This window comes from Capra hircus, chromosome 27, assembly GCF_001704415.2.
Source record: "Capra hircus breed San Clemente chromosome 27, ASM170441v1, whole genome shotgun sequence".
Classification (NCBI taxonomy): Eukaryota; Metazoa; Chordata; class Mammalia; order Artiodactyla; family Bovidae; genus Capra; species Capra hircus.
Window position 1 is genome coordinate 30,265,785 of NC_030834.1, and position 143,852 is coordinate 30,409,636.

A 143,852-nucleotide genomic window follows, 5' to 3' on the forward strand; every position below is an offset into this window, starting at 1 on the left:
GACCCCTACCACGTAGCATCTTGCCCTTGGAGGCCAGCCTCTCTTTCCCCAGGCTGTCTCTAGTGTGCCTGGATTCCACCTGAGTTCACAGATTTGTGGGAAGTGGTTGCACGGTGGGACTTGCTCCAGGAAAGGAGACCAGTGGGTTCTACTGTGAGAACAGTGCATTCTGCCTTGTGACTGACTGATCCAGCTCCCTGGAGAGCCAAGTTAAAGATCAGCCTTAGTATCAATTTTCTAGATTCCATGTATGTATATAACTGTTTCATGTTGCATGGAAGAAACCGACACAACATTATAAGCAATTATCCTCCAATTAAAAATAAAAATTGAAAAAAAAATGAGTCTCAGTTAAGACCTGGGTGGGGCAGATAGTAATGAGCACCCATCCCTCTAACTGTATCACTTCTCCTGGGCCTCATGCTCCCTTAAGGATGGTTGTGGTTGGCAGCCTATGACAACTGAGCTTCTCGGTTTTATTTTAAACGCACCAGAACTGAGCATAAAACAAGGGTGTTATGTCAGAGTTCTTCATAGAAAAAGAATATACGCAGATAGATAGATAAAGAAATTTGTTCTAGAAATTGACTTGTGTGGTTATGGAGGCTGAGAATTGGGAGTCAGTTGGTCCAAAGGTCCAAGAATTAGGAGCACCAGTGTCCAAGGGCAGGCGATGATGCCCCCGCTCAACCAGAGACAGCAAATACGCCCTTCCTGGTTTTGGTGGTGATTGTTCTACTCAGGCCCTCAACAGAGTGGTTAATGCCCATTAGTGAGGGAAATTTTCTTTATTCAGACTACCTATTCAAATGCTAGTCTTCTCTGGAAACACACTTGCAGAAGGCACACACTTCTGTCACACCCAGAAATAGTGTTTTGCCAGCCATCCGGGCATCCCTAAGCCCAGTCAGACTGACACACAAAGTTAACCATGGCAATGTGCATTTGCCCATTGAGAGCAAGGGCCTTTCATCTTATTCATGGTATAAATTAATTGTGCAAATGAGGAATTAATTCCTCAAATTGCAGAGGATCCAGGGGAGTTCTAAACATTCCCCCCATGCCTCCCCTATTTTAGCACTTTAATCTTTACCATTCTGAGTTTGAGGAGGGAGGTCTGGGAGACCACGTGATTTGCCTGGGGCTACTTGGCCAGTTAGTAGAAGAGCCTGGACTAGAACCTTTTCTCTGAACTAGCCAGTCTTGGGGCATGGCTTGTAGGACCTGGTTACCAGTCAGGTGGGGAAAAGATGATGATCAGAACCTGGGACTAGTTGTCCCTACCTGAATGGGACAGTCACCTGGAACACACACGGAGAGGCCTTGGCTAAGAGCAGGGCCAGTCTGGGAGACAGAATGAGGTCTCTAAAGGCTGTGGCTACAGAAAGAGGGAGTATAACTAGCTGACAGCTGTTGGCACCCAAGAAGATGGGAGCAGGTGCTGTTGGGAGACCTTGCAGGCAGGTGGCATTTGGTGCCCTGGTGGCAAGCAGCAGGACCTAGGCATGTTGCCCATTTCCAAGAACAGGTTTCCTGTCCCTGGGAGGGTCTCTGAGAGTTAGAAACTCAGCCCCATAAGGACTGAAGTGCTTGGCAAGACCCGTACATGGATATTTATACAGCCACTTTGTCCATGGATATTCAAGTTTAAGAAATAGGGCAGGACCCCAACAATCAAGTCCAAAATGGAGTCCATTTGGGGGTCAAGCAGGAGCACAGCAAACAGGAGCCAGGAAAAGGGTTAGGGCCTCGGGCTGAATCCCCTAAACTCTGGATAGGACTGGCTCCGGAGGCCAGGCTGAGATTGAGTCTGCAACCTTGGGATGTTTAAAGGGGGTAGAAAAGACCCTGATGCTGGGAGGGACTGGGGGCAGGAGGAGAAGGGGATGACAGAGGAAGAGATGGCTGGATGGCATCACTGACTCGATGGACATGAGTTTGAGTGAACTCTGGGAGCTGGTGATGGACAGGCAGGCCTGACGTGCTGCGATTCATGGGGTCGCAAAGAGTCGGACACGACTGAGAGGCTGAACTGAACTGAACTGAAAGGGGGTGGTGCAAAGATAAGTTCTGCTGATCAGGCAGAACTTAACACTGACCTTGAGCCCATTGCCGCTTTGTACTCATTATTTATCTGTTAGGAGTTCTGCAGAGCTGGAGACTTTTCACCTTTTACCTAAAAAACAAATGAAAGGAAGGGTAAAGGAATAAGAAGTTCCAATTAGCTCCTGCCAGTTTGGGGAAAGCAGCTGTACTTACGAAGATTTGGCAGTTGCATATTGGAGAAGTGGGGAGCCTGGTGGGCTGCCATCTACGGGGTCGCACAGAGTTGGACACGACTGAAGTGACTTAGCAGCAGCATACTGGAGAACTCAGGCAAAGGAAAGCCACAGCCCTCCAAGAGTCTCCCACGGCTACACTTTGAGTTCTTCATGCTGACAGCTGACGATTGCTCAGTTGTGCCCATCTCCTTGCGACCCCATGGACTGTAACCCTCCTGCTCTGTCCATGGAATTCTCCAGGCAAGAATACTGGACTGGATTGCCATTTCCTTCTCCAGGGCATCTTCCCGACCCAGGGGTTGAAACTGGGTGTCTGCTGCACTGGCAGGCAGATTCTTTACCACTAGCGCCACAGAAAATGGGCACTTTACCAGTGTAACATATCATCCTTTGTGAAAAGCAGGGCATAAAATACGGGATCTGTCAACGAGGTGGATGGTCACTGATGCTTGTCATGCAGGAAGAAGGGTTGAGGCAGGATAGAGGTGGGGCAAGAACACTGGTCTTGGAGTTGGAAAACGTGGGTTCTGAGCAGAGCTCTGCCCTGGCAATTGCTCTGGGCTGTGAACTCATCTCCAACCCGAGGACTGGATGCCTCGGAGATGGATGAGGAGCGCATGCCATCAAGTGCCCTGAAGGAAGTTGTGGAGAATCCTTCTCCTGGAATTTCAGTTCAAGTCCCTTCATTCTTTCTCTGCCATTCCGATACTCCTGGCTGGGTGAGAAGAGAGGACTCCACTTGATGGGGCCTCTGTAGACCGACCTCGGAACTACACCAGTGTTCCACGGGAGCTTGGTGGCTGGTCCTCCCAGCAACGACTCAGCTTGTGTGTGACTGCACTCTCTCTGAAAGCAGGGCAGAAAGGCTTGAGTCCTCTCACTCTCCAAGCATCTGAGATGATCGGCATCACGCTCTTACAAACTCTCAAGGGAAGAGGAAGCTGAGGTTCCCAGGGAGGCCACGTAACTCCTTCGTGACTCCCCTCAACCAACACTCCCTCATCCCTCGTTTTCCCAGGGACACATCCATTATCCATGTCTGTGGGGCAGGTAACTCGTGCTGGACTCACTCCTGAGAGTCTTCCGGACCTTGCCCCCTGGAACTAGCCAAAGTCAGGAGGCAAGGGACTGAACATCCTAGAACTGGCGTGGTCAGCCCAGGAATCAAAGAAGGGCCCCATAGGCCCTGTCATGGTATACGGCGTTCGTTTCCTGGGCACACTGTCTATGTCTGGCACTGTGCTATCTGCGATCTGTACATACTGAAGAGGGTGTCACTGTAGAGATAAGATGAGGATGGTAGAAATTAAGCAGTTGCTCACTGTTACCAGCTAGCAGGGGACAAAGCAGAATCCAAGCCCAGGTCGGCTAGAGAGCAAAGCCCTGCTATCTATATGATACCACAAAAGCTCCTCCTCAGAGAGGTGCGAATTACCTGGGCTCGGGGGGCAGGGCTGTGCACAAGCCAGAGACTCAAAGGCTCACAGCCCACCAGAGCAAGGCCAGGGTCCAACAGTGACCACTGAGACCCTTCCCTCCCCTGTGCTTTACTCCTTCCCCTCCTCCCTCCTGTTCCTTTACTGGTGGCAGAGACCCCCAGAGAGGTGGGGGCAGCTTCGGCTGGGTCTGAAGGTGCTCCCAGACACCAAGGCTCTGCAAACCAAACCAGGGAACTAAAGCTGTGAATTCAGTCCCACAAGGACACGTCGAACATGTACCGTGGGTGCTGGATGCGGACAGCTAGCATCTTCATCAGGGAGCAGGACTTTCAACCCCACATCAGGCCAGAAGGAGGGCGCCGGGCAATGAGGACTTAGTTGGCAGCTGAAAGCAGAGGTGAGCAGTGAGGATGCAGGGAAAGGCTCTCAAGAGATGCAGGGCCCCCACTGCAGCCTGTGCAGCGTCTGGCTCAGAGGGGTGTTTGCTGAATGAATAGAAATCTAAAGGATGGTTTGAATTCAGGCAGGAAGAAATTAATTGGTGGCTCAGATGGTAAAGCGTCTGCCTGCAATGCGGGAGACCCAGGTTCGATCCCTGGGTCGGGGAGATTCCCCTGGAGAAGGAAATGGCAAACCACTCCGGTACTCTTGCCTGGAAAATTCCATGGACGGAGGAGCCTGGTAGGCTACAGGCAAACCACTCCACCTTCTGGGCCTCCACACCATCACCTGTAAAGTGAACTTTTGGGAATGAATTCTGTCTACAGCTCCAGCCAGTTCTCCATGTTCCACATTCTCAGAAAAACATCAGCGGAAGGCCAGAGGAAGAGAACATCTGATGAAAAGCTCACCTTGGAAACATTTTCAAGGTAACTCTACATCTTCAGAACACAATTGAGCAGTTTTAAAAACATTGTCCATTTCCAGTAGCTGGTTTTTCCTCAACATTTATTTCCAGCCTGGCCTGATGTCATTGATAAAATGAACAGGCGAGTCAGCGCCATCATGGTAACTCCTGAATTAAGCTAGCTGTACCCTCGAAAGTTCCATTTCAAAGCAGAAGTGAAAAAAAATCATGGAAAGGAAGAGGCCCAAAGGAAGATCATTTTTGGTCTGTGAGAGAATAGATTTGTACCAGGGGGCCTGAAATACTACATAATTGGCAAGCTTCTTGTCGACTCTGCTACTTTCGTCCCAGCAGAATTATATGCCCGTTGTGTATACTGCTATAAATAATTATCAGTTTTGCAAAAATTACATCCAGGCAGAAGAGCGAATGTCATGTGGATCTACATCTCGGAAATATCCAGATTCGGAAGCAGGATTAACTGCCTCTGAAACCTGCCGCCACAGCCTGCAATCACTTGAGTGTTCCAGCAACACAAGTGCAAGCACTCCCCTCCCCTCCGAAAATGGGTGTGGGGGAGGGGAGATTGTGCCAAGTTGGTCTGGACCAGACACAGCTGCTGTCTAGCCAGAAATGGGGACTTTTAGAGGTTATCTAGGCTACCTCCAACTCAACCCAAGCAATTAGAGTCCAATGGGATGAAAAGACTTTTTCACTGACTCATTCAACATATCCTTATCCCAAGGACTAGACCCTAGAGATACAAAACAGGCATTGTTTCTGCTTTACAAAGCTTACAATGTCACATAAAATATCTGGAAATTATAATAAGATCTGGGAAGGAAGTAGAAACTAACAAGGACATTTAACTTCGATGAGTGATCATTGAAAAGGTGAAGTTGAGACCTGGCAGAAGGGAGAGAACTGTCCAGGTAAAGACTGAGAGCAAGGCCACTCTATGCAGAGGGAATAGCCTGTTCTAAGGTCCTGAGATGGGAAAGTTAAATATCTGCTATTGAACTAAAAGGAAATACCAAGATAAAAATCTGCATGTTGGACAGAGAATTATGAATCTAGAAGAACCATAGAGAAAAATTTGCCAAACACCATTATTTTATGTTTTCTAAAGTTTCAGTTCATTTCAGTTCAGTCGCTCAGTCGTGTCTGACTATTTGCAACCCCATAAATCGCAGCACGCCAGGCCTCCCTGTCCATCACCAACTCCCAGAGTTTACTCAAACTCAGGGCTTCCCTGGTGGCTCAGATGGTAAAGCGTCTGCCCGCAATGCAGGAGACCTGGGTTCGATCCCTGGGTCGGGAAGATCCGCTGGAGAAGGAAATGGCAACCCACTCCAGTACTCTTGCCTGGAAAATTCCATGGACAGAGGAACCTTGTAAACTACAGTCCACAGGGTCGCAAATAGTCAGGCACGACTGAGCGATGTCACTTCACTTCACTTCACTTCACTTCATGTCCATCGAGTCGGTGATGCCATCCAGCCATCTCATCCTCTGTCATCCCCTTCTACTCCTGCCCTCAATCCATCCCAGCATCAGAGTCTTTTCCAATGAGTTAACTCTTCGCATGAGGTGGCCAAAGTACTGGAGTTTCAGCTTTAGCATCAATCCTTCCAATGAACACCCAGGACTGATCCCAGGACTGATCTCCTTTAGACCTCCCCTAAAATCTCAGAGGCCAGTGGAAGAGGGGAACTAAGATCCAGAATTCTGGACTATTCTGTTACCAAACTCGTTAACAAAGTTGAGCAACTGAGTTTGTTTCATTCTCATTCTTCCAAAATAGCAGTAGCCCAGTGTGTCATACAGCAAGTGAATTGCACATTTAAAAGTGATGTAAGAGGTCATTTTATGTGATTGCATGCATTTATCTGTTCTTTCTTTTTTTTGCTACTCCACGCAGTATATGGGATCTTAGTTCCCTGACCAGGGATTGAACCCCAACCCCCTGCATTGGAAGCTCAGAATCTTAACCCCCGGACCACCAGAGAAATCCCCATTCTTCCATTCTTCCTTTCATTCACATTTAACTGCTCAGTGATCTCCTCAGGGAAACCCATGAACCCACAGCATAGCTACTTTTCTGGCAAGTGTACTTCACCATGCTGTTCTCATCTTCTATGTAATTGTCTAGAGGTCAATGAGAAGGTCAGGATCTATCCCAAGCACCAGAGACTCCCCATCACTCACTTAGCCCAGCACATGAAAGTGCTCAAGACTATTTGCTGAAAGCTGAATGAGTGACTGACTGGATAGATGAACTACTTTCTCTTCTGGAGATTTCACCTCTGAGAACATAGTTCTGTATCCATTCATGCTTCTGCCTTATCTTCAAACACTGCCAATAAGGAGCCAATAGATTATTAAATGCTCATCCACCATTCAGTTCAGTTCAGTTGCTCAATCGAGTCCGATTCTTTGCGACCCCATGAACCGCAGCGCAGCAAGCCTTCCTGTCCATCACCAACTCCCAGAATCCACCCAAACCCATGTCCATTGAGTCAGTGATGCCATCCAACCATCTCATCCTCTGTCATCTCCTTCTCCTCCTGCCCTCAATCTTTCCCAGCATCAGGGTCTGTTCAAATGAGTCAGCTCTTTGCATCAGGTGGCCAAAGTATTGGAGTTTCAGCTTCAACATCAGTCCTTCCAATGAACACTCAGGACTAATCTCCTTTAGGTTGGACTGGTTGGATCTCCTTGCAGTCCAAGGACTCTCAAGAGTCTTCTCCAACACCACAGTTCAAAAGCATCAATTCTTCAGTGTTCAGCATTTTTTATAGTCCAACTCTCACATCCATACATGACCACTGGAAAAACCATAGCCTTGACTAGACAGACCTTTGTTGACAAAGTAATGTTTCTGCATTATAATATGCTGTCTAGGTTTGGACATAACTTTTCTTCCAAGGAGTAATATCTTTTAATTTCATGGCTGCAATCACCATCTGCAGTGATTTTGGAGCCCCCCAAAATAAAATCTGACACTGTTTCCACTGTTTCCCCATCTACTTGCCATGAAGTGATGGGACCAGATGCTGTGATCTTTGTTTTCTGAATGTTGAGCTTTAAGCCAACTTTTTCACTCTCCTCTTTCACTTTCATCAAGAGGCTCTTTTGTTCTTTGTCACTTTCTGCCTTAAGGGTGGTGTTATCTGCATATCTGAGGTCATTGATATTTCTCCCAGCAATCTTGATTTCAGCTTGTGCTTCATCCAGTCCAGCATTTCTCATGATGTACTCTGCATAGAAGTTAAATAAACAGGGTGACAATATACAGCCTTGACGTACTTCTTTTCCTATTTGGAACCAGTCTATTGTTTCATGTCCAGTTCTAACTGTTGCTTCCTGACCTGTATACAGGTTTCTCAAGAGGCAGGTCGGGTGGTCTGGTATTCCCATCTCTTTCAGAATTTTCCACAGTTTATTGTGATCCGCACAGTCAAAGGCTTTGGCATAGGTACTAAAGCAGAAATAGATGTTTTCTGGAACTCTCTTGCTTTTTCCATGATCCAGCAGATGTTGGCAATTTGGTCTCTGGTTCCTCTGCCTTTCTAAAACCAGCTTGAACATCTGGAAGTTCATGATTCACGTATTGCTGAAGCCTGGCTTGGAGAATTTTGAGCATTACTTTACTAGCGTGTGATATGAGTACAATTGTGCAGTAGTTTGAGCATTCTTTGGCATTGCCTTTCTTTGGGACTGGAATTAAAACTGATCTTTTCCAGTCCTGTGGCCACTGCTGAGTTTTCCAAATTTGCTGCCAAATTGAGTGCAGCACTTTGACAGCATCATCTTTCAGGATTTGAAATAGCTCAACTGGAATTCCATCACCTCCACTAGCTTTGTTCATAGTGATGCTTCCTAAGGCCCACTTGACTTCGCATTCCAGGATGTCTGGCTCTAGGTGAGTGTGAGTGATCACACCATTGTGATTATCTTGATCATGAAGATCTTTTTTGTACAGTTCTTCTGTGTATTCTTGCCACCTCTTCTTAATATCTTCTGCTTCTGTTAGGTCCATACCATTTCCATCCTTTACTGAGCCCATCTTTGCATGAAATGTTCCCTTGGTATCTCTAACTTTCTTGAAGAGATCTCTGCTGCTGCTAAGTCGCTTCAGTTGCGTCCGACTCTGTGCGACCCCATAGATGGCAGCCCACCAGGCTCTGCTGTCCCTGGGATTCTCCAGGCAAGAACACTGGAGTGGGTTGCCATTTCCTTCTCCAATGCATGAAAGTGAAAAGTGAAAGTGAAGTCGCTCAGTCGTGTCCGACTCTTCGCGATCCCATGGACTGCAGCATACCAGGTTCCTCCATCCATGGGATTTACCAGGCAAGAGTGCTGGAGTGGGGTGCCATTGCCTTCTCCTTGAAGAGATCTCTAGTCTTTCCCATTCTATTGTTTTCCTCTATTTCTTTGCACTGATCACTGAGGAAGACCTTCTTATCTCTCTTTGCTTTTCTTTGAAACTCTTCATTCAAATGGGTATATCTTTTCTTTTCTCCTTTGCTTTTCACTTCTCTTCTTTTCACAGCTATTTGTAAGGCCTACTCAGACAGCCATTTTCCTTTTTTGCATTTCTTTTTCTTGGGGATGGTCTTGATTCCTGTCCTGTACAATGTCACAAACCTCCATCCATAGTTCATCAGCACTCTATCAGATCTAGTCCCTGAAATCTATTTCTCACTTGCATTGTATAGTCATAAGGGATTTGATTTAGGTCATACCTGAATGGTCTAGTGGTTTTCCCTACTTTCTTCAACTGAAGTCTGAATTTGGCAATAAGGAGTTCATGATCTGAGCCACAGTCAGCTCCCAGTCTTGTTTTTACTAACTGTATAGAGTTTCTCCATCTTTGGCTGCAAAGAATATGATCAATCTGATTTCAGTGTTGACCATCTGGTGATGTCCATGTGTAGAGTCTTCTCTTGTGTTGTTGGAAAAGGGTGTTTGCTATGACCAGTGAGTTCTCTTGGCAGAACACTATTAGCCTTTGCCCTGCTTCATTCTGTACTCCAAGGCCAAATTTGCCTGTTATTCCAGGAGTTTCTTGACTTCCTACTTTTGCATTCCAGTCCCCTATAATGAAAAGGACATCTATTTTGGAAATTAGTTTTAGACGGTCTTGTAGATCTTCATAGAACCGTTCAACTTCAGCTTCTTCAGCGTCACTGGTTGGGGCATAGACTTGAATTACCATGATACTGAATGGTTTGCTTTGAAAACGACAGAGATCATTCTGTCGTTTTTGAGATTGCATCCAAGTACTGCATTTCGAACTCTTGTTGACCATGTTGGCTACTCCATTTCTTCTGAGGGATTCCTGCCCACAGTAGTAGATATAATGGTCATCTGAGTTAAATTCATCCATTCCAGTCCATCTTAGTTTGCTGATTCCTAGAATGTTGACATTCACTCTTGCCATCTCCTGTTTGACCACTTCCAAATTGCCTTGATTCATGGACCTGACATTTCAGGTTCCTATGCAATATTGCTCTTTGTAGCATCGAACCTTGCTTCTATCACCAGTCCCATCCACAACTGGGTGTTGTTTTTAATTTGGCTCCATCCCTTCATTCTTTCTGGATTTATTTCTCCACTGATCTCCAGTAATATATTGGGTACCTACCGACCTGGGAGTTCCTCTTTCAGTGTCCTATCTTTTTGCCTTTTCATACTGTTCATGAGGTTCTCAAAGCAAGTGTACTGAAGTGGTTTGCCATTCCCTTCTCCAGTAGGGAATGCCCTCTCTCGGCGCCTACTGTCTACTTGGGTTTCTCTTGCCTTGGACGTGGGGTAGCTCCTCTTGGCTGCTCCTGCACCATCGCAGCTGCCGCTCCTGCACTGACACAGCCACCATTAAAGACCACTAAAATCCAGTAGCAAAGTTTACAATGACCATGATATTCACAGATATTTTCTCAATTGTATTTCTTGTTGTTTCTAATAGGTAATATGCATGGATTCAAAGTCAAAGCAATGTAACAACGTGACTTCGTGAAGTGTCATTCCCACCGGGCCCAAGTTACCTTGTCCCCCAAGCCCCATTTCCACCCTCTAAGTAGAGATTGGTTTGTCAAGGACAGTCCCAAGCTGTACCTATGCTCTTGGTATAAATGTTAATAGTGACCTCTTTCACCCTCAAAAATATCCCATTTAGGCAGAAAAAATAATTTGGTAATCCTAGCTGCTGTTAACCACTTTCACTACTTCCTTCAAGCTTTTCTTAATACAAAATCAAACAAATAAGAAATATATGACTTATTTAACCATTGTGCTACTGAAGGGCAGTTGGCTTATTTCCTGTTGTTTGCTATTACAATCCATGTGGTAAGGCCATATCATTTACATATGTGGAGCTGTGTCTACAGGAAAGTACTTCAAGGCAGGATTGCTGGGTCAAATGGCACATGAATTTGTAATTTTGACAGAAATTGCCAAATTTCCCTCCGTTGGGGTTGTGACCATCTGCAATCCTAAAACAAGGTATGAGAAATCCTTTCTAGCCTTGCTCTCAAAATCACAGATTATATGACTTGATCCAAAATTAGCGACTGTGACCTAGAGGGAAACACTGTTGGTTAATCCCTTCCCCAGAACCCCACTTGGCTCCCTGGACCTGCCAAAGAAATAGTTCAGTTCAGTCTCTCAGTCGTATATGACTCTTTGTGATCCCATGGACTGCAGCACACCAGGCTTCCCTGTCCATCACCAACTCCCAGAGTTTACTCAAACTCATGTCCATTGAGTCAGTAATGCCATCCAACCATCTCATCCTCTGTCGTCCCCTTCTCCTCCTGCCCTCAATCTTTCCCAGCATCAGGGTCTTTTCCAATGAGTCAGTTCTTCACATCAGGTGCCCAAAGTATTGGAATTTCAGCTTCAGCATCAGTCCTTCCAACTAATATTCAGGACTGATCTCCTTTAGGATGGACTGGTTAGATCCCCTTGCAGTCCAAGGGACTCTCAAGAGTCTTCTCCAACACCACAGTTCAAAAGCATCAATTCTTCAGTGCTCAGCCTTCTTTATAGTCCAACTCTCACATCCATATATGACTCCTGGAAAAACCATAGTTTTGACTAGACAGAGCTTTGTTGGCAAAGTAATGTCTCTGCTTTTGAATATACTGTCTAGGTTGGTCATAACTTTTCTTCCAAGGAGTAAGCGTCTTTTAATTTCATGGCTGCAGTCACCATCTGCAGTGATTTTGGAGCCCCCCAAAATAAAGTTCGTCATGTTTCCATTGTTTCCCCATCTATTTGCCATGAAGTGATGGGACCAGATGCCATGATTTTCATTTTCTGAATGTTGAGTTTTAAGCCAACTTTTTCACTCTTTTTCACTTTCATCAAGAGGCTCTTTAGTTCTTCGTCACTTTCTGCCATAAGGTTGGTGTCATATGCGTATCTGAGGTTATTGATATTTCTCCTGGCAATCTTGATTCCAGCTTGTGTTTCACCCAGCCTGGCATTTCGCATGATACACTCTGCATATAACTTCAATAAGCAGAGTAACGATATACAGCCTTGACGTACTCCTTTCCTAATTTAGAATCAGTCTGTTGTTCCATGTCCAGTTCTAAATGTTGCTTCTTGACCTGCATACAGGTTTCTCAAGAGGCAGGTCAGGTGGTCTGGTATTCCCATCTCTTTCAGAATTTTCCACAGTTTTTTGTGATCCACACAGTCAAAGGCTTTGGTGTAGTAAATAAAGCATAAGTAGATGTTTTTCTGGAACTCTCTTGCTTTTTTGGTGATCCAAAGAAATGCTGCTGCTGCTGCTGCTGCTGCTGCTACAGAGTCGTGTCCAACTCTGTGCGACCTAGGATATTAATATTTTGTTCCAAAAAAGTAATGTAAGTTAAAAAATGTTAATATTTTTTAGCTGATCAAAGGCTTTCATTGATACTAGAAACTTTTGGTATTTTCCTATCTTTTATTCCTAATGCTACTGCAGCTAAGTCACTTCAGTCGTGTCCGACTCTGTGCGACCCCATAGACGGCAGCCCACCAGGCTCCCCCGTCCCTGGGATTCTCCAGGCAAGAACACTGGAATGGGTTGCCATTTCCTTCTCCAATGCATGAAAGTGAAAAGTGAAGTGAAGTTTTTCAGTCGTGTTTGACTCTTCACGACCCCATATTTTCCAGGCAAGAGTACTAGAGTGTGGTGCCATTGCCTTCTCCGTTTATTCCTAATAATTAATAGTTTTTCTCTTAAATCTCCTAACAATATGCTTCAAACTGGTGGGTTTTTTTTAGTCAGATGCATACTGATTTCTAAGAACTATGAAGATTGTTCTGTCAATAAATAGGAATATGTTGAAGGTGCAGTAATTTGGTGCATAGCACTTACACATTATCACAGTTTTCAAACCTTTGGGTCAATGCAGAAAGTTAATGGCCCATATCCTACTGGTAGAGTGGCTTTGCTAGAATAAGGAAAATGAACCCAACTGGAAGCTGAAAATCAGGCTCATCAGTGAAGAGTTCCTCAAACTGTAGCCCTTGGGCCACCTACTTCTGAGTAATCTGGAGTGCTTATTCAAAGAGTAGATTCCTGGACTGGCTTTCTCCACTGAGTTTCTCTATTACAGGCTTCTCACATCATTGTTCTAATCATTTACACTATTGTTCATAATTATCAACCAAAAGCCATGTACAGGACACTAGATCAGTGCTCTGTAGAAATCTCCTAGCTCCCTTCACCCTGATTTTTACCTTAATTATTAATTTTGGCTGCACCACCCAGCTAGCAGGATCTTAGTTCCCTGACTAGGGATCAAACCTGTGGCCCCTGCAGTGGAAACATTGTATTTTAACCACTGGGTTGCCAGGGAATTTCCACACCCTGATTTTTAGAGAAATTTTGACTTTTGTTTTTTCCATTGTCTTATGATTTTTAAAAAGTATTTTGTTATGGAAAAATTTCAAATATAGCTGAAAGGTTAGTACACTGACCTTCATGTATCCGTGATCATTTTTAGCAATTATCAACTCATAGCTGATTTTGTTTCATCTCTGTCCCTACCAGTGGCCCCCCATCTCTAGAAGTCTTTATTGTTCAGTTGCTCAGTTGTGTCCGACTCTTTATGACCCCATGGACTGCAGCATTTGAGGCTTTCCTGTCCTCCGTCAATCCCGGAGCTTTCTCAAATTCATGTCCATTCGAGTCAATGATGCCATCCAACCATCTCATCCTCTGTTATCCCCTTCTCCTCCTGCCTTCAATCTTTCCCAGAATCAGGTCTTTCCCAACGAGTTTACTCTTTGCATCAGACGGCCAAAGTATTGGAGCTTCAGCATCAGTCCTTCCAATGAATATTCAGGATTGATTTCCTTTAGGATGGACTGGTTTGATCTCCTTGCAGTCCAGGGACTCTGAAGAGTCTTCTCCAATACCACAGTTCAAAAACATCAATTCTTCAGTGCTCAGCTTTCTTTATGGTCCAACTTTCATATCTGTACAGGACTACTGGGAAAACCATAGCTTTGACTAGACAGACCTTTGTTGGCAAAGTAGTGTCTCTGCTTTTTAATATGTTGTCTAGGTTTGTCATAGCTTTTCTTCCAAGGAACAAGCATCTTTTAATTTCATGGCTGCAGTCACCATCTGCAGTGATTTTGGAGCCCAAGAAAATCTGTTACTATTTCCATTGTTTCCCCATTCATTTGCCAGGAAGTGATGGGACCAAATGCCATGATCTTAGTTTTTTGAATGTTGAGTTTTAAGCCAGCTTTTTCATTCTCCTCTTTCACCTTCATCAAGCAGTTCTTAAGTTCCTCTTTGCTTTCTGCCAGAAGGGTGGTGTCATCTGCCTATCTTAGGTTATTGATATTTCTCCCAGGATATTTCAGCTATGAATGTATTTTTGTACATAACAAGAGCTCCTCCTGCTCCCATAGAGGAGCAGCCAATAGGAGAGGGGGCTGGAGAGGCCCTGGGTTGGGAGAGGAAGTGCATTGAAGGGAGAATGACCGAGCAGGGTGTCTGGTGGATCTCCTCTAGGCTGGCTGAGGAGTCTGTCTGAGGTACATTCTGAGGTCCCCAGGCTCTAAAAGGCAGTCCTGTCCTGTCTCCTGAAGGGGCTGTTCCTGCTGGGCGGGTAGGGGTCAGACCTGAGGGCACTCACTGAGGCCATGCACTGGGCTGGGAAGAAGCCATCCTGATGTAGACTCCACTGAGCACTGGTGGCTAAGTGCATTTTTGCTATAAGCGAAGTGCTTTGTTGTGGCTTGAATATTTTGCCATCCCTCTCCCACACTTCAATAGGTTTGGTTTCTGTATTTCATCAGCATTTTGTCTTCATTCCACTGCCTTGCATTCACTTTTCTGCAGTCCTTAATATCCTACCTGAATTGGAAGTAGATTTTTCCCCGCTTTTAGAGAAAAAGATGAAAGTGAAAGTTAAGTCACTCAGTCGTGTCTGACTCTTTGAGACCCCGTGGACTGTAGCCCACCAGGCTCCTCCATCCATGGGATTATCCAGGCAAGAATACTGGAGTGGGTTGCCATTTCCTATCCAGGGGATCTTCCCCACCCAGGAATCGAACCCAGGTCTCCTGCATTGCAGGCAGACGCTTTAACCTCTGAGCCACCAGGAAAGCTCTGGCGCTAGGTAATATAATAATTTCTGTTCCTTTAGAGAAGACCCAAGAACTTCATTGACTGTGTGATAGAATGCCATTTTCTGCTTTTGGAGCCATGATCGACTCTCACTTATAGTCCTCTAAAACCCCAAAGCCTTCATCCCACTGTGCTACTGACCAAGGCAGGGAAACCACAGCCTGCACCTCTCATGTCAGTAACACAAACGACAAGAATGAACCACAAACCCAGACCGCAGGTGCTGCAAAAGACGATCTTTTCATCAATCTCAGAGTAATAAAATTTCCTATGAAATTCTGAAAGCGGACATGTGAAGACTAGGCTCTTGATAGACCTTTGTACCCCAAAGCAAAGAGCTTCTTGCTGTTGGAACTGCTTTTCACATCCTGCTTTCTACAGGGTTGTTTTTCAATCCAACACATTCCCAACAGCAAAAACCTTTCATCGTTAGATAAAGTCTGTTTGAAAGAGAGAGATTTCTTCATCCTTAAGACACCATTCTTCAAACTTGTGAAAGGCCGTGATTTTGATGCAAGATGAACACTTGGGACATAGTCTCAGGCTTCTCAGCCAAGTCAGCACTTCACTATGTGAACACTTTACTGCTCGGGGCACTTAGTAGACCCTTGGAAGCCTGTTGGGCAAAATCAGTTGCTGTACAAGGCACCCTGGAACAAAGAAAAGGCACTTTATTCTGTTTTCCTTCTTGCATCTTTAACCGCTTGGTAAATAGCACCTTAATAAAAGTCTGAAAAAACGTAAGCAAAGAAATGTAAAAATAGAACAGTTAGCTACCTTTCCACCCATGCCCTAAGTTAGCAATAGTGTCGAAAAGGAGGTCACTGGTAATGGGAATATAAACTGGAATAACTCTTCTGAAGAGTCATTTGGCAATATCTATCCAAACCTCTTTCAGACACATGTCCTTTAAACTACTAATCTCCTTCCCAAGAAAATAATCAAACTGAGTTTGAAACTGTCTGCAATAGATGTTTATGGTTGGAGAAAATTTAGTGTCTAAGAACGAGGATTGGGTTGAATTGTTATAAATTTGTAAAATGGAAATCTCTGAATTCCTAAAAAATTGAGGTATAGCTGTATTTTTTGGCATGGAAATATTCCGCAGTACATTTTTTCTTTTGCATATATTTCTGGTCTGTTTTGTCCCCTCTCTTTGCAATGGTGCCTGCTACCAGCAGCAACTTGTGTGTGTCTGTGTCTCTGTGTTAGTTGCTCAGTTGTGTCCGACTCTTTGCGACCTCATGGACTATAGCTCACCAGGTTCCTCTGTCCATGGGATTCTCCAGGCAAGAGTACTGGATTGGGCAGCCACTCCCTTCTCCAGAGGAGCTTCCCGACCCTGGGATTGAATCTGGGTCTCCTGTATTGCTGGCAGATTCTTTTCAGTCTGAACCACCAGAGAAGCACACCATCAGCAATAACTAACATCAATAAACAATCAAGAACTCTTCCACTGAAATCTAAATAGACATTAGAATTCTAGAAGGATGTGAGTATTGTTACAGTTTCATTAAAATAGTATAAGGAAACCTGCTGGTTCCTTTAATGAAATCAAGCTCAGCGGTCATCTAAGAGGCCAGACCTTCTTTTGGGAGAAAGTAGCTAAACCGTGTAGTCACAACTCTTCTCAGATAATCACCTTCCATCATCATCCTTGGAGGAGACCATAGATGAAATATTTTCTTATCCCATACTTTTCTCAAAAAGATCTTGATGGAAAAGTGAAATTAGTGCAGCTGGAAAGTTAGAAATAAAGTGACAAAATGTAATTTAATATTGAGATAGGTAAAAATGAAGAGGGCTTTTATTATTTAAAAGCCTTTAAACCTAAAAGGTATGTTTCTAGACATTAATTTCAAAGGGACCAAAATGGAGAGCAACCATTGAGGTGGGTGGAGAAAAATGGTTAACAACAATTAGAAATTTGGTCTGAATTCTCCCCAAACAATGCAAAGTTTATTTATAAATTTACAGATTTATTCATTAAACATTTATCAAGTGCCTATTGTATGGAAACTCAGATATACAAAGATGAGCAGGCTGTCTCTTCTCCTCACATAGCTCCCAGTCAGGCTGCCCTGGATTTGCCAGGGAGTTAGATTATGTTCTATTTCTGTTCTATACGGGCAAGCCCCCTTCTGTATAACCATCAGTGACCCATGCCATTCATTTTTTCACATAGTTAAATGACTAACTGGTTGGTTCAGAGTCACACGTATCTCCATACTTTGGGGTGTCCTGGGGCTCAGTCTTGGTCCCTCTTCTTTGTACACGTTCTTTCCCTAGGTGATCTCATCTAATCTCATGGCTTTAAGTGGGTAAAAATCCGCCTGCAATGCAGGAGACACAGGAGATGCAGGTTTGATCCTTGGGTCAGGAAGATCCCCTGGAGGAGGAAATGACAACCATCTCCAGTATCCTTGCCTAGGAAATCCCATGGACCGAGGAGCTCAGCGGGCTACCGTCCGTGGGGTCACAAAGAATCCGACACAACTGAGCATGAACACAGATGGATATGGTGACTGCAAACTGTCTCTTCAGCCCCTGCCTTTCCTGAGTTCCACAGTCAGATTTGCAGTAGCCTGTATGACATCGCCCTTGGACATCTAACACACATCTCAGATCTCTCTGGGGACAGTGGCTCAGATCCTGTGCTCCTGTTGACCAGTCCAGCTATAAGCACGTGATAAACTCTGCTGATGCTTCTGCTCCTCGCAAGAGGAGAAAGGATGAGGCACCCATCTCTCTCTATTGTTCACTTGCTTCTTTCCTCCTTGATCCCTCCAAATCCCAGTTTGGAATTCTGCCAGGAGCTCTCCTGACCCCAAAGCTACCTTCTGTTTGTGTTCTGGATTAGGGTTTCCTCAGTTAGTATGATCCCATCTGCTTTTTATCGTTCATGAATTTCTCAAAGTTTTAAACTCTCTGGTTGTGCTTATTTTATGTGTCTTTTTAATTCATTCTTTTAATGTTTTAAGGTAGTTTTTCTGGGTGATTCGCACTAGGGTAGAAATGTACACTCAGTTTTCCATCTCAATCTAATCAGTATCTGTTCTCTCTTTCTTTTAGATTCAGTGTTGTACTGAAGATAAGTCAATTTCATGTAAGTCAGTTATTGTTTACATTATTGTCCTGTGCTCCAGGACTAAAATACCTTCAGGGGCTATGGAGGTGTGTGTGGCACTACTTTACCCAAACACTAAGTGATACTCAGATGTTTGCTGATGACATGGAAAGCAGTCAGAGGTCTGGCGGATATTGTTTGCTTCAACTATGAATTCTCACTTCCTTCTCTGTCTCTGTATTGTAACCAGTGATCTTATGTTTCGTACATTTGCCTCTCCTTTAGACAAAAAAATATACTTGTGCTTTATAGAAGCTTTTGCTTCTCAACACTGCCACCCCAGGGGGAAGATTTTTGTTTTCGCAATTACAGTCTATAAAAGTTTCCCAGATTATTCCTTTATAAATATGTGATATTTTACTATAATTATAATTTTTTAAGCCTTGAATCAAAGTAAAGTTGAGTTTAAGCTGAGAGCCTGTGTTTGAAGACAGTACTATATAATTTGCTTCTCAAATTGTTCTGTTATCTTCAGAGTATGGGAAGAAAGAAAAATTATGTCAATATCCTCTGATCTTAAAATGTCATGTCCTCTACCTCGGTAGTTCGGCAAGAAGGTTGTGATGGTTAATTTCATATGTCAACTTGACTGGGCCATGATGCCCAAATATTTGGCAGACATTAGTCTGGATGTTCTTGTGAAGATGTTTTTTGATGAGATTTACATCTAAATTGGTGGATTTTGTATAAAGCAGACAGCTCTCCATAAGGTGGGTGGGTCTTATCCAACAAGTTGAAGGTCTTAATAGAACAAATACTAATCTCCCTCCAGGAAGAAGGAATTCTGCTAGCAGATGGACAGCCTTTCAACTTGAACTGCAGTATCAGCTCTTCCTGCGTCTCCAAGTTGCTGACCCATCCTGCAGATTTTGGGCTTGCCAGTCTCCATCATAGTGTTAACTGATTCCTTAAAGTAAATCTCTTTATACATATACACATGTATATGTATATATATTTTTATATCTTTATACATGTAAATCATTTTATATGTGTGTACACACACACACACACATTTTGAACCCCCTAAATTGACTTGAAGCCCTTGTACATCCTTTCACTGAGGGGCAGATGGTACAGAAATCAGAGTGAACACTACATATATTCATGTATCTCTTTTGAGACTAGGGGTCAAAATTCCTTCTCCAAAGACCTCTTGGGATCCACTTGCTTATTACTGCCTTTATATACCCTTCTGGACTATGAACTCTATTTGTCTACTAATAACCGTGATGGCAACCTTGCTTCTAATCCGCTGAGCATTTTCTGGATGTTGGATTCAGCTCAGTTACCAGAATCACTATACATACCTTCATTCCTTCATTCTTACCTAGAATTTGCACTAATTCTATCTCCCAGTCTTCCTGGACTTCCCAGTCACTGTATTATGCCTTTGTGTTCAGATAAATAACATTTGCTCATCTCATCATCAACCAGACTCTGGGTCCCAGCCAAGCCAGGTGTTCTGCCCTGCTTCCCAGATAGTAACCATACTGAGCACCACAGACCTTAGACTCTCTTTTCCTGATTGTCACGACAACCTTACAAATTTATATTTGTGTGTGCTTTGTTATAATTTCCAATTTAGTTCATGTATTTTAATATTAGAGTCTATGATATAAAGTCCACCTTGATAAGAAGGTCAAAATTTTACAAATAGGAAAAGAAAACCATTTTTCAGAAATTCAGTGCTAAGTATATCATCACAAACGAATGTTAAACTTGGAAAATTGAGACCTGAGAATTCCAATTAAAAAGCTAATTGAGCAGTTCTAAGCCCTTTAACAATACAGAACTAGATGTGCAGATTCTACTGGAATCAGTCCAGTCAAGGGGGTACAAATCACCGCAGTTATTTTAACAGACAAGTTAATACATAGCATTATTAATTAGGTAACTAGAGTAGCTTCCTATTGCAACTGTAAGATTACCACAGATTGAGTGGCTTAGGACAACAGATGTATTACCTTATAGTTTTGGAGGTCGGAAGCCCCAAATCAGATTCACTGGACTAAAATCAAGGTGTCAGCAGAATTCTGTTTCTTCTGGAGGCTCCAGGGGACAGTGCGTTTCTTTGTCTTTTCCAGCTTTGAGAGGTCACCTGTGTTTCTTGTCTCACTGGCCTCACATCCCTCCAACCTCTCTTCCTTTGTCACGACTCCTTCTCCGACTCTGACCTCCCTGCCCCTTTCTCGGCTCAACCCTTGTGCTTACATTACAGATGATAGTCCAGGATAATCTTCCCATCTCAAGGTCCTTAAGTTAACTACAAAGTCCCTTTTGTTGTGTAAGGTAACATATTCAGAGGTGTTGGGGACTAGGATGTGAATATCTTTGGGGGATCATTATTCTACCCATCAACGTAACCAACAAGGCGAAATTAGAAGAATAAAGTTTCACACTTCCTAGACTGAATCAGCAAGTGCAGGAAGCAGCAATTCCCCTAGGGCTCCAATGAAGGGACGATTTTGGAATGTTTAAAACTTCAATGCTTAGAAAAGGGGCCCCCTGAGCAGACATCTGGGCTCTGAGGCCAGATACCTGGCGCCTAGGACTGGTGTGCCTGGAGGGGACCATGAGGCAGGTTCTTGAAATGTTAAGAGAGCTGCAAACTGTTGCATCCAAACAAAACACAGCTGCAGTGGAGATGCCAGGCTTCTGATGCAGATCAGAACCGGAAGCAAACAGGAAGCCCACCGGAAGCCCCCAGAAGGAGTAGATCCTTTTCCTTCTTCCCTCCCACCTGGCTTCCTCTAGGGCTCCTTACCGTCACCGAGGGAGCCAGCTGGGAAAAGAAAAGTGTGTTTGGAGTCCCAGCTCCACTGTTACAAGACCAAATACAGAAAGTAAGCTGGAACTCGAGAGACAATAGCTTTACAACTGGCAGAGGACTCCACTTGATGAAAAGCAAAGAGCATAAATCAACCAGCTGTTTATGTTACTTATCCTAGAATCATGACTTTTCCTCTCAGTTCTTTGTTTTTTGTTTTTTTTTTTTTTTTGATATGTTACAGCTTCAGATGACCTTGAGACATATGTAAGGAAACTAGTGTTTTTAGATATCCTTGAGATAATGCACTGCAGATGGTGACTGCAGCCATGGAATAAAAGACGCTTACTCCTTGGAAGAAAAGTTATGACCAACCTAGATAGCATATTCAAAAGCAGAGACATTACTTTGCCAACAAAGATCCGTCTAGTCAAGGCTATGGTTTTTCCAGTGATCATGTATGGATGTGAGAGTTGGACTGTGAAGAAAGCTGAGCGCCGAAGAATTGATGCTTTTGAACTGTGGTGTTGGAGAAGACTCCTGAAAGTCCCTTGGACTGCAAGGAGATCCAACCAGTCCATTCTGAAGGAGATCAGCCCTGGGTGTTCTTTGGAGGGAATGATGCTAAAGCTGAAGCTCCAGTACTTTGGCCACCTCATGTGAAGAGTTGACTCATTGGAAAAGACTCTGATGCTGGGAGGGATTGGGGACAGGAGGAAAAGGCAATGACAGAGGATGAGATGGCTGGATGGCATCACCGACTCGATGGACGTGAGTTTAAGTGAACTCCGGGAGTTGGTGATGGACAGAGAAGCCTGGTGTGCTGCGATTCATGGGGTCGCAAAGAGTCAGACACGACTGAGCGACTGAACTGAACTGAACTGAGATAATGCAAAGATTTCCAAACTTTTTAGAAAGAGTACACTCTTGGATTGTTTGGTTTTACAGCATCCCATGGGATATACATTAATCCCTTCTGATATATATTTAGTTTTTGATTAAACAAATTACAACTGGTAATTCATTTGTTTGGGGATTTCATACCATTCTTCAAGCCAACTCAAGATAGCTCAAAACAAGGAGAGGGTTTCTGGATCAAATCACTGGATGACTTCATCAAACCACATCATCATAATTCATGAAAAGAAACCCATAAAGGAGACACTGAGTCAGAAAGTGAGATTAAGAGAAATATATCCTATTTTGAGAGTGAAGTCTATGCATTTTCACTTACATTTTGGCTTCATATTTTAATGGCTTGTATGAACATTGAAGAGCCTCTTGATGAAAGTGAAAGAGGAGAGTGAAAAAGTTGGCTTAAAACTCAACATTCAGAAAACGAAGATCATGGCATCTGGTCCCATCACTTCATGGCAAATAGATGGGGAAACAATGGAAACAGTGACAGACTTTATTTTGGGGGGCTCCAAAATCACTACAGATGGTGACTGCAGCCATGAAATTAAAAGATGCTTGTTCCTTGGAAGAAAAGCTATGACCAACCTAGACAGCATATTAAAAAGCGGAGACATTACTTTGCCAACAAAGCTCTGTCTAGTCAAAGCTATGGTTTTTCTAGTAGTTATGTATGGATGTGATAGGACTATAAAGAAGGCTGAGCACTGAAGAATTGATGCTTTTGAACTGTGGTGCTGGGGACGACTCTTGAGTGTCCCATGGACTGCAAGGAGATCCAACCAGTCCATCCTAAAGGAAATCAGTCCTGAATATTCATGGAAGGACTGATGCTGAAGCTGAAACTCAAAAACTTTGGACACCTGATATGAAGAACTGACTCACTCGAAAAGACCCAAATGCTGGGAAAGATTGAAGGCAGGAGGAGAAGGGGACAACAGAGGATGAGATTATTGGATGGCATCACTGACTTGATGGACACGAGTTTTAGCAAGGTCTGGGAGTTGATGATGATGGACAGGGAAGCTCGGTATGCTGCAGTCCATGAAGTCACAAAGAGTCAGATATGATTGAGTGACTGAACTGATGAACACAGTCTTTCTAGACCTGATTTTCAGTTTTCATGTACCAGATTTGTGTTCTGCAGTACTATATACTTAAAAATTTTGCATGCATTTAGTAACTTAGCCTTAAAATGTATGAGGCAAAAATTAACCTAGCTGCTGGGAGGAATAGATAAATCTACAGCCATAGTGTGAAATTTTAACATACCTTTCTCATTAAGGAGAAGAAAAATATAGATTTGAACTTGAAATTAACAAATTTGACCTAACTGATATGCAAAGAATATTTCCTCTAACACTGCAAATTTAATTTTTTGAAGTATACTTGAAATCTTTATAAAAATTATCAGATGTTGGGTTTTAATAAAAAATCTCAACCCATATCAAAGGACTGAAATTACATAAAGTTTCCTGTCTGGCAGAAGTGGAATTACATTAGAAATAAATGCTAAAAAAGAGCATTTGAAGATCCCTCCATGTATAGAAATTAAAAATGATCCTTTAAATAACATTTTCCATCTTGTTTTCTGAGGCCAGTGTTATATTGATATCAAAACCTGCCAAGAACATTATAAGAAAGGAAAATTACAGGGAATACAACATAATGTTGTTTAAAATTATAATAAAAAAATGAAATCAACTATTAGCAAAACAAATCCAGTAATATCTAGTGAATGAAACATGACTATATTGGACTATTTCAAGAATGCAAGAATGCTTTAACATTCAGGATGCCCCTGCAGAGTGGAAACAGGCCCTCTGGTTGGAAGTATGTATAACACACTGATTTACTGTGACCCAGGAAAAGCTGCCAAGGATGGATGTCTTCATCAGAGGATATGGGTTTGGTATAGTTGAATATATCTGAGAGACAAGTTTTGTAATGGAGGGGACTTTTCTACTTCTGGTCGTGCTTACACTGATTCAGGAAAAGCATCAGGAAAGCCAGAAACCAAACATAAGATCAGCAACTATAGGCTTGTGTATGTGTGCACACTCAGTCATATCTGACTCTTTGCCATCTCGTGTACTATAGCCCACCATGCTCCTTTGTCTGTGGGATTTTCCCAGAAAGAATTCTGGAGTGGGGCTTCCCTAGTGGCTCAGGGCTAAAGAATCCACCTGCCAATGCAGGAGACACAGATTCAATCCCTGCTCTGGGAAGATCCCACATGTTGAAGAGCAACTGTGCTCTAGAACCCAGGAGCCACAGCTATTGAGCCCACGTGCTGTAGCTACTGAAATCCGAGCACCTTAGAGCCCATACTCTGCAACAAGAGAAGTGACCACAATGAGAAACCCACACACCACGACTAGAGAAAAAACCCACATAGCAGTGAGGACCCAGACAGCCTAGATAAATAAATGAATAAAATTGTGTTTAAACTATTTGTTAAGAATACTGGAGTGGGTTGCCATTTCCTTCGCCAGGCGATCTTCCCGGCCCAGGGGTTGAACCCTCATCTCCTGCATTGGCAGGCACATTCTTTACCACTGAGCCACCTGCAAAGCCTGCCTATGGGCTTATTTACACTCTAAAGTGAAACATTTCTTGGGACAGAAACTTCTTTATAGAATAAGTTGGCTGAAGGGTTGAAACTGATTCTTGATACTATATTGATATTGAACACAGGAAAGATGAGTGAGAATCTCCTATAAATGGGATTGTTCTAGTTTTGGCAATAATGTTGATACAGATTTTTCTGAATCATTTGTAACTTGGCTGTATTAGTCTTTGAGGGCCAGCTTACTGACCATTAGATAAATTTCAACACAGTTTTGTCCGAACTGTTGCAGAATAATTTTGCCCTGAATTACAGGCTTCCAGCTCCACACTTACATGAACCATGGCATTGAATTTGGAGATTCTGTCCCCCAGAAGGTTAGAGGAAGATTGAAATGTCACCAAACGTTGCTTGGATGACTGGTGGTTAACAGTACCCATTTGACTGATAAATACAAAGTGATAAATACACTTTATCATCACTGATAAATACAAAGTGACTTACAGAAGCTTTTTTAATCTGCTAAAGTAAGTTTTGCCAGGCTGATTGGACTGGGTCATACTCAGACAGTTTGCCCAGGAGTCAAATTGACCTGATCTACTTGAATTGATGGGAGGAACTTCAATGTAGGAAGTCACAAGTTTGGGGTGGGACTTGAATGAAGAAGCTTAATGTGGTTTTGAACAATGTACCAGCTTTGTCCCTGGGAGTTAAGAGAAATGAACCCCAGTGTGTCTTGGCCTTAAAATTCTTCTATGAGCTTTGGAAAGTGTAAACTTTTTATTCTTCCAAAGAATTGTAATCTTGCCCCTACCAAAGTGTAGAGATGGTTTAAGTCCATCCTAAGGAAGGTGCTTGAAGGCTTACCTGGAAGCTGCCGCATTGGTGCCGCATTTTAGCTCTGAAGTGTTATTTTAGGTGTGTTCCCCGGCATCAGTGTGGTGTCGGTGGTCCTCCAGTTTGAACATCACATGCTGCTGGTCTCACACTTCGTCATGACCTTTTCATACATCGGTCTCTGTGCTGTAGTGGAATCTTCGGCTTTGCATCAGAGGAAAATAAGTAAGCCCACCACATTTGCAACCAAAAATTAGAATGATTTAACTCCTGAAAAAATGTATAAAATAGACGGCTAATGAGAACCTTCTGTATAGCACAGTGAACTCTACTCAGTGCTCTGTGATGACCTGAATGGGAAGGAAATCCAAAAAAGAGGGGATATATGTATACATATCGCTGATTCACTTTGTTGTACAGTAGAAACTAACACAGCATTGTAAAGCAACTATATTCCAATACATTTTTTTTTCTAAAAAAAAACACAAATGTTAGTGACTTTGGATCAGGCAATTATTTCTGATTATTATCAGAATGATTTAGTTATTCTGATTAACTGTAGAGACAAAATTAACTGTGGAGAGAAAATGTTTTCTTCCTAAGTGGAGTTTTCTTTTCTTTTTTTAAAACTTTGTGTGTGGACCATTTTTAAAGACTTTATTGAGTTTGTTGCAACATTGCTTCTGTTATATGTTTCCGTTCAGTTGGCTGCGGCGCGTCGAGGATCTCAGCTTCCCGACCAAAGATTAAACCCACACCCCCTGCATTGGAAGGTGGAGTCTTAACCACTGGACCGTCCTCTCTCCACTTCCAAATAATTGACCCTAAGTTTGTTCTTTCTCATCTGATACGGCGGGGATTAGGGGAAGGAGCTTGACTTGAATGAATAGAATTTACTGGACTTTCTTGATGATAATATCAAGAACCTCCCCACTCTTGCCTCCACTACCTTCTGCAATTCTGTGACCTTTGGCCTAGGGATCTATTTTAGGCAGCACTTCCCACTTTCTGTCAGAAATCTCTCGTCGTTAAACTAGATTTTGGAGATGTATGACCATCTGGTTTTTAGGCTATGAATTCTCTAAATGCTGATATCATGTTTAATTCTAGCTATTCAGTGAATGTTTAATTTATAAGTCTGTGGTACATGAATAAAACCAGCTTTGATGGCTTCATTTTCATCTTATTCTCAAGACAAATTTTGCTCTCTGTATTTTCCCCAAAAAACCTGATGCTTTTCTTCTCCATTTCAATTATTTTCATATTTCTTTCCCCAAATCTCTAGTTATCAGTTGTTACCAGTGAAGATTCCTTTTCTACTCTCTGTTTCTACTTGTTCATGTTTTAGCCACCTTGGCTAGGAAAGACTAGTGGTTTGGTGGTTATAAAGCACAGGGTGTCTGAGTTCAAATTCTTTTTTTTTTTTTTTTTTGCTGTTTTTAAAAATTAATTTAATTTATTTCTTTTTAACTGGAGGATTACTGATTCACAACATTGTGTTGGTTTCTGCCATACATCAACATGAATCGGCCATATGTATACATATGTCCCCTCCCTCTTGAACCTCCTTCCCAGCTCCCACCCCATCCCACCCCTATAGGTTGTCACAGAGCCCTGGATTTGAGCTCCCTGCATCATACAGCAAATTCCCACTGGCTATCTGTTTCATATGGTAATATATATTCTTTTTTAAATTTTTTATTTATTTTAACTGGAGGCTAATTACTTTACAATGACTTCCCTGGTGGTTCAGACGGTAAAGTGTCTGCCTACAATTCGGGAGATCCAGGCTCAATCCCTGGGTTGGGAAGATCTCCTGGAGAAGGAAATGGCAACCCACTCCAATATTCTTGCCTGGAGAATTCCATGGACAGAGGAGCCTGGTAGCTACATTCCATAGGGTCACAAAGAGTCGGACACCACTAAGAGACTTCACTTTCACTTTCTTTACTTTACAACATTGTAGTGGTTTTTGCTGTATCTCTCAATTCATCCTACCGTCTCCTTTAGAGAGGAATTCTGATCCCACCACTGGTTTGTAACTTCTGTGGGCCTCAGTGACTTCATCTATAAACTGCAGCTGCTTAGAGGAACTCTGCTATAGAGTTGTTGGGGGAGGGATTGGGAATACAAAGCAGCTAGTGTGGAATCTGGCAGCTGAAGAAGGATTCAAGGACTGTTCACTGGTAGTGGTGTTGCCTGAATGGGTATAGGGAGTAACAATATTTAGGCAGACAGTCCTTCCTTCGTGGCCTTTGCCCAACTCTGGACTTGATCCTATGAGGAGAGAATGGATCACTGGCCAGTGAGGGAAAATCTGGAAGAATGGGTTTGGGGCCCCAGGGAAGAGGTGACTGAGAAGGGCGACAGCAGCCACTTCCAGTTCTGGGAGCGCTTCCTGTGCCCAGACCCTTGATGCCCCAGTATCTCCACCATCTGCACAAACTCATGAGATCGGTGCCTCTGCTTATCAGCTGTATTAGTTCCTCCCTTAAAAGGAAGAAGCCGCAACCTAGAGAAACAAATCATTTGCCAGGGGCACACAACCAGTGGGTGATAAAGCTGAGCTGAGGTTCCAGGTCTTCAGAGGACCAACGTAGGACCTTTGGGAGACCCAGGCTGCTGGGCCTGTTGTTCGTATTCTCCTGATCCACCACATTTCCACATAATCTACCCTGCTTCCAGGAGCCTTGCTTTCTAATCTGCTCCCAGTTACATCTTTTCATTCCCACCAGCCCCAGAGTCAGTCCTGGATGCCACAGATGCAAAACATGAGTGTCTCCACGCCTCCTCACGTACCTAGGGGGCTTGAGGGTAAGCCACTAGTCCAGATTGGGTCCTGCAGCCTGGCCACAACTTCTTGGCTCAACTGACTCCCAGAAGGACCTTATGTAAGACCTGGCAGTTCCAGAAGCATCCAGAGTGCTCACCTAGTCCAAAGCCCTCTCTCCCTGGGCCCATCTCTAGCTAAGCACTCCCTCCTTGCATCTGATCTGTTGCCCTGTCTGGTTTCTAGGCTGTAGGGAGGCCAGCCTTACTCAGAATCCCAGTTCAGTTGTCAGGGACCTTGGCAGCCAGCCCGCCCCATCTTTGGGTTTGGACTGACCTATAGTGTCATTTCCTGCCACAAACAGGTGTCAGGGAACAGTGCTTCATCCTCTTGGCTCCTGAGCACATGAAGGCTGCCTCATCCCCCAGTCCCAAGGCTCGCCCACCTGAATACAGATGCTTTCTTTACCCCTGATTCAGAAACCAGGACCCCCCAATTCCTCTGTTCTTACTTCCTACCACCCATTTTGTCAAAGCACTCATGATATTTTGTATCCAAGTAGCCTCAATTTCAACAAAACCATAGGATTGCTAATACCGCTTCATGGAGTAGAATTAGACTGTGACATTGAACAAATCATTTTACTGCTTCAAGACTTTACTTTCTTTTAGTTTTTTAATGGGCATTAAATTAGATGGCACCTTTCTAACATAAAATTCCCTGTATTTGGAGCTGAAACATCTTTGCTGTTACCTGAGGACTCTGAGAGAGAAAACATGGTTATTGGTCTGATGACTTTAAGTAAGTCCATCTACCTTCCAGGAGGAGATTCTGCAATTTTCTCTGCCATAGACAAAGAGCTCTAGCTTTATTTCTAACTCATATCCTGCATGCTATTGCTTAAGAATAACCTTTTCTCTTTACATAACCAACGCCATATTGGTCATTTTTTTTTTAACTTTCAAATCTACCTTTGACGTTTCTGTAAAATATTCTCAACTTTCTACATTAAGCTACTTGCATAAAAGCAGTAGTATCAGTTCATAGGGTTGGAAGACTTAAATGAGGTGATGTATTTAAACCTTCTACTAAAGTACTTGACAAAGCAGTAGTGTTTAGTAGTATATGGTACTACTCCCATTGCTACTCAAATGGTGTTTAAGGCAGATAATGAAGGGAAAAACAGCTACTGATCTGTTCCCTGGAGAGATGTAATGAGACAGTTGGACTTCTTGGGATAAGCTGAGACAGGTATGAATTTATAAACATGGCAGAGATGAACCTACAGAACTTGGTGACTGATGTAAGGGACAAAGAAAAACAAAAACCCCAAAGCACAAACTTAGGAGAATATGAGTGTGATAACATGGCCAGGAATTAGGAAGTGACAGAGGGAGTTAGTATTGGTAGATAGAGGAGAAGGTCAATTTTGGATGTTTTGAGTTTAAAATGATGATAATACATCAAGGAGTGTGTAATACAAGCTTTGGTTAAAAGGTTGACTCTGGAAATGTAGATTTGGAGATTATTGTAATAAGTGCACTCATTTGAAAAGTAAAAATGAACAAGAGTTCCGTATAAAGACAGCAGACCAGAGGTCTAGGATTGACACCTGGGGGGTCCCCACAGTTGACATGATATGGGAAAGGAGTCACTGAAAGATGTAAGGGGGGGCTTCCCTGATGGCTCAGCAGTTAAGAATCTGCCTGCAATGCAGGAGACTAGCACTCAGTCCCTGTGTCAGAAAGATCCCCTGGAGGAGGAAATGGCAACCCACTCCAGTATTCTTGCTGGTAAATCCGTGGACAGAGGAGCCTGCTGGCTACAGTTCTTAGGGTCACAAAACAGTTGGACACTACTTAACAACTAAACAACAACAGAAACATTAACTAAACCAACACTACAAAACAAACAGGAGACTAAAAAGACTCCTGCAGAGACATCATGACTTGAGGATAATGGCACCAAAATAAACAGAAGCTGAAAGCGAGAAAAGGGCGGAGCTGTCACTGATCCCTAAAACAAACAAAAAAAGAAAGATGAAAGGAAGGAGCAGAGACTCGAACGTAGGTCATGGAAGTCGTGCATCAGGGAAGGGATTTTCCGAAAGGAAAGAAGGGTCCACTGTGCCCAGGGCTCCTGTGGGGAGAAAAGATTGAGGAGATTAGGAAAAGAATTCTGCGGTTGGTGCAGTGGAAGCATGGAACCCAGGCTGGGAGGAGCCAGGTGGGAACAGCACCTGCCCATTGATTTTAGACATAAATATACAGAGAGAACTAGACTGTGGCTCGGGGTAGTAGCAGGGCAAACAGAAGAGGTTACTTTTTGTTCTTGGAGAGGCCAATACCACCAGTAAGCCTCAGGTGAGCTTCCATTCATCTCCAGCCCTTGCCACGGCTCATCTCTTCATGGACATGCTGCCTTGTCCCATCACCACCGCCACCGTCCTAGTCTGACCTCTATTAACTCTCATCTTCTTCTTTAGATCTGGCTCTGGCTACCATACTGATAACCTCATCCACTGGAGCCCAGCCTCACCATTTCTGATGATGCCCTGGATCCTATGACTGTTAACAAACACATCTAAAGATCGTTTCTCATTCAAAGGCATCATCAGGAATGAACGTTATTTTAGCTGATTTGTCTTCTTCTGCTTTGACACAGGTATCTAAAAAATGATAACAATTGTTATTCAGATCACTCCTCTCAAGCACACTCAGAATTCCCTTACCTTTTATACCGTAACTGTATCAAGAGCTGTACCCAACTGTTGTTTGGAGCATCACTTCAGTTCAGTTCAGTTGCTCAGTCGTGTCCGACTCTTTGCGACACCATGAATTGCAGCATGCCAGACCTCCCTGTCCATCACCAACTCCCGGAGTTCACTCAGACTCACGTCCATCGAGTCATGATTCCATCGAGTCCGTGATGCCATCCAGCCATCTCATCCTGGGTTGCCCCCTTCTCCTCCTGCCCCCAATCCCTCCCAGCATCAGAGTCTTTTGCAATGAGTCAACTCTTCGCATGAGGTGGCCAAAGTACTGGAGCTTCAGCTTTAGCATCATTCCTTCCAAGGAAATCCCAGGGCTGATCTCCTTCAGAATGGACTGGTTGTATCTCCTTGCAGTCCAAGGGACTCTCAAGAGTCTTCTCCTACACCACAGTTCAAAAGCATCAATTCTTCGGCACTCTGCCTTCTTCATAGTCCAACTCTCACATCCATACATGACCACAGGAAAAACCATACCCTTGACTAGACGGACCTTATTCTGCAAAGTAATGTCTCTGCTTTTGAATATGCTATCTAGGTTGGTCATAACTTTTCTTCCAAGGAGTAAGCGTCTTTTAATTTCATGGCTGCAGTCACCATCTGCAGTGATTTGGGAGCCCCCAAAAATAGAGTCTGACACTGTTTCCCCATCTATTTCCCATGAAGTGATGGGACCAGATTCCATGATCTTTGTTGGGAATAACCTCCCTGCCCAGCCCATTTTGTCAGTGATTCTTAGAATCCTATTTCCTCCACAAAGCCTCTGTGGTTGGATTTCTCCAATTCCTGTCATGGTTAACCATAAGACTTCCACAATAATTTCCCATTTTTCCTCTTCCCAAACATGCTACCTACATCCCATTTAAGTAACAAAAGTGTATGCCAATGAATAATGAAGGTACAGTAGCTGAATCATATAAGTAATGTTTTATTTCCCTTCTGTTGTTGATTTTACCCAATAAGCTAGCCTGAGTTAGCCTCATTTTGCACTACCCTACATCATACAGGTCAGAAGCCATGTCTAACCCAGCATGTGTAACTAAAGGCCATCCTCTACACTCCAGGATCCTTGTAACATGAGAAATGGTACTTTACTGGTGCTTTTTGTTGATGAGTCGATAATCACTGTGACCCTGTTCCTATTCTCTATGAGTTCATCTTTCATGGTAACAACCAGATAGCCTCATTTTTCTTCAAGTTCTTTCGAACCCATGATGTGTATATGTGCTCAGTTGCTCAGTTATGTCCAACTCTTTGTGACCTCATGGACTTTAGCCTGCCAGCTCATGGAATTTTCCTCTATCTATGGACTTTTCCTGGCAAGAATACTGGACTGGATTGCCTTTTACTACTCTAGGGGATCCTCCTGACCCAGGGATTGAACCTGCATCTCCTACACTGGCAGGCAGATTCTTTACCACTGAGCCGCTTGGGAAGCCCCCAGAGTGGGAAGCATCATTAACTTCCTTGGTTGTCAGCAGCTCTGAGTTCCAGTCTTCCTCTCAGAGAGTTTCTCTCTTAATACTTGCATCATAGAGTTTTTCCGCTTTCCTTGCATTCTGTTCTACCTTTGGGCAAGTACAACAATTATTTTCTGATTGGAAGAATTCTCCACAGACTAGCTTCTAGTTATGTATGTTTTGAACTTTTCTTCTCCTCCACCACACATGTGTTTTCATTCTAATTCTAGATAACATAGGACACAGTCATATCACAGTATGACCTCTGGCCCTGGACTTAGGAATATCCCTGGAAGTCATATCTGCTTTGGGAAGCCCAGTAATAACTATATGATGAAGTTACTGAAAGCCACATCTATAAATCCCACTCCACAAAAACTAAGTGTATTCGTAATTCACTTTCCCCTTAACAGAATCTCCAAAATGCTCATCATCATCCCAACGACACCTGACAAGTAGAAATATGATGGAGAGGAGGTCAAAGTGGAAAAGTAGAGTAGATTTAACCAATTGCAGTTAAGCTGTCTTCTCTCTGAAAATTTACAAAACCCTGTGAACACAGTTCTGGGCCCCTTAAGGGCCTTGGGAGACGGTGTCAGTGCTAGTGAGGGGCTCTGAAATTAAAACTTTGTTAAATCATGGCAAATCTACCTTTCTGCTCTTTCAGTTTTGCTTCCTCATCGGCAAAACAAGAACAGTAATAGCTTTGCCAGGGACATCAGAGCCTGGTGGGCTGCCATCTATGGGGTCGCACAAAGTCGGACACGACTAAAGCAACTTAGCAGCAGCAGCAGCATGTATAATAAAATCATCTGTGTTTTTTAAAAATGCTTTTTGTTACTATTTAATGCTTCATTAGAGATTGTTCTCACATGTATTTTCAAAACTTGGCTATAACATCGCCCTTCCAATATTCCCTTCTCATAAAAATCGCTGACGCTCCTTTCATGGCGAGGTGAATGCTCTGTTTCCTCTCTTTTATTTTGCGCTTGTGCTCACAGCAGAAGTGATACTATGACTCCTCAAACTATGTCATAAAAGGTCATATGTCTTGCACTGGCTCGGTGGGGACATCTACTCTTGCAACACAATAGCTGTGAGGAAACCCAAGCTATAGAGAAGGCCACATGAAGGAGAGACAGCCACCTCCAACCCTCCAGCCACATGAGTGAGTCCTCATGAAAGTGGACCCCCCAGTCCCGGTTAAGCTGATATTGAGTAGAACAAAGAAAAGCTATAGATTCATGAGCAAAATAAATGGTGGTGGTTGTTTTAAGCCTTTAGGTTTCAGAGTGGTTTGACGTGAGGGAACTATCTATCTTTCCAATGAAGTCCAGTGAAACCCATCTCCACTCACTCCAGACTGAACTCCTCTCCATTCTAGGACTGCATCTCGCAGTTCCCTGCCCCGGGCCTTCCTCACACCATTACTTCCATGGGAATGTCATCTTCCCATTGCAATCTTACTTCTCCTTGATGAGTTCACTCAGCTACTATGTGGTCTGTGAAGTTCCCCTCCTTGCCCTAGTTGGTTGTGATATCTTTGTCCTCTCAAACCTTGGAGAACTTTGTTTCTTCCACTCATATTTATCACCACAATTAATATTCAGCACATTTCACTCCTGGCAAGGCCAAGTACTGACCACTCAGAAGAGGGCCTCTTGTGTTATTTCTCCTATGATCTGGTGACCCTCCACCTTGCAGCAAAGTTGATTGCACATAGTCTTAGCTCCTCTAGTAGCCTGTATACACCTTCAGGGCACAGTGCCTCATATATTTTTGTCCAGTGTTTCCATCCCCCATGCAAAACACAGGGTCTTGCCTCTACTATACTATATATATATATAACTTTATGAATGTTTTGTTGAGACTTAAAAAATAGATCCCTGACTCTTAAAAGAGAAAGTCCAGAGAGTATATCTTGGGGGAAAAGAACTTAAAACTTTAAAATTTTAAATAACTGAAAAATAAGATGAATTCTCTCAAGTTAGGATCATGAAGCCATAGGATTTTTGATCTGAGAGCTTAGTGATCATCTAATGGGATCTCACACTCTGGTATGCAAAAGAATGGCTTGGGGAAAACTAGTGTGTGTTGGTGGGGAAAGAATGCAGATTCTGCATTCCACTCCCAGATGTTCTGAATAAGTACGTCTGGGTGGGGTGATGAAATCTCCTCCTTGGTGAGCTCTGCAGGTCACTCTGATGCTGGTGGTCCCTGGGCCACACTGGCAGAAACCCTGGTTTAGTCAGACCCCCTCCGTTGGTGTCTGGTTTATTTCTGCGCCCTTTGAGCTGGTCGTGGCTGTTGGTTGCTACGGACGAGAAGAGGTGGCATGGCTGGGAGAGAGACGGGAAAGCCATAACTTCAGGGCTATGTTTGAAGGAGAAATCACTGCCTTTGATCTTTGGGTGGTGGCAAAACCCTTCATGGAGATTAGCAGAGAAGCAAGTGGCCTGACTGGGGAGTCTTCTGTCTAGAAGTGTCCTCGGGTGGGGTCACCTATTTCCTCATAGTTGAATAAATTGTTAATGATGTGAATCACTTGGTGCAGTTCAGTCTCCACCTTTGGCTACCTGATTGCTACCAGTCCAATGTCGAATTTCATTTACAGAGCTAACATTAGAAGCCTGGATTCCAATATCAGATTATCTACTTCCCTGCCTTTTTTCTCAGAATAAAATCTATGCAGTTCTGAATCCTTCAACTATTTGGAGATAAACCCACAGAATATTTTCAGCTGTTTCTTCCAGTTTCACTCTCCCTATCTTCTAGAATCCTTCACGTAGGGAACAAGTCTGCCCTTGAATCTGAGTCTCCAGAGGAGGCCTCTGAGCCGCCGCTTATGCCTGCGCTCTTACCCTGGGGGTCAGATATCTATGTTGCCCTAGGATAAAAATGCCAGATGACCTTTCACTCAAACAGCTTTTTTGTGTCCCCAGCGTCTTCCTCATCTTAGATGGCAGAGAGGAAAGAAAGCAAGGAAGCAGTAAGCAGCTACCAGTGACTCACGGTGAATTAGCCTCCACCGTGAATTACTCAGGAGCTGCAGAAGAGCCACCTTCTGTAAAATATTAGGCCTTTCTGAGAACACTCATCATCTTCGCCAATCTTTGTGCATTTTAAAATTTTCATAAATATCTGCCTATAACATAGTCTAGAGACTGGCATCCATTAAGTGATGGAGACTCTGTGGAGCCTGCATACTGCGCTAGCGAGCTGTGCTCCACAAACGTAACCACAAAGATGGGCAAGTCTCTCTCATTGCCACAGACTCCTTAGAGCAAAATTCCAGACTGCCTGTCATCAGTCTTTAATGACTGCACATTGTTGATTTTGTTACAACATGGACATTCAGCATTTGTATCAACATACAAAGCACTCTCTTCCCACATGCGCTCATTTGATTTACTACAACCCTGTGAGACAGGTATTGGTTTAAAATCAAGAAGCCCAGGCTGAGAGGCCGAGTGAGCCCTCTAAGATGACATAGCTAATAAGTGATGGTTGGGACCTGGGACTCAGCTCCAGTTCCAGGGACAGCCCCCCGTGTCATGTGGCGCTTGCTCCATGTATGAACCAAGCAGGGCCCACACAGCTTGCTCATGAGAGAAACTGGCCCCGGGCCCTGGAAGCGGTCACGGGGGTGCACCTCCCAGACCTCCAGTGACCGGAGGCATCGCTGGTCTGGGGTACCAGCTGCTGCTCTGAAATCTCTCTCTGCCTTGGCTGAGGCCAACCGCCCTACAGGCAGCTCCCCGCCAATGACTGAGGGTGGCGGAGGCCCTAAAAACAAGACCTTCCTGGGAGACGTGGAACCCCTCTGGCTGGCTGGTGGCTCTGTCTCAGGCTCCCTTTGACCTTGCCCATCATTCCTTCATTGGAAGTATTCATCCCATCTTCCTTCTTCTCTTTTACTCAAGACTGATGGCCGGCCCACTTCTCCGGCTCCTTGATCAGTCCCTGGCGGCCACTTCTCAAAGGACTGGGCTTATCACAGCCTTTCTCAGTCCTTTGTTGCTGATGCCCCTTCGAGCCACATGTTCAGGTTTAGGAAGCTGGTGGGAGGGTGGTGGTGGTGGGGAAGGTGCGGAACTAGTGTTCAGATTCTGCTGAAACAGCAGATGAACCAAAAAGACCAAAAAAAAACAAAAAAATGCCTGGGTAATTTTCAACGTGCTTGCCCACACTGGGCTGAATCTGTCCTGAGATATGGAATGTTCAGGGGAAAACTTAAGCAGGGAAATGACCACTGCCTCAGGCATGTCTGCATGGGCAGCCTTCGGTCAGGAGAAGTGCTTTTCCTAAGCAGCAGTCCTCCCCATGAAGCCTGTCTCTCTGTTTGAGCTTCAGCACCTCTCTTGGGTTTCAGAAGCTGTGGTCCAAGAGAGTTGTTTCTATTGACCTTTGAACTGCATGTGATAGGGAAGAGGCAACCAGCTATGAGGCATGCTTGTTAAAGAAATACCTGTGTTGATACCTCCTGAGAGGAAGATGTCAGAGAAGGGATCCGTCTTTGCCTGTATCTGTCATTTGAAGAAAGAACCGATTTCGAAAACGTAATCCCACGTGCTTTCATTGCCTGAGTCACAGAACAAGCTTACTGTTCCCACGTTCACCTGCTGAACACACTGAGCCTTGCATGACCACGTGCTGGGGTTCAGAGGAGAATTACCACCTAATGGAGTCACCACCGCGTGTCAGGGATACATGACAAGGGAGATGGTCCATGGAGACTCTGGGGTTGAGATAGCTTGGTTTACTGAAAACTGACTTTTTGTTTTACCTTGCCAGTAAACATATTTACCATAATGTCAATGTGGCCATTTTATTTTTTTTTACATTAAAAAAGTTTATTTTTAATTGGAGGATAATTGCTTTATAATGTTGTGTTGGCTTCTGCTACACAACAATGTAAATCAGTGATACGTATGCATACGTCCCCTCCCTCTTGAACCTTCCCTGCCAGCCCATCCACCCTCTAGGTTGTCACAGAGTACCGCGTTGACTTCCCTGTGTTATACAACAACTTCCCATTAGCTATCTATTTTACATATGATAATGTGTATGTTTCAATACTACTCTCTCAATTCGTCCTACCTCCTCCTTCCCCCACTGTGTCCACAGGTTTGTTCCCTATGTCTGTGTCTCCATTCCTGACCTGCAAGTAGGTTCATCAGTACCATTTTTCTAGATTCCATATATATGCGTTAATACATGATACTTGTTTTTCTTTTTCTGATTTACTTCACGTGCTGCCATTTCAAAAGCACACAGCAATTATCCTCCAGTGGGTTACTAATTAATGTAGGTGTGGCTGGGGACAGCTGGATACCAGTATGTGGAATGGTAGTACCAGTGTTATCAGGCTGCCACTGCTGGCCCTTTGTTGTTTAGTTGCTCAGTCGTGTCCAACTCTTGTGACACGAGGACTGTGGACTGTGGACTGTGGCCCACCAGGCTCCTCTGTCCCTGGGATTTTCCAGGTACTAATACTGGAGTGAGCTGCCATTTCCTCCTCTAGGGGACCTTCCCGACCCAAGGATCGAATCTGTGCCTCCAGCAAGTCTCCTGCATTGCAGGCAAATTCCTTACTTTGTGCAGCATGAACTGATAGCTTTGCTCAGGGGCCATGATCCTCAGAGGTTCCACTTTTTTTTTTTCTTTTTTTTTTTTTGCTATTTTACAGCATCCTGGAGCTCCAGATGGTCCCAATATCCTGAAATGATCAGTAGGCAGAAGGATAGGGTTTGCATATCAATGGGCAAAGGTGTACAATACCCTCTAGATCTGAGCTGTCCACCAGCCACACGTGACTACTGAGTGCTTGAAACGTGATTAGTCGGAACTGAGATGAGCTGAATGGGTGAAATACACAATGGATTTTGAACACCTAATAAAAGCAGTAAAATATCTCATTAGTAATTCTGATATTGATTATGTGCTGAAATGACAATGCATGCTCAGCCACTTGGTCATGTCCAACTTTTTGCAACCCCATGGACTGTAGCCTGCCAGGCTACAGTCTGTCCATGGGATTTTCCAAGCAAGAATACTGGAGTGGGTTGCTATTTCCTTGGAGACATATTGGATAAAATAACATATATTATTAAAATTAATTTCTTCTATTTCTTTTTACATTTTTAATGTGGCTACTAGAAAATTTAAGCTTATGTAAGAAACTCAGATTATGTTGCATAGTTCTGTTCTTGGTGTCACGTTCAGTGAAGGCAGTGATTGTACCTATTTTTGCTCATCTAATTACCATTGTAACCACAGAATTCAACACACGAGCATTGAAAAGGACTAAGATATTCAAGGAACAAATAAAAATATAAATTAACAAATAGACACTAGTTACTCATTTCTCTGAAGCCAAGAAGGATTTCCTCCCTGCCCTTACCTTAACCTAACACCTGAGAAAGAAATTGGATATTTGCAAACTTTATTTTTCAGCTTTGAATCTCCTGTCCTGAACTCTCCTAGTGTACGTCTGACTGCCATAAAAGGGAAATTTAACTTAACATCTCCAAAGTGGAATTTTTCTTCTTCTTTTTAACTTTTCGCTGCACTGCTCAGCATAGGAGGCTCTTTGTTCCCAGACCAGGGATTGAACTCTTGCCCCTGCACTGGAAGTGTGGAGCCCTAACCACTGGACCACCAGAGAAGTCCCCAAAGGATAATTTTTTTTTAATTTATTTTTTCTGTCAAAGTCATTTCTGCCAAACTCCTTCTAGTCTCAATAAGTGGAACCATGACTCCCCAGTTGTTTATGGCAAAAACCTCATCAGTTTAAGTACTCTTTTTTCCCCCATTAATAACAGCCCAACCCTACCAATCAAGAAACAAGTCTTTATTGATTCTACTGCAAAACATATTCCAGAAACTCCACTTTTTCCATCACTGCTACCACTTTGGTACAAGCCACCTTGGTGTCTCACTGGTACTACTGTTACTACTTGGTCCACGTGTTGCTGCCCCTGCTCCCAGAAACTCTGTGAACTATTGCTATCCTTCTGACAAAGACAAGGAAATGATTGCCCAATAAACTTGACTATAAGAACATTTTAAAGGGCTTCCTAGGTGGCTCACTAGTAAGGAAACTGCCTGCCAATGCAAGAGACCCAGGAGACAAGAATTCGATCCCTGGATCAGGAATATCCCCTGAAGGAGAAAATGGCAACCTATTCCAGTATTCTTGCGGGGGCAGGGGTGGGGGGTAAGTGGTGGTGGGGCTGAAATACCATGGACAGAGGAGCCTGAAGGTCTACAGTCCGTGGGGTCATGAAGAGTTGGACAAGACTGAGCACGCACACAAGAACAATTTAATATGTATTTAACAAACGTGCTTCAATCTAGCAGACAAACTGGTGGATGGAAACAGTTGGGGCAGTCATCTAACTGTGTACCTGCCTTCAGTTAGGCTAGTCCAGACAGAAATTGACTCTGTTTATAAAGCTCTCCACAGATGTGGGATCCAGAGACAGGCAGGCCAAGGCTTTGCCCCCCTGTTCCCCCTTTTTCCCCAGCCTTCTCCCAGTGGTGGTACAATAACCCTACAGCATCACTCTCCACCCCAGTGGTGTTGGGCTCACCTCACCATCCATGCTCCCCCTCTCAGAAGCAAGCAAAGCAGAACCCTCCCTTCCCACTTAGAACATACAAAACATACAAATAGCCTTCCCCTGCTGGATCACGGATAAGATGAAGGAGAAATCAAACACTCGTGGAACTTAAGTGAAAGTGTTAGTCGCTCAGTCAGAGTCATGTCTGACTCTTTGCGGCGCCATGGACTGTAGCCCACCAGGCTCCTCTGTCCATGGGATTCTCCAGGCAAGAATACTGGAGTAGGTAGCCATTCCCTTCTCCAGGGGATCTTTCTGACCCAAGGATTGAACTCAGATCTCCTGCACGGCCGGCTGATTCTTTATACCTTCTGAGCCACCAGGGAAGCCCCACGGAACTAAATCATGGGTTATTCATTGAGTTTGCACTGCTACAGAATTGCAGAGAAAATTAGCTTAAGGGAAGAGGGACATGCCGAGCAGAAATCTTTAACAGGAATTTGGCTGTTCCTTTCCACAACAGGAGAACAGGAACCTTCTGTGCTCATCTCTGCAATTAGACTAAGGCTGTCCATCTCCATGGCCTCCCTCCCCCAGACCCCAAATTTCAGCTTCTCCTGTGATGTGCTAGTGCTGTGTGCTAAGTCACTTCAGTCGTGTCTGACTCTGTTCATCTGGCTCTCTGCTCTAACTCTCTTTGACTTCCTCTAGAGGCCTTACCTCCCAGCCTTTGTAGAGAGCACCTCGCTCCTCCTTTCATTCTCAATCCCCAATTTTTAGTTTTCTACTGTTTTAATTTTAATAGTCCATATTGCCACCTTATATTGCTATAGCTGTTTCTTCATTGTTGGCCCCCTCCCTGTTAGAATATAAGCTCTCATATGATGAACAAGACTTTTCTTATTCACTGCTATTTCCCTGAAATCTACCTTAAGCAATGCCTGACACACAGAAAACATTCAATAAATATCTGTTGAATAAATCAATAAGTAGTTTAAATACCTTTTCCTAAAACTGAAGGCCTTTTATATGCATACTCCAATGTACCTTTAGAGTAACTAAGTCCTAGAACTTTAAAGGTAGAGTGGACCACATTAGAATTATCTTACCGACTCAGTATTCTTGCCTGGAAAATCCCATGGACAGAGGAGCCTGGTGGGCTACAGTCTGTGGGGTTGCAGAGAGTCACACACAACTTAGCGTAGAGCCTACCATACTCCAAACACACTTATTCCATCTGTACATCCATCCATATCTATTTATGTCTCATCATCTATATACCTATCCATCTCTCTAAGTGCTTATTCAAAAATTAGATATAGAATTTTCTTTTTTTCAGGAATTATAGTTTTCTTCTAATAAGCAGAAAACACACTTTCAAACGTATTGTTTGAAGTATTCCTCTATTAGGTTGGCTGAGTGATCACCGAGAGAAGAGAGCACGGTGTTTGGAAGACAGGGCTGTGGTTCATATTTAAATACTTTGAAAGGAGCTCTCTTGGGGATACATTTCATTTTGTCACCCTACCTGACAGTGACAGTTACAGTGACATTCCAGGAATTTGTGGTTTGTCAGAGCAGTCATGGTTGTGAATTGGGAGCTTTAGTTCTTTAAACCCTCTGGACTTTAAGTAAAGTGTATGTGTGGCTGGAAGGCTCAAATGGTGGACCTGCCGGGAATGCACCAGAGCAGAAACTCCTTAGGGAAAGCAGTGTATGCCACTGTTGCCCATTGAACTGGACAGCCCTCCATGTTTTCAGGTTGATCAAGGAACTGTTTCCTTGGCAAAACCCCACAGAAACATTATGTCTACTGTACAAGCATTATTTCTTCTGCGAAAACAAAAGGACTGCAGGATTCATAATCTCCGAAGGAAATGGGTGATGAGGGGGAAGGCTTTATGAGTATCTACTGTTTAGAATGGAGACTGTTTGACTTGCTTTAGTCATTAGAGTGAAGAGTGGAATTCCTTTCTCTTTCAATTGTAGTATTTTCCAACTTTATCTGTTTGCTCTTATACCTCTTTCTCTCCGGACCTAGAAAAAAAGTGTTTTCCTCTGCTAGAAGTTCTAACTGTTTTCAAAAACACTTGCCTCCCATCTCTCTTCCAACATCGAGATCTAACTCTACCAGTAAACCCTGTTCCCTATTTTATTTTCAATCTCTTCCATTTTTCTGGCTTCTGACTTGAAGCTTATAGGTTTGTACGTGCTCTAATCTCTTCCATCTTTATAAATGAAAGCTACAAACAAAATAAATATCCCTAAACTATGTTCGCCTTACTGAACATTTCTTTTCTCCTTTCTGTTCTTAAATTGAGATATAATTGACATAAAACATTAGTTTCAGATTACAACATAATTATTTGATATGTGTGTATTGTGAAATGACCATCATGGTTCCCCTCCCTGTATCCATGTCCTTGGGTAGTTTTTTCTCACGTGGATTTTTGACATGGTTATGCTTTGGCCAATGGAACAGCAGCAAACATGATGTAAACAGGGGTTTGAAAACCAATTTTCCCCTTTGTTGAGTTTAGAGAGCTTAGAGCCTTGAGAACACCGATTGAACACGCTTGAACTAGCTTACTGAAGTGGCCATGTGGAAGAGAACTAAGGCACCCCAGCAAACAGCCCGATGATCATCAAACCTGTGAGCAAGGCCATCCTCAGACCAGCCAGCCCCAGTTTATCCACCAGCTGACCAGCTGTCGGAGAGAGCCCAAGAGAAACCAACAGAGGAACTGCCCAGCTAAACCCAGCCCAAATGCCAAGCCACAGAATCATAAGCTAACGAACGATTGTTGTTTAAGCCACTTGAAGGTGATGCGCTATGAAAGCTAATCAATATAGGATGTATCTTCCAATTGAGAATGTCCTGCAGGTATAATGGGCAGCATTTTTTTTTTCAGGGATATATAAAATAATGGCGCATCTTACAACTGATTGTGACTTAAGTTGAACAAAATGCAGTGTGTGAGTGCATGCTTAGTTGCTCACTTGTGTCCGACTTTTTGCGACCCTTTGGACTGTAGCCTGCCAGGCTCCTCTGTCCATGGGATTCTCCAGGCAAGAATACTGGAGTGGGTTGCCATTTCCTCCTCCAGGGACCATCCTGAGCCAGGGATCAAACCCCTGTTTCCTGCTCTACAGGTGAATTCTTCACTGCTGAGCAATCAGGAAAGCCTGTAATCCAGTTTGATTGATATCCTTATTAGGAGAAATCTGAACACAGGCATTTAACGGAGGGAAAGTCATACAAGGAGACACAGGGAGAAGACAGCTATTCCCAAGGTAAAATGAGAGGGCTGGAATAGATTCTCTCCACACAGCCTGCAGAGAGAACCAACTCAGCTAACACCTTGATCTTGAACATCTAGCCTCCAGAACTGTTGTTGTTCAGTTGCTCAGTTGTGTCCGACTCTTTGTGACCCCACAGGCTGTAGCACACCAGGCTTCCCTGTCCATTACCAACTCCCGGAGTTTACTCAAACTCATGTCCATCAAGTTGGTGATGCTATCCAACCATCTCATCCTCTGTCGTACCCTTCTCCTCCTGCCTTCAATCTTTCCCAGCATCAGGGTCTTTTCCAATTAGTCAGTTCTTTGCATCAGGTGGCCAAAATATTGGAGTTTCAACTTCAGCCTCAGTCCTTCCAATGAATATTCAGGACTGTTTTCCTGTAGGATGGACTGGTTTGGATCTCCTTGCAGTCCAAGGGACTCTCAAGAGTCTTCTCCAACACCACAGTTCAAAAGCATCAAATCTTCAGCACTCAGCTTTCTTTACAGTCCAACTCTCACACCCATACATGACTACCTGAAAAACTATAGCTTTGACTAAGTGGACCTTTGTTGGCAAAGTAATGTCTCTGGTCTTCAATATGCTATCTAGGTTGGTCATAACTTTTCTTCTGAGGAGCAAGCATCTTCTAATTTCATGGCTGCAGTCACCATCTGCGGTGATTTTGGAGCCCAAGAAAATAAAGTCTGTCATTGTTTCCATGGTTTCCCCATCTATTTGCCATGAAATGATGAGACTGGATGCCAGGATCTTCACTTTTTGAATGTTGAATTTTAAGCCAGCTTTTTTTCTCTCCTCTTTCATCTTCATCAAAAGGCTCTTTAGTTTCTCTTCACTTTCTGCCATAAGGGTGATGTCATCTGCATATCTGAGGTTATTGATATTTCTCCCAGCAATCTTCATTCCAGCTTGTGATTCTTCCAGCTTGACATTCTGTATGATGTACTATGCATAGAAGTTAAATAAGCAGGGTGACAATATACAGCCTTGACGTACTCCTTTCCCAATTTAGAACCAATCTGCTGTTCCATGTCCAGTTCTAACTGTTGCTTCTTGACCTGCATACAGGTTTCTCAGGAGGCAGGTGAGATGGTCTGGTATTCCCATTTCTTTAAGAATTGTCCACAGTTTGTTGTGATCCACACAAAGACTTTAGAGTAGTCAATGATGCAGAAGTAGATGTTTTTCTGGAACTCTCTTGCTTTTTTGATGATCCAATGGATGTTGGCAATTTGATCTCTGGTTCCTCTGCCTGTCCTAAATCCAGCTTGTACATCTGTAAGTTCTCAGTTCACTTACTGTTGAAGCCTAGCTTGAAGGATTTTGAGCATTACCTTGCTTGATGTGAGATGAGTGCAATTGTGCGGTAGTTTGAGCATTCTTTGGCATTGCCTTTCTTTGGAATTGGAATGAAAACTGACCTTTTCCAGTCCTGTGGCCACTGCAGAGGTTTCCATATTTGCTGGCATATTGAGTGTGGTACTTTAACAGCATCATCTTTTAGGATCTGAAATAGCTCAGCTGGAATTTCATCACCTCCTCTAGCTTTGTTCATAGTGATAGTTCCTAAGGCTCACTTCACTTCGCATTCCAGGATGACTGGCTCTAGGTAAGTGATCTCACCATCGTGGTTATCCAGGTCATTAAGATCTTTTTTGTATGGTTCTCCAGAACTGTAAGATAATACATTTCTGTTGTTTGAGTCACCCAGTTTGTGGCACCCTGTTGTGGCTGCCCTGGCAAACTGGTACACCACAGACCTTGGGAAGCATCTGAAGAGGCACCGGGCCTGGAGGACTGGCTGGAGCAGTCGGAGGGGGTGGGTGGGAAAGAGGGACTGAAATGATGGAACCACAGGTGAGAAGGGGACCTGGACAGAGGTCTAAATCCAGGATTAGCCAAGTGGAAATGAGTAAAAATGAAAGTGGAGCCCATTGTTAGTTTTAAATGGAGAGTCCAGAGCTAGCAGATGTAACTGGAGAAGAGAGCCTAGGAGAAGCGAGCTGTTGCAGAGGCCGCTGGAGTGTGGGCTGCCTCACCATCGCTGTACCACGTGCAGGAGATGAGTGCTGCTGCCACAGCAGATGCTCTGAGCCAGTGAGAGGGGCCCAGGAGAAGTCCTTAGGGCATCATCATGGCCTCGATCTGAGTGCTTGAGGCCTCAGCCAGCACAAGTTCACCTGAGCAGAAGAACCTGTACACGTCCCCTGACTATTGTGGATGCACTCTGGAAGCAGACCGCCTAAATTCCCACATAATTTTGCCTTCCCTAGCATTCAACCTTTCTGGGCCTCATCTGTGAAAAGGGAATAGAGACTGCATCCACTTCAGAAGGTTATGAGGAAGATTCAATAAGATAATCGGTGTGAAATATTTCAGTAGAGGTTATCTGTCATTATTAGAGGCGTTTATTCTAATTCTCATGCCTCCAATTCAAAGCAGTACTAGACAAGAGTCCTCTATCCACCATCGGGCACAAGTGCCACTGTAACTAGAACCCTGGTATTAGAGGTTAAGGCTACTGGCAGGCCTCAGGAGCTAAGAGGAAAAATACCATTTGGATCAGGAGCCTGAAAAAAAACTGCTCTGGGCCCTGGAAGGCCCCAATGGACATCGCATGCACAGAGACAGAAGCCCTCAAAACCGCATGGCCAGGGCTGAGCCGCGAACGGGCCCTCAAAACTTGGCAAGGGGACACTGTCCTTGAGTGGTGTCGAGCCTGTGCTCTGATCCAACTATCCTGAGGCTCATCTGTCCTGTTGGTCTTATGTCCAGCGCTCTGCAGAAGTCCAGAACAGGGCCTTTCCCGGCCAGGGACTGTGGCGAAACCGCATGGGGGCGGGGGGGGGGGGGGCGGGGGAGGGGGCGGGTGGGGAGGTGAAACCAGGTTAAATGGATCATGCAAGTTCTCTGCCACAGCCAATAGGAAAGGAAAGCCCTCAGGACCTCCAGGGAGCCTCCCGGCAAAAGCCTCCGCCCCCAAGGAGTCAGAGGGCCTGTGGTTGAAGGTGGAAGACGTGAAAGGGCGTCTCCCGGCCCGCCCTCCGGCACTGCAGACTTCTGGGCTGAGCCACCACAATTTACTCTTTGCCCTTCCTTGGACTCCTTGTGAAATCCAGCCTGGAGATGCGTTCGTCCCCCGCGGTGCCCCAAGCTTCCACCAGCCGCCGGGCACGCGCTCGACCGGACCGCAGGGCAGGCGCGCGGCGGGGGAGTGGGGCCCAGGCGGGGAGGGGCGGGCCGGGGGCGGGGCGGGGCGGGGCCCGAGGCGGGGCGGGCGGGGCCCGCGCTCTGGCCTCAGCCCGGCTCCTAGGCTGCAGCGAGCGGCTGGAGCGCAGCCAGCTCTCGGAAGCGGCGGCGGCGCCCTTAAATAGCATCCGGACCCAGCCGGGGCCGGCAGTGGGCTGTAGTGACAGCCGGCGGCGGACTGCCGGGCCTGCGGAGGAGGTGAGTGCTCCTTCTAGCGGGGGGGAGCCGCATCCGTACCTGCTGCGGCGCCGCCCGGGTCTCGGCGGGGACTCGGGTCTAAGGCTGCCCGCCGGCCGGAGCCCGGGAGGTGGCGGCCGCAGCGGAGACGCGAGAACCCGCCCTCGGATCGCAGCGACGTTCCTCTTTTCCGGCCTCTGCCCGGCGGCTCCCCGAGTTCCCTCCGCCGCGGAGGCCTCCAAGCCGCCCGATACCGCCGCTGCTTCCTGTGCAAGAGAGCCGGCGATGCCCGCCCGCCTCTTCCCCCGGCGGCGCGGGCGCTGGGCTGGTGCACGGCGGGGTGCGGGTGACGCGCGCCGCGGATCCGGGTCCTTGTTTGTGTGGCGGCGGGGACCGCCCAGCGGGAAGCCGGACCCAGAGCTGCAGATTCGGGGCGATGATCGCCGCGGGGCCGTGTCGATGCTCTCTGGGTCGCGGCCTCCCTCTTGCCCCTCCGAGGCGGGTTGGGGGCATGCTCGGATCGTGCGTGGAAGCATCAGAGCCTCCGCGTGAAGGGTGGTCCCTGCGCGCCCGCGGGAGGGTCAAAGGCAGCATCCGAAGCTGGTGGCCACATGTGGAAATTCTCGCGGTGCCTGCAGAGGAGTGCCACAGCTGCTGTACATGGCCGTGATGGAGTCGTTTTAAAGAGCCTGGCATGTTTTGAAATTAGGAAGTAAAAATCATGATATCTATCTCCTTGCCGCCTAGACGGAGCGTGGTGGTAGGTGACTTGAATGAACACGTGGACGAGAACACAGAGACAGATGCTCCTCTTAATCGGTGTGTTAGGCTAGAATTTGCAAACCCCTTCCCCACCCTACCCACTTTCAAGGTTATGGAGCTTAATTAATACCGTTAGAATAGTACCCTTGCCTTTGAAAGTTCTAACATTTAAGCTTCTTGTTGGTGCAGGTGTATGTAAAGTGCCCCAACTTAATATCCGTTTATTTTTTACCTTTGCTTAGCATGAGAGAAACTGGTTAATTTCATAGTTTCTGACAAATTTCAGCTGTGATTATTATCTCCTAAACAATTAATTGCTTAACACTTACAAACTAAAAGCTAGTGGGTACCTCTGGCTTGATTCAGCTTTTTCAGACTGAGGTGGCAGGTTGAATTGGCTTAAAACTTAAGATTTGAGTTGATTGTCTGGTTGGATGGGCTTGAGAAGGTGGGACCTTTAAAGTAATCTTCTCTTCCCATCAGTGTGGAGCCAAGTCCTGGGAAATGTTCATTCTTGTTCTGATTCAACTGGGAGAATCCCTTCTCAGGCTGAAACTTGACTCCTCATGTGGAAACGGGTGCATTAGACTAAAGTCTTTCAGAAACTAAAATTCTGTGACTGAAAAAAGCAAACCCTGAAGAGTAACCCATTTCATATCTCCCTCTCTCACTTCAGATAGACACATCATAGACCATGTGTTATAGACCTGGTTTCTGCATTTGCTGTAAATGGAACAGACTTTTAAAATCACCCTTCTCTCACAGTTATTAGCATGTTGACCTATTTCCTTCCTGTCTCTGTCAAGCATAGTTTGGCAGTATTTTTTATTATTGTGGGCAACCTGACTAAAAAGAATCTCTGGGCTTTTAAATTTGGGGCATTTAAGAGAATGATACTTGTGACAAATGCAGGTGAAGAAAGGTCTCTATTTATATCATACAGGTTGAGTTCTCATAACTATCACAGCTTTTGGTTGAGCTTTGGTATAGCTGACTGTGTACCCGCATGCCACAGTGTCCTCCTTGATGTCCAGGGCAGGCTGCATCTTTGGTTTTGATGTAGCTATCTTGTGGAAGTTTGGAGGAGGGGTTGGGGAAAGATTATGTTGTTTTGTCTTTACAGCTGGGGATTTCTCCTCTCTCCCTTCAAGTTTCACTTTTCTGAAAAAGAGCATGACTGTAGGAATAAGTAGTCATTTCTAGACGTGATGTTCAGTAACCTTGGAGGGACAGAATAACTTTGTTTCTGAATTTTTTGTGCAAATTTGCCACCTATGTCCTATGGTCTTTTGCGTTTACTCTCATAACCTAATGCTGTCAATGGTGACAGAATTAATCATGCTTTGTGAACAGATTTATTTGGATGATACAATGGTTTAGGCTCCTGTGTTCGAAAATACAAAGGAATATCCCTTAAGGCAGCTGAGATCTGTAGGGACTCGAAGTCCCCTTCAAGCTCTGCTTTCTGACAGGCCACGGCCAGTAAGGAGAGAGATCAGAGGTGCCAGTTTTTGTTGAAGGTTAGCTGTTCAACTTGGTGTTCAGACAAACACATTAGAGTCACTTCGCTTTGACACTCATTCCTGGAGATCAAGTCTCAGTGAACAGAGCTAATCTGAAGCTGCCAGCGGTTGAGTTTGAGTGTCAATGTTCTAGTCCTAACAGGAGCCTTGGGGAACTTTTAAACAAATACATAGCTGGACTTGATGAACTAGAACATGGAGGCAGGCTCACCAGTGCTTGTGTGCCCAGCTCCATGTCATTTCCTCTCCCACTGGTCACCTAAAATGCTGAATGCGAACTCTTTAAGAATTCCTAATTTGTGAAGCTTGAGATGATACATAATTTGTACCACAGAGACAGGAGAAACTGGTCACTTAATCTGTGTCATCTTCATCTGTCTGCTTTTTCACACACTAACATTTAGAAGTTCTTCACCGTGAGCTCCCCTGATAGCTCAGTTGGTAAAGAATCTGCCTGCTAATGCAAGAGACCCCGGTTTGATTCCTGGGTCGGGAAGATCCCCTGGAGAAGGGAAAAGCTACCCATGCCAGTATTCTGGCCTGGGTTGCGAAGATTTGGATACAACTGAGTGACTTTGACTTTTCACTTTCACTGTGTTGGAGAGGACACAGTTATTAGTGGTCACTTTTATAGAATCAAGAGGGGAGGGTGAAATAGGAAGGATCCTTCCCAGAAATTTGGCCAGCTTGGAGGGATGGCACATTCTTTGGCCAAAAACTTAGCTGGAGGTGAGGACTCTGCTCCCCTGTGCTTTCTTCTGCCAAAGAATACATTCAGTTGGAGGCCAGTTCTGTCCCATGTCTAAGGTTTCAGGACTGGTGGCTCCATGTAGTTGTCTAGTTGTAAGTAAAAATTTGAAAGCTGTCTAATAGCTAACTCAAAAACCATTTGCCTCAGAAAAGCTATATGAGTAAAAATTGTGTATTTATATAAATACAGTATATAATTATGTGGTGTATAATTTATATAACATATCCATTTAATATTATAATAGAAATCTATACTTGTTATGGAAAATTGAGAACCATAAAAAATAAATCTAGGAGTTCGCTGGTGGCTTAGTGGTTTAGGATTCTGTGCTTTCACTGCTGTGGCCTGGGTTCAGTCCCTGATTGAAGAACTAGATCCTACAGGCTGCTTTTGCTTTTGCATTGAAGATAATATTTTTGCTCATTTGACTTTAATGACCTAAGGTATATTGTGGACACTTTCTCCACGTTGTTACATACTCTTGAAAAAAATGAGTTTTGAAGATGAATGTCTTACATAGTTTATGCAATGTGTCATAAATTATTTACCTTTCCCCTATTATTGGACATTTAGAAAAGTTTACTAAATATCTTATGTATTTCAGTATGTCTTTTTTTTCTTTAAGTTAGGGAATATTCTGCTTTAAAGGGGCTTCCCTGGTGGCTCAGATGGTGAAGAATCTGCCTGCTAATGCAAGAGACCCAGGTTTGATCCCTGGGTTGGGAAGATCCCCTGGAGAAGGGAAAGGCTACCCACTCCAGTATTCTGGCCTGGAGAATCCCAAAGACAGAGGAGCCACAGTCCATGGGGTTGCAAAGAGTTGGTCATGACCGAGCAACTAACACTTTCACTTTCACTGCTTTAAAACTGTTGAAACTGACCATGATTTGGAAATTATTTTTTATTACTGGATGGTTTTAATGAACCATGGGTTCATGTGTTTTAGTCAAAAACTGTTGAAATAAGGATTCATGCTTTGGAAAGATAAGTGGAAAGAAGTTAGGGCACCGCAGGGGGAAGTGTGGGCTGCCTTTTAGACCATTTCCTCACTTGGGAGGGACTTCTGATAAATGTATTATCTGTCCATTGGCACACTTACTTGGCTACTATAGAAATTGGCACTTTCCCCACAGGTTTGTTGTGGGGAAAATGTCCATATACATAAGGCCAAAATGCCCTGGATACTATTTTTTCTTTTGTTAACCAGAGTAAATAGAAAGTTGCTACAGAACCTCCTTTCCCGCCAGGCTCAGCTGTCAGCTAGGAAGCAGGGCAGTGTTAGCTGAGCGAATAGGATGAAGGGTCATACAGCCAACAGCACCAGGCGCTGCTCTGGGCGCTTCAGAGCTGTTAACCCAGTTCATCGTCCCAGCTACCCTGTAAAGCAGTCCTACATATATCCATATCTGATGAAAGGTGAAAAGGAACAGACACAGAGAAAGTCTCTCAGACCAGGGTTTGAACCTCAGCAGTCCGGTTTCAGAGCCAGAGCACCTACTGGCTCGGCTCTTCTCGAACTTGAAGGGATCTTAGTCTAAGGGGGCGCCCTGGAAAGTTCCAGGTTATCTAGCTGGTGGCAAGACTGAGGACAGAGCTGGTTCTTCCCTGGCCTTGCTCCCTTGCTGTCCCCTGTCCTGTTCACACGTTGTCTTCACCATCAGCAGGCTGAAACGGAGACAGATTTTGATTCCATTCCTTTTGGCCAGTGATAAGATCACCTGCTACACAGCTGTGACTTTTTTAGAGAATTAGAGAGCAAAAGGGCTTTGCCAGCCCTAGAAGTTGCTCCTGTTCTAGATTGTGCTGGAAACCTTTTAAATGTCTTGCAGGGTTTGAAGGCACAGAGATATTGTCTCTCAGTTGTGGCCTCCTTTCCCCCAAGATAATTTTAGGCAGAACCCCAGTATATGAAATAAATAAAAGCATGGCTGCCATGGTTGAAGGAGGGCAGGGTGGGAGTCCCAGGTCACATAAACTGGAGATACAGTTGCTTCCTGGCCTTGGAGACACTCCAGCACCCCCCTGGCTCAGGGACCCTAACTCACTCATCACCTGACATAGTACCTGGTGCCCAGGGGCGGAGTGACTTCCCAAGGTTGCATAAACTGTGTTCCCCTCAGGCCGTGACGTATGGTGGAGTTTGTTCCCGGGCCCTGTGCCTGTTGGAGGAATGGCTGGACCTTGGTGTCATCCTTGACCTGCACCCTGAGACCCAGCCAGTCGGCATTTTCCGTTATTCTGTACCATGCTGCCCAGCACACGTGCGTTTCCTCCTTTTCTTGTCCAGGTCGCCACCCTCATCCACAGTCTGTCACCTCTAGTTTAGAAAACAAGTGTGCTTAGTTAAAAAAAAAAATGATGGTGACACTTCCTAACACAGAGTTCTGATCAAATCCCTCCTCTGCCCAGAAGCCTCCCAGGGTTCCTCTGGAAGGCCCCACGTCTTTGGGTAGCTTGGCTCTTGGGGGCTTCTGGAATCCAGTTCGAACCTGCTGTCTCCCATGAGTCTGCCAAACAGCCACATGCTGGGACTTTTGGAGACTCTGGTGGCACAGGGTTGAACCAAGGCCTCTGCACCCATGACTACTCTGTACGTGAGCACTGTCTGCCACCTGACCCACCTTCCTGTGTCCCGGGTGAGCCTCCCTGGCATGACCCCCCACCCCCCAGCTGCAATGATATCCTGGTCCCTGCCTCCTTGCTCATGCTCCTGCTTTTCAGAGGCCCTTTTCCTGGAGTGACCCTCACCATCCTCAGACTCCATATCACTCACTGGAACCCTCAACCGACAAGAGCTGGTGGTTAAAATGTTGAGACACTCGCATTCTGGTTAGAAAAGAGCTGCTACCCTGAGCACCCACCCCTCATTCAGAAACCAAAGGGTTAATGCCGGGCCGGCAGAGGCTCTCCTGAACCCTGTTCTGGTGGTTGGCCTACTTCTGTTCCAGTTGTTTGATGCCTAGGTGCACTGGTTCTTCAGTTTCTGAGTGGCAAGCTGCCACCCCACCCCTCCCACCCTTCCTTTGCCTCTTCATATGTGCTTAGCTCAGTCCCCCCAGATAGGCCCCCAGCCACATACTCAGCTCTGCATTTAGCAGACCTGGTCACTGTCATTTTCTGTGTCTTCAGCAGCATTTAACATAGGACCTGACTGCTTGTAAGTACTTAATAATCATCTGGTGACTGACGGAGCCAGTCATCCATTCAGATGGACAGTTATCCCATAAATGCTGTCACTGATAAGAATGTACATTCCATTGTTCAAGGTTTGTATATTATAATCCCTGCAAGGCTCAGATCTTATAGCTGACATCAAGCCATTGAAAATCCCCAGACCAAAGCCTGTGCTTTCCCGGGGTTGAACTTGGCAAGCCAGAGGGCATCTGAGGTCTCTCCGGGGGTAGTTTGTTATACTTGAGCAACAGGTGGCTATGGGCTTCACAGGAAGAAGATCAATGTCAAGTTCTAGACAATGTTACGTAACTGTACTGTAGCCTTCGTTTACCTGGTATTCCTACCAAAAATCCTACCTTGTTTCTGTGTGGATGGTGAAATTGTCAGATAGCTGTTTGTTCATCCTCTAAGACAGTTATCCACGCTGTGCCTCAAGCAAGCCTTGGAGGTGCCCCAGATGGAGCAGGGACCTTGCTGTCAAGCAGTCCAGCCAACCACCTCATGGGGGAGGGACCTGCAGTCACAGGGTACACCAGGCAGCTTGAGCAGCCTAGATGCCAGAGATGGTGCTAGGCTGAGTTTTCCCTCCTGACATGAGTCAGCGACCAATGCCTCAGACTTCAGGGCCTCTTGGGAGGGCACGTAGGGACTCCAGCTATGGGGTCTGAGACAGACCACCTCTGATGAGCCAGCCCCTTGGCCTGCCGGGGGCCTTGCCTGGGACACTTGGCCTCTGCACTGCCCTGGGTGCCCATGACCCTCACTGTCCTGCCCTCCCCAACATTCTTCTTTCCATCACGGGGCCTTGCAGGGTATTTTTGTCTCCTTCCTGGATGGCAAGTCCATGGGCAGCCTGGGCGGGCACCGTTAGCCCACGTCCTGGGTGTGGCGGGCTTCTTTCTGCAGGTGCTCCAGTGAGCAGTTGCATTTATTGCCGCCCGTAATTGGGAACTGACCGAGACTCTTGGCAGGCAGATGACACAGAGGAGGAACACTGGTCTCCAAGATCGGGGGCACTGCCCCCCCTCTGTTGAGAGGTAGACCGTCTATTAGGGTGCAGGTGGATGTGTTACAGCTTATGTAGATGTTTATTTTTTAGCTTTCTTTTCAAATTCATAATTTTGTTCATAACACCAGCACATATTTGTATATAGTTTATAAATAAGTGCATCTACACATTAGGGGTATATTTATGTATGCTTTTTGATGCATTATCAAAAGTTTCAAGAGCCAGAAAAGTAACTCCTTCTCTGCCAGCAGTGTGGCAAGATCCTTCCAAGTGCCATTTTTAAAATGAGAGAATTTGTTAGTGAAGGGAGACTAGACAGTGCTTTGTGACACTGGGTTGTGATTCATGTCAAATTGGTCTCTGACTTTAGGAGAGCTGGGTTAAGTCTGGAAGATGTTTTGCCTTTGGACCCAAGACGGGGCAGGGTAGAAAGAAGTGTCCTTAGGACAAGGATTTCATTTTATTCACTCCCGTGCCCCCTGCATCTGTGCTAAGTTGCTTCAGTCGTGTCTGACTCTGTGTGATCCCATGGACTTTACCCTGCTGGGCTCCCCTGTTCATGGGGATTCTCCAGGCCAGAATACTGGAGTGTGTTTCCAGGCCTTCCTCCAGGGGATCTTCCTGACCCAGGGATGGAGACATCTCTTCCGTCTCCTGCATTGGCAGGCAGGTTCTTTCCCACTGCTGCTGCTGCTGCTAAGTCACTTCAGTCATGTCCAACTCTGTGCGACACCATAGATGGCAGCCCACCAGGCTCCTCCGTCCCTGGGATTCTCCAGGCAAGAACACTGGAGTGGGTTGCCATTTCCTTCTCCAATGCATGCATGCATTCTAAGTGGCTTCAGTCGTGTCCAACTCTGTGTGACCCTATGGACAGCAGCCCTCCAGGCTCCTCTGGCCACAGGATTCTCTAGGCAAGAACACTGGAGTGAGTTGCCATTTCCTTCTCCTCTAGCTCCCTAAATATTCTCGGTGTCTATATATGTACTTTTTTTTTTTGCATGTCAATTAAATATGCTGGATTGGCCACTTCAAATCAATGTTTGTGTTGGCTTTCTTTGTTTAACCCTTTGGTTAGTGGCAGGTGGCCATGTATGTGCCAGTCTTAATCTTCTTAGAACCAAGTCCCCGAAGCTGTAGAATCATAGAGCTAAAATGGGCCTCAGAAGTGTCACCTGAATGATAGGATGTTTGGGATTTGCTTTTGTTTTTTAAGAAACAGATATAGAATGAAACAACACTGACGAGGTGTCGATCGTTATTGAAACCGAAGCTGGGATTATTATGGGTACATGGTGGCTTCTTGTACTACCCTATATACTTTTGAATAGATTTGGAAGTTTTCATAATAAGAATGTAAAGAAAGCATAAGCGGGAAATAGAGACCCAAAACTAGCGCTTGCTTGTTCCAAGGAGGCCAGATTGGACAATCTCTTTTTTTTTTTTCCCCTTCCTTCTTTTAAACACTGGGGCATTATTCTATAACTCTCTGCAACTGGTTGGATTTGTTTTGTCTTTAGCTTCCCCAGGGCTAATCACCTTTTCTTATAGTTACCTGAACTCTGGGTGTAACCCTAGCTGCCAAGGGCTCCCTCATCTCTCCACCCACAGTGAGCCAAATCCTCCTTAACCTTTTCTCATGTCTCGCCCACTCCAGCACCACGGAGGGCATCCCCAGGGCTGAAATCTCGCAACACTCAAAAGTGGGTTTCTTCCAAGCCTGAGAGTAGCTGGCCTCGCTCTGTCTCTGGGTCAAAGTCTGACTTTTATCCAGTTTTCCACTCACACCTGCTCTGTTAGCCGTTTTTTGGGTTTATCCATCCCTGTGAAACCCTGCTCTATTTTGAGAGGTGTGAGTAACTCTACCCAACCATGTGTCCCCTTAGCCTTCTTCTCCAGGTCACTGCTATTTGATCCCCACGACCTCTGGGGGCAGCAAGGACTGGGCTGCTTCCTATGTGGCTCTTGCAGCTAGCCGATGCCCAGCCTGCGGCCTGCCTGGGGTGCTCTCCTGGGAGAGAGGAGTGTCTGGGCCTCTGATATATGTCACCAACGTCTTTAACCCACCCGCCACCCTGGTGAATCCCAGCACAGGTAGGGCCTCGGTATTTGCTCACCCCTGCCTGCCTTTGCCTGTTCCTATCTGGCTCCTGGCTCACTGGACTGACCTCCCTTTGTGTTCCAGCCCATACACAGTGCTTTCTTGCCTGTCTGGCTCCTGGAACCAGGCCCTGGATAGTGTAGTTCACTCCCGCAGATGCATTAACTCTTAAAGGTTAGGACAGACGGTGAGAGCTTAGACATGTCTTCTCTGGGAGGGGCTTTCACCCATCTGTCATTCTGTGGGAAGGGCAGTTTACCACCTGGGACCCTTTCTGGAGCAGGTGAGAAAAGCATAAATACAGGAGGAAAGGAACTGACCTGAGCTAGTTATAGCTTCTTTATCTTGAAAAATTAAACACACACACACACACACACACACACACACACACACACAGAAAAGTACAAAGAATAATAAAACCATAAAGCAGACCCCCCGTAGAACTGATGGTTTTTAACAATGGGCTGTTTCCTTTAGAAGTTTTCTTTATATACATCCCGCTGTCACCCAGAGTTTCTGGGTGGGTGGGATCCTGTTATTTGGTACTGAATGCCAGGACTGTGTGGCCAGCTTGGGCCTCTTCTAGCATCGTCTCGGAGATGCGGTGTGGTATGTTGGTGACAGAAGGGACGAATCTTCCCTTGTTCCCCCTTTCTCCCTGCCGCCCCACCCCCCGCCACCCCAGCCCACCCTGGCAGCAGGGGGCATCGGCTCAGGGTTTTGCAGCTCATGGGCATGGCCAGTCCCTGGACAGAGAGCTCTGTGCACGTGGGTCTCACGTTCTTTCCTGATTCTCTTCTGCCTCCTCCCGTAGCTGCTACTGGAAGTTACATACTAGCTTTGGACAGAGCATCTGAGGGGACCCCAGGACTTTGGTCCCTTCTCTGTGCGCAGTTCCTCGAACAAATGGACCTCCTCCTCGCAGTCCTGAGCCTTCGGAGGAGGGCCCCTGCCACTGGGCCCAGCCCTGGACGCTGTGAAAGAACTTTGGTCCTGTTTCCTGGTCAATTGTTCTCCCCTGCTCTTGGGAGCCTCCTGCCTCGGGGTTTACTTTGTGGTTTCTTGCTGGCCAGGGAAGTGGAGAGGCTTTTCTTCCCGGAGGAATTTTCCTTCTTCTGCAGCTGTGATCATAGCAGGCTCTCCTTGTATTGCCTGACTGCCCCAGACCACGGTGTCATGGTCTGTGACGTGCGGACCCACAGACGTAATGAGAGCCCTCCCTGTGCGCAGATCAGCTGAAACCACACATCTGTCAGACCCACTCGTGAGCGGGGAGCTTGGCTCGCAGGAGCCTCTTCTGCCATGGTTCTTGCAGAAGCCTTGGGTCAGCCTAACAGCCTGCCGGTCTCCAGCCGCTGAAGCGGAGCTGACTGGCTGCAGGGCCGCGCTGTCCAGGGCTGTCCCTTGTCTGACTCGTATCAGGAAACGGCCCGTGCCCCTACCTGACCCGCATCCAGATACTGCCTCACAGTCGTGAATCGCTGTTTAAAGACCGGCGGACACATCTTGCTTCTCATAGGCATTTTGTTTTGAATGGAAACATTCCCTCTTAGATCCATGCTGCCCTGGCTCCTACCCGGAGGCTCTGAGGTGACCTGGATATCTTCACTGGACAGGGCCTGACTGTAATTACCACTTTCCCAAGTGTGTACCTGACAGGTCTCTGTCTGGGTGTTGAAGAGAGGACGGAGGAGAGCTGTGTGCCTGGTGGTGTTTTCTCTCTGGGGAATGCTGAGCAGGTAGGTCCTGCTGTGAACATTCCTTGTGTCCCAGATGGCCACTCTGGGCGTTTCTGAGGGCTCCTCATGCCAGTCGCTGGGTGGCTTCTCTGGTTGGGAAGATTTGCTTTTCTGTCAGGGAAAACACACTTTCAGAAATTGGTGGCCAGCCCTGGGGTCAGGCTCTGGACTCAGACTTTCCTCTGGCATCGGCTGTTCTGCTTAAGAGAGGCCTTTCTGCTCTCGCCTTCCTTGTGGGCAGCCTTGATTTGTTTTACACTAACATGCAAAGCGAAAGAATTCCACAAAAACATCTACTTCTGCTTCATTGACTATCCCAAAGTCTTTGACAATGTGGATCACAACAAACTGTGGAAAATTCTTAAAAGAGATGGAAATACCAAACCACCTGACCTACCTCCCAAGAAACCTGTATGCAGGTCAAGAAGCAACAGTTAGAACCAGACATGAAACAACAGACTGGTTCCTAATAGGGAAAGGAGTACCTCAAGACTGTATGTTGTCACTCTGTTTATTTAACTGCTATACAGAGTACATCATGAGAAATGCTGGGCTAGATGAAGCACAAGCTAGAATCAAGATTGCTGGGAGAAATGTCAATAACCTCAGATAACACAGGTGACGCCACCCTTATGACAGAAAGCGAAGAGGAACTAAAGGGCCTCTTGATGAAGGTGAAAGAGGAGGGTGAAAAATCTGGCTTAAAGCTCAGCATTCAAAAAATGAAGATCCTGGCATCTGGTCCCATCACTTCATGGCAAATAGATGGGGAAACACTGACAGATTTTATTTTCTTGGACTCCAGAATCACTGCAGATGGTGACTGCAACCATGAAATTAAAAGACGCTTGGTCCTTGGAAGAAAAGCCATGACAAACCTAGTCAGCATATTAAAAAGCAGAGACATTACTTTGCTGACAAAGGTCCGTCTAGTCAGAACTATGGTTTTTCCAGTAGCCGTGTATGGATGTGAGAGTTGGACCATAAAGAAAGCTGAGTGCCAAAGAATTGATGCTTTTGAACTGTGTTGTTGGAGAAGACTCTTGTGAGTCCCTTGGACTGCAAGGAGATCAAACCAGTTAATCCTAAAGGAAATCAACCCTGAATATTCATTGGAAGGACCGGTGCTGAAGCTGAACCTCCAATACTTTGGCCACCTGATTTGAAGAGCCAACTCACTGGAAAAGACCCTGATGCTGGGAAAGATTGAAGGCCGGAGGAGAAAGGGACAACCGAGAACAGGATGGTTGGGTGGGATCACTGACTCAACGGACATGAGTTTGAGCAAGCTCTAGGAGGTGGTGGAGGACAGGGAGGCCTGGTGTGCTGTAGTCTATGGGGTTGCAAAAAGTCGGACACGACTGAGCGACTGAACAATGACAGCACAATCACACTATTGTGTGAATGGATATCTAAATTTCTGTGAAGGAGAAGTGAAGATGGTTGCCTTAGATAACCATGGGGTGACATCATGCATAAGTCTGAGTTGGGAAGGAGAATGTATTAAGGCCGTGTGTCAGAGGTGGGTTGCCCTCTTGTGTATCTCTTTGCCTCCACGTCCTCTGGAAGGTGCTGCTTCCTCCCAGGGCCCTCACTCACACAAGCAGCGTGGGTGCTGAGGGAGGAGGCTGAAGTTTGAAAGTACCTTGAATACCCCCTTTCTCTTTGGAGAATCGCAGCTCTGTGTGTATGATACATCTTCTGGGGCTTGCAGCAGAGAACCAGGCAGAGTCACAGAGTTGTTCGTGACTCAGGAAGTGTGTAGGAAGCACCTGTCCTAGACAGGGCATCGTGCGAGGGCCTCTTGAGACCCACCAGGACGGGGAGCATCTCCCCAAGGGGAGCCTACACCAGGTTCCGAGGACCACGCGAGGGCTGGAACTAAAGCATGCCTAGATTTCAGAGGAAGGACTCACTGCTGCTGACTGAGTGGGTTCTGTGAGAATTTTCTCAGGGAAGCAGCCTCTGGCCTATTTGGGTAGGAACTGGGCATCTTACAGCAGGGCCAGGGAGCAGAGGTGTAGGGGAGGGGGACCATGGAGCCGGTGTGGAGGGGTTTTGAACCTTGGGTTTTGAGGTGCCAGAAGGGGAGGAACTCAGAGGAGGAATGGAAGTGATGAGCGGCAGGACCTGTGCCTCTGTGTTGGCCCCGAGGCCGGCAATCAGCAGGGGCGCCCAGAGGAGCACGCGGAAAGGACACTGTCTGTGAGGGGCCTGCAGACCCCTGCAGCCTTCTCTCCACTTCAGGGTTCTACCATCATCCTCCGGGCTCAAAAACTCAGCCTTCCTATTCCTCCCCCCCCTTTCTTTTCATTTATATCCACTTAGTTACTAAATCCTGGTCAGTACTTTTGTAAGTGATTAAGATTTTAAAAAATTTCTGATAAAATATAATATATACCTTTTTAAACCACCATCAAGTATACGATTCAGAGGCATTAAGTATATTCCCAGTGTTGTGTAACCATTACCACGTTCTAGTTCCAGAATTTCTCATCATCTGAAACAGACACTGTACCTGTGGAGCATTTAACTCCCACCCACCCCACCCCGGGGTAGCCTCTATTTCTGTCTCTGTGAATTTGCCTATTTTCAGTCCCTTGTAGAAGCAGGATCATACACCATTTGTCCTTCTGTGTCTGACTTCTTTTACTTGGCATAGCATTTTCAGGGTTCGCTCATGTCTTGGCGTGTATCAGAATTTCCTCCTTCTGTTAAGGCTGAAGAGTATTCGACTGTGCTCAAGCCCCGTTTGTCCCTTCATACTGGGAGTCACACCCCAACTTTTTAAAGCCCCGTGTGCCCTGGCTGTTTACTGTCCTCTGTGTCTTGTCCCACTTTCGTCTGGCTTTGAATCTCACCGCGTACACTTACCTCTCTAGGTGCAGCAGCCTTGCCCTTGGCCCGGGCTCTGGTTCTGTTCTTGTGTGGAGCTGGGCGGGGACTTGAATTTCCCTGCTCTGTCTTCTGATCTTTACATTGATGGTAATGACTCCGTGCAATGAGGACTGTTAGGAGCCTTAAGCATGCTTTCACGGGTAACTGCTCAGCACCGGCCTGACACAAGGCGCGTGCTTAGCTAACAGTGGCCTCACAGATAGTCGTAATCTCATGCTGACTTCCCTGAAGGTGTACCTTCCCTTCTGCTGTGTGACTCACCTCTGTCATTCGTTCCAGATTAACTTCCCCAAATCCTAGAGGTGAGGAGTCACTTCTCATCATCCTGTTTCTGTCTGAAGTTGGACCACACTCACTTCTTGCCTCTGCACGCAGTTCCCCCAGAGCCTGTGATCAAGTCTACCTTTTTTTTTTTTTTCTCTTACTTAAGCCACCTCATTATTCTCTATTTGGTATCTGTACCATTGTTATGCAGTTTACTTCAAGCTTCATGAATGGGATTGCAAGATTTTGCAGTCTATACCCCCATGTGGATATTAAATCAGATCCCTGCCCCAAAGAAGGTGAGGTTTCCCCAAATTCTCTTTCAGTCCTCTTTTAGAGTCTTACTAAGGCTTTCCCATTTCGGAGTGCTCTCTTGGATACTATTTTGAACAATGTCAGTTGTGGAGGGGGACACCCAATCTTGAAGCCAGCCCTGCCAATCCAAGTCTTCAGTCAGTCAGTTCAGTTGCTCAGTGGTATGACCCCATGGACAGCAGCAATCCAAGTTTTGGGTTCTTATAAAAGGCTAAGGCAAAGAAATTGAACACTGGCTAGGTAATTACTTCTGGGAGCTGGGCTTTACAAAGGCAAGTGTTGAATATTTTTGTGAAAAGCAGTGATGTGTGTGGTCTAGTTATATGAATATGGACCTGTAGGACAAATGTTTTTATTAACTGTCCTAACATTATACAAATTGTATTCCTGTAACTTAGGAGAATTTTTGCAGTGGCAGCTGCAGGTAGAACTTCAAGAAATGCTTCCATTTAACCAGCTTAAATGGAAGAGAAAACTGTGAAGATATGCTATAGAAAACTTTAATCCTCAAAAAATAGCTTTCGTGTTTCCAGAGACCCTATTGGAAGAAGCACGTTCAAAGACTTTGAATTCATGAAATGTGGATAGGAAAACAACAGATATTTATAAAGTAATGTATATTGTTGGACGACTTAAAAATATGTGTAATAGAGAGACTGTTATAAGTAGACATTTGACCATTTCATCTAATCCCCCCAAAATATATCCGTTCCAGTTGGGCATGTTATATTTGGAATTTCTTTATTTGGGGGCATATGTGGTAGTGGTGGCCTGTGGCCAATCTGAATGAGTGAGGCCTGGCCCTAATCTTAAGGGTTAAAAAAAAATCAGTCTAGCCCTATACTTGCCTGGGAAAGCTATGTGTCCCACTCTTGGACAACTTTAAGAAGGTGAGCAGAGAATGGTTGAGTATAGAATTATTCAACTTGCCTCAGCTATTTCATTAAATCAGCTTTCAAAACACAGAGCATCTCTGTTCCCTTTCTCCTTTTAAAATCTTTTTGGAAATTGACCTGGGGAGCCGTTGGAATCACTTTAGTGAAAATTCGGTGGGTTTAAGGTGTTCTTTGCTTCCTCGGGAGGGAAAGCCCCAAAGCAGCGGATGGGGATAAATTCCCGTGGAACTACTTGTTCTCTGTGCCCGGGGTCCTGCAGTGACCCAGGTGGTCCTTCTGTTGCTCATACTCAGGATGAGGAGATGGTCCAAAGGCAGTGACCATGGTCAGGAATTCCCGTGTGGGATGAATGCCCGTGGACTTTGGCACCACTGTGGAGCTTCTGTAGCTCCTCTCTCTATGGAGAGCCCGACTGCTCATTTAGCTCCAGAGGGGATGGTTTAAGCAAATCTAGGTTTAGGTACTTTGCCAGCCAGGGTTAAGGAGCAAGAATCCAGTGGGTTTGGAGAGGCCCGTTGAAAGAACAGCACACGGCCTGGCCGCTGCTCTCTTGTTGCTCCCGAGGCCCAGCTCTGCCCAACTAGTGCCGGACAAAGAGGGTGCTTTCAAGGCTCTGTAAATAGCCTATTGTGCAGGGGAGGAGGTGGAGCAAGGAAAGGCAGTGTCTTGCCAGCTCGGCCTGCTGCTTTAAGGCGAGATGTCAGGACTTTCTCATTTGCTACTGCCGGGGCAAGGCTGCTATTTAGGTGATCTTGTTGGAGCGCTGCATTCCTGGTGAAGTAGTCTATCAAACCGCTGTTACTCAACTGGATGAAAGCTTGAGGACCTTTAGAAGGAGAGAAACATCCAACTCACCCATTTTGGGGGTTTATAAATGACACAAAGAAAATAAAATGCTAATGTAAGTATCTATTTGCAGAATCACCAGAGCTGTGTGTGTGTGTGTGTGTGTGTGTGTATGTCCTTAGAAAATGATGCTCTTGTGAGTCACACAGAAAGTGACCCTGAGCCACTCTTTTCCTGGTGCAAATAGAATGGTAAGAGGTGAACCTTTGTGTACAGTGGGTCTTGAACCCGCATGCTCTGAGGCTGAGGTGAAGGAGGGAGATGCTGGCAGCTCTATAGGACACGGAGGGTAAGATGGATTTCAGACGCTGAGCTCTCCTATTAATAATACCGTGGCCTGTCCCTGGTGGCTCAGATGGTAAAGCGTCTGCCTACAATGTGGGAGACCCAGGTTCGATCCCTGGGTTGGGAAGATCTCCTGGAGAAGGAAATGGCAACCCACTCCAGTACTCTTGCCTGGAAAATCCCATGGATGGAGGAGCCTGGTAGGCTACAGTCCATGGGGTCGCAAAGAGTCGGACACGACTGAGCGACTTCACTTCACTTCACTTCACTTCTGTGTGTGCTGGAGGGATCTGTAGGGGCTGCCTACTGTCATGATTCCTAACCTGGGGGATGGACTGCAGGGACCTTGTGAGCCCCAGGTGCACAGAAGAGTGTGCATGTCCCGAGTGGAGAGAGTCAGCTGCCCGGCAGAGAGTAAGGATGAATCCTGTCGAGGAAAAAGTGTTAATGTAGTTGGATTGGTGTCCACATCTTGGGAGATACCTTTGGGAATCCTTGGAAATGTCCAGCCTCAGTTTCCTCATCAGATTTTATATTGTGATGTTTAGATAAGACACACGACATGAAAACCTTTCCAAAACACAGAGTTGATCCTGTGTCATTTATCTCTTTTTCCCATAGTTCAAGCAGCTGGATACTAGGACTTGTGTTTTTCAGCAGTCATGCAGTTGGTTTGATTCCCCTGCCTCCACATCTGTTTCCATCTATTTAAAGGCGTCCTTCACTCTGGTTCTTTGTGTTGAGCTCCTGCCAGGTTTTTGCCACCCTGGGGATGCTCCCTGTCATCCATAGTTTTAGACTCCAGCTCTATAGGAGAGTCAAAATACTCAACTGAGCGAGCTCACGTTCTGTAGCTGTGGGAGTAGCTTTAGAGAAGGAGAGGCAGGCTGTCACTAGTCCTGTGTTTTCAAGAAATACTGGCTGCTTAAGCCTTTAAGCCGATTGAATCATGTTCTTAGCAAGCAGTACCATGATTATATGGCTTGGCTATAAAAACTTCCTGAGATGATGATGTAGAAATTTGCTTTTGAAAAAAATTAGGGAAACTCTTCCAACTAAAACACCATTAGAATAGTAATAAAATCCGGCTTTTATTTATTTCACTACCACTTGTTGACTAGTATGTGTGTCTTTTGATACTTATAGAAGACCTGATACAACTGTTTTAAAGCCTGGTGTTTGTGTTCACCTTGAGCATTTGAAGGCTATTTATTGTGGGCAATTTTCTTTGCATGTAAGTCTGCCTCCATTTCTAAATAGCCTAAGAGCCTTTTTCTTGAAAGTAGTTAACCAGAAGGGAAATGATTTATAATGCCCCCCTTTCACATTTAAGAGTTGTTCCTTATGTGGGCCTGTATGAGATATTGCCTTTGTTCTTCACTGCGTGGACTATAGTTTTCCCATGTACAGCGTTAGCCAGTTTGTTCAGCAGAGTTGATTTGCACCTTTTTACCTGGCTGCTGTCTAAGAAGTGTGAATTAAACTGATACTGAAGCTCCAATACTTTGGCCACCTGATGTGAAGAGCCAGCTCATTGGAAAAAGACCTGGATGCTGGGAAAGACTGAGGGCAAGAGGAGAAGGGGGTGACAGAGGATGAGATGGTGGATGACATCACCAAGTCAATAGACATGAGTTTGAGCAAGCTCTGGGAGATGGTGAAGGACAGTGAAGCCTGGTGTGATGCAGTTCATGGGGTCGCAAAGAGGAGGACACGGTTAAGTGACTGAACAGCAATGATAAACTTGTTGTCGTCACCCAGTAAGGATAAGAGTTAAGCTGGATTTAACTCCTTAGCCTTACAGATTAGTACCTAATAAAATGTTTTTGCAGGGATGCTACTGAATCAGCAATTTTCTGTTTTTTGTTTTTTTTTTTTTTTAAGGTTTCTTTCCTAGACTTATTTCTAGAAATAGACATTTCTTTTTTAGTACAATGCTGGCTGCTTGTAGCTTGGCTAATACCAATGCTTAATATAAAAAAGTTAATCACTTGTTTATGACAGTGTTTGTTTATGGGGGGATGATTTAATATTCTCACACAGGGCTGTGAGTCTGTTGAACAACTCCTATAAATTCACATGATCTAGGTTTTATGAAAATGATTTCAGGGACTTTGGGGAGATAGGAGGGAAGGGCAGGGATGTGTGTAATAAACTTGAAGTGCGATGGGTGATAAAGACAGCCAGAATGATTGGAGGGAAAAGGAGCTATGCATGTTTTATGTATAATGTTTCTGTGCATCCGTGGAATTGCAGTACTGTTTATGAAATCTAACCGCTCGGGGCTACTAGGACCTGGACTCTCTCTGCCTATCCTTAAAGTCTCGGTGTCAACACCCTCTCCTCAGAGGGGTCTTCCCTGATCACTGGATCTTAACAGTGCTAACACTTACCCCACCTGCAAACAGATAACTGCTTTTTTTAAGTTTGTATCTCCCTCACTTGAACTTGGGCAAACTCCGGGAGATGGTGAGGGACAGGGAAGCCTGGCGTGCTGCAGTCCATGGGGTCACAAAGAGTCGGACACGACTTGGTGACTGAACAACAGCAATCTCCCCCAATAGCTGGTTCACCCATTGAGAGCCCTGACCAGGTCATGGGCACCGTCTTCCAGCCCTTAGCCTACACTAGATGCTTACATTTGGTGAATGGCTGGGGTGGGTCAGTTCGAGCTATGAATTCATCTAGAAGAAATCTGCTGTCAGTGTTTGGCTGACAATCAGTTCCTTTCTTGATCTGTCTCATGTCTGTTTGACATGACCACCCAGCATCTGATCATTCATTTCAGTGTTTTGTTTTGTTTTTTAAATATGCCCATTGTCTCTCTTGACCGGGGAGGCGAGCAGAAAGAAACCAGTGTCTGCCTTTGGAACTGGCACCAGCAGTGACACTAACCGATGCCTGTCCCTGCCCATGGGTGGAGCAGTGGGGTGACTGCTCCCAGCTGCTCATTGGCCCACCCTCCACCGTCTGTTCTCCTGAGAAGTCACGTATGGATTTTGTCTGCTAGTTACCTTTAGCCCAGTGGGCAGCAGCGCAGGACTGGGCATGTGACGAATGCCCGGAGAGACCTTGGCAGGCTGTGCAGGCAACGGCTGGGCGCGTACACCCCCAGCCCCGCCCCCACCCCCGTGTCCTGGTCCCTTTCTGAGGTTGGTGTGTCACCCAGCAGTCAGCTGTCGGTGGCACGGATGGTGAGTGCTTTCTCTCCACAGTTGTGACCTGAAGAAATGCACTTAACCTGCTTCTTCTCTGTTGTCGTGTTAAAGCTGGAAATTGTCTGTGTCTGTGTATATGTGGGTGTGTTTTCTGTACGCCTGCACCGGGCTGTGGGACCACAAGGCTGGATGTGACATTGCCTTCTAGAAGTACTGATGATCAGGGAAAGTTCTTGGTATTCTGTGACTGTGAAGATATTTATACAATAATATAGATTTAAATTTGAAGAGGATTTCTGTATCTGAGGGGAAAAAAACTATTTTCAGTCTTGGGACCTAGCTATTTAAAAGAACATATAGTAAGGAGCTCAAACATACTATCTGAATTTATGATTTAAAGGTTATCACTTACCGCATTACAGGGGAGTTTTTTGAGAAAAGTCTTTTAGATAGTTTACTAGGATTTCCTACCATATGTATGCCAAACCTACTTGAGAGTAGTTACTGATCAGTCATTTTTAATTAGAATTATTATTTGTTCTCTGTACTGTACATTAATTTTTTATATCATTATATATATAAATAGTCTATAATATTTAGTTAGAGGCTTTTCTGTATATGTGTGTGTGTGTGTGTGTGTGTGTGTGTGTGTGTGTGTGTGTGTGTGTGTGTTTGTATGGGCTGTTCATCTGATTTTCTTCTGTGTGTTTTGGCTTCTTAATTTTGCATGTAAACTCCTTGTAGATAAGTGTCAATTTTTAGTACCTGTGTCTCTTACTGTTCCTCATGCAGGAGAAATATAGAATATTAGTAGAGAAAATAATAATAATGCCCAGCTTACTTGAACACATTGTGGTGCCTTGCACCATTCTAAATTCTTTATGTGAACCATTTAGTCCTTATAAAAGCCCTACGAGATAGGTGCTGTTTTTACTGATGAAAAGACTGAGGACAGAGGGGAGTGATTTGTCCCCAGTTATTCAGCGAATGAACTGGGGAGGCAGGATTTGCCTCTAGAATCTGGGATCTTAAGTACTATTTGACACTTTCTTTCAAATACTATTCTGTAATCTCTCTAGATATTTGCTGAATGAATATCTCTAGATATTTACGCACACCCTTCTATTATTTAGCTATAATAGCTTGAGGAATATAAAAGACACTGTTTTATCAGGATAACTGACTCCAGTTTCCCCTACATCTACGTGGCTGCTTTTATGCTACAAAGAGTGTGGGGAAGGTGAGAGGCACCCCACACACACCCTGAAACCCAGCGTGACCTGTTTCACCAGCTGGGGAGCTTGTGCTGCGTTTTGTGAGAAGACGTGAAAACTGATGGCCCTCGGGTGGTTTGGGCGTGTGTCTGCCTCTCTGTCCTTCTCCCCATCTGCCTTGATAATGAGAGTTGAGTGTGTTTGATCAGGTGGAAGAGAACAGGGAGAGAATGTAAGACAAGAAAATGGTAACTCATGCCCCTTATGTTAACATTTTACAGCAAGAATTCTGAGTGGCTAAGTCTTTTGAATGTGGATAATGAAAACTTTACGCAAGCCGACAGAGTAAAATGAATTCCTAAAGTGCTTTTAGAAAAGTGAGATTTGCCAGCCAGGAGAAGACGGCCTGAGCTATCAGCCCATGGCTCTAATGCCCCCGTTGATGAGCCAACCATCAAGTTGATGGTCATCGGCCTTGGGGAGTTTGTAACAGCATCCCTCCTCCCTGGAATGAACATGACCTTTTTCTCTCCCACAGATTGTGGCTTAGGACACTGCCAGCCCAGGATGATGCAAGCCCACGAGCTGTTCCGGTACTTTCGGCTGCCAGAGCTGGTTGACTTCCGGCAGTACGTGCGCACCCTTCCAACCAACACACTCATGGGCTTCGGGGCGTTTGCCGCGCTCACCACCTTCTGGTACGCCACGAGGCCACGGGCCCTGAAGCCTCCATGCGACCTGGCCATGCAGTCAGTGGAGGTGCCGGTAAGTGGAACCTGGCCGCCCCCAGGTTTCCTGCCTCTCTCCCCAGTTTCTAGGCCCCATCACGGTGACATCCAGCAGGATCACAAGCCCAAGCAAATATTTGTTCTCCAGGGCACTTTGCAGTCTGAAATGTGCTCCCCAGACAGAACTTCAGCAGCAATGAGAGGAAGAGGTCAAAATATAGGGCAGAGGGATGCGTGTGGCAGTGCTGGTTAGGTGTCTGCCCACGTCACACAGAGCAGAGGCTCATCCCCAAATTGCATGGGGCTTCTGCGCAGTGCTGGGCAGTGTGCTTTGCCTAGAGGGCCCTGAGAGGGGAGAAGACAAGCACAGGGTCCCCTCCCTCAGCCAAGAAGAGGGTTGTCAGTCATTAGAGAAAGAAGGATTTCACCTGTGATTGTCTGATACCTGGAGAACATCATGCAGAGCTGGAAAGGGACTCGGGCATTTCTGCTAATGATAGAATGAGGCCAGTCTAGGAGCCTTCAGGAATAATGGAGCCACAGAATTTAGGATGGGTGAGAAAACACAAGGACATTCAAGAAGTCGAGTTCAGTACTGCGGTTGTCGTTTAACTTGGGCAGACGAAAGGTCATGCTCTCATTGTTGTAAAACTCTAGGCAGTGAGTGGTTTTCCATAATTAGGGCTTCCTGGGTGGGATGAGAGGGCAGTCTAAAGGTTCTTCCAGAAGGATTCTTTTCTCAGTGCGCCCGCTCTACCTTCCTCTCCTCGCACATCTCTTAAAAGGTCAGCAGCAAAGATGAAGCAGCCTGGCGTTCGCAGATGCTTTGACTCTGCACCTGCTCTCTGCCTTGACGTTTCCTGCTTTCCCCTCCCCAAGTCAGATTGCATTTTCAGGACTTACGACTTGCAAAAGAACAACATTGTGAAAGACAGAATCACCTCATTTACTTTTAGCTATGTGGTGGAAGGTCACCCGCCCTGCCCCCCAACCCAGGCTGATGGCCATGAGGGGGAGAGTGTGTCCTTCCAAATAAACTCGTGCCCGATTAATACCTTTTTGTTATTTAAAGGGTTTCACTTATTTGTTTAATTTCAGACTGTCTCTTGGATTCATTAATGTGAAACTCCTAAAATATATAGAAGATATCAGTCTAATTCATGCCAAAATATAAAAATAGAATGAACTATTGTTGAGGCAAGTTGATTTTGTACTCCATTTCTAGTTAGAAGATGAACTTGGTATTTCACAACAACAGGATCCGATGCTGTAAAGAGCAATATTGCATAGGAACCTGGAATGTCAGGTCCAGGAATCAAGGCAATTTGGAAGTGGTCAAACAAAAGATGGCAAAGGTGAACATCGACATTCTAGGAATCAGCGAACTAAAATGGACTGGAATGGGTGAATTTAACTCAGATGACCATTACATCTACTACTGCGGGCAGGAATCCCTCAGAAGAAATGGAGTAGCCATCATGGTCAACAAAAGAGTCCGAAATCCAGTACTTGGATGCAATCTCAAAAATGACAGAATGATCTCTGTTCGTCTCCAAGGCAAACCATTCAATATCACAGTTATCCAAGTCTGCCCCAACCAGTAACACTGAAGAAACTGAAGTTGAACAGTTTTATGAAGACCTACAAGATCTTTTAGAACTAACACCCAAGAAAGATGTCCTTTTCATTATAGGGGACTGGAATGCAAAAGTAGGAAGTCAAGAAACACCTGGAGTAACAGGCAAATTTGGCCTTGGAATGTGGAATGAAGTAGGGCAAAGACTAATAGAGTTTTGCCAAGAGAACACACTGGTCATAGCAAACACCCTCTTCCAACAACACAAGAGAAGACTCTACACATGGACATCACCAGATGGTCAACACTGAAATCAGATTGATTATATTCTTTGCAGCCAAAGATGGAGATGCTCTATAGAGTCGTCAAAAACAAGACCGGGAGCTGACTGTGGCTCAGATCATGAACTCCTTATTGCCAAATTCAGACTTAAATTGAAGAAAGTAGGGAAAACCACTAGACCATTCAGGTATGACCTAAATCAAATCCCTTATGATTATACAGTGGAAGTGAGAAATAGATTTAAGGGTCTAGATCTGATAGATAGAGTGCCTGATGAACTATGGAATGAGGTTCGTGACATTGTACAGGAGACAGGGATCAAGACCATCCTCATGGAAAAGAAATGCGAAAAAGCAAAATGGCTGTCTGGGGGGAGGCCTTAAAAATAGCTGTGAAAAAGAAGAGAAGCCAAAAGCAAAGGAGAAAAGGCAAGATATAAGCATCTGAATGCAGAATTCCAAAGAATAGCAAGAAGAGATAAGAAAGCCTTCTTCAGCGATCAATGCAAAGAAATAGAGGAAAAGAACAGAATGGGAAAGACTAGAGATCTCTTCAAGAAAATTAGAGATACTAAGGGAATATTTCATGCAAAGATGGGCTCGATAAAGGACAGAAATGGTCTGGACCTAACAGAAACAGAAGATATTAAGAAGAGGTGGCAAAAATACATGGAAGAACTGTACAAAAAAGATCTTCACGACCCAGATAATCATGATGATGTGATCACTAATCTAGAGCCAGACATCTTGGAATGTGAAGTCAAGTGGGCCTTGGAAAGCATCACTACGAACAAAGCTAGTGGAGGTGATGGAATTCCAGTTGAGCTGTTTCAAATTCTGAAAGATGATGCTGTGAAAGTGCTGCACTCAATATGCCAGGAAATTTGGAAAACTCAGCAGTGGCCACAGGACTGGAAAAGGTCAGTTTTCATTCCAATTCCAAAGAAAGGCAATGCAAAAGAATGCTCAAACTACCGCACAATTGCACTCATCTCACATGCTAGTAAATAGTAATGCTCAAAATTCTCCAAGCCAGGCTTCAGCAATATGTGAACCATGAACTCCCTGATGTTCAAGCTGGTTTTAGAAAAGGCAGAGGAACCAGAGATCAAATTGCCAACATCTGCTGGATCATCGAAAAAGCAAGAGAGTTCCAGAAAAACATCTATTTCTGCTTTATTGACTATGCCAAAGCCTTTGACTGTGTGGATCACAATAAACTGTGGAAAATTCTGAGAGAGATGGGAATACCAGACCACCTGACCTGCCTCTTGAGAAATCTGTATGCAGGTCAGGAAGCAACAGTTAGAACTGGACATGGAACAACAGACTGGTTCCAAATAGGAAAAGGAGTACGTCAAGGCTGTATATTGTCACCCTGTTTATTTAACTTCTATGCAGAGTACATCATGAGAAACACTGGACTGGAAGAAATACAAGCTGGAATCAAGATTGCCGGGAGAAATATCAATAACCTCAAATATGCAGATGACACCACCCTTATGGCAGAAAGTGAAGAGGAACTAAAGAGCCTCTTGATGAAAGTGAAAGAGGAGAGTGAAAAAGTTGGCTTAAAGCTCAACATTCAGAAAACGAAGATCATGGCATCTGGTCCCATCACTTCATGGGAAATAGATGGGGAAACAGTAGAAACAGTGTCAGACTTTATTTTGGAGGGGCTCCAAAATCACTGCAGATGGTGACTGCAGCCATGAAATTAAAAGACACTCACTCCTTGGAAGAAAAGTTACGACCAACCTAGATAGTATATTCAAAAGCAGAGACATTACTTTGCCAACTAAGGTCCGCCTAGTCAAGGCTATGGTTTTTCCTATGGTCATGTATGGATGTGAGAGTTGGACTGTAAAGAAGGCTGAGCACCGAAGAATTGATGTGTTTGAACTGTGGTGTTGGAGAAGACTCTTGAGGGTCCCTTGGACTGCAAGGAGATCCAACCAGTCCATTCTGAAGGAGATCAACCCTGGGATTTCTTTGGAAGGAATGATGCTAAAGCTGAAGCTCCAGTACTTTGGACACCTCATGAGAAGAGTTGACTCACTGGAAAAGACTCTGATGCTGGGAGAGATTGGGGGCAGGAGGAGAAGGGGACGACCCAGGATGAGATGGCTGGATGGCATCATGGACTCGATGGACGTGAATCCGGGAGCTGGTGATGGACAGGGAGGCCTGGCGTGCTGCGATTCATGGGGTCGCAAAGAGTCGGACATGACTGAGCGACTGAACTGAACTGAACTGAACTGAATCGTATACCAATCGTGAGAAGAATTTAATTTTTCCTACTATGTGTGGAGTTTCTGGCATCTCTTCTCTTCTGGCAGAGGACCTGGTGTCTCATCGTAGCGTTGCTATCACTATGAAAACAGTGCTTGGCAAGTGCAACTTTAAGATATTTATAATTTAGCTGTAACTGTAAAAAGTAAAAAAGCCAAATTCTTATTGTATGAGAAATTGGAGAGGCAATGTGTTCTTTAAGTTCCAGCTTAGCCTAAAGTCAATGAGCCTTTTTAAAATAATCATACATCTTCTTTATAGAACAATTTAAAACTTCAGATAAGCAGAAAGAAAATTAAAATCTCAAATTCTGCTACTTGGTATATGGGCTTCCTAAGTTTGCTCTTTGTAGGAATAGTAGATTTAACTCTGATTTTCAGAACTTGTAGGTCTTAGGAAGAGGTACAAAATTTGCTTTGCATTTCTAAAAAAGAACTTAAAATATTGAACTTAAGATTAGCTTGGGAGTTATGACACTTAATAATTATAGATGCTTTTATATTGCTAGCATTGTCATATGGGCCTCCGAGGCAGCAATAGGAGCTTAATTCATTAAGTATTAGTCCAGAGCCTGTCTTAGACTGTCATAGGGGCTGATCACCAGATTAAAGTCTCCTTGCTTTGTTCATACTTTGAAGTCAAGTAAGCACCATTTGCACAACCCCACTCTCACACCCCCACCCATTTCACATGAACAGTTTTTTCACTCTCCTCTTTCCATAAACTTCACGTGGCTATTAAAATGAGAAGAATCTGCCCTTTTTGGGTTTGGCTGCATCTTATCATTATTCACACTGGCTGTTTCCCACTAAGACCTTTTTTTTTTTTAAAGCAGCAGCACAGAAGTTCTGGATAAGTTTAAGTTTCTAAAATTTCCTTTTACAAATCAGGATAATAAAGAAGATGTTAGCACCCTTGCTACAGACTTGTGCCAGAAAGAGGATACAGACATGAGCTATAGCATGGGACAGAGAAGCTGGAGTTGGCCACAGAATCCCAAAAGTCTCTCTTAAATTTTGGAGCCTGGTTTGATCAGGACCCTGTCTGGGGTTTCCTGTCCGGGGTGCAGCCCCCAGCTGCAACATTGTGAGTCCAGGAAGAACTCTTCACAGATTTCTCTGCTTTTCCCCATAACTTTGAGCAGAGTATAGAAGCAAGTTTTTCTGTGTTCATCTGTTTTATTATTATTTTTTTAATCACACTCGAGTGATGAGGGAGTTTTCTGGTTTTAACTGGTTTCAACCTATTCTCTGGGCTTCCCAGGTGGCTCAGTGGTAAAGAATATGCCTGCCAATTCAGGAGACTTGGGTTCGAGCCCTGGGTGGGAAAGATACGCTGGAGGAAATGGCAACCCACTCCAGTGTTCTTGCCTGGGAAATCCCATAGACAGAGAAGCCTGGGTGGCTATAGTCCCTGAGTTTGCAAAAGCCAGACACAACTTAGTGACTAAAACAACAACCACAAAAGTCTCCTCTGAAATTGAGGTCTCCATGTTCCCCTCGTGAAAACAGTCTTTTCTCGAGTGACCAGAAACCCCGGGGGACTGGTCAGGGCCCAGGCTGTGGCTGTTGCTGTTTCAGGGCATAGGAGAGTGTGTCAGAGCCGAAAAGGACCAGAGAATCGGGGATGTAGCCGAGGCTAGCCCAGTCTGCTCTGCTGGAGCCAGGTAGCCTTGGGCAGGCTCACCCAGCCTGACCTTCAGATTCCTCATCTGGAGAAGAGAAATGACCAGGGCCTTCCCTCCCACCACACTGAGAGGCTGCGTAGATACAGGCAGCATCTAACTGAGCCCAAGAGAAGTGTTCAGTAAATGTTGGGTTTCCTTTTCCGTAAAGCTCTTCTCTTTGAACCCTCGCATTTTAGAGATGAGAGAACAATGGGAGCCCACCCAGGTGAAATTATATATACCACATAGTAAGAGGAAGATCTGAAACTCTATTATGCTGCCTCCTAAAGTTACATATTTTAACTAGGATTCTTTGTTCGGGGGTCGGTGGCGGGGGGCGGCGTGTGAGGAGAGAATAAAGCAGAGTAAATAAGGAAGCTTTCAGTTCATGTAGATAAATTTGATGAGCCAGTGGCTGGACCTTCTGAACCCGGGAGCAGACTCTTCTGAAAATGGATTTGCAGGCAAAAGTAGTGGCAGAAATGGAAGGCGGAAAAGGGGCAGGTCAGATAAGAAATGGAATCCGGGATTCCCCACCCGAGTTGGATGTAGGATCAGAAACCGTCAAGGACAGGGTGGAGATGAGGGCTGGGGGAGGGCCAGAGGACTGGCAGAACCTGGGCGGCAGCAGGCCAAGTGGGTCCTGGTGGCTTCTGCCTTCCCTGAGCCAGGTCAGAGCAGAACTTGTTGCTGAAGGGGTTGTGGGCCAGAGTTTAAGGAGGTTAGGCAACAAACCCATTGCAAAGTATTGATGAGAACCATTGCCACTGTGGAAGGAGGTGGCAGAACCAATCTGAATTCCTGCCGTGTCCTGTAGACGTTGAGACGGCTATCTTCTTAAATGAAGTCAGGAAGTTTTTTGAGGCCTGCCAGGAGATTGTTGTAGAGTGAAATGAAAGCTCAACTTACCTGTTTTGTTTTGCCCTTAAATATTAGAGAAGGGAATAAATCATAGCAAGTAAAAACTTTTTTATACCTTCCAGTCCTTAGCTTTTAAAGGCTTCATTTGAAGAATATCAGAACTTCTTTTAAAAATGTACCTCAAGGGAGACTTCCCTGGCGGTCCAGTGGTTAGGACTCCACGTTTCCACTGCAGGGGGCTCAGGTTCGCCCCTGGATGGGGAACTAAGATCCAGCAAGCCGCACAGTGCAGCCAAAAATAAAGCTGTACCTCTGGTAATAACTTAAGAGTCACTGTTTAAACTTGTTACCAGGCCTTGGCTTAGTGTGGGTTCATCTCTCTCTCTTTTTTTTTTTAATATAAATTTATTTATTTTAATTGGAGGTTAATTATTTTACAGTATTGTATTGGTTTTGCCATACATCAACATGTATCTGCCACAGGTATACACGTGTTCCCCATCCTGACCCCCCTTCCCGTACCATCCTTCTGGGTCGTCTCAGTGCACCAGCCCCAAGCATCCGGTATCATGCGTTGAACCTGGACTGGTGACTCATTTCATATATGATATTATACGGTGGGTTCATCTCTTTTAGTAGGCAGACCAAGTTCACTGGGCATGACTCATCTCCCTGTGGGATGACGTCACTCCAAATGACCTCAGCACATCCAGGTCACCTGTTGGCTGGGTAACCCTTTCACGTGAAAGGTTGAGATTTAAGCATTCATGTGCTGGGGTTTGTATGGTGAGGAACTTACCTTAGCATTTGAATCCTGCTAAAAGTCGAGTATGGAGGCTGCGACCCTCAGGATTCGGTTCTCCCTGCTCACAGAGAGTAGGCATGAGACTGGCATTCGTTCAGCAAGCGCATGGTATGCATAGGACACAGGAAGAAGAGGCTGCTGCCCCTGTGGAGTGAATAGCCCAGCAGGGAGGACCACTGTGGAGAGGACGCTGTGGAGAGGTCCTTCCTAAGAGTCACACGAGTGACTTATTTTCATGCCATAAAACTAGAACCACAGTTCCTCATTGGAGAACTTGAAGGAAGCAACCTAAATGGAGCACACCAGATCCCTGGAAGCCACATTCAGTAAATTGCAAGGCTTTGAAATTCAACAGTTCCCATCCACTGAGGCCTTCTGGATGCCATGGGTTATCCAGACAAACCTCAGGCTGGGGCCACTGTGACAAGGGATGGCGCTCCTAGTCTGTGTGTACAGGCACCCGTGAGACTGTCACTGAGTAGGATTTCCCCCGTAGCCAGTAGAATCACGCTGTTGACACATAGGCATGGGTGTAAAGACCCACTTGCAAACTGGCAAAGCAGTTTCTGCACAAGAAGAGAGTGTTGTTTAAAAGTTTGTATGAAGTTCTCACTCTGGACTTATGGAGACAAAAGGGTGATGACAGTGCCCCCCCCAAAATAGAGAGTTGAACTCCTAGAACCAGTGAGTAGAATGGTGGTTGTCAGGGCTTGAGGGTGGTGGTGGACGGAACTGGGAGAGGTGGGTGAAAGGGTTCAAGCTGTCAGCTGTCAGAGGAATAAGGTCTGAGGATCTAATGTATGTCAAGGTGAAGCTGATACACTGTATCGTATAATTGAAATTTGCTGAGAGTAGAACTTAGGTGTCCCTGGTGGCTCAGTTGGTAAAGAATTTGCCTGCAATGATGTAGGTTTGATCCCTGGGTCAGGAAGATCACCTGGAGAAGGATCTTCTCCAGTAATGGCAACCCACTCCAGTATTCTTGCCTGGAGAGTTCCATGGACGAAGGAACCTGGTGGGCTGTAATCCATGGAGTTGCAAAGAGTTGGATACAAGTTAGTGAATAAACTACCACCATGTCATTTATACCTTACCAAAGCTGGGAAAACAAAACAAAACAAAAAAAATACGTCAAGAATGGCGATGCCTTCTGGACCGGAGTGGAGGGAGCTTGAGCAGTTGTTGAGTTGGGCAGGATGGGAGGCAGACGGGTCAGGACCAGCCTTCGGGGAAGCTGCAGGGGAGCAGGGGGAAGGCTGTCCAGGAAGGGCAGGTGCGGCCAGATGGTGGGATCACTCACTCCACTGACTCCAGCCCTGTGGGCTCGTGGAGGACTGGCAGGGCCATCTGCAAGGGGCATTATTAGCCTGACGAGTGTGAGCCAGGTCCTCAACTGGGAGGAAGGGAGGGAGAACAGGGGCAGTCTCATCCCTGCAGTCATTTGTGCAGTAAATATGAACATGAATGTGAGCATGATTCTCACCCCCGGAAGCCTGAGAACAGCCGGCTAGCAGGGTGTGTGAGACTTTGGAAGAATCCCTGGGTTTGAGGCTCTGGCTCTGTATCTGTCAGGAGTCCTTGTGTAAACCTATATGTGAGCATTGACGCTCGCTCACTTCCCTTCCCTGACTGCAGGCTCTAGTCCTTTTACCCCTCAGCTAGTTCTTCCCTGCTGTATGGCTGTGTGTGTGGCCAGGTAAAGAGTGGACAGAGATAAATCCTTCAACCTCATCCCTGGTGACTTTGCTGCTGTGGTTTTCAGAGAATTTTCACGCCCGTTTTCAGGAAACATCACAACATCTGAGCGTATTTTTCGCCAGCTGTCCTAGCAGTTGGGGCACAGAGGGTGGGATGAAGAGATGGCTGGGAGGGAGTGGATTTGATGAGAAGTGTTTTTCTGGGAGTGTTTTTATACCTGAAGTTAATCTCAGCATCATTTCTAAAACTTAGTGGACTTCTTAATAACAGCTATGAAAAACCTTGCTAACTAGTACTTCTTAACTAAACTATTTAGTGGAAAACTAACTAGTTTCTAATGTGGTTAGATGTGTCTGCTCGCTGGAGAGTGGCCGGTGATCTGAAGGAGGCGTAGAAGCACCCGAGTTGTTCAGGGGGCCGCAGTGTCTGGGTGGGATGAGCTGTGAGGTGAGGGGCGGGAATCCCAGAGAACTGAAGGCAGAGGATCTCATCTTTGTGCCAACAGTAGACCTCCAGAGTATTAAGGAGCTGCCTTTAGGAATTCAAAGAAAGAATGGTGATTATGTCAGAAATTTTTTTTTTTTTTTAATTTCCGGCTTCCCTTCAGCCAGGAAGAAAGGCTCAAGTTACTCTCTGGGAATACATATAGTAAAACAAGCCTGAAGACACGACTTGATTTTGTACAGACGATGCTCACGGGCTTCATGAAGCAGGGACCATGTGTACACATACATCACGAAAATGTGTGCTGTAATTTTTTTGAAGTTTAAAAATAGCCTTCCCCACAAGCGGGGTCCACTCCTGTGGAGTGAAAAACAATGGCAGAGATAGGCCTTTGTGAGAGTCTCGGCAAAAACCCTGCCTTGACGGCAGCGTCTAAAAGGCCGAGCAAGTAAGGGAACAGATGTGTTTCCTTCAGACTGTGAGCTAGTGCCTTGAACGTTACAAGTGGCAGGCACTCGGAGATGCTACAGGCAGGGGATTTGAATTTGTGACTCAACTCTCTCCCCATCCACAAAGGTGAGAGGGAGCTATTTTTCCCTTGAGGGATTGGCTGGTTTGCTCTGGTGAGGAGCTTGCCCTGCATTTGGTGGCACAGAACTGGTTTGCTAAGTAACCCAACCAGCCTCCCTCACCCCCAGGCAGGTCCTCCCATGGGGACAGGGGCAGCTCAGGAAGTTGGAAACTGGAGAGCAAGCTTGGGAGGGAGGGTGGACAAGGAAGCGCCTTCTGAGGGTTAGAGGAGAGCGATGGAGAACCAGACCCCCAGTCGGCCACCGTGCTCTGGCCCTGAATCCTCCAAGATGGTGGAGGTGGACAGTGTGTGGGCAAGTCCCTCAGGCTGGTTTGAAGCTCGTTCCACTGCATTTTAGACGTGAGACTGAGACAGGGAGGCCTCCCCACCCTCTGTTTTCTCATCTGCACACTGAATACTCCCTTGCTCCTGTCTCTCCTGTGCTCACATTTCGATGCCTAGCACCCATCGTAATGGGTGCTTCTGCCCCTTCTTCACCCACTGGGCATGGAGGACCTCGGGAAGCTGGCTGATTCCATGGCGGAGCGTCGGTAGTGACCCTGAGAGTTCATAGTTTACGTGGTTGCATTTATGTTAGCATAGTGGAGGAGTCTAGCTATTAATACTTTTAAAACTCCCTGTTCATTATCCTGAAAGATCTGGTTGGGAGCATCACCCGTTGGCTGGTCTTAAATAAAGACCTACTTTGTTCTGTCAGAGATCCCATGTTACTGGAGGGGAGAACGATGGCCAGAGGGCGTCCAGGTCCCTGGATTGGAAAAGCCTCTTTGTGCCTGTTTATAAAAGGTGGTAGGTGATGGTGGCCTGGGTAGGTAAGATGCATGGGAAATCTACATGCTGGGGGCTGGGGGAGGTGGAGAAAAAAGTCATTTTTTCTCCCAAGGACCATGGTTCCACCTGCTGCTTTTCTCCCTAGAGATGGATGAGACATTTAAGCCCAGCCAAGTCGTCAGCTGTCTCTTTAGCCATTATCAGCTCTCCCTGCCCCCTCTCTGCTGTCTCTTTCTTTCCCTCCCCCATCCCTCCCACGGTCTAGCCCTATCCTTAGAGGGAATAAACCGTAGTAGTAACATAGTCGGTGGTTGACTGTTAGGGCCTGTAGTTGTCTATTTTCTAGATCGAGATAAATGGGACCACAATTCATAAAGCTCAGGCCTTTCTATCCTGGAGAAATTCTCAAGGATGTAATTATCTGCTTTTGCATTTAAATAAGGAAGTGACGCAAAATGACTCTCCCCATCAAGGTGTTCCTTTTCCTCAAATACTGGCCAGAGTTCTAGTCCTGGGAACCACTGGTTCACAGATGGTTCACTGTGATCCTGTCCTCAACTGCCCTCGAGGGGAACTTGAACTTTGATTTCCTAACTCAGCCACATGGGGAGACCGACCTCTAGAGGAACCTTTGCTTGTATAGCCGAATAACCTCGTGACCGCTGATTTGACTGTAGTGTGGTCACTACACACTGACTCACTCCTTTTTTTTTTAAACCGGGAAAACTGTAGAAAAACATTAAAGAGGAAATAAAAGACCCATAGTCCTCCGTGACTCAGTGTTACTGGTGATTTCCTGCACATTACACACAGGGTTGTTCTGTATCCTTCTCCCTATTTCTTGAGCACAGCTGAAACCCACACCTCCACACCAGACCTGTAGGATATGTCAGAAGTCCACAAGGGCCAGATATAGAAGATTTCTTCATTTAAGTAGGTGTTCCTAAAAATAGCTGCATGCACTTGGATAAGCCAATAGTTAAATGCCCTGCCCTTGAAATGGCTCCGTTTTGTAGCACACACAGACATTTGAGCCCCCGCTGTTGTAGCTGTGCAAGCCCACACCTTTGCAGGTGTCACCAAGGTTGCCAGTGCTCAGTGTTTATTGGCAGGACTTTGATTCAAGAAGAATGGTGGTGCATGTACAACAAAGATGATTTCTTATGGGCATGTGTGATCATCATCATCACCAGTCCATCCTAAAGGAAATCAGTCCTGAATATTCATTGGAAGGACTGATGCTGAAGCTGAAACTCCAATACTTTGGCCACCTGATGTGAAGAACTGACTCATTTGAAAAGACCCTGATGCTGGGAAAGATTGAAGGTGGGAGGAGAAGGAGATAACAGAGGATGAGATGGTTGGATGGCATCACCAACTCAATGGACATGAATTTGAGTAAACTCTGGGAGTTGGTGATGGACAGGGAAGCCTGGTGTGCTGCAGTCCATGGGTCACGAAGAGTTGGATACAACTGAGCGGCTGAACTGAACTGAACATCATAGAGCAGCAGTTTTCAAAACACAGACTTTATTGCTTGGTCTCCCCCACTTCCATTTCATTCATCCCTTTTCCTGAAATTACAGAGTATGCCTTACAGTTCGTTGATAATGTGACCTGTCACCCAGCGTTTCACCTATACCATTTTGGCATAGAATTCATTTACTGCTTCATCTCCAAACTTTTGCTACTTATTCTAATTTCTAATTAGAATAGTAATAAATATTTTGTCCTCAGGTTACTTTGTGAAGAGGATGGCTTTATTTGGGATGTGATTAACTTCTATAACTTTGTTTTGACTGTTTTACCAAATAGTCCTGAAGACTTTACCTTCAAAGTCCTGAAGTTCGTATATCACCAGAACGGTAGTGTAACCAGAGTTATTTAGCAAAAGTTGTTATAAAATGATACTCAAGAGCAGTGATTCTCCAAGTAGGAACTGGGGAATTGACCTGCTGTCTTGAAGAGATAGAGTCTGCACATATTCAAAGTTAAACTTAATCTGTTTTGGGCTTCCTTGATGGCTCAGCAGGTAAAGAATCTGCCTGCAGTTCAGGAGACACAGGAGACAGTTTCGACCCCTGGATTGGAAAGATCCCCTGGAGGAGGAGAAGGAAATGGCAACCCACTCCAGTATTCCTGCCTGAAAAATCCCATGGACAGAGGAGCCTGGTGGGCTGCGGTCCAAAGTGTCGCAAGGAGTGAGACACGACTGAACGACTAAGCACGCAAACTTAATCTCTTCTCTCAAACCTACCGCTAAGTCCTAGTGTTTGATTTTGGATAGACTGGAGCTGCTGTTCTCACAGGCCTCCAACTCGCTCTTGTCCTCCTGCTTCCAGTAACCTGCCAAATCCCAGTCATTAGTGCTTAGTGCCTCCAGCATCAGACTTGCCCTGCCCTCATCAGGCCCTCGTCAGCTGGTCTGTCTCCATTGTGTTCTGCACGCTGCTCACCCTCGTAGATTTCCTACTAGGAATTACCCTGATCTTCACCACTTCCCTCCTGGGGACCATGTTGTTATTATTCAGTCACTTAGTTGTATCCAACTCTTTGCCACCCCTGTGGACTGTATAGCACGCCAAGGCTTCTCTGTCCATGGGATTTCCCAGGCAGGAATATTGGAGTGGTTTGCCATTTCCTTCTCCAGGGAATCTTTCCAACCCAGGGACTGAACCTGGGTCTCCCACGTCTCCTGCATTAGCAGGCAGATTCTTTACCACTGAGTCACCAGGGAAGGCTTAATTTGGGACCATAATGCATCCAAGTGGTGCACCAGATCCCTGAAGGGCTGGCTGAAAGGTGGACTGCTGGATCACACCCCCAGAGTTTCCAACTCAGTAGATCTGGTGAAGAGCTTGCGAACTGCTTTCCCCACGAGGCCCAGGTGTTCCCCTGCCCATCCTACGAGGACTTCGGCTCTGGGGTGAGCCAGTGCCCTGTAGATTCCAGGCTTCTCCTCTCTCTCCGTTCCAGCCCCCTCGGTGCTCCTCTCCTCAGCCTGTACTCCATGGAGTCCCTCCAGTCATGTAGGGATGAGGAGTCCATGCACATCCTTACATGTTATAGCTGATGATGGTAACTAGTAGATGCTACATGGGAAACTGACATTCCTAACAGATTATAGGGTAGTTGGCAAAGAGGAAAAACAGTAGACATGATCTCCAAAAGAATATAGATAAGGTGATGGAAGTAAAACTGAACGGTGTGTCATTTCCCCAAGACCAGACAGAATCAATCCTTTATCTGCCAGTGGCTATGGTTTGAGTATCATCCCAGTTGTGTCCAAGGGTTTGGTTTCCAGTCCTCAAACTCCTCAGCCTCGTCTGACAAGACCAATGCTTATAAGTCTGTGAGCCCCTTTGAGCCCCTTTTCCTTTTCCTCCGTCACTTCCTTTTCCCAGGGGTCTGTGTAGCTTAGTTGGTAAAGCATCTGCCTGCAATATGGGAGACCTGGGTTCAATTCCTGAGACTGGGTTCAATTCCTGGGTCAGGAAGATCCCCTGGAGAAGGGAATGGCAACCCACTCCAGTATTGTTGCCTGGAGAATCCCATGGACAGGGGAGCCTGGCTGGCTACAGGTCGTGGAATCACAAGAGTCGGACACGACGTAGCACTATCTTTCTTTCTTCTTTCTTTCTTCCTGGACGGACATGGGCCCAGCCTTGTTTCTCTGAGCGCTTGTCTCAGGTGGAGGATTTATGTCAGACGCCAGCGCATCTGGCCCTGGAGTCCATGCAGCAAATGCTCACCCCTCCCAGGCCCTGGAGGGGATTGAGGGCGCACGCGGTAGACATTTTCTTTTTAATGCTTTTTTCTGACCTTCTGTCTGTCTGTCTTTTTTCCCAGGGCAGTGATGGTGCCCGGAGATCCGCACTCCTGGACAGTGACGAGCCCCTGGTGTATTTCTACGATGATGTCAGAACGTTATACGAAGGTTTCCAGAGGGGCATACAGGTGTCCAGTAAGCATCAGCCTGAATCTGTGCAACTAGCGCTTCAGGTTTTTCCTTTCGACAGAGGGGTCTTTCTTCAAGAAGCCGTATTTGCTCACAACTCTCTCCGACACAGCCTGGCTCCCAGCTCCCTGTCTCCTCCTGTTAACTTCTGCAGAGCGAGTCCCCCCGCACACAGGTCCCATCGGGTGTGGCCCATGGTCAAGGCATTTCTGCAGTCACATGCGGAGTGTTTCACGGAGAGTCACACATCCGTTAGCTCCGTACAGGCTCTGACGTTTCCTGCATAAAGAGACGTGTTTAACCAGGCCTAATCCAACGTTTCTCAAGCTTACTTAACCAGGAGACCCATATTTTGAGAAATAAACATTGATACCCAAGGAAGTGGGATTCCATCAGAGACACTTGAGGGATATTGGCTCACGAGACTGCCCTTCATCTCTGACGGTGACACCAGAGACCCCGGGTACCTGGCAGCCACCCCATCTCCCTCCTGCCCCATGTGAGAAACAAAATAGAAGTAGAGAAGCAAAACTCAGACCCAAACCCAGGGGGAAAGTGCGTCCGATCTGAATTCATTGTTTCACACCTGAGGACCACTTTGTGGAATGAAGGATACAAATGAGAACCTAGGAATATCTAGGCATGTTTAGCCCATCGTTTATTCTTTCGTTTGTTTTCTTCTTTTAGATAATGGCCCTTGTTTAGGCTCTCGGAAACCAGACCAACCCTATGAATGGCTTTCATACAAACAGGTGAGTTTTCCAGCTCTGTGGACGCCTCACGTGAGCCATAGGGTGGGAACACGGCAGTTCTTGGAGCCTCTGAAGTTTGGGTTGGAAGGTTTCTATGGAGTGTAGATGCCGACCTGGCTCAGGGCTTTAGAACAGACGTGCAGCATCCCGAGACATTAAACACACAGATTTGGGGAACACTAGATCAGTAATTGAATGGGTGGTTCAAAGTAGTTTATTTTAGAACTGCTGTGGGTGTGTTGTGGAGTACAGTATAAATTTTAAAATAAAATGCTAGAGGATTCTCTGGCAGTCCAGAGGTTAGGGCTCTGAGCTCTCACTGCCAAGGGCCCAGGTTCAATCCCCGGTCAGGAAGCTAAGATCCCAGAAGCCATGCAGTGTAGCCAAACAAATAAATAAAATGCTAGAAATGTGCTTGAAGCAGATGACTCTTCTCCCAGACCCCACAGGAGGATAAGATTACTTACTTCTTTCTGTCTTGAGGGTGCTGGACAAATACAGATGCCCCAGTGTAGAGGAGCCCTCTCATTTTATAGATGAGAGAAAATGGGCCCCAGGCAGGGCTGGGACTCATCCCTGGTCACAGCTGAACCAGGGCCAGGAGGGAGGCCCACGCCATCTGTTGTAAGGAGCCTCCAAAGCATCATACTGATCCTGGGGTGACCTTTAACCCGAGGGCAGCATGGAGAGCAGCAGAGATGACGCCTGTGTAATCGAACAAACATGGAGGCGGCTAGGACCTGGGCCGTCTCACTCCTGTCACTCTGGTCCCAGCAGGTCCATGGCTTTTAACTGTACATAGTAGTTTGCAGATGGCTGGTAGCAGAGCAGGAAGGCTTGCTCCTTTTTTTTTTGTTTGTATTGTGATTACAACAAGTCTAGTTGCTCCTGACTCTCCCCAGTTCAAGGCAGCACCCCCGAGACAACGCGAGAGCCAATGGGGGCATCCGCTTTGCTGCCTTGTGCTTCCAGCGCAACTGTCGAGAGCGCTCCCTGGAGTAGGGGCAGGACACAGAGGACCGATCCCCCTTCTGTGGCTGGGGCTCTGGGTAGTTGATGTGTCCTGGGAAGGGGTGGGGGTGTATGAAGTGGGTTGTCGTTAGGATCTACAAAACCAGCCTGTGGGAAAATGCTTCCTGGTCCTCCCACATCTGAGGATCAATGAAATGCAAAAGGCAAGAGAGAGAGAGGCAGAGATAAAGAGAGACAGACAAGACAGCTTCGCGTTCCTTGCTTGTAGGAATCACGAGCTGTAGGTCCGGTGAGCAGAGAGACTGCTGTTTTTATTTTCCCTTAACAGAGCCAAATAGTAGTTTTCCATCGAAATAGTAGTTTTCACATCCTTCCTTTTCACAAGTGGTGTGAAAGCAGTTCATGCTTGTTGGAGATTTAACATTGCACAGCGGTCTTCAGGCCTCACAGAATCTGCCAGTGCTTCTGGTTTGTGTCATCTTCTTGTCATGTTACCGTTTTGTGCGGGTCTCAGCCTGTCAATAATCAGTATTGTGGCTGGGCCAGCCCTTGTAGTTCATAAGATGATTGCAAGATGCCCTTCAGCAATAACTATAAGAAACTCGGAAAAAATAAAGCTTTCTTACTACAAGACTTGGAAAATACACAGCACACCTGGGCCTCACAAGTGAGGTCTCTGGTAGGGGGAGAGAGAGTGCAGAGCACCTGGGGTTTTGCTTTATTGGAGTCAATATCCTCCCGTGGGAATCTGGGTTCACTCTTATTGATGAATTTAAAGCACAAGAGCAGTAACTTAAAGCACAGGAAAAAGAAAAAACAAGTGGCCCAAATGGGCAGTTATCCGCATCAACCAAGATCTCTAAAACAAAGGAGGCTTGTTTAGGAGGGGGCCTGGCTCCTTATCTTTTTTGTGGCTGGCGATGTATCAGCCTTGGAAGTGGATGCATCAGCCATCAAAGCTTAAGGCAGGTGCTTGGACTACCAAATAAGAGAAAACCAAACCCTTGGGCTTTACACTACCCTTACTTATAGTAATATGTTCCTGTATAGCTTCTGTTATATGTTGACTGCCAGAGGGAAAATAGGTCCCCCGCCAATGGGATGTTTGAGGCAGGTTGAAAATCCCTGGGGTTTCAGAAGGTGTTTTGTACATTTCAGACAGAGACCAGTGAAGATAAAAAAAGTAGACTGAAGCTAACTTTGGATGTGTGTATTTAAATCATTTACCCCCCCTAGCCCAGTGATTCTGAGCTTTGGGGGTTAGGAATCCCTGTAAAGCTTTTCAAGGAAACGTCTGGACCATCTTTCTAGAGACCCAAGTGTGTGCATAGAATCCAGTAAGCTCTGCAGACCATCTAAGCACTCACAGGTTCCCAGCCCTTACAAACAAGCAGGAGTTGTGAAGCAGTCCCTGGGGTATGGGAGAGTAAGCATGTTAATGTCCTTCTTGCTGTCACTCTTACTGCCATTGGCAGAGCAGGGATGGCACCATGTCCCCGAACCAACAGGCTGCTCGAGCAGCATCAGGTGTGGTTCTGTTCTCTGCAGGTGTGGGTGTGGATTTAAAGTGCTCCTGATAATTTACCAACCAAGAATAAAGAATTCCAAATTAACATTAAAAAAAATTTTTTTTAAGTTCATTTGGGGTAGGAATGAGGAGAGGATGGGAAATTGGGGTAGGTAGATAGTCTGGCCTGTTTTTACTTAGTTGTAATTAATAGTGTACATTTTGTATTCATTTATCTTAAAATTGTAACAGACACTCAAGTTTGATATGGTTTTTTGTAATTGTAGTGTTTACTAGGTGTAGAGCATTTTATTAGATTTACCATCATTTACTTGATCATCCAGCCATTGGTCTTTTTTTCCCCTAAACTTTTATGACTTTACATAATTTTGAAATATATATATTTGTACCTAAAGTCTTTTCAAACTTCCCTTTAGGACTGGATTATTTCCTAAGAACTAATTCTCAAGAATAGAGTTGTGGAGCCTAATGATTAGAACTCATCCTTATTTTCCAAAGGTCCCCCCCAAACTTGTCCTTTCTGTGTTTATAACAAAGGACAAGTTTCAGCTTCTTCATTGCTCTTTATAAACACAGACACAAAAGTCTGTGTCCCTGGGTTGCTTTTGTAAAACTAAAGTATAAAACAGAAACTCTGACGTGGATCGTGTGTGACCTGGCAGCTGTTGCGGTGAGATTCATTTGCTTTGCAGAGGGAGCTGTGTGATCAGTCCCCTCACCATGAGTTCTGGAAAGTCAAACCTTGAACTTTACAAAAATTTGTAACTAAAGGGATACCTGTCTACCCCTGTTCCTTCTCTCTGGACAGAACTGCTTCTTGGTGAAGATATTAGGCTCGGCCATCACGGGAAGCTGTGTTCCTTGAGTTGGACCTGATGCTGTTCCTGATTGATTTTTCTCCTCTGTTGTAGGTTGCAGACATGTCAGAGTGTGTGGGCTCGGCACTGCTTCACAAGGGCTTCAAGGCAGCCCCAGACCAGTTCATCGGCATCTTCGCTCAGAACAGACCTGAGGTATTAACTGTTAGGGGCTAGGCAACCACAGCTCAGAGAATTCTCCATGCAAGAGTCAGTTAGGGTTCACACCTGCCTCTGCCTCAGACCAGATTCTGTGGTCTGATCACCACCAACATAGCTCTTTGTTGTGCCTTAGAGAGTTACATGTATGAAAACCCAAAGCAGGTCTTTCTTAGCCTTTAAGTAGGGGGAAAAAATTTTTTTTTTTTAAACCAGGTCCCCAAACAGAAACTGACAAAGAAAGTCTTTGCTATATAAACAAATAAAAACAAATAGCTAACAAAAATGTCTTCCCACTTTAAGGACTGCCTCTGTGGTTAGAATAATAGTATTAGTCAATGACAGAGAAACTTGGGGACGTTTTTATCAGTAGCAAACTCACGCCTTTTCTTTCTGAAAGGTCTAGGCTTTCCCCCTGCTCAGATTGCAAAGTTTAAAATCTCAGGGGGCATGGGGAAGGAGCTTCAGCAGTAGCTGGCCGTAATTTAGACAGGCGGACTGTTGTTTGGCCATCCAGGCCTGTGTGTGGTCTTCTGTAAACCACTGTATTAAAGTAAAATGAGAAGCGCCCCTGGAGTTATTACCTACACTGTAGATAAAAAATTAGTGGCATAGCTGGCACAGAAAAATTCAAGCGCTGGACTTGAAGAAGCTACATTGACTCTTAGACCTGCTTGGGTCCAAAAACATTTTGGTTTAATGTGCTACTGTTTTATAGTTAACAGTGGTTTCTCAGCATTTTGTGTACAGTTAAAGGAGGAATAGCATTTTCCACAGCTGGGCCACAATTAGGCTCATGGAATTTCATTTCTTTCATTTAAAGTGAAGCCCATTTGAATGAACACATCCAAAATTTTTGTTTCAGTGGAATATCACTAGTCATGAGTCTATGACTAGGACATAAATTCCTTACTTCATGGATGGAGTGGGCTTCTTCTGATATTTATCAGTTAGTTCACCAAATGTTTATTGAGAACCTCCAATAATATTGCCAGGCACTAAAACACCACAGTGGATCTTCTTCATAAGGTACCTTGAAGACAGCCCCATAAACCCACATTTTCTTTTAATGTGTTGTGTGGACACGAAGTAGAAGGATTATGGGAACTCAGTCAAGGAGGACTTTCTGGAGGTGGCATCCAAGTGGAGTCTTGATGGCTGTAAGGGTGGGGAGGCCAAGGGAATGTCAGGAACAAGGGCATGTTTGCCTGGAGCAGCGTGTCTGTTGGGAGATGAATCATTTCATTGTGGTGGAGGGTGGAGTGGCAGGAAGAGAGAGAAAACAGCCCCAGGCCAAGTGAACGTGAGTAGGCTGTGCTTCCCATGGCCCTGTGCCTTTACCCACATGTGATCTGCAGGTGATGGGCGCCACGAGGGTTTTCAGGGAGAGAGTGACTGCTGCATCTGCCTTGTAGGCGGGTCAGTTGCTGTGTGACTGATGGGTTTAGAGGAAAATGACCAGCAAACCATGTCACTTCCTTCCTTCCTCACTTTCCTGGGGAGACTTCCATGGACCGTTCTCCCGGTAGATGGCATGTCCCTCTTCCCGTAGTCCTAGGCCTTATTGCACACTGTGACCAGATTGTTCTTCCTCGGACCTCCAGTCACTGTTTGACAGAGGAGCCCCAGAGGCAGTGTCTTGCCTGGTTCATAGAGCCAGGCTCCTCTGTGACCTCAGGCTGACTCCAGCCCTCTGTCGAGCTTAGCCGGTCCCCACAGCCCTGCTGGGCCATCCCTGCCAGCCTCAGGGCTCACTGACATCCCTCCTCCCTGCTTGGACCTCGCGGTTCCTCTCCTGGAGTCCCTGGGCATTTCTCTCCATCTGTCGAAATTGTGCTGCTCTTGCCAAGGGCGAGCTCGATTCCCTCCCACTCCATGGAGGTCCACTGTGGGCTCTCTTACCTCTGAGCTCATCACTTTATTGTGTTGTTCATTCTCTTTTCACATATTTGCCCCAAATCTTCAGGCAGATTGTACTTTCTTTTTTTTTTTTTTTGGTAAGAACTGGGCAAGTGTTTTGCTCATTAGGAATCCCTCCAGTGCCTGACACATGGTAGTTGATACACAGATGTTAGTTTTGGTACATCTAGTGTTTCCACGTTGAGTCTTTAGAGTCTTGTTTTTCCTGGAGGGGTTCCATGGTGACCTCTCATATTCTCACCTCAATCTCTACTTTTTCTTTAGTGGGTGATCATTGAACAGGGATGCTTTACTTACTCGATGGTGATCGTTCCCCTGTATGACACCCTCGGAACTGAAGCCATCACCTACATCATCAACAAAGGTATGTCTGTGGTCTTTGGGAGCGTGTTACCCTAGTTATTGGGTAGATACAGCAGCTACATGTTATGATTACATGATGGAATAGGGATTTTTCATTTAAATGTACACTTGCCCTCCTATTCAAAGAAGGTAGTTCTTAAACCTGATGTCAGATGTTACAGTCAAGCTTTTAAATATCCCAGAGCTGCTTCCTCACTGTGTCTCTTTACTTCCAGCCGAACTCTCTCTGGTTTTTGTGGACAAGCCAGAGAAGGCCAACCTCCTATTAGAAGGTGTAGAAAATAAATTAATACCATGCCTTAAAACTATTGTTCTCATGGACTCCTACGGCAGTGATCTCCTGGAACGAGGCAAGAAGTGTGGAGTGGAGATCATCAGCATGAAGGCCATGGAGGTGAGTCACCCTGCCCTGCTCGCTTCCCTGAACAGTTCCTCCGAGGCCATTTTGGTTCAACTGTGGTGTCTCTCCGGTGTGACCACAAAGTCCTAACTCTCGCGGGTCCTATAAAGAGAACAGAAATCTGTCTCGTTACTGGAAAGAAGAATTCTGCACACATTCCCAGTGTTAACCCATCACATTCTGCCTAAGTGCTGTCATCTAGCAAGTTGCAGCGCTAACAAAGTCATTCTAGAGCACTGACAAGCCCTGCTAATAAATGCTGGGAGTGAGAATTTCAGGTTCAAGCGGAGAGTTAAGTCTGTGTGTCCTCTTTAAGTATTAATGTCTTTTACTTACTGATTTGTCTCTAAAACAGTCAGACATAGAAATCTGCCTCATTATTCTTTTCCCAAGGTTGCTTTTTTAGGCCTCTGGTGAATTTCTAGCATAGGTGCTTGATTTGATTTATTTTTCATTTTAAGATTCAGATTAATCACAGTTGTAAAGGTAACCAGTCTAGGAAAATGAGTGGGTCCATGTTTAAACTGGTTGTTCAACATTAGATCGTATTGGGTTGGCCAAAAAGTTCATTTTGGTTTTTCGTTAGATCTTACAGAAAAGCTTGAGTGAGCTTTTTGGCCAACCCAATACAAGAAGCTGATGAAGCTGGTTTCCCCGGTTGCTCTTGGGTTAAAAGTTCCATCCACAACAGCAGGCAAGAGGAAGCTTCTGTTAGGTGCACATCGCGGGGAATAATAGGTTCAATAGATAAATCATTCTCTTTCTGAAAATGTTATAAATATTTTCCTGGAGTTGTTATAAATAGTGTTTTGAATTTTATTTATGGTTCTCCTTCTACCAAGAATTTGAGCTCCAAGTAAGGATCTATAAAACCTTTTCTGGGGAATTTAGTAGGCACAGGGAATCTGTCATTTGTTCTATTAGAGTGTCAGCCACACATATGTATACACACAAACAATAGCATAGGACAGCAACCTGTAAGAGTTAATAGGTGTGCAGAATTGTTAAATGGGGTTTTTAGCTAGTTTTTCAGCTAGTGTTTCCCTGTTTTTTTTCACTTGTAATCCCATTTCAAGATAATTCTTTTCCTCCCATTTTTCCTTATCCCCCTACCCTTCCCCAGACACATACACAGGCTTTTTTTTTTTTTGTCTTTTTTTGATTGCTATATATGATAAAGAATTAGAGATCTTAAGTTATATAGGAATTTTAAAAAGATGCATGGAAATTTGAATCTGATAAAAGATTATTTTGGGAAGAAATTGGAATTATCATTACTTTAGCTCTTAGTTGACTTCTAGTTGGATATCCGTGTCCCTATTTTTAATTAGTGGTCAATCATACACATAATTTAAAAGTGTGATTAGGATTTAAAACTGTATACTGGGCAGCAACTCACTGAGCCCTGAGTGGAAGTGAAAGTGTTAGGTGCTCAGTCGTGTTCAACTCTTTGCGACCCCATGGACTGTAGCCCGCCAGGGTTCTCTGTGCGTGGGGATTCTCCAGGCAAGAATACTGGAATGGGTTGCCATTTCCTACTTAGTTGAGCCCAGAGGCCACCCATCTAATTTCCACTTAATTCCAGGCACACTTGTTTCCTATGCTCACTCAAGCTGTTCAATAAGAAAATAACATAAATCGTTCATTCAAAAAATAATAGGTATTAAGGTGGTTGTGGAGATACCTTCATGTGGTAACAACATCAGAATGAGCCCGGGGTAGTAACAGAATTCTCCTTGAGATGCCACACCTCAGAACTGAATCTGTCCTTCTTAACCCTCATGGCCATTCGATGGTGGTCCTGGAGCTTCTATCGTGGCCTGATCTATAATCATAGACGCCTAAGTCCTTTCTCCCCTCCATGTGGGGAACTGCAGATATTTGAGCCTTTCCAGAATGGTCAGCATTTAAATCTGGTGGAGACTGATTTCTCTCTCCATACTGAAGATGTCAGTTTTGTAGAACCAGTGATCACAGATCAGTGCTGAGTTCTGATTCTGGGAGGGCACAGAGCTGGGCTTTGTTAAAGGCCATGATAGGAATGGCAGTGGAAACTGGAATTACATGTAAGAGACATCGATTCCTGTCCTTGGAATCAGTCCTGTTTCCAAGGCCAGTCCCAAGGCCATCGATACGGTTTTATATAAGAGAGAAAACAACCATAAAACGGATTCTTAGAACAATGGGTAAGTATTTGGGTTCAGGTTAAATTGCTGTCGTTTATGTAATTTGAAATCTGCGCTGTCTTTGTGTTGGCTGTGAGTGAATCAATCCCACAGAAAAGTCAGCTTGAACTGACTTGATGTGACTTAAATGTTTCCATTTCAATTTTTTTTTCCTCTCTTCTTTTTAAGGACCTGGGAAGAGCCAACAGACAGAAGCCCAAGGTGAGTGCACTATGTCCAACCCGGCCCCAGCCTCTGTCCAGCTTCTGTGTCTAATTAGTTCAGAGGCTAGTAGAAATATTGGGTCATAACAACTTAGAGTTTTCTATTCTTTTCTGATTTGTACTGGCTTTTTTCTTTTTATTGTGCTGTAGCCTCCAGCACCTGAAGATCTTGCAGTAATTTGCTTCACTAGTGGAACTACAGGTCAGTTTTGAAAAGAAATTGTTTCTAAGTGGTACCTGGAACTGTATATTTCCCGGTTTCTCTTGCGGATGACTTATTCCAATTGTAGATGGACTGGATGCAAAAGAGACAGAAGTGTTCAAGCCTGTCTTCCAGTAGCTCGATACAACATCCCCAGGATCTGAGTGTATCCTCACACATTTACATCACCCATCTTTCTGGGACAAACTGTATCCATGGTTTCCAGAAATAAAATTCCTGGATTTTCGTCTCTTATTGCTACACGCACCCTCTAAGACTTGCCCATATTAGTAAAGATGGTTTAACACATTATTGACCTGGGGATTTTTCCAGAAACTAATGCCTGTGGCTGGCAATTTGTTATGTAAGTGAATGTTGAAACGTCTCCAATCAATAACGTTCAGGTAACCAAAGACGTATTAATGCACCTCTGGTCAACAAGTTGTTAAGATAATTAGCTTCATTTAAAGGATTACAGGTTGCTCAGGAATTCAGTGCAACTCAGCTTTTGGCTTTCACGGTGTACCTCGCATGAGAGGCATCGGGGGCCCTGATGATGTGGGGTTTATGGGCTTGTCTCACGTCCGCCATTCTTGGATGGAGTTTCTGTCTTCTAACTTTATTTTGCTCATATGTGTCTCCAGGCAACCCCAAAGGAGCAATGATCACGCATCGAAATATAGTGAGCGATTGTTCAGCGTTTGTGAAAATAACAGAGGTAAACTTGGGGGAGAGGGCCATCTTTCCGTGTATCCAGTGGTTGGCATCAGGCCTCAAGAATGAAGGAGGTCAAGGCCCCACCATCATGTTTGGCCCAGACTGTATCTGAAACACTACCTGAAACATAGATAAGGTCTGAGCTTTCCCGGGGTCTGAGGTCACCTCCTCTCAAATAGTTTTTCACTATGGACCTGATCCCCAACTCCTGCTGTGACGGTTAACTTGAATTGACAGATCGAATTTATTACATTTTTTATATAGTAAAACTTCATTTGGATACTGCCTTATAAATGTTTTTAGGAAAGGACAGAGAAAAACTGACTCTCTTATGATTTTATCTCCTGTTTTAGTGTGTAGAAAATAATTAATTTCTTTAGGTGGACAAGGAAATGTTAAATGTTGCTGAAGGTGTTTTGAATTATTATTGTTTTCACTGTTTATTATGCTTAATTTGACTTCCACTTTATATGAAAGATTAAAGCCTTGAACTTTAGATCAAATAACTTTATAGTTATTTCTAATACTTTTAAAATGTGCTGTATAAGTGTCTTAGTCTGTGTGGGCAGCCATAACAGAATAGCACAGATTGGGTGGGGTGGCTTCAACAGTAGATATGTATTTTCTCATGGAGGCGAGAAGTCCATGATCAAGGTATCAGCAAATCTGGTTGGTTCTGGTGAAGGCTTTCTTCCTGGCTTGTAGCCGACTCCTCTCCATGCCTCCCTGCCCTCGCCTCTGTGGGCACATGCAGAGGTTTCTGGTGTCTCTTCCTGTCCTTAGAAGGACACCAGCCTGATTGAATCAGGGCCCCACCCTTATGAGTTCATTGAACCCGAATGACCTTCCCTGTCTCCAAATACAGTCACGTGGAGCGGGGTGGTTAGGGCTTTAAATATGACTTTGAGAGGGGTCGTTACAATCAGTCTATAGCACCAAAGGTCTATTTCCAACTTGCCTTTTAAAAAAGTACGTATTGAATAATGTAATGAATACCTTTCCCTGGTATCCTTTGCACATTTTTTCATAATTTGCGTTTGCAAATTATGTGCCTCTGGAGGGATTCTCTAAGGTCTGCTTTTTGTGGTAGGAGCCTGTGCTTAATGGTTTTGGGGAACGGGTATCTTCAGCGACTGCGTAAGTGTATTCTTACACCTTCTTAGTCCTTTTGGTATATACTTTCTAAACAGAGTTCAACATTTAGTACTTTACCAAAGTGAGATTTTAATTTCCTCATTGGCCTTCAAAGATAACTTAAAATGCATGAATCATTGAGGCAAATGATTACAGTTAATGTTAATGTGAATATTATCAGGGGCATTCTCAACTTTGTAAAACTTCTCATTATGCAAATGCACATTATTTGTTTGACCTAAATAAGAAAATTGAAGAGTATAGATGTTATTGAGTCTGATTTCTCATCATGTAGCACTTTTGTACCGACAGGTACCGGTTGGGAAGCAGAAATAAATTAATCTCAGATTATGGCACAATCAGGCTACATCACGTATGATTGCTTTATTATGAAGGATGGCCCAGCCTCAGAGAAGCGAGAGCCCAACTCTAAGCTGGGCGCATCATCCCTAGGCAACTTGACAGAGCCTTTGTTTCTTAGTTGGTGGGGCAGCAGCTCTGTTGGCAGCCCCTGTTTGGGCCAGAATACTCTATATTAATAGCAAGAACATTCCATGCACATCCCTCACTGTGCCTGACCGTAAATTAAGCTCATTCTTAGCCATGAAATGGAAACCAGATGTTACTTGAGATGCAGACCTGTCATGATCAGCATTTTATGGGAGAGCAAATTCCCTGGGGCCAGTTCAGAGCTTGCATTAAACACATTGGGATTTTTTTTTTTAATGGGGTCTAGTAGGGCTGTAAAGTAAAAATGTTGATCAAACTAAAATGCTCAAAATACATTTGTACTGTAAATAAAAGGAACATGGAAATCTCCAAGTTTCTCTTTTCTCCCCTAAGTCCTTGACAACAAAAGATGCTGGTCTTTTGTTGGAGTGAAGCTTGTATTTCTTAAGGTGGAGCGGAGCTTGCTGGTCATCGAGGTCCTATAGCTTTGAAAGTCTGGGTGCTTAGAGCACATGATATCTGGCCATCCCAGTGTGGGCCACATTTTCCTAATTGTGACTCAAGTCCTGCATGGATTTACTTTGTCATTAGGAATGACCTCTACTCGATTTGAATAACTTATTAAAGTATTGCTTAGCATTTCCTTTTTCAGTGAGAAATAATTGCAGATGTAAACTCATGCTGTTACTTCTTAGCCTTGAGATATTATGTGCTCTGAAATAAATGGAGAATTCCTGGAAATCCTAATGCTTTTCTGCCCGCTGGTGTCTTTGCTTGCAGAACACGTTCATTCCTACCTCAGATGACATTTTGATCTCTTTCTTGCCTCTGGCCCATATGTTTGAGAGAGTTGTAGAGGTAGGCACTGGGTTTTATTTTGCCTGTGCATGCGCATTTGTTTGTTTTCTAAGTCGTTGTGTTTTACAGAAAGCACTTATGTTGAATGCCAGTGACACACACATTTCGTTTTTACCGTTTGCACACATTTTTGAGCAGCTCCTGCTGGTAAGTTCAAGTGTGTATACCATCCTACCTGTAGGCAGCTCTTCGCTCAGCCCCCGTTTTAGAAATAGAGCTAATTATTTAAGAGTATACTTTTTTTCTGGGTCCAGGTACTGAACTTTAATACTCATTTTAAAATTAGAAGCTCAAACTTTTGAAGGACACAAATATGAATTCAGAAAGATGAGTTGTAAATGTAGAATTTTTATGAATAGCATCCCACAAAGCCTGGTGAGGCTTGAGTTCTGTAAGAGAGACAGTTCTCTGTCTCTCTCTCTTTTTTTTTTTCGCCATGCTGAGCAGCTTGTGGGATCTTAGGTCCCTGACCAGGGATCACACCTGTGGCTCCCTGCACTGGAAGCGTGAAGCTCTAACCACCAGACTTCCAGGAAAGTCCCAGAAGTTTTATTTTGTGCTTACCTATAAGGCACAAGTTGACTTCAGATTCTTTTTTTTTTTCACCAATATCCCAAGTGCCCTTGGCAAAGTGGATGACCTTCAGCCAAGTTCTCCTTGAGCTGCTCACACACAGCTGTGTGACTCATTTAAAAGCTGACCAAGAACCATCTGTTTTTCCTTCTTGGACAGTTTTGCTTTGTATGCTTATGGGAGAAACAGTGAGCACTGCTCATTCGTTTAATGTCTATTCATGAAGCACCAGCTGTGTTTCAGGCACTAGACAGGTATTGGGGGGTGAGGGGCTGATAAAGACTCTGCGCTTTGACCAGCTGCCGCCCTGGAGGATTTACTTCTCCCAAAGGATCAAGGATCTGCCAGCCAACACTTCTGTTTTTTGCACGCCTTGGGAGACCTTGCACGTGTACAGAGTGATCACAAATGTGTTGACAGTGGACTGTAGTTACCTCCTAGTTTTCACAGTGCCCAGGAGCCAGTCCACACTGAACAAAGCCTCTGAGCTTTAATTTTTAAACAATGAACCATAGTATACCATTCTAAAGTGGTTTCTGCTTTCAAGCCTGAGGTCCTTTGTACTTCCGTTGCAGCATCCCTTGAATCTCTTTCTTTTTAAAATTTAAAACAGGCAGACTCTGTCACGTGCCTGTGACCTGCAAGTGCAGCTTGCCTCAGACAAGAGGAAGTTCAGGCACTAGGTTATAACCGAAGGCAGACTGTTCTGTGCAGTCTCAACTGACGACTCAAATATTTTTTAGTTAGATACAAACAGGAAAAATGAGACTTTAAAAGGCTTGGACTGGGGCTTCCCTGGTGGCTCAGTGGTAAAGAATTCGCCTGCCAATGCAGGAGACACGGGTTTGATCCCTAATCTGGGAAGATCCGTGCCCTATGACCACTGAGCATGTGCTGTAGAGCCCGGGAGTCCCAACTACTGAGCCCGTGTGTCTGAACTGCTGAAGCCATGCGCGCTACAGCCCGTGCTCCACAGCGAGAAGCCATTGCAGTGAGAAACCCAAGCACCGCAACTAGAGAAAAGCCCCCACTCACGACAGCTGGAGGAAAGCTGCACAGCAGCGAAGACCCAGCACAGCCATAAATAAACAAACAAACATTATTTAGAAAGCTTAGACTGTAGGCAAGTAGCTAAGTTTTTATTATGGGATAAATTAGACCTAAATTTTCTGGAAGGCTAAAAATAACTTGGATTATCTGATACCATGTCCTTCCTTTGGCAGATACTGATCCTGAAACTAAAACAGCAGAACCTCTAAGATCATCACTAAAAACCACATTCCCTGGTTGCTGATTAGCCAGCTCCTCTATCTCCAGGATGATCAGGAGTAGTGCAATAGCCCCCTGTTGTACAAGGACCCTAAAACGCGAGAATGCTGTTTCATTTTATTTTGTTTTATTTTTGGCCATGTGACATGGCGTGTGGGATCTTACTTCCCTGACCAGGGATCCAGTCTGCAGCCCCTGCATTGGAAGCTCAGGGTCTTAACCACTGGACCACCAGGGGAGTCCCAGGAATGTCGTTTTGAAAGCTCCCTACATTTAGGAACTTTGTGATTTCTGGAAACTGGCCTGAAATGCTAAAACCAAAGCCTTGTGTGTCTGTGTGTGTTGTGTAACCCCTGCTGCAATGATGACACATTAGATATTTCTGTTTGCCTCTCTAGTGTGTGATGCTCTGTCATGGAGCTAAAATAGGATTTTTCCAAGGAGATATCAGGCTGCTTATGGATGATCTCAAGGCCCTTCAACCCACCATCTTCCCCGTGGTCCCCAGACTGCTGAACCGGATGTTTGACCGAGTAAGTGCCAGGGGCAGAGTGTGGGATCTTGAACCCAAAATTCTCTGCAAACGTGGCGGCTGCTCTTAGACTCGTGGGACTGCGGTTTACTCCTCTGTTAAACCAGAGTCTGTTTACCTCCCCGAGCTGTGGGTGAGGATTATAAGAGAAAGCACTGTGAGCGTACCTTATAAATCAGAAGGCACAATACAGATGTGGGTTGGAGGTTGCTTTATTTTCACAATAAACTCTTGGAGCCTCCGTTTTCTCACCTTTACAATGGACTGTTACCTCCTCCTCCATTTCATAAAGTTGCTAATTACATCACATGAAAATAATAGCTATCAAATGATTTTATTGGGCTTCCCAGGTGGCTCAGACAGTAAAGAAGAGTCTGCCTGCAACGTTGGAGACCCAGATTTGATCCCTGGAGCAGGAAGATCCCCTGGAGGAGAAAATGGCAACCCACTCCAGTAATCTTACCTGGAGAATCCCATGGAGAGAGGAGCCTGGCGGGCTACAGTCTGTGGGATCTCAAAAGAGTCAGGCATGACAGAGCAACTAATGCTTCCACTTTCTTACTGGTGTCTGGGGTAACAAGAGAGTAGAAAAGCTAGCTTAAAACTCAACAAACAAAAAATGAAAATAATGAAGATAATAACTATGAAATGATTTTATAAATTGTGAAGTTCCACCATGTGTAAAAATGCTACCTACTTAGCAGCCACATTGGGAGACGTGACTAAGCCAAGCCCGGGACCAAGAGGAGGTGGGGGGCTGTTGGACCACAGGCCCACCACCAGGGCAGGACCCTGGGTGGCGGGAGCGGTCTTCACGGTGGATTTGCGCGGGGCAGTTTTAATGCTCTTCATGTTGAAGCATGGCTTTTCTCATCTATGAGAACGTCTCACTTTTTTTACATTTTTGTTTTCCTGCCAGCTAATACTCCCCAGTTTCCGTGGGAGGTTTTAGCTTCTGTTAATCTTTTGTGGTGGTGATTGTTTAGTCACTCCGTTGTGTCTGACTCTGTGACCCCATGGACTGTAGCCTGCCAGGCTTCTCTGTCCATGGGATTTCCCAGGCAAGAATACTGGAGTGGGTTGCCATTTCCTCCCCCAGGGGATCTTCCCGACCCAGGTGTTGAACCCACGTCACCTGCATTGCAGATATATTCCCCTTTCTCATTTTTTCTAATGGTTCTTTTTTTTTTTTTAAGAAAATTGTTAGGCAGCCTTATTGAGATATAATTCGCATTATATATGATTCACCCATTTAAGTGTTTTTAGTGCAAGTCAAAGGTTTTTAGTATATTTACAGAGTTCTGCAACTATCATTAAAGTCCATTTTAGAACATTTGTATTACTTCAGAAAGAATGTGGGATCATCCTCCACCCCACTACCTCCCTCTGCCCCATAAAATGAATCTACTTCCTGAGCCTGTACATTTCCCTATTCTGGATTTTGATATGAGTGGGATCACGGAGTATTCTTTTGTGACTGGCTTCTTCCACTTAAGTATGCTTTCCAAGTACATACATGTCATAGCCTGGATCCATACTTCGTTCCTTTTCATGGCCAAATAATATTCCACTGCATGGGTGCAACATGTTTTATTTATCTGTCCAGCCGTTGATGGTCAGTGGGGTTGTTTCCTCTTTTAGGCTGTTATGAATAATGCTGCTGTGAACATCCACAGGCAAGGGGCTCTATGGATGTGTGTTTTCATTCTCTTAGGTGTGTGCCCAGGAGCAGAATTGCTGGGTCATGACTAACTCTGTGTTTAACTGAGGAATAGCCAGTCTGTTTTCTAAAGCAGCTGAACCATTTTACATCCCCGCCAGCAAGGCATGAAGCTTCCAGTTTCTCCACATCTTCACCAACACTTGTTATTACCTGACGTTTTCATTCTTGCATTCTACTCATCGGGAAACCTTCTCATCTCTTGACTCTTTAGATTTTCGGACAAGCAAACACCACGCTGAAGCGATGGCTGTTGGACTTTGCCTCCAAGAGGAAAGAGGCTGAACTTCGCAGTGGCATCATTAGAAACAACAGCCTCTGGGATAAACTGATCTTCCACAAAATACAGGTAGCATGTTGACTCTCAACTATTGCTTGTCATCTAAACTAATTTGGCTTTCAAACTTTCTGTGAGGGCTCTTTTTTTAAATTGAATAGTTGATGTACAATTTTATATAAGTGACAGGCATACAATACAATGATTCACAATTTTTAAAGATGATGTTCCATTTATTGTTATTATAAAATATTGGCTATGTTCACCTAATATATCCTTGTGCAATATATCCTTGTAGCTTATTTTATACCTAGTTGTTTGTACCTCTTAATCCTCTACCCTTTTATTGTGCGAGAGCTCTTTTTAAAAGAGAAGGTCAGTGAGAAAGAGAATTTCTGGCACATTTCTTAAAACTAAGGACAAAGCCATTAGCAAAACCTCAGTGTCCAACAAAATTCTGAATAGTGTTTCACTGTCCAGGGCAGAAAAGGGATCAGGTAGCATAGCCTTTCTGATTCTCCATTTTGTTTTACATATGGAATAATAGTGCGTTCCCCAAAATGCGATAGTTGCCACAAACCAACAACACTCTTGTTCTAATTCCTCAAAACACTTGTGAGTGTAGAGGTGTTGCTTTGCTGTCCACAGCCGTTGAGAGCGAGTGGCATGGTTTTGGGTGGAACCAACCCGTCGGGTGTCCCTCTTGGAGCGCCTGTGCATGCTTGTGCGGAGTGAAGTTCTGTGCAGCCCGCCGACCAGGAGCTGGTGGGCTAGGGCATCAGGGTTCCCAGGAGGAATCTTGGAGAAGACCACTGCTCTCCAGCCACTTGCCCTCACCCTCTCCCCTCTTCCTGCCTTGCAAGTCGAGCCTGGGAGGAAAAGTGAGGCTGATGATCACAGGAGCAGCGCCCGTGTCTGCCACCGTGCTCACCTTCCTGAGGGCCGCGCTGGGCTGCCAGGTGAGGGGCTCCCTGCCGCTCGGGCTCTCAGCTGACTCACGCCCATGTGGCCGCTTTCCGAAAGGCTGTCTTCTTTGCCTGCGCGTGCCCCTTCTTTTCTTCGGATGTGTTATTACTGGGTGGCTTGGAGAAAGAAGTGCACGCACAGCTTGGAGATCCTGCAGTCCCAGAGCAGTGCAGTAAAGCCAGTGTCGCAGTAAAGCGAGTCTTCTGAATTTTTTGGTTTCTCAGTAGATATAAAAGCCCTGTCTACACCAGGCTGTAGTCTAGTAAGTGTGCAGTAGCATTATGTCCAAAAAACAAGGCATTGTATATACCTTAAAAATACTTCATTGCTAAAAAACACTAACCATCTTCTGACAACACAGCGTTGCCACCAACCTTCAATTTGTAAGACATGCAGTCTCTTGTGTGCCCGCATGTATCTTTCACCTCTGGCAGAGTATGTGTTGTGTTCACCATTGGGAAATTTTCACTGGGGTAAGGCACAAAAGATGCCTTTAGATCAGGCGTGAGGGTGTGGGGATGGGTCATAAACCACGCAGAGACCCTGGCTTACGTGGAGGGAGCATCAGAGACTGGGTGACAAGTAGCCGTGAGCCCGCAGAGCGAGTGCATCCCTGGGTGGATCCTGCGAAGTGTGATCTGTGCGGCATTGTCTTCTGTGTGTGAGCATGCTTGCGCTGTAATAAAGCGTGTCGTAACGTGTGGGCTGAGGTTTCTAATGTGGCTAGAGGAACTTAGTTACTGAGCACTTGCAGTGGAAGTGTGACTGTCCCCTCTCCTTCTGTCTCTTCGCCTGGGCACCCAGTTCTACGAAGGCTACGGACAGACCGAGTGCGCCGCCGGCTGCTGCCTGACTATTCCTGGAGACTGGACCGCAGGTACAGGGGCAGGACGTTGCTCACGAGGATCTTACTCTTCACATCAAAATTGTTGGAACTGGGTTAACTAACCAACTTAAACAAGTGCTGTGTCTCCGATGATTTGGGCTTGGGCCAACAATCCTGTGAACCCGGGAGCCCTGTGGATGGGGTCTCCCAGTGCACAGTGGTGATTTGGAGGCTCTGACTTGTCAGGCTGGGTGGAGCTCACATTTGAAGATGGTGCCCTTTATACAAGGTTCAGAGTGCTTGGCCCACCAGAGCTTTCCAGGAATCGATTGGGGCCTGATTACTTGCTGGTGAATTTTAATGGCATTTCCGCTGTGTGCTGCACTTGGTGTTGAGACCCCAGGCAGAAATAAACACAAGTCCTTTTTCCCAAAAGGAAAGAACAGTGGAGGATAAATACAAGTACCTGTTCTGGATGGGGTTCTGTGCTAGGCACTGAGGGACACAGATTACGTGCATTTCATCCCGACAACATGCCTGTGAGGTCAGCCTTGTCACCCCTGGGAGGACACGGTTGATTGTTGACTAAGAAGCTTGTCCATAAAGTCTAAGAATTTATATAGCTTTGTGCTTCAGAGCCAGGATCCCAGCCCATGTCTGACCACAAGACTTGTATGCCTCCCCTGTCCCATACCAGCAGTGTACTCTACACCGTGATCAATAGATTCCCTGATACAGTTGCCGTTTTACATGTTTGAATACCTAATGACACAGATTCTAATATCAGGCCGTCTCCGGGAACATCATTCTGTTGCAGTTGGCACTGACAGTTTATGAACCTTTTTCACAGTACTGACTTTTTAATCCCTGGTGCCTTACCAGCTGCAGAATTTGGAATAGTGACCACTTTAAGCTAAAATGATCAAAACATTGGAAGAATGATTTGTGACACTCTTAAAACTTAATCTGATTTCTGTTATTTTTGTTTTGGGAAAATAGCCCAGTCCTAGCACCCTTTGGTTAGGACTGGAAAAGGTCAGTTTTCATTCCAATCCCAAAGAAAGGCAATGCCAAAGAATGCTCAAACTACCGCATAGTTGCACTCATCTCACACACTAGTAAAGTAATGCTCAAAATTCTCCAAGCCAGGCTTCAGCAATACGTGAACTGTGAACTTCCAGATGTTCAAGCTGGTTTTAGAAAAGGCAGAGGAACAAGAGATCAAATTGCCAACATCCGCTGGATTGTGGGAAAAGGAAGAGAGTTCCAGAAAGACATTTATTTCTGCTTTATTGACTATGCCAAAGCCTTTGACTGTGTGGATCACAAGAAACTGTGGAAAATTCTGAGAGAGCTGGGAATACCAGACCACCTGACTTGCCTCTTGAGAAACCTATATGCAGGTCAGGAAGCAACAGTTAGAACTGGACATGGAACAACAGACTGGTTCCAAATAGGAAAAGGAGTACGTCAAGGCTGTATATTGTCACCCTGCTTATTTAACTTCTATGCAGAGTACATCATGAGAAACGCTGGGCTGGAGGAATCACAGGCTGCAATCAAGATTGCTGGAAGAAGTATCAATGACCTCAGATATGTAGATGATACCACCCTTAAGGCAGAAAGTAAAGAAGAACTAAAGAGCCTCTTGATGAAGGTGAAAGAGGAGAGTGAAAAATTTGGCTTAAAAATCAACATTCAGAAAACGAAGATCATGGCATCCAGTCCCATCACTTCATGGGAAATAGATGGGGAAACAGTGGAAATAGTGTCAGACTTTTATTTTTGGGGCTCCAAAATCACTGCAAATGGTGATTGCAGCCATGAAATTAAAAGACGCTTCCTCTTTGGAAGGAAAGTTATGACCAACCAAGATAGCATATTCAAAAGCAGAGACATTACTTTGCCAACAAAGGTCCGTCTAGTCAAGGCTATGATTTTTCCAGTGGTCATGTATGGATGTGAGAGTTGGACTGTGAAGAAAGCTGAGCCCTGAAGAATTGATGCTTTTGAACTGTGGCGTTGGAGAAGACTCTTGAGAGTCCCTTGGACTGCAAGGAGATCCAACCAGTCCATTCTAAAGGAGATCAGTCCTGGCTGTTCTTTGGAAGGACTGATGCTAAAGCTGAAACTCCAATACTTTGGCCACCTGGTGCGAAGAGCTGACTCATTTGAAAAGACTCTGATGCTGGGAGGGATTGGGGGCAGGAGAAGAAGGGGATGACAGAGGATAAGATGGCTGGATGGCATCACCTACTCAATAGACATAAGTTTGGGTGAACTCCAGGAGTTGGTGATGGACAGGGAGGCCTGGTGTGCTGTGGTTCGTGGGGTCACAAAGAGTCGGACATGACTGAGCGACCGAACTGAACTGAACTGAACTGAGCACCCTTTGGCAAGAGAGTGAAGTGAGCTGTGAAAAGAAGCCTTGTCCTGTCTTAAATGAATTTACGTATAAGACATGTTCTTTCTTAATCTCGGGGGAAAAGGCCATATTGGTCAAAACCATCTGACCGATCACAGTTTATTCTCATAGAGAACGCAGACATTAAGTACATCTGTATAAGGGAGAGCAGGGCCATCGTGAAAGGTTGTTGTTGAATCACGACACCGGGATTCTTGGCCTCCGGAGGAGAAGAATTCAATCCGAGGCCAGAGACAAGGCTTGATTGCTCAGAGCTTTTGTGTAATAAAGTTTTATTAAAGTATGAAGGAGATAGAGAAAGCTTCTGACATAGGCATCAGAAGAGGGTAGAAAGAGTACCCACTTGTTAGTGTTAGCAATGAAGTTATATACTCTCCAGTGAATCCAAAGAATGTCTGGAGGTTGTAAAGACCTCACCAGACCTACTCCCATAATTTACATTTTAAGATAACAGAATTAGCCAGAAGGTTTAATCCAGAGACTCTCCTCAGGCAGAATACATTATTGTTATATAATCCTGAGGAATGTAGAGAAGGAAAAAAAGTTTGTCTTTTCTTCCTCCTTGAGAATTCCAGACCCCTCTCTCCTTGGGGACCCCTAGACTTCTTATCAACCTGCCTAGGAAATGACTCTCTCAATCGGATCATAGGAACCACATAAAAGTTTTAGAAAACCCACTTCCAGGTATTCAAAGAAACCCTAAAAATCAGCAGCCAAATCATTTACACTTTGAAAAGTAATTGGAGCGTCAGACTTAGGAAAGGTCCCTAAGAGACTTTTGAATGTTTCTCTTTTCTGGGAATAAACTCTCAATTAGTTTGCCAGGGGGAGACAGACAGTGTTTGCCAAGCCAGAGGTTCGCACCAGCTGTTCTCAGCGTGAGAACAGGGCTTATTTGGGATCAAAGCAATCTGGCCTAAGGATATTGGTTGTCATATTAGGAGTGATCATTCTTTTATTTGATACACAGGCCATGTTGGTGCCCCAATGCCTTGCAGCATTATCAAGCTTGTTGATGTGGAAGAAATGAATTACCTGGCTGCCAAGGGCGAGGGCGAGGTGAGTAAAACCCCCCGAAGTCACCCTCTTGGGGCAGTCGCCTCCAGTAACCAGCCACTTCTGTAACCAACCACTTCTCAGCACTGCGGCAGGTGAAGCCACTGAGCTTGGTGTTGCTGCTGATCTTGCGGTCATACAGGCTTCTTTTGGAAGGTGCATATGTCTAAGTCTCAGGGGGTGGAGGCGTGGGGGGCACCAGCACCACCTTCTGCCACCAGCACGATGGGCCTCAGGGCCCAGGAGGGCAGAAAGGCTTCAGGGCCCAAAGTCCCTGGCCCCGGCTTCCTGTCTGCTGACTGCCCTCAGTGCCTGAGTGACCGGTGGCTAGTGGAAGGTATGCCCAACTGCTGTGTGACTTCATCCCCTTTGGGGCTTTCTGGCAGCTTGGAGCCAGAACCTAGGGTGATCGTGAGCCCTAGAATCTGCAGCCGAAGACATTCAGGAAGGAAGTGGGGGCATTGGAGGTACCAGCACGTCAGTGAGGCTCTGGTAGCTCCCGCTGGATCCTGGCATTCAGAGTCTGGCTAAAGGTTGAGGGAGACATACACGCCCGTGCACACACACACACACATGCACACACACACACACAAACACACATACACGCACACACACGCAGTTTCCTCTGGAGAAGTCCCAGTTAGTGCTCTTAACAGATCATCTTTCTTCCCCCTCCCATCTCACTTAGATGGAACTGATGCCAGCACTGTCTAAGTGTAAGCTGATTTGAGTTGCAGGTATTGTGAAATGATCACGGCCGTGGGTTTTGTAACCATCCATCATCTCATACCGGTAACAAAAAGAAGAAAAGGGATTTTTGTTCCCCCTTGTGATGAGAGCTCTTAAGATCTCCTTTCTTAACAACTTGAAAACATCCCACGCAGCCATGCCAAGTGTAGTTGGCATGCTGTACGTGACATCCCCGGTCCTTACTTACCTTATAACTGGATGTTTGTACCTTTCACCCACTTCTTCCAATTCACATGGCCACACCTCCCTCGCCCTCTTTTTCCTTCAGGTATGTGTGAAAGGGTCAAACGTTTTTCAAGGCTACTTGAAAGACCCAGTGAAAACAGCAGAAACTCTGGATAAAGACGGCTGGTTGCACACAGGGGACATTGGCAAGTGGTTACCAGTAAGTGGTCCCCTCCCTTGTCGGGAAGACGAGCTCCAGCACAGCCACGGCGCCCTGATTCTCCCCCGTCTTTCTCCCTCCCTTCCTTTACGCAGAAAACAGGCTTATGTTTAGCATCCTCCTGTAGCATTTTCACTGTAACTGCTGCACATAGGTTTTGTTTTGATACTTGACATCCTTTCTGGTTGCTGCTTCTGGTCTGAAATCCAGAAACACTGTGACTGGCTTTTCCCATTTCAGTACTGTGCCTTGAAGTTGAGGCCTTGGTTCATTTTGGGTAGGGGAGAGAGAGCACTGTATTTAAGCGGCTGGGAATGGATGACAGGCCAGAATTTGTGAACACATACGTTTCTTAGCATCGTCATCTCAGTAAAAACAGGGTAAGTGTTTAGAGGTTGAGGCCAAGCCCTTTGAGTGTAGCCTCAGAACTGTTTACTGTAGAGAAATTCGGAGTTCATCTCGGGAGTCAAGATGCTGTTGCAAGAAGCAACATAGGCGTCACCACTTTTGCTGTGGTGGCAACCATTGCTTTTTAAAGTCATTACAACGGCTCGTGTCATTATTATTATTGTGTAATTGTTCAAGTCTTACAGATTTAAGGTGCTAATTTTTTTTTTTGCCTGAAACAATATCCCCACCCCAAATTAATTCAGATTTCAGAATACCCAGGCTATTTAGAAATAAATCAAGTCCCTCTTTCCAGACTCAGGAGGGGTTAAGTATCCATTCTGATTCTGACTCTGGCTCTGAGGAGCCCATCTCCTCATCCTAATCTTCGTGGACCTTAGTCTGCTCCTGTTGGAACCGGAGGAGAACTGTTGCAGGCTGAAAGAACCCCGGGTACTTTCCAGCAGATGACTCTGGGAAGCGAGCGAGTGACCCGGGGTGGGGATGGGGCTTTGGGTTACCAGAGGTGGGGAGGCAGGCACCACTGGCGTTTTCGAGTCTGGGCCAGAGATTCTCGAGTCCCCACAGTCATCACTCAGAGAGCCGGGAGCAGGTCCTCTGCAGCCCCAGCTCCACACCGAGCACTGTGGGGAGGATGAGCGCATCTCTCCTCAAGAGCACCTTGACCCCGTCTCGGGCCCCTGTGGCACACAGTAAAGCTCTCCAAGCTGAAGGGAGCAAGCGGGGTGCTCTAGTTGGCTGAGAGGCGGAAGTGGAGTGAGAGGGACTCCCTCATCCCTTCTCTATCTCACTACTCAGCCTGGGGAGGTTACATAATCTCTGTCAGCCTCAGTTTGTCTCTCTGTAAAATGGTTTAACAGCCGACCCCTGCCAGACCTTATTGCTGCTAAGTCACTTCAGTCGTGTCCAATTCTGTGTGACCCCACAGATGGCAGCCCACCAGGCTCCTCCATCCCTGGGACTCTCCAGGCAAGAACACTGGAGTGGGTTGCCATTTCCTTCTCCAATGCGTGAAAGTGAAAAGTGAAAGTGAAGTCGCTCAGTCGTGTCTGACTCTTAGCGACCCCATGGACTGCAGCCCACCAGGCTCCTCCGTCCATGGGATTTGCCAGGCAAGAGTACTGGAGTGGGCTGCCATTGCCATTGCCAGACCTTATTAGGATTAAGTAATAGTGCACAGGAAATGCTCAGTGCGCTGCGTGGCCACTGCTGGGGGGAAACAGCCCTGGGACCTGCTCACAGCCCACACCTCCCCTCCGCACCCCCAAACAGAATGGCACCTTGAAGATCATCGACAGGAAAAAGCACATCTTTAAACTGGCACAAGGGGAGTACATAGCTCCCGAGAAGATCGAAAACATCTACCAGCGAAGTGAACCTATCGCTCAGGTGTTTGTCCACGGAGAGAGCTTGCAGGTATGTGCTGCCCGAGCCAGGAGCTCTGTGGCCGGCTCTGTATGCCTAGAGCTGGTTCATATTCATTGCAAAAAGCATCACAATATTATAAGACGTCCACGTACCTTCAGTGTAATGGGAAGTTGGCCACGTGTGTGAACTGGCTTTCTGACTGTCTGACTTTGATGCCTGACTTGCTAGAACATAATCAACACGTTATTGGGTTTTGTTGCTTGGCATTTCTTTTCTTTTTTTCTGTTTCTCCCCCATCTATTTTGTAACTAGCAATTTGTGTCTCTTATTCTTGGCAGTTCTTAGTCTTCTATACCAAGGGAAGTGGCATAAAACTACTGGGGGATAGGTAAAATAAGCTTCTAATTTAATTACGAGGAGAAATATTGATATATGGGTTATAAGAAAGCTTAGCATTTTTAGACATATTAAACCTAACTTATTTATGGTATACCTTCTTCATCATTCTTGAGCAAATGATGGTTTGGAAGCCAGCATATCTTAAAGTTGAAAACTAATGGCAGTATTGCAATGGAACCTCATTTACCAAAATTCTGGACAGATGGTGGAAAGGAAGAGAATGGGTTCTAGTTTTCTGAGGGTTAATATTTCTACAAATCAGAGGGGACACATGTATGCCTAGAGCTGGTTCATATTCATTGCAAAAAGCATCACAATATTATAAAGTAATTATCCTCCTATTTAAATAAATTTAAAAATATTTCTACAAATCTTGAAATTTTCAAATAATTGTGGCAGAAGATTTTCCTGTAAGAAAATACGCCTATTTTTCTTCAAGAATGCACTGCATCTTCTTAGACCTGGCCTACTGTGCCTTTGATTTTTATTTCATTTCATTGTCACTCAGTTGTAAAGAATGAGGTGCTAGAGTTCTTTTTAAAGTGAATCTGTATATATTTTCTTTTTGTCTTTTTATAAAGCAGTTATCTGATATCTATCCCATTATTTGCTTATTTGACCCTATTTTATTTTTAAAAGTATATATAAAAATAAGTAAAAACTAGGGTTTTATTATATTTTGATTTCCAGTGGTTCTTTGAAAACATTTATTGCAAAATTCCCGATACTGTCTGTATTTCAGAGGCAGGAGTTAACCTGGGCCCTGTGGACGCCAGGGCTTTTAACATGCTCTGAAGAGAGGGTCTCTAACTCCCAGATTCTCCCAGGGGCCCACGAAGCAGATAATAAGGAACTACAATTTTAGAACATCGGGACCAAACTGTGTAATAACTCACTTGTCTCTGTTAAAGGCATTTCTCATAGCGATTGTGGTACCGGACGTTGAGACACTAGGTGCCTGGGCCCAGAAGAGAGGCATTGTGGGCTCCTTTGAAGAACTATGCAGAAACAAGGTGGGTTCCAAAGTGTGCAGCCATCCTCCTGAACTTCCCTTTGCGTTAAGTGCAAAGTGCAGGGACCCCTGCCCCCCGCGCCCCCTGAACCCACCACGGGAATAAGGATCCTGTTTTTCTTACCTTATTAGGATGTCAAAAAAGGTATTCTAGAAGACATGGTGAGACTCGGGAAGGAGTCTGGCCTGAAACCATTTGAACAGGTAAGACTCACATCCAAGTGTATGAATTCCCGAAAAATGGGTTTTTGACTTGAGGGTGTTTTTGGTGAACAGGTTCTAGAAGAGGATGAGGTGATGTACAGACATTGTGTGGAAGAGACAGTGGTGTGGTTTGGCTGGGGAGGGATTTCTGTAACCAGGGGGGTGTATCCTCTTCTTGGGGGGCCAGGCTGTGGTCCCGATTCTGTCCTGATATCAGGCCACTCCCTGCCCTATGTTGAGACGGTGCAGCTGGCCTGGCCTGTGAAGCTGGCAGGAATGGCCCAGAAGGGTTTTTATCCCTTCAGAAGTATCTGTCCTCCTTGCCTCCTTTGACTTCCTGGTCTCTTTACAGGTCAAAGGCATCTATCTCCACCCTGAAGTCTTCTCTATCGACAATGGCCTTCTGACCCCAACCATGAAGGCTAAAAGGCCAGAGCTTCGGAATTATTTCAGGTCACAGATTGATGAGCTTTACTCCACCATCAAAGTCTAACGCGAGGGAGGAAGCGGAGGGGAGTTTGACAACGGCAGGAAGGGAGGGAGCATCCTCGGGTGCCTCTCCCGTCCAGATTCTCGTCATAGGAGCCTGGAGGGAACGGAACACTGCCTTACAGCCACCTCGCGTCGCAGACCGTGTCCACGGTGATCCACGATTTCCAAAACGAGCCTTAAAAAATCATAGAGGGGAAACTGCAAACGTGCTAAGTTCTTTACCAATTCCTCAGTTACAAAGGCGGGTGAACACTTTGTCTCCCCGATCTGCTAACCAAAGGGTTAGGACTTTGCTCTTTCTGAGATGTCTGCTACACACTGCAAATTCTGCAGATTTCTGCTGCTCAGAGTCCCGTGCACTGGAGGGAACCACCGTTCCGACAAGCAAGACCTGGCTCGCCTGCAGGAGGTCGCAAGAGGACCAGAGGGTTTTTGTTTTTTTTTTTAATTCCTGCTACCCTCCCTTCCCTGTGTCACACTCACTCTCACGAACCTTCTGATTAACCCCTGTCCTTCCTGTCGGAGCAGAGGTTCTCAGTGAAGCAAAGGGCAGACCCAGCTCAGAATAGCACAGGTATTGAATTCTGGATGGACAGCCGCTCACCAGAGAGGATGGATTCTGGTGCCCATAGAGCAGAATATTCTCCAACGCTCTTCTCCAGACCCAATTTCCTGATTTCCTCCATCTGTCGCCTCCCAGGGGTTATTAAAAGAAAAAATCTGCCTTAGACTCTGCAGTGAAGACAAGCATTTCAACAAGGAAACAGTTACCTGGATCAACCATGCTCAACTGTGACGCCTGAATAACTGTCCACTTTTCCTTTGATGAACCGGTCACTCTGTCTCTGATGGATTTTAATGTGGTTTTCATATTGAAACAGTATGTTTGATCAAGTGGCTTTTCCCCGACCCCCCCCTCCCCCCCAGAATATAAACTCTCAGGCAAGGCATGTCTTTAAAAATATTAAGGAGGTAGATACACTTGGGTACTTATTGAAATGGATGGTGATAAATAAATGCTCTTCTATCGTAATGCTACTTGATTTCTATGAAATATATTTGACAAGCCAAAATTCTAGGACATAGGAATCTGGAAAACTCATTTCCTGGGATTAGATTCTCAAGGTTTTTTTTTTTTTTTTTTTTAAGTTAATTTGGGAAATTAGCCGCATTTCACTTTTACTGCAAGTCTTTGCCACATGTGACTGAACTTAGTTTTCATTTGTACACCGAAAACAGTTGTTTTGGGAAAGAGGAGTACCTGTATTATACAAGCACAACAGGGTTTGCCCTAAAGAGCTGTCCTCATTACAACACTATTTGGTAGCCTAACTTCCTACGTGTACTCTTAATTGCCCAAGAAGTCAATAATTGGTCACATCGGGGTTTTGAATGTTTGCTTTAAGTGTTGGCTCTTTCTATGTTTTATAAACCAAAACAGAATTTCCAAAAACAGTGAAGGAAACCAAAATAAATATTTCTGCATTTCAAGCGAGTGACGCCTCCATTTTTCATGGGAGGGCCGGGGCGGCCTCGGATGAGCACGTGCGAAGAGCGGGGATGCGCTCAGCCACAGGCTTCTCCCTGTGTGTCCTCCCTTCTCCGGGCTCCTTCTCGGGGCGCCGTCATCCCGCCACTTCCAGATGCTGAACCGGGGCTCCAACCCGTTCCCCTGGCAGCAGCGATCCTGCTGTGTTTCAGAGGAGAAAGTCATGGTATGAATGGCACAGGTGTTCTTGAAAACGCAAATTCTCGGGGGGAAGCGACATTGCAGGAGGCGTCGCTGCGGCGGGTGGTTCTAGCGGGTTTTCATTTGGTGCGTCTATAGTCATCCTCTTCCCATAATGCTGTTCGGGGAGATGGCTCATTCATAGCGGCTGACTGTTTTCTCCTGTCGCTACCCTACGCTGTCATCTTAAAAGACTTGTCTTTTCCAGAAGTGTGAATTAACCGCTCCCCCACCCCCCGCCCCAGCCCCGGTCTCTTCTGTAGCCTGTTGTGTTTAAATACACCTTCATCCCCTGCTTCGGTCTCGGGTTTGGGGTGCTGAGGTCTGCTTTCTTCCTCTAAAGCTTAAGCCCTGTCTGTGCACAGCTCTCTGGTAAGACTCATCCAGGCTGCCTTTTTGCCTTGCTTTTCAAGTTCTTTACCTTCTTCCTTCCCTATCTTCCTCTTGCTCTCTCCTGTCATTGGGGAACCCCGTGACCTTCCTGTCTCCTTCCTGAGCTCTCAGCACAGGACTTAGGAACTGGTGGGTGTTAGAGAACAAAGTTTGAACCAAGCTTCTATCATGAGGTTGATAAAAACATTGTCTCTTTTTTTTTTTTTAATTCTGATAAAACACACCTAAGATCCCCCACCTTCATCATTTAAAAGCATAAGGTTCAGTGGCATCTAGTGCATTCACTAAATGCGGCCTGTGCGGCGGTCACCACCATCCATCTCCATCCAGTAGTTCCTCACGTTCCAAAACTGCAGCTCTGCCCATTAATAACCCTTGTTCCCTCCTCACCCAGCCCCTGGCCACCACCCTTCTGCTGTCTCTGCACTTGACCGCTCTAAGTGCCATATATGAATGAGTCGTATGGTGCGTGTCCTTCTGGGTTTGGCTAATTTCACTTAGCTTTATGCCCTCTGGGTCCCTCTGTGTCGTCAGAAATGTCAAGATTCTCTCACTTTTATGGCTGAATTAATATTTGTACGATTACATCATATTGTGTTTATATAATCGTTTGTTGATGGACATTTTTTCCTACCTTCTAGCTATTGAGACTGTCCACTGTGAACGTCACTGTACAATATCTCTCTGAGTCCCTGCTCTCAGTTCTTTTGGATAAACACCCAGAAGTGGAATTGCTGGGTCACTGGGTCATTCTGTGTCATTTCATTTTCTGGGGAGCTGCTACAGTTTTTCGCATCATTTTAGACTCTCAGGGACAGTGCACAAGGGTTCCACCTTCTCCACCTCCTTGGCCATTACTTGTTGGTTTCTTTCTCTTCTTTTGATAATACCCATCCTCGTGGGTGTGAAGTGGTACCTCACTGTGGTTTTGATTTGCAAGCTGGAATCAAGATTGCTGGGAGAAATATCAATAACATCAGATATGCAGATGACACCACCCTTAGGGCAGAAAGTGAAGAGGAACTAAAAAGCCTCTTGATGAAAGTAAAAGAGGAGAGTGAGAAAGTTGGCTTAAAAATCAACATTCAGAAAACAAAGATCATGGCATCTGGTCCCATCACTTCATGGGAAATAGATGGGGAAACAGTAGAAACAGTGTCAGACTTTATTTTGGGGGGCTCCAAAATCACTGCAGATGGTGATTACAGCCATGAAATTAAAAGACGCTTCCTCCTTGGAAGGAAAGTTATGACCAACCAAGATAGCATATTCAAAAGCAGAGACATTACTTTGCCAACTAAGGTCCGTCTAGTCAAGGCTATGGTTTTTCCTGTGGTCATGTATGGATGTGAGAGTTGGACTGTGAAGAAAACTGAGGACCGAAGAATTGATGCTTTTGAACTGTGGCGTTGGAGAAGACTCTTGAGAGTCCCTTGGATTGCAAGGAGATCCAGCCAGTCCATTCTAAAGGAAATCAGTCCTGGGTGTTCATTGGAAGGACTGATGCTGAAGTTGAAACTCCAATACTTTGGCCACCTGATGTGAAGAGCTGACTCATTTGAAAAGACCCTGATGGTTGGGAGGGATTGGGGGCAGGAGGAGACGGGGATGACAGAGGATAAGATGGCTGGATGGCATCACTGACTCGATGCACATGAGTTTGGGTGAACTCTGGGAGTTGTTGATGGACAGGGAGGCCTGGAGTGCTGCAGTTCGTGGAGTGGCAAAGAGTCAGACACGACCGAGCGACTGAACTGAATGATGATAAAGTTGAGCGTCCTTTCATCTGCTTACTGGTCACTTGTATATCTGCTGGGCAGTCTGGCTCTGGACACTGAGCTTTCTACCTCACACTGTGGAGGTTGCTTCTTGTCTGCCTGGGCCAGTAGCCTCCTGACAGAGACGTGTCATTGGATTGTTTCTTGGTGCCAGTAGTTATGCCTCTGAGCTTCGGCCCAGACGGTTTTGATTCCTACCTAATGGTTTTTCTTTGCCACAGCACAGGCTAGTACCACTTGCCAGTGTCATTCTGGTTTATAGTTCATCATACATGAAATACAGTTGCTGTCTGTGATGCTGGAAACCCCAAATCCATCAAGGATCAAAAGTCAGGTAGAACCAGCTACTCTTATTTCAGAAGGAAAGTAGGTGTAAAGCTGGGTCACAGTCACGTGGCAGCTTCATGGGACCCTTGGACGTCCCAGAAATCATCAGCTGTGGAGGTGGTGACAGCTACGGGTGTTGTGGACTTGCTATGAGCAGTGCACCAGGCTGTGCTCGACTTACGTTCTCATTTAATCCTCACAAAGCCCCCACAAACCTGCAGGCTACAGATCCGCAGTTCTGTGTCTAGCATCGGCTAAGTGCCAGGCACAGTTCTGAGCTGCGGGAACTCGGCAGCGAGTACAGCACACGGGATCCTTGCCCTGTAACTCTCTGCCGAGAAAGACAGACAGTAAGCAGATAAGAGAGTGAACAACTTCAGATCACATTGGGGGCTTTGAAGACAATAGGTGGAGTCTCAGTGAGGGGACCACAAGGGCCTGTCTTCAGTGTTGTGGTCAGAGAAGGTCTCTTTGAGGACGTTACACTGGGGTGATAACCTGAAGATGGAGGAGGAACCCTGCAAAGCTTTGGAGAAAGAGTTTGCAAATAGAAGCAGGGTGTGCAAAGGCCCTGAGGTGGGAACCAGCTGGCTCTAGTCCAGGCATTGAAAGGAAGCTGGCGCGGCTGCAGCATAATAAGCGTGGGGAGGAGTGCAGCTGAGAGCAGTTAGAGACGCAGGAGGACTGGTTACCAGGCCCCGCAGCCCAGAAAGGAATCCAGGGTTTTTAAACCAGTAAAGGCTTTTGAGGCAAGGAGTGACATTCCCTGAATGACCCCTCCAGCCAGGTGCAGAGGGGTCAGAGGAGAGGAAGAGTGAGGGTGAGGACAGGCTCACCTGTAAGTGAGGCGGCCTGAACCAGGTTGGTGGCGGTGGAGGCAGCAGACAGTCAATTTAAAAGCCGTTGGTGGCCAAACCACTGCGCTTGGGGAACTGGGAAGAGGGTGGGCTCAGGGGTGAGCGCTGCAGTGGATGGTGGAGCCGTGCTTACTGGGATGAGAAGACCCTGGAGAAAGGCCTCGAGAGGCCGGGTGGGGCCAGTTTCCATCTCAAGTTCCTGCTGGACAACTCAAAAGATAGATATCACCTGCCTCTCAGAAGACCGCTCAGGAGATGACAGATTGCCAAGTTAACAGCACAGAAAATGCAGGCTGAGGGGCTTTATCAGGCAGCCTGGGGAAGCGGGAAACCTGGAAGGAAGTGGAGCAGGCCCCAAGTGGAGCCCCGGGGACCTCCACGGTGGGGGCACTGAGAAAAGGGGCAGCCAGGGGGTGGAGGGCCACCTGCCGGGAGGAAGAGCACGGTGTCCCTGAAGCCCAGAGAAAGAGTGTCAGGAGGGGAGGGAGGCGGTGGGTATGACAGCCTGCTGTTGCATCCGGGAATAGGGTGGGGACGGAGGAGCTGGATTTGGCAATGGCGGCAAACTTGGTAGTGAGTGTCTGGCAGAGCAGGGAGGCCAGAAGCCTGCTGGAGCGAGTTCCTGAGTCCTAGGGAATCAGGACAGAGGGTGGCCGGCTCTGTCTTGAAGTTTTGTCCCATGAGTGGATGGTAACTGGAGAACGGCGGGGAAGTAGAGTCTTGCTTTTTTTTTGTTGCTGGTGGTGGGGGTTTTGAGGATGAGAGATAAAATGGTGACAGTGACCCACTAACCCAGAAAGTGATGAAGCTGGAACAAGGTGGGACAGCTGTCCTGAGACAGGGCAGGTTAGAGCCCGCAGTCAACTGCAGAGATCGCCCATCGATGGGGTATTTCGATAGGATGCGCTTCTACTGTAATAGGAACGGGACTAGAGAATGTGGGGTAGATATAGGTAGATCCATGGTGACTGACCTAGAGAAATTAGGGAGCTCCTATCCAAATAGTTCTCTTTTTTTTCATTGAAGTATAACGTCCTTGTTATGGATGAGAAACGCGAGGCTTGGAGAGATCGGCCAACTGGTCCTAGTAAGTGACTGAGCTGGATTTTCTGACTCCAAGACCTCTCCATGTCTGGGCCACCTCCCTTCTGTCCCTCCCCACTGCATGGTGTGATGCCTGATGAGTGTCCTGAGCATCCCAAAGGCCCGACTGCTGTGTTGGATGAGTTTTTGTTTTGTTTTGTTTTGTTTTCAATTAGGCAACCAGGGCCAGCTACAGTCTTCACTGCAGATTGAGTCAAGCCACCAGGAGGAATTGGGTAAATGCCAGGGACTCTGGACTTTGCTTGTCGTGTTTCATCCTTATTCCCAGTGATGGCTGCTTTTCACTGCGGGAGAGAAGCTGCCAGCCTGCCCCCAGCCACTGGGCAGAGCAGTGGACAGAGGACAGAAGGCTCTGGCAGCAGCGTGAGAAGGGAGGCCATGGGATGATCAGGCCCAGAGCATCCCTCTCGCCCTCCCCAGTCTCCACCCTCTCCGCAGTTACTGTGAATGGTGGTGGCCGTGGCTGTGAGTGGGACTAAAGGGGACGCTCCTGCGGCTCACAGCACAGAGACGGCTCCTCTGTGTCCTCCCTTAGCTGAGTAATCACCCCCCAACCCGCGCAGCCAGCTGCCCTCTCACCCCTATAACCTTGAATGATGCTCAAATCTGTGTTCATCTTGATCTCACCCCTTCACTCAGCCTGAGGAACTGGAAAACTCCCCAACCTGACTTATTCATGCATACATCTGGCATAAAAAGAAGTCTAGCGTTTTCATTTTGACTTCTCACTCCTTCGCTGTTGATTTCCTCGGATGGTGGCAGTCTCGCCGGGTGAATTCTGCTTCCCCAGCACCGTTCTTCAGGTGCAGAGGGATTCCGTTCTTGGCCCGGAAGCGGCATTCTTTTCACAAATATATTTTGCATGTTAAGTTCCTAGCCACTCTCTTTTGTGCAGATCTTTTAGGGAGGGGATGGTTGTGGATGTCACATTTCTCTAACAGAAGCTGTCCTTGCCAGCTACAAGGTCCCTGCTCCACCCGGAGGGCGTGGGGAACCAGTCAGCTCACACTCTGCTTTGGGCAGCGAGCGCAGGTCCAGAGACTCTTGTTCTTGAGTCTCTTGCTTCCCCACACCCACTGATACTGGCTCCTGCCAGCTCCCTGCCCTGCCCAGGCGGAGCTGTCTCTAGGCTCTGCGATCTGGGAGAAACTCCAGGGCAGCCCCAGGCGGCTCAGGCGCCAGGATTGCTGCTGCTAACCCTGTGGGCCGTCAAATCCGTCCCCTTCCCACATTCCCTTAGTCCCACCGCCCAAGAGTGCCGTCTCTTGCCCTGACCACGTACCATCCTCTTACCCGACGTCCTTATCTCCTACATTGATCTCTACTAACTCACCCCCTTTCCCTCCACTTTGCAGCAGGAATGACTTCTCCCAAGTCTTAATCATGTGATTCCCCTGCTTAATCATGCCCCGGTTTCCTATTGCTTACAAGTTGAAACTGCTGAATGTACTTAGAGGAAGGCTTCACAAACCTGATTGTGCAGCAGATCCCCAGGGGATCTTAAAATGCGATTCTGATTCAATAAATCTGAAATCAGGCCTGAAATTCTTCACTTCTAATAAGCTTCTAGCTGAAGCCAGTGCTGCGGACCTGTGCATTATACTTTGAGGAGCAAGAACTGCAGGGCTCCTGCCTGTCTCCCCAGCCTCATCCCTTGCCACCTCCCCAACTCTCCTCCAGCCACATGGGGCTTATTCTAGCTCCCAGAAGGAATCAGGCTCTCACTTACCCCTGGGCCTTTGCACGGGCACCCTCTCTAGAGCACTCTCTGACCCTGCCTGGCTGGCTCCTGTCCTTTACTGCAGTGAGACCATAGAAGCTGCTTCCTCTAGGAAGCTTTCTCTGATTCTCCAAGTCCAGGAGACAGATTACTGAGCATATTTGTGGTCTGGTAGTGGTGTGAGGTGCAGGGGTAAGGAGATAATCTTTTTCTGTTAAGGCACAAAGTCAAAGGGGTGAGTGAGCTGGACACGGCAACAGCCAGAGAGTGGGGTGGGGAAGCTGTTTCTTGCTACAGAAGGTTCCAGGAAGATGGTGTCTGTGTCACCTGGGATTAGAGGCAGGTGACCTGAGCTTGTCTGAAGGTCCCTGGCTCTCCCACTTCTCCCTTCTCAGCTAAGCAGAAAGGGTCCCTGAGGAGAGGACCCTGCTTGTCCTGGACTTGGAGAATCAGAGAAGCCTTCCTAGAGGAAGCGACTTCTGTGGTCTCACTGCAATAAAGCACCGGAGCCAGCCAGGCAGGGTAAGAGAGTGCTCTAGGGAGGGTGCACGTGCAAAGGCCCAGGGGTAAGTGAGAGCTTGATTCCTTCTGGGAAGTAAGCAAGCTCATTACCAGGATGAAAACTTTTTCCAGGAGATTCTTTTCTGACCAGAGCTTGAGAGTGAATCATGGAGACAAATTTCTCGTGTAGAAATTTTATGTCCCTTCTTTCCTTAAGAAAATCTTTTCCTTTGGCGTATCCTTCCATCTCCTTTCCTCTTTCTCAGCTGTATGAGCTCCTCTGGTCCTTGTACAAGTCTGAGTCATACAGTTACTCCCTCTGCAGGTTGGAAGTTGGTTTTCCTCAGCGAGAGTGAAATCCTGGATTTTGCTAGAATGTTCCTGCCTGGGTTCCTACACCACACTGTGAGTCCTGCAGGGAGCTGGGAACGGAATCTGAAGCACGTGACAAAGCATCGTCCGGAGGTAGTGACCCGACCTATTCAGCCCTGTGATCTCAGCTTGGATAAGAGAAGTGCCAGTTAGGTCTGGAAAAAGTAGAACATTAGTTACAGAACAAACAAGTTCAGTAGCTGGGTATCCGAGCCAGGATGGTGTTGGAAAGCACGTGACCTGGGAGGAAGGGAGCCAATGTCATTGCTAACTGCTCCAATGGAAAAATCTTTCTGCCCTCTGCCTTAGTAATCGATACCGAATAGTCCTACCTTTCTGAATTTTTATTTCCCCTTTTTCTGAAAGAGGAGGCATCTAAGAGGAGGTCTCCTTCCTCCTGGCCCCGCCTCTCACCCTCCTGAGATGTTTCCAGTTCTTTCTGCAGGGTCAAACCGTTGGTCTATTTGAAATAGGTAACTACTTTAGTTTCTACCTGTTGAGAATTACCAGGCTCGGTAGGTTATTCCCAGTGTGAGTTATACCCAGTAACTCACAGGTGCATAAGAAGTTAGAAAGTTGGAAAGTTTAAGAAGTAACTGGTTTTCTTTTCCATAACAGAAATCTTACTGGAATGGCTTTGATAAATTATGGAAGAGCATCATGCACATGAAGGGGAAAATGAGTTGAGCAGTGGCAGTTAAGATGTCTAGCCTTACCAATCTTGAACTGACTTTTAATCAACTGTAAACATTATTGACAGTGAACATAAGGAAGTAGCTCTGATCTCCGGTTATTTGTTTTCCAGTCTCCAGTCCCGTTCCTCTGCTGTCCTCTAGTGGACATAGCGCAGAACAGCACATTCATCGGAAGGCGCTACCAACAAAGAGCAGATGCTCAGTGAGAAGTGGTAAGCCCTTCTGTCTTGTTTTGTCACTAAGCCGTGTCCGATTCTTTTGCGACCCCATGGACTGTAGCCTGCCAGGCTCTATCTGCCTAGTAAAGTTCTCAGTCGTGTTCGACTCTTTGCGACCCCATGGACTGTAGCCTGCCAGGCTCCTCTGTCCATGGGATTTTCCAGGCAAGAGTTGTGGAGTGGGTTGCCATTTCCTTCTCCAGGGGATCTTCCTGACCCAGGGATTAAACCCAGGTCTCCAGCATTGCAGGCAGACGCTTTGACCTCCAAATTCTTTCTCTCTTATCTTTATGATAATCCTATAAGATAAATAATAATATTCTCATTTATACTTTACTTAAACATCAAGCTAATAATTCCAGGATATAAAACTCAACATTCAGAAAACTAAGATCAAGGCATATGGTCCCACCACTTCATGGGAAATAGATGGGGAAACAGTGGAAATGGTGACAGACTTTACTTTGGGGGGCTCCCAAATCACTGCAGATGGTGATTGCAGCCTTGAAATTAAAAGACACTTGCTCCTTGGAAGAAAAGCCATGACCAACCTAGACACATTTTAAAAAGCAGCGACATTACTTTGCCAACAAAGGTCCATCTAGTCAAAACTATGGTTTTTCCAGTAGTCATGTATGGATGTGAGAGTTGGACTATAAAGAAAGCTGAGCACTGAAGAATTTATGCTTTTGAACTGTGGTGCTGGAGAAGACTCTTGAGGGTCCCTTGGACCCTCAAGGAGGGATCAAGGAGATCCAACCAGTCTATCCTAAAGGAAATCAGTCCTGAGAATTCATTGGAAGGACTGATGCTGAAGCTGAAACTCCAATACTTTGGCCACCTGATGTGAAGAGCTGACTCATTTGAAAAGACCCTGATTCTGCAAAAGATTGAAGGTGGGAGGAAAAGGGTACGACAAAGGATGAGATGGCTGGATGGCATCACTGACTCAATGGACATGAGTTTGAGTAAACTCTAGGAGGTGGTGATGGACAGGGAGGCCTGGTGTGCTGCAGTCCATGGGGTCGCAAAGAGTCAGACACGACTGAGCAACTGAACTGAACTAATAGAACTAATATAGAGATCAACCTACTCCACAAGGAAGATATATTTCTGCAGAGAAGTGTCCACACCTAACCACTCTGTTTATCCCAAGATCCAGAATGTTTTGTAGTTCTTTATGTTCTGTATTTATATCAGAAAAGCAACAGTTTTTTATTTTTCTTTAATTTTCCAAACATGAAAGTATATTACATAGCTCAATGATCGGGCCCGTAGGCGCTCTGCAGCACCTCTGAGCTTCCTCACATGGCTCCAGGTTCCTGCCTGGGGCTCTAGACCTGCTGGCTCCTGTTTCCAGTCCTGTCCAACACCCCGTCCCACCCGACCCTGTCATTACTTCTTCACAACCCCAGTGCACATCCTATTGTTTCTTTCTCTCTGGAACTCTGACTAATACAGGTGGGTATGTGATGCACGCTAGTAAAATTAGGGTACATCTGTTTCTAAGATTGCTGGGACATAGCTGGCTTTCTCTGAAGCATGGAATTCCGATGTGAAACACGGAAGAGCTGCTGGGTGCAGGCTCCCGCACAGAGTCCTCAGATCTAGCACAGCCACAGCCACTTCCTCCCTGTGGGTTGCTCCTTAGTCTCCTCACGTGCAGGGTGAGGTTCTGGTGCCTGTCACAGCGGGTTATTGAGAAGATGAAATGTGTTCATAGATGCTGAACACTTAGAACGACGCCTGGATCATAGTAAATGCTCACTAAATCCGGGCGATGATGATGGTGACAGCACCCAGGCTGGGGGAAAAGCTCAGGCTCCAGAAGGGCAAGGAAACAGACTCAGAGCCCTGGGGGCTTCTCCAACCTGCAGGTCAAAGTGAGCCATCTTGCAGCCATCTTGCCACTGGACTTTTCAGTGACATGAGTTCATAAATTCTTTTAGCATTTAAACCTACTTAGGTTGAGTTTTTATCCCCACCCAGAGCACTGAGCTTCTTCTTGTCTTAATACTTGGGTGGTTTCATTTTTTCAGCTCCATAAGTCCAAAAGATTTGACAGTAACCCCTTTCCTGGGAAATTGAGCTAGCTTTCCATACTCTTATGGGTTAACAGCTTCCAGTGATTCTAGGAACCCTATTTCTATGCATCAGCGGGGAACTACCTTCAAAACCACAAAGATGATTTATTCTTCTGTGGCAATTGCCCAAATGATTCCTAAGTAGAGTGAATAGGTGTTTCACTGAAGAGGAATCAGGAAGGACCTGTAAACAAAGAAAAGAAGACCAACTTAAGGGAAATGCAAGTCCAGAACACAATAGGATACCATTTCAACTTGCTACTCAAGAAAAATGTTTAAATCCTGAAAATTCTAAATATTGACAAGTATGTGGTGAAGGGCACTTTTACATATTGCTGATGGGGATGTAAATTATACAGTCAACAAAACAACGTGTAAAAATTGGCACTGTTGTGTAAAGCTGAAAATGTCTTTATCCCATGTGGCAATACTACTACTACTGAATCTATCCTTGTCTTTTAGGTCTGTGACTGCAAGACACTTAGGTTTGGAAAAAGTGTCTTGCAGGAATGTTTAGTGTGGCATTGTTAGCAACAGCAAAAAGACTGAAAACAACTGATGTTTCCATATGCGGGAGAATGGATTAGTAAAATGTGGTATATTTACTTAATACATTCCAAAGACAATGAAAATGAATGAATGACAGCTGCCTGCATCAATGTGGATAAACCCCAAAATCAAAGCTTTGAGTAAGAAAGAGCACTTCCAAAATACATACTAAATATCATTTATATAAAGTTTAAGACATACAATAATTAATACATCATTTAGGGATGTATCAAGGTAGAAAAAACATGGAAATGAGAAACACAAAATCAGAAGAGTGGTTATCCTTGGAAGGAATGACTGTTATTAATTTCCTAATCCACTGGTGGACAGATGGGTGCTATGTTTTGTTGTTGTTAAAGCTTTTAAAAGTTTCAACCATTTTATTTCTTTCTTAATTTGTATTTATTTACTTATTTTAGTATTTTAGCTGTACTGTGAGGCATGCTGGATGGTTCTTCAACCAGGGATGAAGCCTGGGCCTCTGCATTGAAAGTGCTGAGTTCTAACCGGTAAGACACCAAGGAACTCCCAAGTGGTCATTTTTATTTTTATATTATATGTGCTATATTCTTGTGTATGTGTGAAACATAATTTTTTATTGTGGTTAAATGTACATGACATAAAGCTCAGCATTTTAGCCATTTTTAACTGTGCAATCTAGGCACTACTTAAGTGATTCACACTGTTACGCAGCCACCCACTATTATTCATTTCCAGAACTTTTTCATCATCCCAAACTGTGCTTTTTAGCGTCACATCCAAGAAGTCATGGCCAGATCCAATGTCATGAAGCCTTTACCCTGTGTTTCTATGAGTTTCAGCTCTTACAGTTAGGTCTTTGACCCATTGTAAGTTCATTTTTATTTATGGTGTGTCCTGAAAGACGATGCTGTGAAAGTGCTGCACTCAATATGCCAGCAAATTTGGAAAACTCAGCAGTGGCCACAGGACTGGAAAAGGTCAGTTTTCATTCCAGTCCCAAAGAAAGGCAATGCCAAAGAATGCTCAAACTACCGCACAATTGCACTCATCTCACACGCTAGTAAAGTAATGCTCAAACTTCTCCAAGCCAGGCTTCAGCAATATGTGAACTGTGAACTTCCAGATGTTCAAGCTGGTTTTAGAAAAGGCAGAAGAACCAGAGATCAAATTGCCAACATCCACTGGATCATCGAAAAAGCAAGACAGTTCCAGAAAAACATCTATTTCTGCTTTATTGACTATGCCAAAGCCTTTGACTGTGTGGATCACAATAAACTGGAAAATTCTGAGAGAGATGGGGATACCAGATCACCTAACCTGCCTCTTGAGAAATCTGTATGCAGGCCAGGAAGCAACAGTTAGAACTGGACATGGAACAACAGACTGGTTCCGAATAAGAAAAGGAGTACGTCAAGGCTGTATATTGTCACCCTGCTTATTTAACTTCTATGCAGAGTACATCATGAGAAACGCTGGACTGGAAGAAACACCAGCTGGAATCAAGATTGGCGGGAGAAATATCAAAAACCTCAGATATGCAGATGACACCACCCTTACGGCAGAAAGTGAAGAGGAGCTAAAAAGCCTCTTGATGAAAGTAAAAGAGGAGACCGAAAAAGTTCGCTTAAAGTTCAACATTCAGAAAAGGAAGATCATGGCATCTGGTCCCATCACTCCATGGGAAATAGATGAAGAAACAGTGGAAACAGTGTCAGACTTTATTTTTGGGGGCTCCAAAATCACTGCAGATGGTGATTGCAGCCTTGAAATTAAAAGATGCTTACTCCTTGGAAGAAAAGTTATTACCAACCTAGATAGCATATTCAAAAGCAGAGACATTACTTTGCCGACTAAGGTCCATCTAGTCAAGGCTATGGTTTTTCCTGTGGTCATGTATGGATGTGAGAGTTGGACTGTGAAGAAGGCTGAGCGCCGAAGAATTGATGCTTTTGAACTGTGGTGTTGGAGGAGACTCTTGAGAGTCCCTTGGACTGCAAGGAGATCCAACCAGTCCATTCTGAAGGAGATCAGCCCTGGGATTTCTTTGGAAGGAATGATGCTAAAGCTGAAACTCCAGTACTTTGGCCACCTCATGCGAAGAGTTGACTCACTGGAAAAGACCGTGATGCTGGGAGGGATTAGGGGCAGGAGGAGAAGGGGATGACAGAGGATGAGATGGCTGGATGGCATCACTGACTCGATGGACGCGAGTCTGAGTGAACTCCGGGAGCTGGTGATGGACGGGGTGGCCTGGCGTGCTGCGATTCATGGGGTCGCAAAGAGTCGGACACGACTGAGCGACTGAACTGAACTGAACTGAACTGAACTGAAAGAGTCCAACATCATTCTTTTGCAGGATAATACGTTTTTAAAGAGAAAGCAAAGAATCAGAGCATATTAGGAGTCCTCCCCATTTACGAATAAAAACGCTGGGGTAGAAATAAAATAAGCCAAGATCACACATCTGATTCAGTACCAGCGGTACTGAAAGCCTGCTGCTGCTGCTGCTGCTGCTGCTGCTGCTGCTGCTAAGTCGCTTCAGTCTTGTCCGACTCTGTGAGACCCCATAGACGGCAGCCCAAGGGGCTCCCCTGCTGCTGCTGCTAAGTCGCTTCAGTCGTGTCCAACTCTGTGCGACTCCAAAGACGGCAGCCCACCAGGCTCCCCCGTCCCTGGTATTCTCTAGGCAAGAACACTGAAAGCCTAACCCTGTCAATTTTCAATGCACAACACCAGACAACTGCGCAGGCGCCTAAGCACCCGGAGAGAGGACCCGGGGTTTGGATCCGCCCCTCGGCGGCGAGCTCGCGCTTAGGTAGCTTTCCGGCACTGGCTCCTCCCTTCCCCAACCCGGGGGCGGGCCCTGGCGGAAAACTTGCGTGGCGGACGGGTAGGCAGAAGGCGTGGACTCCAGTTCTCGCCTAGTCCAGGCTGCATTTTCTCTAGCGCTTTACGACGGGCGGAGCCCCGGGCCGCAGACAGGGCGTGGCCGGGGCGGGGGCGGGAGCGTTTCTGCGTGCTCAGCCCGGATTGGCCGCCGGGAGCAGCGCGAGGTTTGGCGGGAGTTTTTGCGTCGGCGCCGAGCGCGGCGGGCGGGAATGGATCGGCCGCGGCTGGCGCGGCTGTCGCAGTAAGTTCTGCGGGACGTTGGCGCGGCTCCGGGGTCCCCCCTTTATTTTCCTCTTCCTCCGGGCTTGGGCCTCTCGGAGCTGCTCGAGCTTCCTGGCTTTGTCTCTGCGCACCGTGTCCGAGCGACTGACCGCCTGGGGCCTTTCTGTAAAGTGGGGATAATAATGTCCCCACCGAAACAGGATTGCGAGGAGGTTGCAGGGCGTCTGCTTAGAGTCGTGTCTGGCGTTGGGAGGGAGAGGCGTCGGCTAGCGTCCCCTTACTTGGTGCTGGTGAACGTGCTCTAAAGTAGACGCCAGGTGTTCTGAAACAAAGTATTCCCACGGATAGTAACTTAAGGAGTACCTACTACTTGCCAGAATTCACCTTCTAGCAAGAACACTAGCACTGACCCTCGGGCTGGAGTCAGTATTCTTTTTTTTTTTTAAGCTGAAAGGACATGCAGGTTGAACTACGTTGCCTATCTGCTCTCTAAAATGTTATTTTTCCCGGATTCACTGGCAAGTGTCTCTGGAGGTGTTTGAAGCACATCCAAGGCCCTGCCTGGGCCTGGCTTGGAGGGGCCTTGGCAGGCCTGGGCTGGTCCTCAAGGCCGGAGGAGTCCCACCTGGGCGGTGGGAGGGCTGCTGGAGAAGGTGCAGTTTGTAGATGCAGCGTGAGGGTGGAGTAAACAGACGAGGCTCCTGTGGCCAGCGGGTAGGACCAGACTCCCCGAGTAGAGAGGAGGATTGGGAAGGAATAAGATGCTTGAGAATCAGCTGACATAGTGGTGTTGGTGGTTTGGTCGCTAAGTCGTGTCCGACTTTTGCAACCCCATGGACTGTAGCCTGCCAGGCTCCTCTGTCCATGGGATTCTACAGACAAGAATACTGGAGTGGGTTGCCTTTTGCTTCTCCAGGGGATCTTCCCAACCCAGGAATCGAACCTGGGTCTCCTGCATTGCAGGCAGATTCTTAACCAGCTGATCCATGAGAGGTGAACTTTATCAGCTATGCCAGTAGGGGGTTTCTCTCTCCCTCCCCCGCCCCGCCCCGCCCCGCGGTACACACACATATAGCATTTTCGCCTTTGATTGAGACTCATGAAATTTGTTCATCCCTCCCCCTGAAACGCAGTAGTATGCCTACACCAAAATTTTTCCATGTGTTATCACAGAGGTTTCTGTCTTTTGAGGAGGAAACTTGACCACATTGTTGAGCACAGACAAGGCAGGAAAAAAGTGGGTTAAGACCTTATATGATGTGGCTTCTAGTCCTATTACTTGGCTGTGTGACCACTGATGTCAGTTAACTTTTCTGAACCCCAGAACCATAAAGGCTGTAAAACGAATATCTGCTCCATCTTCTTTTTTGGGTCTGAGAATCAAATAAAGGATTGGTTTTGCAAATTGTGGTGTCTTGAGCAGCATCAGCAGCCCCGGGAACTTGTTAGCAATGCATGTTCCATCAGGGGTCATCCCAGGTTTATTGAATCAGCCTCTCTGGCGGTGGAGCCAAGCATTCTTAACAGCTTTCCAGGTGATTCTGATTCCTGATGTTTGAGAAACCACTCCTCAAACAGTTTTCCTACTTTTTCTTTTTACTGTAATTCACAGTAATAATATTTTACATCACAATGGATACACAAATGTCCACATATGATAAAACACAAGTTTTAAGAAATCTTAATTTTATATCCCCTTGTATTTCCTTTTAAAAAACGCTAGAACAAGAAAAAAATTTTTAAAGGAAATAACGGGCAAAACGAATTTTAAAAAATGCTGGGGGAAACCTTAAAGGACATGACAGGGCAATTGATAACATTTGGATATGGACTGTAAATTAGACAATGACGTCAGTGTTAAGTTTCTTGCTTTGGAAATTGTGCTGTGACTACACAGGATAATGCCCTCTTAGAAGACACACGTGTGTTCCCAGGTTACCATACGCAGACACACAGGAAGCCGGTGAGACAGTGTGAACAGTTGGTGAAGTGGGGTAAAGGGTATACAGAAGGTTCTCAGTCTCTTCTCACAATTTTTCTCTTTAAGTTTGAAGTTATATCACATAAAGAGTTAGGTAAAGAATTACTTGTTCAGACACTAAATGGACTTTGCTCTCTGCTAACGGGTGTGTGCAGGATGTCCTGTTCCCTGGCACCACGCTGGAGCACATAGGGTACTCAGCCCACAGTCGCTGGCTGGGGTATTTCCTGTGTCTCTTACTTTCACTTTTTCTTTGGGTCTCTGTTGTGACATCTGGTTTATTTAAGCTGGTTAAAGATGAACTTTATCCTTTCATCCTGATGCCCTCTGGAGGGATCCTGAAGGGGAGGGAAGAGGGCAGCTCTGGGTGTGGACTGATAGCAGATTTTATCGCAGGCTTTCCTCCTTCCCAGCCACCTGCGGCTTTGGGCAAATATGCTTCTGGATGAGGGATTCACTTCTACCTGGAGGACTGTTAAGGAACTAAATGAGAACACGTGTGTGAGAGTCAGGCATGCATCGGGGTCCGGTGCTTAAGGAAGAGGCACCTCTCTAGCACATTTCTGCAGGACGCCAGCCTTGGCTGTTGATACGACTTCAGGGCCACTTCAGGTAATGGCAGGGTTAGGAGTTCTCTGTGCCCTGAGGGCAGAGCTGTGCTATTTATATGTGGGTAGTATGATTTGGCCTATAAATTATTTATGTGTGTGAGATATGGGTTCTGCTTTCCAGAGGGATTTGCCATTACCTAAATTTCATCACGTGCACATTGTTAGTACAGCTAACAAAGAGAGTAACTTGGAAAGAAAATACTTGGACTACATTGCCAGTTCTAGTGTTTCCTCAGTTATTTTTAAGTATTTCCTAACTTGTGTGTGTGTTTGCTGTTTCCTAGTGCGAGATTTTCGAAGAACCATGCAGGCAGAACATATTCCCTGAAAGATGTAAGTTATCATCATATATTTTAATATAATATAATGGTCGTAATTGAAAATGCAAAATAACATTTTGTGGGAGACTCAGTATTCCGTAGACTTGGTAAGCTCTATTTTCTTGTAGTGGAAAAGTATATTCATTTTCCTCCTGTTCTTTCCAGTACAAGCCAGAGAACATTTTGAATCTTTTTTCCTGGGCCTAGGTTGGTTTCATTTTCATTTGGATGATTAGCATCGTTTAAAAATTGTGCAGTGTTCTGTATTTTGCTTTTTTCACTTGTAGCCATTTCTCCATGTTGATAGTTTTCCACAATTATGATCTTATCATCTTCCATGTAGTTTTACTCACATGGTATTTTTACTTTAGGGTGGGGTGAGTCTTAGAAATAAATGTGTGTGAAGGCAGGTGCATTTCTTTAATACTCCCAGCTCACTTCATATTATTTTCCAGCGGCTTGTCAAGTTGGCCTTTAGAGATCCACATGAAACGCCTCAGGCAGTGTCTGCTTGGGGGTGCCCAGGCCTTGGGGGTTCTCCCTGCTCTGTGCCCCGCCCCTGGTTCTCTCTCTTGGGGGGTATCTCCCCCTGCTTCCCTAGGCCCCTGGCTTTGGAGGGGGCCCTTTTCTCCCCTGGGAACTCCTAGGATCCCTCTGCACCCCTATCCCAGCTCACCTGTTCTTTGGATAGGTTTCTCCAGCATCCTGTCCTCTTCTTGGGAAGGCAGCTGCCTACATGGCTGGGGGCCTGTTTGCTCAGGGAGGCCAGAGGCTCCGTCAGCTCCCCTTCAGCGTTCTTTCTAACCCCAAACACCCCTCAGGTGGTTTTGCACTGAGAGTCTGTGAGTGCTAGTTTTTGTTTTGGAGTCTTATTCTATCTCCTGTATCTCTTCCAGAATTTCCACTTATTTTCCTGTCTGTTAATGGCTCCCTCCACATTGTCCAGAGCTACTGAGTGTTTTTTCTCATTTTCTGGTATGTTATGGTCTTTCATGAGGATGTAGGGGGCAGTCTTCATGAGGCCTATTAGTATATTGCCCTTTAAGTCGCATCTCTTTCCTGGAGTTAGGAGTTTTTACCCCTGTGTATCCTCAAAACTGAGGAAGACTTTCTTATCTTTCCTTGCTGGTCTTTGGAACTCTGCATTCAGATGAGTATATCTTTCCTTTTCTCCTTTGCCTTTAGCTTCTCTTCTTTTCACAGCTATTGGTAAGGCCTCCTCAGACAACCTTTTGCCTTTTTGCATTTCTTTTTCTTGAGGATGGTCTTGATAACTGCCTCCTGTACAATGTTGTGAACCTCCGTCCACAGTTCTTCAGGCGCTCTTATCAGATCTAATCCCTTGAATCTATTTGTCACTTCCACTGTATAATTGTAAGGGATTTGATTTTGGTCATTCCTGAATGGTCTAGTGGTTTTCCCTACTTGCTTCAGTTTAAGTCTGAATTTTGCAATAAGGAGTTCAATCAGTCTGATTTCGGCATTGACCATCTGGTGGTGTCCACGTGTAGAGTCTTCTCCTGTGTTGTTGGAAGAGGGTGTTTGCTATGACCAGTGTGTCCTGTTGGCAGAACTCTGTTAGCCTTTGTCCTGCTTCGTTTTGCGCTCCAAGGCCAAACTTGCCTGTTACTCCAGGTATCTCTTGACTTCCTACTTTTGCATTCCAGTCCCCTATGATGAAAAGGACATCTTTCTTGGGTCTTAGTTCTAGAAGGCTAATTGGCTAATTCTAGAAGGTTGAAACCCCCACAGGTGGAACCTCAGATAAGGAAGCCAGCTGCCAGGGTCATACGGGGATTTTCTACTGTGTAGAGGCTGGGTGCCCCAACCCCTGCGTAGTTCAGTGGTCAACTGTATTTACTCCCTGGTCCTTTCTAGAAAAGTTCCCCAACCCCGCCTTAGATCACCAGAAGAGCCTCTGCCCCCGAGAGTGCGAAGGCTCTCTCTGTAGGCACTGGAGACAGCAGCAGTGTCCTTGCCATGCAGATCAGCTTTGTGATATTCTTGTTGTTATGGCCAGGCCAGTGACTTTGAACTTCATTCACTTTCAGAAAGCTGGCTGGAAGCACAAGCCTCTGGATGTATTTGATTTTCCTGATCATTCTCAGCTCTCAAGCCTCAGCAGGCTGGGTGAAAATGAGAAAGATGAAGATTCCTATGAAAGTTTTGGTTAGTATTTTTAATCTATATTTTGAAAACTTTGAAGTACTTCGAGCAACAGCATTTAGGCTAATTACTAATAAAAATGTAGAAATGCCTTCACATACAAAAGCAAGGTGGTCTACACATGAATACAGTGTTCTGGGGAGAATTTGATAATTTAAACTGATTTTTCTCACTTCTAGGTACCCTGAAACTAAGAAAAAGTGGGGCTCTCCTGGTAGCTCTGGTCAGCGAGCCAGACAGATTAGGGCTCCTGTTATATGACTTTGTAACAAGAGGGATGTAGACTAATATTTCTCACTTCATACCTCCCGTAGTCAGGCAGAAAGGGGCTTTAATTTAGGGAGGAGCAGAAGGATGTTCTTCCTTTTCTTAGACACAGGATGGCAGAGGACCCTGCAGGAGAGCTTTGCCTGTGGGCCCAGAGGTGTCTGGGAGGCAGCGCCACCACTGGCAGACCAGGGAGGGGTGTGTGACCTGCCCGGGTGGGCCTGCTCTCTGTGCCTCACTGGGCACTCCAGGGGCCAGAGGTGTTAGAGAAGGGCTGGTATGCCCACATCTAGAGCAGCTGCTGCTGCTGCTGCTAAGTCGCTTCAGTTGTGTCCGACTCTGTGTGACCCCATAGACAGCAGCCCACCAGGCTCCCCTGTCCCTGGGATTTTCCAGGCAAGAACACTGGAGTGGCTTGCCATTTCCTTCTCCAGTGCGTGAAAGTGAAGTTGCTCAGTCATGTCTGACCCTCAGCGCCCCATGGACTGCAGCCTACCAGGCTCCTCTGTCCATGGGATTTTCCAGGCAAGAGTACTGGAGTGGAGTGCCATCGCCTTCTCCATCTAGAACAGCAGTGATTGGATATTTTTTTTGTAGGAGTAAGTTTCAAGGGAATTTTGACAACGTAAACCTTCTCACATACTTTTTATTTGGTATCTAGTATTTTGAGTCTAATTTTTGTTAATAAAGGAAATTATTGTACTTTTGGCATGATGAAAAGTAATCATTACCAGAACATCTCTTATAATGACCTGATAAAATGTTTTAATTTCTTACCTAAAAGAAATCTAAATATAAAAGGTCTGAGTCTAAAATAAATCATCATTTTAAAAATTGAGATGTAGTTCACACACCATACAGCCACCGTGTTAAACACGCTGTAAAGTTCAGTGTTAGCGTAGTCACAAGGGGGTACAGCCATCACTGTCTTCCATTCCAAGACGTTTTAATCATCCCAGAAAGAAACTCCACATCTGCTAGTAATTTCTCCGGAGCCCTTTGGCAGCCATGAACCTATTTCTTGTCTCCGTGAATCTGTCTGTTCTGAACATTTAAATAGATTCTTGCATGATGTATGTGGCCATTTGTGACTGGCTTCTTTCATTTAGGGTAGTAGTGTCAAGATTCATCTACATGGTAGTAAGTATCAGTATTTCATTCCTAAAAATTCTTACGGTTCAATAATCCATTGTTTGGATAGGCCTCATTTTCTTTTTTTTCAGAATTTATTTTTAATTAAGTTTTTTACACAGTTTTAAGGTTTGCTTTCCATTTACAGTTGCTGTAAAATCTTGGCTGTATTCTCGGTGTTGTACAGTACATCTGAGCCCAGTCACACCCAATGTTTCGCACCTCTCATCCCCTCCTCTGTACTGCCCTCCTCTCCCCTCCACACTGGTAACCACTGGTCTTTTCTCTGTATGTGGGAGTCTGCTGCTTTTCGTTATATTCACTAGTTTGTTGTATTTTTGCATTTCACACATAAGTGATACCATACAATATCTGTCTTTCTCTGTCTGACTGACTTCTCTTAGCATACTACCCAGGAAGTTACTAGAAAACACTCACCTAGGTATCACCTCCCAGGTTCAGAAGCAGAATGTTGGCACCGTGTTGGAAGTGCTCTTGGGTGTCATTGCTCTTCCCTCTTTCTGGATGTAAAGTGATCCCTATCATCTTTCTAACATTTTGTTTTAGTTTTGCCTGTTTTTGAACTTTATATAAATGCTCTCATGCATTATATATTCTCCTTTCTGGCTCTTTTGCTCACTTATTTACTTTTGTGAAATCATCTAAACAGCTGTGAAAAGTAAAAGTGAAAGTCGCTCAGTCCTGTCCCACTTTTTGGGACTCCATGGACTTCTCCAGGCCAGAACACTGGAATGGGTAGCCTTTCCGTTCTCCAGGGGATCGTCCCAACTCAGGCATTGAACTCAGGTCTCCCACATTGCGGGCTGATTCTTTACCAGCTGAGCTACAAGGGAAGCCTAAGAATACTGGAGTGGGTAGCTTATCCCTTCTCCAGTGTATCTTCTCAACCCAGGAATCGAACCAGGGTCTCCTGCACTGCAGGTGGATTCTTTACCAACTACCCACCAGGGAAGCCCCAAAACAGCTGTGGATAGTGGTTGTTTGTTCATTTCCATTGGTGTGAGTTGCTACATTGTATGATGATACCACACATTCGTCGTGCAAACTAATCTTGAAAATAATTGTTTCTTGGTTATGTGGAACAATCCTGCAATGATCATTCTTTATTTTTAAATTTATTTTTAATTGGAGGATAATTGCTTTACAATGTAGTGTTAGTTTCTGGTGTAATACATGCTGTTTGTTTTGCTGACTTCCTTCACAGGGTCTAGGTTCATCCACCTCACTTTTAACTGACTCAAATTCGTTCCTTTTGATGGTTGAATAATACTCTGTTGTATATAGATACTGCACCTTTATCCACTCATCTGTCAGTGGACATCTAGGTTTCTTTCTTGTCTTGTCTGTTGTAAATAGTGCTGCAGTGAACGTTGGTGTACATGTGGCCTTTTGAATTACTGTTTTGTCAGTATATATGCTCAGAAGTAGGATTACTGGGTCATATGGTAGATCTTTCTTAGTTTTATACCATTCTCCAAAGTGCCTGTGTCAATTTACATTCCCACCGGCAGTGTAGGATTGTTTCCTTTTCTCCACATCCTCTCCAGCATGTATTCTTTGTAGGTTTTTTGATGATGGCCACTCTGACCAACATGAAGTGATGTTGTTGTTCAGTCGCTCAGTCATGTCCAACTCTTTGTGACCCCGTGGACTTCAGCACACCAGGCTTCCTTGTCCTTCACCATCTCCCAGAGCTTGCCCAAACTCATGTCCATTGAGTCGGTGATGCCATCCAACCATCTCATCCTCTGTCGCCCCCTTCTCCTCCTTCCTTCAATCTTTCCCATCATCAGGGTCTTTTCCAATGAGTCAGCTCTTAGCATCAGGTGGCCAAAGTACTGGAGCTTCTTTAGCTTCCTTCCAATGAATATTCAGGGTTGATTTCCTTTAGGATTGAATGGTTTGATCTTGCAGTCCACAGGACTCTCAAAACACCACAGTTCAAAAGCATCAATTCTTCAGCACTCAGCCTTCTTTTATGGCCAGCTCTCACATCCATACATGATTTCTGGAAAAACCATAACTTTGCAGACCTTTGTCCACAAAGTGATATTTTCTGCTTTTTAATATGCTTTCTAGGTTGGTCATAGCTTTTCTTCCAAGGAGCAGGTGTCTTTTAATTTCATGGCTGCAGTCACCATCTGCAGTGATTTGGGAGCCCAAGAAAATAGTCTGTCCCTGTTTCCATTGTTTCCTCATCTATTTGCCATGAAGCGATGGGACCAGATGCCATTATCTTAGTTTTTGAATGCTGAGTTTTAAGCCAGCTTTTTCACTCTCTTTCACCTTTATCAGTGGCTCTTTAGTTCCTCTTTGCTTTTTGCCATTAGGGTGGTGTCATCTGCATATCTGAAATTATTGGTATTTCTCCCAGAAATCTTGATTCCAGCTTGTGCTTCATCCAGCCTGTCACTTGCATGATGTACTCTGCATATAAGTTAAATAAGTAGGGCAATAATATACAGCCTTGACGTACTCCTTTCCCAGTTTTGAATCAGTTCATTGTTCCATGTCCGGTTCTAACTGTTGCTTCTTGATCTGTATACAGGTTTCTCGGGAAACAGGTAAGGTGGTCTGGTATTCCCATCTCTTTAATATTTTTCCACAGTTTGTTGTGATCCACACATTCAAAAGCATTGGCATAATCTATGAAGCAGAAGTAGATGTTTTTCTGGAATTCCCTTGCTTTTTCTGTGATCCAACAAATGTTGGCAATTTGATCTCTGGCTCTTTTGTCTTTTCTAAATCCAGCTTGTACACTTGGAAGTTCTCGGTTCATGTATTGTTGAAGCCTAGCTTGAAGGATTTTGAGCATTACCTTGCTAGCATGTGAGATGAGCCCTGTTGTGCTGCAGTTTGAACATTCTTTGGCATCGCCATTCTTTGGGCTCAGATCATGAACCCCTTATTGCCAAATTCAGACTTAAAGTCAGGAAAGCCACTAGGCCATTCAGGTATGACCTAAATCAAATCCCTTATGATTATACAGTGGAAGTGACAAATAGATTCAAGGGATTAGATCTGATAGACAGAATGCCTGAAGATCTATGGACGAAAGTTCATTAACACTGAACAGGAGGCAGTGACCAAAACCGTCCCCAAGAAAAAGAAACACAGCAAGGCAAAATGGTTGAGAAGTCTTTACAAATAGCTGAGAAAACAGAAGCGAAAGGCAAAGGATAAAAGGAAAGATATACCCATCTGAATGCAGAGTTCCAGAGAATAGCAGGGAGATATAAGAAAGCTTTCTTAAGTGAACAATGCAAAGAAATAGAGGAAAACAATAGAATGGGTAAGACTAACGATCTCTTCGAGAAAATTAGAGATACCAAGGGAATATTTCATGCAAAGATGGGCACGATAAAGGACAGAAGTGGCACGGACCTAACAGAAGCAGAAGATACTAAGAATAGGTGGCAAGGATACACAGAGGAACTGCACAGAAAAGGTCTTAATGAAACTGCACTGGTATGATCACTTATCTAGAGCCATACATCCTGGAGTGTGAAGTCAAGTGGACCTTAGGAAGCATTACTATGAACAAAGCTAGTGGAGGTGATGGAATTCCAGCTGAGCTATTTCAAATCCTAAACGATGATGCTATAAAAGTGCTGCACTCAATATGCCAGCAAATTTAGAAAACTCCACAGTGGCCACAATACTGGAAAGGGTCGGTTTTCATTCCAGTCCCAAAGAAGGAAATGCCAAAGACTGTTCAAACTACCGTACAATTGCACTCAGCTGTACCTTTGTCCCCCCTTGGTCTTGTTGCCAGGTCTCTTTGGAAATTGAGTGTCTGAGTGTAATGGTAGAAGGCGCAAGGGCTGGGAACAATGCCATTTCTGTTATGGGCATCAGAGCTGCTTTCTTTGCATCCCAATCTGCCCAGTTGCTTCCTTGGATAATTTGAGAAATTCCCTTTTGATGCTTGTGGCCGCGAATGATTGCTACGTATTTTGGTTTTGGAGCTGCTTCTATGAAATGCAAAGTCTCAGCCTCATACTTTATAGAGGAGTTTTTTGTACTTATAAGTTTTCTCATATTTTTTCCTGATACCCCCACTAGCATGTAAAGCAGGGAAGGCATATTTTGAGTCTGTGTGTATATTTATAATTTATCCTTTCTCTAGGGTTAAGGCTCAGGTTAGAGCTGTCAGTTCAGTCTTCTGGGCTGGAGTGTAGGCCGGGAAAGGTTTTGCTTCTTGGACACTCTGAGCACTCAAAATAGTATCCCCTGCCTTCCTGACTCCGCCCTTAATAAAGCTGCTGCTGTCAGGAAACCATTTGTCCTCGGTTTCCTGTAGCTTAGTCTCTGAGATTAGGCCTACAGGCATACACCTGGCTAAGGGTTCTGAGGCAAGAATCTGTTATCTGTGGGCTCTCATCAGGCTTAAGCATAGCCAAGTTGAGGGTATGGAAAGTTTTGTAGGTTAGTTCTCACGATTCAAGGATCACAGCATGGTATTAGTAAGACAGCCTTCAATTAGCCAGTAGTGACCTATAATCTCCAGAATCCCTTGTACTTGTTGATGGGACTGGACTTCTGCTGCTGTCCTAAAGTAAGCTTGTTAGCTTCTTCCACTAATAAAGCGATGGCCGCTACTGCCTGGAGACAGCCAGGCCATCCTTGGGCCATGAAATCTAGCTGTTTGGAAAAATGCCCAATAGGCTCAGAATCTTCTCCAGCTTCTGTATAAGAACCCCAGAGCAGTGCCGTGCTTTTCAGCCACATACAGGGTGAATGGCGCTTTCAGTTTGGGGTGACTGGGAGCAGGGGCTCTGGTGAGGGTCTGGTTGATAATCATGTGAAGCCTTTTCTTGTTCCTCATTCTAAAGTAATGGTTCTATATCTGAGCATTAATCACTTGATACAGAGGCTTAGCCATTGGCCCAAATTTTGGAATCCAAACTCTACAAAATCCTATCATGTGCAAAAAGGTAGAGATGTGTCTTTTTTTTTAACTTATTTTTAATTGAAGGATAATTGCTTTACAGAATTGTTGGTTTCTGCCAAACATCATCAATCAGCCATAGGTATACATATGTCCCCTCCCTTTTGAACCTCTGTCCCATCTCCCTCCCCATCCCACCCCTCTAGGTTGATTCAGAGCCCCTGTTTGACTTTCCTGAGCCATACAGCAAATTCCCATAGGCTATCTGTTTTACAGATGGTAATGTTAAGTTTCCATGTTGCTCTCTCCATATATCTCACCCTCTCCTTCCCCCCATCCTGTGTCCATAAGTCTGTGCCCTGTGTCTGTTTCTCTGTTGCAAATAATTTCATCAGTGCCATCTTTCTAGATTCCATATATATATGTTAGTGTACAGTATTTGTTTTTCTGACTTACTTCACTTTGTCTAATAGGCTCTAGGTTCAGCCACCTCATTAGAACTGACTCATGTGTTACTTTTTATGGCTGAGTAATATTCCATTGTGAAATATTACTTTCCATTGTGAAAGGAGAGTGAAACAGCTGGCTTAAAACTCAGCATTCAAAAAACTTAGATCGTGGCATCCAGTCCCATCAAATCATGGCAAATAGGTGGAGAAACAATGGAAACAATGACAGACTTTATTTTCTGGGGCTCCAAAATCACTGCAGATGGTGACTGCAGCCATGAAATTAAAAGACGCTTGTTCCTTGAAAGAAAAGCTATGACAAATCTAGACAGTATATTGAAAAACAGAGACATTACTTTTCTGACAAAGGTCCATCTAGTCAAAGCTATGGTTTTTCCAGTAGTCATGCATGGATGTGAGAGTTGGACCATAGAGAAAGCTGAGCGTCGAAGAATTGATGTTTTTGAACTGTGGTATTGGAGAAGACTCTTGAGAGTCCCTTGGACTGCAAGGAGATCTAACCAGTCCGTCCTAAAGGAAATCAGTCCTGAATATTCATTGAAAGGGCTGATGCTGAAGCTGAAACTCCAATACTTTGGCCATTTGATATGAAGAACTTACTCATTAGCAAACACCCTAATGCTGGGAAAGATTGAAGGCAGAGAAGAGGATATCAGAGGATGCGATAGTTGGATGGCTTTACCGACTCAATGGACATGCATTTGAGCAAGCTCTGGGAGTTGGTGAAAGACAGGGAAGCCTGGCACGCTGCGGTCCATGGGGTTGCAAAGAGTTGGACACGACTGAGGGACTGAACTGAGTATTCCATTGTGTCTACTGCTGTGGCTGCTGGTTAGTCTCTTCAGCCATGTCCAACTCTATGGACTGCAACCGGCCAGGCTCCTCTGTCCATGGGACTCTCTAGGCAGGAACGCTAGAGTGGGTTGCCCTGCCCTCCTCCAGGGGCTCTTCCTGACTAAGGGATCAAACCTGCGTCTCCTGCATTGCAGGCTGATTCTTTACTGCTGAGCCAGCAGCTATAGCTTTTTATCCATCCATCTGGCGATGGACATCTAGATTGCTTCCATGTTCTAGCTATTGTAAATAGTGCTGCAGTGAACACTGGGGTACGTGTGTCTTTTTCAACTTTGGTTTCCTCAGGTAACAGATGTTTAGTCGTTTTGTTTAACTCTTTTGAGACCTGGTAGGCTGCAGCTCGCCAGGCTCCTCTGCCCTGGAAAGTGCCCAGGCAAAAATTTTGGAGTGGGTTACCATTTCCCTCTCCATGGGATCTTCCTGACTAATCAATTAAACTCACGTCTGCGGCATTGCCGGCAGATCTTTGCAGTGCTTAGGTCCGAATATAGCTTGTTTTCTATATGGAGATCATTGTCTATTCCTGGGGTTTATAGTCCAGTCAGTCAGTTCAGTCGCTCAGTCGTGTCCGACTCTTTGCGACCCCATGAATCACAGCACGCCAGGCCTCCCTGTCCATCACCAACTCCCAGAGTTCACTCAGACTTGCGTCCATCGAGTCCGTGATGCCATCCAGCCATCTCATCCTCGGTCGTCCCCTTCTCCTCCTGCCCCCAATCCCTCCCAGCATCAGAGTCTTTTCCAATGAGTCAACACTTCGCATGAGGTGGCCAAAGTACTGGAGTTTCAGCTTTAGCATCATTCCTTCCAAAGAAATCCCAGGGCTGATCTCCTTCAGAATGGACTCTCAAGAATCTTCTCCAACACCACAGTTCAAAAGCATCAATTCTGAGCTCAGCCTTCTTCATAGTCCAACTCTCACATCCATACATGGCTACTGGAAAAACCATAGCCTTGACTAGACGGACCTTAGTATATACCAGATATTTAATTCATTGCTTGGAGATTTGTTGTGCTTTGAGAGGCTCTGTAGCCCCAAGGACATGAAGGACTTAAGTGGTGCTTTGATCTGAGACTCCCATGGTGAGGTGCATATTAATATGTCGTGTACAGACTGTAGAACAGTCCGTTCTTCTAGGTGTGTCTCCCATGGTTGTGTCCTTAGGGCCTGGGAGATCAAGTGTGGGCTGTCCTGAAACCCTGAGACAATACTGTCCATGTGTATTGTTGCTATTTGGCCTGAGTGGAAGTCAAAACAGTTGTGAGGGGGAATAGGCTTGGATCCAAGAAAAGGGGTCTTGAGGTTGAGCACCGTCAACCATTTAGCATCCTCAGGAATTGGGCTCATGTTTCATAAGTATTGGCCACAAGGGGGTGAATAGGGCCCACAGCTTCATTTCCTGCTCTGAGGTCTTGTACCACTCTGCTTTCCCCATTTGGTTTAATAACTGGAAAATAGGAGTATTGCATAGAGACTGGCATGGCACCGAGAGGCCACGTTGTGAGAATTTATGGATGAGGAGTTGTAAACCCTTCTTCATTTCCAGCTTCATGGGACATTGTCTCTTGGTAGGGACAGTGGGTTCTGGCCTAAGGCTGATTCTTTCAGGTTGGGCGTTGATGGCCCTCCTGGGTACACACTGTTCCCCAAATGCGGGTTCACTCCTTGTAGAATATGGCTGAGAATAAGACCTTGCTCTTTTCACTTGTCTCCTATAGTCAGGGTCCGAATATGGGGCTGTTTGAGGTATCCTAATTGTTTACTGCTCCCAGGGGAGCCCAGAAGGTCCCCTCTCTGTTAGCACACTGAGGGACAACCACAAAGGCAGGTGATATCAGACACTTCAGATTGGCACGGGAGAAGCCCAGTGAGGTAACCAATGAGAGACTTTCCATCGACAGCAGTCCCTGTACAGCTTTTGGAGGAAAGAGGCCCTACTTGAAAAATCAGGAAGAAGTAAGTGGCTCAGGTATCAATTAAAAATCCATCCTCTTACCTGTCGCGTCAGGAACTACTCAGAGCCCCTTGATGGAGATAGACATCTTGGAGCGAGCCCCCAGAATCCCCCCATCAGTTTAGCTTGACCCATGGCCTGTCTTTCTCATGTTGGGCTCTCTCTTTTGCTCTGCTTGAACTCCATTATTAAATACCCAAAGGCCACCTCTAGGACTTGGGTCATCAGGGTTTGTTGCCTAATTGTACCTTCTGGAGTTTCTGTGTAGTATCAAGGGCAGACTGATCAAATGTTGTCATAGCTGGGATTTGCCCTTGGGATTAGAGAGTTCAATGTTAGTCAGTTTTCCAAAAGCCTCCACAAGTGGTCCCTGAAAGAAGGCTGGGTTTTCTTTTTCCTCTTGGGTCACTGCTTGAACCCTTTCATAGTTAGTTGCATTTTTGATAGGTTTTCTCATCCCTTCAAATAACACAATGGATCATGTGTTTCATGGCTTCTGTCCTGCCCCCAGATTCACAATACCAGTGGGGCTCCTGACTTTGGGCGGCGTCTCCATCCGTAACAAGATGTTCGGGTTGGTCAAGCTGGTACTGTGCCACTGGACAGCTGCCCACATTCTCTGCTTTTCCCCAGGTCCAGAGCAAGTATTATAGTAGGACTGTTCAGACATGCTCCCAGTCAAAGGCCAGAGCAACAGACTGACTATTGTCCTCAGTATACCGGCCCAGTCTTTGTTTGCATTGGACTAAATCAGTTCCAGAGAGTGGCACGTGTACTTGACTGTCCCTTCACTGTTTGTCACTTCCCTTCAAGGGGATATTTTCTCTGATCCTGGTTGATAGGAAGTTCCACTATGAGTCTACCCTGGGGGCAGTCAGTCTCCCTTCAGGGGTGATGAAGGGTGTATGGGATGTAGGAACGTGGAGTTTGGAATTGGTCATAGGGATCTGGGAGACGTGGTGGCCCTGGGGAAGCAGAGGAGCCTTTGTTTCACTTCTGAAAATTGGAGAAGGTCAAAGGGGATCATCTAAAATGTCGGGAGTGCTTTCTCATTCCCCTGTCTTTTGATTACAGGAGCCTGGTAGAGCAGGGTTTTGGTAAAGAACCATGAAGGCTTGAACATAGGGAATCTCAGTCTATTTTCCCATCTTGTGACAGTAAAGATCCAGTTGCAAGATGTTATTGTAATTTAGAGACCGATTTTCAGGGCATTTTTCTCCATCTACCTAACTTACCTAAAGGCGTGGCAGTGTTACAGTGAAGTTTAAGCTTTTCTCTCTTCAGTCCTTCTATTTTTTTAAAGTGTACAATCTGGGATCTTCCTGGTGGCTCAGACAGTAAAGAATCTGCCCACAGTGCAGGAGATTAGAGTTCGATCCCTGGGCTGGGAAGATCGCCTGGAGAAGGGAATGGCAACCCACTCCAGTATGCTTGCCTGGAGAATCCCATGGACAGAGGAGCCTGGTGGGCTACAGTCCATGGCGTTTCGAAGAGCTGGATACGACTAAGCTACTAACACTACTACTGCTGCTGAGTATGCATTCCAGATGTGTTTCTTATGGCTTAGAGGAGGATCCTGCCATGCTGAGTAACCTGCAACCAAGAGCACTTCTAGAATCGAAGTCCAGAGTGCTGGAGACAGTCCTTTGGAGGTTTTTGTCAGAGGGAAGTTGGAGTGTCCTCTGAATTCCTTTCTCATCTCCTGGGATTTTGAGAGTCTCTGCTCCCTTTCGTTCGTAACCTGACTTCTCCAGTCATCCCAGGCGCTCCAGTGAGGGGCCATTTGAGGCAGTGCAGTGTGGCGGCCGGACTCCACCTGGGGATCTGTTGTCCGTGGAGCTTGTGTCCTATGAGAGGTTTCCCTGTGTTGGGGTGTATTCCTTGATGGGGAGCATCTGTAAAACCTAGGATGGGGGCTGCTTGCAGATGGCCAGCCCGGTAGCTAGTCTGTCCCTGTGTGAGTGCTGGCAAGTGGAGAAGTGAAGGACGTCCTGGAGGTGCAGAGTGAGCTCCTGCGAGACTTGCAGGGCCTCTCCGATGGGAAATTGAGGTTGGATGCAGTGGAAGAGGCCATGAGTGTTAGACAAGGAGGGCCTAGAGGTGGGAGTATTCCCACAGGGGATTGTTTGGACCAGGAGTAAGGTGAGAGACTAGACGGGATAAGAACCCAAACCCTTTCTTCTCTCTGTTGGATGGCTTCAGTAAAATCGGGGAGAGGGTAATGATTCTATCTGACACAGACAACACTGAGTTTGGACAATGTTTCCCACGTAATTTAACATACCAAATGAACCCAGTTAGTTTAGGATCTTTCTTTGGGGTGCTCCAGGGACCCTTTGAAGCACCCCCAAAGTATCTTGAGGTCAAAAGAACTTTAGTTCAGTTTTGATATTTGAGGAGTCTGTCAAAAATCTCAAAGATTTTTTTTTTAATGTATTTATTTTTATTTTTGGCGATGCTGGGTCTTTGTTGCTGCGGCAGGCTTTCTCTGCTTGCAGCGGGCAGGGGCTCCTCTCTGGTTGTGTGCGCAGGCTTCTCATTGTGATGCCTTCCCTTGTTTCAGAGTGCGGGCTCTGAGAGCGTGGGTCGGTAGTTGTGGCTCCTGGGCTCTGGAGCACAGGCTCAGTACTGTGGCACACGGACTGGTTGTTCCTTGGCACGTGGGAGCCTCCCAAGCCAGGGATCAGGGATGGAACTGGTATCCCCTGCATTGCAGGCTGTTTCTTTTCCACTGAGCCACCAGGGAAGCCTCTCAGAAAGTTTTAAAACACCCAATCGGATAGAATCATAGAGTCAAACAATGACTTGTTGAGCTAAGGTGAAAAAATTTTTCAAAAATAAATACAGGTCCCTTAAGGGCATAGGAACTCACATGATCTGATATCAAAAGGCGTATCCCAGCAAAATCTCGTTCCCTTATGAGAGAAAAACCAAATCCATTTTGTCTTGTATCAACCTATTCTTAATAAAATGTGTTTACCTCATTTAATCCAGCTTTAGAAAATTCTGACCACATACAAAATTCCTTTGTCAGTGTTCCTCTTTTATAAGCATTCACTACTTTCTATAGC

General features: G+C 45.5%; 2 protein-coding genes across 6 annotated transcripts in view; both read left to right on the forward strand.

Annotated features, from left to right (window-relative positions):
* ACSL1 (acyl-CoA synthetase long-chain family member 1) lies at nucleotides 46,620-112,184 on the forward strand. 5 transcript variants are annotated; one of them, XM_018041882.1, is made up of 21 exons: nucleotides 46,620-46,744; nucleotides 68,197-68,423; nucleotides 83,222-83,336; nucleotides 84,018-84,082; nucleotides 87,494-87,595; nucleotides 89,783-89,882; nucleotides 90,097-90,275; nucleotides 92,636-92,668; nucleotides 92,821-92,872; nucleotides 93,517-93,590; nucleotides 96,101-96,178; nucleotides 98,272-98,406; nucleotides 100,340-100,474; nucleotides 101,266-101,361; nucleotides 102,173-102,245; nucleotides 105,590-105,678; nucleotides 106,694-106,810; nucleotides 108,491-108,634; nucleotides 109,897-109,998; nucleotides 110,130-110,201; nucleotides 110,554-112,184. In XM_018041882.1, the coding sequence occupies exons 2-21, from the start codon at nucleotides 68,226-68,228 to the stop codon at nucleotides 110,692-110,694; spliced, it is 2,100 nt and encodes a 699-aa protein (XP_017897371.1). In that variant the 5' UTR covers nucleotides 46,620-46,744; nucleotides 68,197-68,225; the 3' UTR covers nucleotides 110,695-112,184. The 5 variants fall into 5 exon arrangements, with proteins under 5 accessions (XP_017897371.1, XP_017897370.1, XP_005698774.2 ...); XM_018041881.1 differs by lacking the exon at nucleotides 96,101-96,178 and adding an exon at nucleotides 95,954-96,031 and having other exon boundaries at nucleotides 46,621-46,744; XM_005698717.3 differs by lacking the exons at nucleotides 46,620-46,744; nucleotides 96,101-96,178 and adding exons at nucleotides 62,940-63,056; nucleotides 95,954-96,031.
* CENPU (centromere protein U) overlaps nucleotides 126,063-143,852 on the forward strand; it is a 47,052-nt gene continuing 29,262 nt past the window's right edge. The window contains exons 1-3 of the mRNA XM_018041884.1: nucleotides 126,063-126,132; nucleotides 128,990-129,038; nucleotides 131,077-131,194. Coding sequence (XP_017897373.1) covers nucleotides 126,101-126,132; nucleotides 128,990-129,038; nucleotides 131,077-131,194 — 199 coding nt within the window. The 5' untranslated portion in view covers nucleotides 126,063-126,100. The remainder of the gene's footprint in view (nucleotides 126,133-128,989; nucleotides 129,039-131,076; nucleotides 131,195-143,852) is intronic.

What these genes read in the sequence shown, in the direction of transcription:
- ACSL1 (XM_018041882.1), top strand. Translation starts at nt 68,226, where the DNA reads ATGATGCAAGCCCACGAGCTGTTCCGGTACTTTCGGCTGCCAGAGCTG. An exon ending in CACCTACATCATCAACAAAG is followed by an intron (nt 89,883 to 90,096) that starts GTATGTCTGTGG and finishes CTTTACTTCCAG; the next exon opens with CCGAACTCTCTCTGGTTTTT. An exon ending in TCCTGGAGACTGGACCGCAG is followed by an intron (nt 102,246 to 105,589) that starts GTACAGGGGCAG and finishes TTTGATACACAG; the next exon opens with GCCATGTTGGTGCCCCAATG.